The sequence below is a fragment of the Gossypium raimondii genome, chromosome 7 (assembly GCF_025698545.1).
Source record: "Gossypium raimondii isolate GPD5lz chromosome 7, ASM2569854v1, whole genome shotgun sequence".
Classification (NCBI taxonomy): domain Eukaryota; kingdom Viridiplantae; phylum Streptophyta; class Magnoliopsida; order Malvales; family Malvaceae; genus Gossypium; species Gossypium raimondii.
This window is the reverse complement of record NC_068571.1, coordinates 51,121,939-51,250,013: the sequence shown is the minus strand read 5'-3', so window position 1 is coordinate 51,250,013 and position 128,075 is coordinate 51,121,939. Positions and strand designations below refer to the sequence as shown.

The following is a 128,075-nucleotide window of genomic DNA, read 5'->3' as shown; positions in this document are numbered from 1 at the left end:
TAAAACTTATAAATATTAAATTAATTGTTTTTAAAATGTGATAGAGCTTAAAATTATATTGGATTAGCTATTTACAAATTGAATAAATTTAGATAAAATTGGAGGCCATATTTTGGCCTAGGCCAGGCTTGGGCAATAATAAATTATGTTAATAACATACAATGATCTAATTAGGCACATGAACACCTCTATTCTGAAACAAATGAAATAAAGAATACAAAAAAATATATTTAAATTATAAATATCATTGTTGCAAATAAACCCGATTAAGCAACGAACAAATAAAATAACAAAGTAATTGAAAAGATCGAACACAAATATTTTACTTGGAAAAACCCTTTCGAAGAGGATAAAAAACCACGGGGAAAGATAAATTCACTATAACAACAAAAATGAAGAGTACAAAGATGGAGATAAAACTAAATCTCAACACCCAAAAAATAAGAACCTTCAAAACGTAAACACAAGATTTTCTGAAAGCTTGAAAAAACTAATACCTAAACGTGTACTGGGTTGTTCTTTTTAAGGTTGTAAAAAGAGGCTAATTTCGTAGGTTCAAATAATATTAAAATAATCTACACTAATCGGAGTTTGACTGAAACAAATAATCAGAGTTTAACTAGGAGAAAAAAATCAAGAAAATTGTTTAACACGTCGCCACGCCGTGACGTGGAATTTGCATTGTTTGGACGAGGTGGCGTTGCGTCGTCGGGACGACGGTCTTCTTCTTGTCATGACGTCGACAACTCATCGGGACGAAGAGCTCCTCCTCATTGCGATGTCACTATCTGATTGTGTCTTAATTTGACTGAAATGCGAGGCATACTCCACATTCATCCCTATACTTTATGAAAATTGATAAGTTAGTCATTGTACTTTAACTTCTGAAAATTTAGTCATCATACATTACAAAAATTGAGAAGTTAATCCCATTGTTAGTAAATTTAGAGGTGGCTAAGGCCTTGACAGATAAGGGGTTGGAAGTTTCAAGCATCACAGTACTTAGACGAGCTCAAAGGATTATGCGTTATGAAGGATAGTGGAGGGTCAGATATGTGCCCAGAGAGAGGAATCTGCAATTTGCAGAAGGTTTGGCTAAGCTCTGCCTAGATTGGATGTCAAGCTTACAAATTTTCGATGTGCCACCTAATGAGGTGCTTTTAAACAATTGATTTGATTTTGATGTAATTGTTTTATTTTTCACCAAAAAAAAAAAAAACAACTAATCTTTGCTTATTTGTTATATATAAATTGTTGCTTTATTAATTTTCATTCATTCAAACCTTTGATTTTCAAGAACAATTTAACGATAAAGTTTAATAGTAGTACCTAATTGAAATAACTTTTCAATTTTCATACTAAATTTCAATAAAATAATAAAATGGGTAAATTTGACAAAATAATATTATATGAAATTTAGAATTAGACAAAAAAAATTGACATTCAAACAGACAGTGGGCTTAAGGAATTTAAAAGAATAAAACCAAATCAAAGACTTAAATTATAGAAAATGTAACATAAGTTGGAAAATAAATGAAAGAACATTGTTGAAATGGTCAACGTCAAAGACGAAGCATTTGAGATTCTCTATATGGACCATTTTGTATAATGAATCAAAGTTTGGCATGATTCCCCCCAAAACAATTTAAAATTAAATAAAAAAAATACTCATCTATTTTCTTTTTAATTATCATCTTTGTTGAATGGAATCATCTATTTCAATAAGGCTATCCGTTTCATTGACTTGAATTTGGCTCGGAATTGGACTAACTTATCATAATAACTTTATCACATCATAACTATGGGAATCAATCATTTTCAAACCTTAGAAGCCATATATTCATAATCAAATCTTTTGTTTTATGGTAGGTGATCTTTTAAACAAATAGTTTTTTTCGGGTTTATTTATGAATTTCATCTTTTTACTTTGTGAAATTTGGGAAGTTGGCCTTTCTACTTTAATTTATAATAATTGAGAAGTTAGTCCAATTGGGTAACATTTTTAATCATTGTCGACCTAAAAATCTATAGTTTTACCAGTTTATGTGACACTCCATACTCGACCTGATTATCGATCCAAATATAGGATATCACATTTGTTGCCGGAGCAACTCATAGTAACTTAGTTTATTTAATAAATAAACTTTAAAATACAAAATTAATAAATCTCATTCATTTTCAAATTTTATATATGAACATGTATAGGATATGGTTTTACTAGTAACATACATTCACATAAATAATGTATATGTACCATCCAAAAACCCAGCCTAGAAGTTTAGACCAAATTTTGGAAGTGACATTGATCACCGAAGTGATTGTGGGAAATTTTAGTTTAACAACCCGAAACACCTTACAGTATTAATAACAGAACTTACAGTCCAAAAACGTTTACATAAAATCAGATTTACAGAAAATACTTTATTAACCAGTTTTAAAAACAACGTGATGCTTCCGAGACCTCCGCAAACCGAGTCCAACTTCAGAACACGTAAATATACCTGAAAGGAGAAAACACTAAAGGGAGTGAGCTACACGAGCTCAGTGTGAGTTCGACAAGTGACTTGTAATACCCCGAAAATTACTATAGTAAGATAGTATCCTCGATATAGTAAAATAAGGAAATAAAGTGACAAAAAGGGAAATCTTGAGTTATGGCAACATTGGGAAGCATATTATGACATATTAATGCAAGAAAGGACTAATTTGCAAAAGTGAGAAAAGTTTTGTTGCCTAGGAATAAATACTTTTAATTTGAGGGGTTAAAGTGTAAATATGAAAATTTTGAAGGATCAATAGTGTAAATATTTTAAGGGTGGAATGATCTAGAAACTAAGGAAAATTGATGGATTAGGACCAAATTGAATAAGTGAAGAATTATGAGGGACTAAATCATAATTTTACCAAATTAAATAACGACTCAAGGATGGAGTTTTAAAAGATCATGAAGGGAAAAATGGTTAATTAGAAGAAAGAGAAATCTAGAAGATAATGATGATGTTGGAGATATTTTAGATTAAATAAATAAATATTAGTTTATTAAAATTTTAATTTGATTTTTAAATGATATTTTATTATTTTATTATTATTTTATTTAGCATATATATAAGAAAAGGAAGATGAGGGATCATCATCAACCTTCCATGCATTCCAACGTATGGGGAGAAAAGAAAGAAAAAAACTTTCTTTTCTTTACAATTTGGTCCTTTCACCAAAAATCTACCATTTTCACTTAGGAATCAAAAGAATTTTCATAGCCACCAAGAGATAAGATTGATAAGGAGACTATGGGGAGCTAGAACATCAAGTTAGATTCAATAAATAGAAGATGGAGGAGAGATAAAATCAAGTTAAAGATTGAAATCAATAGGGCAATGTAAGAACATCAAGATTTCAATATATTTTTGAGTTTGATATTATTGAAAAAGTATGAAATTGATGTTAATGTAGGGTTTTATTATATAAGGTTCTATGTTCTTGATATGTTAGTGAAGGGAAATAAGAAGAAGAGATGGGAAATATTGTAGAGAAAGAAAAGGAGGGAGTTATAAATTTGATTATCAATATTTTGCACTAAAACAGTTTTGGACAACAGCAGTAGAGTAACTTTGAAAAATCACCATAAATTGTGGAAATCGTATTAGAGGATAAAAAAAATATGAAATTAAATCTTATTGAGTCTAGTTTCTCGTAGAAGAAACGGTGTAAGCAATGAAATTGTAAATAATGAGATATAATAAATTTTATGAGACAAGATCAGAATGAATTCGGGTTCCCTTATTCTGACTTTGGAAAATCATCAAAAATTGAAGAAAAATAATTAGGGGCTTAAATTTATAAGTTTAAAATCCTGAATGAGTCTATTTTCAAGAGAAACAAACGGGAACATCATCCGGGTCGAAACTGTCAGACAGCAGAATAGCGATGACTTTAAAGAATAAACTGTACATATTGGTTAAACCAAATATTCTGAAAATTTTACGGTAAAAAGATATGTGAGTATAGTTTCAGATAAAATTAGTGGATCCTAATTTTGAGTTCTGTAGCTTAAGATAAAAATAATTTAATGACTATGACACGAATGGACGACTTTGAATAAATTTATAAGTAAATAGTGAAATCATAGATTATGATACTTATAAGCATGTTATATAAATTAAAGGATGTGGAATGGAGAGGAGGAGGAAAACATATAAATATTCAACTAGCATGAGTTTTTATTAAAATGTCTAATTTGCATGTTTTAGGTTCAGGGACTAAATTGAATAAAAGTAAAATTTTCGGGGTAATTTTGTAAAAATGTCAAAATGACCAAATTACATGAAATGAATTGTTTCATTATTTAAATTAATAAATTGAATGAAATATTAATTTAGATCAAGATTGGGTGGAAATTGAGGAAAATGAAAAATTACCAAAATGTCTTTAAATTTTGTATTTCTACAATTTAGCTCGGTAAGTTCGTGTAACTTGAATTATATTCTTAAATGCTTGAAATGTATGTTATTGATATGAATATGATTTGAATGTTCTTTGTATGAAAATTGATAAAACATTAATATATTTGATAAAAAGGGGAAGAAATCTCAATTGAATGGAAGGAAAATTCAATGGATCTCTGAAAAGGAATTGGCAGTAAAAAGGATCTAAGCCCGGAGGGGTGATCCTATCCTGATATAGTCCTCCCGAAGAATATGTGAAAAATGAATTTATCCCGGACAGGTAATCCAAATTAGGGTCCGAATTTAGTCTGGACTGGTAATTCAGATCCCAGCTCATTAGAGTAATTGTCATTGCAGGGGATTTAGTCTGGACTGGTAATCCCGCTATAAGGATGAGGTTTACGGGAGTGTGCTCTCTGAAATGGAAATGTGCGCACATGAATATGAATTGATGGACCCGGATTTGTATACTAAAAGTGTACCTCTAAAAATCTATCGAATTTTCAAGAAATTCAATGGGATAAATGTGAAAAATAATAAGGGTAATAGAAAACATGGAATTGAATTATTATTGGAAATATATTATCAAATTTAATACCCAGTTTGGATTGAACGCGGGATTGAGTACAATCGTTCTGTGCCAAAGGATGAATTAACGGATAAGACCATAACTGGGTTATGGCATTACAAATGTAAAGGATGAATTGACAACAAATTACCCAAGTAAATCGAGGTTCAGCATTTGTTGTGGACTTTCGTGTTTACTATTTGTTTAGCTCTCATGAGCTTAAGTTCAGCCTTCAGGCTTTTGAAAACGATGTACTCATATCCGTAAATTGTTCTTCGAAAGGTAAAATATCGGGAGTTGTCTTGAATGGTAATATGATTATTTATATGATGCATTAAATTGGTAAGTATTTAAGTGAAAATGTGCTACTGCTCATGAAAAAGTATTAAGGTTTAAATTAAGTAATTTTCTTATGAAATGACTTATCATGTGATCAGTTCGGGAAAGACTTTGGTTAAATGTACTAGCTTGTGACCATGGTTGAGTGATATGTTTATGACTTGTGTGACATGCATATGGAATAAGCGTGGAAAGTAAAGAAATGAAAATGAAAATAAAGAAATTATCAAGAGTTAAAGTGGTATAAAATCCTATTAAGCTTGGGATAATATGTTTAAGAGATATTGTGGATTTATTCACCTTGTAAGTTGGTGAATATAACTTCATGAGTATTGTGGTATCAATATTGGGTTATCCTTGATATGTATAGATTTCATATTTTAAATGAACTAATATGATTAAAGACTACACGAGCTTATTAAGCTTTCATTGCTTACGTATTTGTTTTTATTTACCCTACGGATTATCGAAAGCTCGATTGGGTTGGAAACTTTTCGGAGATATATCATACTATCCATTGGTTCTATCAGTAATTTTGGATGATTTGATTCTGGTTATAATGACATGTATAAGTTAATTTAGCCAACGTTGGCTCATTAATATTTTGATTTTGGTTGGTTTCAAATATGAATGCTAGATGAAATGAAATGTCTGAAAATTAATTTGTAAATTTTAGTAATGCTCTGTAACCCTGTTTCGGCGATGGATTCGGGTTAGGGGTGTTACATGACTAATAAAAGAACTACGAAACTCAATTCAATAGCGAAACAGGTTTACAGATATACGCAGAGTCAGAAAGTAAACTTGGAACCAACATCCCAACAGAACGTAACAACTCAAGCACACCAAGTCGCACACAGACACTCAGTCACAAGTGTTATTCAGTCAGATAATCTTACACCCAGTACACTCAAATAGATGCGCATGGATGTAGTCAAGTAATAAAAACTCACCCATCCAGCCAAAACACCTCTCCGTCCCCCGATCATACCCCAAAAGAGTTGTCTAAGCTCATCCAACCAAACACACCACATAGGACCTCGAAAGACCCATCCAACCTTACACACCATGCATGTGGACTAAGCCACTCAGATATTAATGCGCAGCAGGGTTGGCGTATATGCAGTACAGTGCAATGCGGTAATCCGCTGTACAGACATGTTGTAGTTTAAACTGCCAGATTAGATAATGGTACGCAACAAAGCTAACGTCGTAGGGTAGTGCAGTCTGATGGCCATTGTCTGAATAAGTTACAAGAACCGCGCCGGATCGGATCGAATCAGTCTTCCTTCTCTTCACAACCAAAACCCTAAAAGTTTTATGCAAATGCATGTATGCAAATAGACGTACAAAATCAAAATACAAAATTTCTAGACAGTCGTTCGGACATAGAAACTCACATCCAATCAAACAATTACAGAATTCCCATGCAGTCACATAATGCGCACCACACACAACCACTCACACACCAATCTAGGCCGAATCAAAGTCCCAACCACCGTTGCTAAGACTTAGCTAAGAGTCGGAACACACGAAATCACAATCAAGCTTTAATTTGACACAGAACAAAATTTGTGGGGGTCAACACGTCCATGTGGAGGGACACACGACACACGCTTGTGTGGAAGGAGGCACACACCCGTGTGGAAGGAGGCACATGCCCGTCTGATCCAGCCGTATAACTCCCTATCTGATTGTACTAAAATAGAATGCAGGGCAGACATAGCCATGTGAAAGTCTCACACGCCCGTGTGCCCACCAAACACGCCCGTGTGGGATCCTTAAATCCCTAAATTAGCCACACGGCTGTGTGGCACCAAACCACTAAATCTCCAATTCTCAAGCACACATGACCGTGTGCCCAGGGGACACGACCGTGTGAAAATTGACTAATTTCTCCAAATCAGCCACTCGACTGTGTGGCACCCAAATTAGCCCAGAAACCCTAATTCCCAATTACACACGATCGTGTGAACCGCACGTGAGGGAGCACACGCCCGTGTGGTCATGAAACCGCACTGAAATTGACTGAAAGCTTGATTTTGCGACATCAGAACAAATCTCAGTCGTTAACCACTCTTTAAACAACATAACCTTACAGAAATCCTTTAAATTCAACAACAATTTCATGTCAAAAGTAAACAGTTCAGAACACACACACCAGATGTTGAATTTCACAGCAATTCAGTACCAATACCCAGTTCAGTACACACTCGAGATTATCAAATACTATAAAATTGAATTAACAAATAAAAAATAAAAGAGAAGAGGTTCAAAACCCACACCTAATTTGTGAGATAAGCACCCGAATCGTTCGATTTGCTCCCTAAGCCAATTCAGAGACCCACTGGTCAACAACGTTGAACCCAGAATTAATTTGGGAACCAACAGAGGGAAAGAAAGAAAAGAAAATCTCTCAATTGAAAAAAAAACCAAAAAGGGAGATGGAAGGAACGTCCAGGGGAAAAAAGAAAAGAACGTGCAAAATTTTTCCCAAAAATAAAGATAACAAAAATAAAAATAAACCAATCAAAATAACAAAAATAAAGTTAAAAATTAATAACTATCTTTAACTCCAAACAAATAGAATGTGAAAAAATAATTACCCACTAACATAACTTGAGACTCAAACCCGAGACTCCAAACTAAACTAACACATAACCAACCACTAGACCAGCAAGCCCATTCTAACACTAATACGCGAAAGTAAACTTAAATGCCCAATCTAGCCACTGACCCTACCTGCAAATCTCAAAACTTCTAACCCCAAAAACCGGGACATTACAGTATAATTTCAATTAAATCATATGTACATGTTTAATGAATGTCAAATGATCTCGTTATAAACAATTCAAGATTAAATGAGGTCAAATATGAAGTTAGGACTCGAATCTAACTCAAATTAACAAACTTTAGCAGTGTGTCTTGAAACAATGGAGGTCTTGTCTTGAGACATAACTCTCATGTTCAGACCTCTAATTTCAATGTTTACATTTTTTTGTCTTAAGAAAATGGGGTTTTTGTCTCAAGACAATGCCCTTTATAGTCTCAAGACAACAATCCCCTATTTTGATATTTTAGGTTTGATGTTTGGCTGTCTCGAGACTTGAAATAGGGTAAATCTATTTTAACTTCGATGTGACCTTATCTCGAGACGAAGGTCACTCTGTCTCGAGACTTGTAAGGTCAATCTTGAGACTTGGGTTAGGCAGTGCCCCAAATGATCAAATTTGTTCTTGATGTCTCGAGACACTAATATTCATTATCAACCTCCATGTTTTTATCCTTAACAAATAAGCCCCTAATTACACCTAATTTAACTATAATTTCTCAACTTGATTCAAGCTTAATTTAATACTTTTTACTACAATTGTAATATATTCTATTATAATCTTAATTAATACCAACATGCATAAATTTGAGCTATTAGTATCAAATTTCTAAAGATTTTCAATTATGGAAATTCAACCAAAACATCAACAATTCATTAATCTAAGGATTGGATTTGAATCAACTAGCATCATTACTTAATAATCCAACTAAAATTAAAAGAAAAGATCACCTTAATTAACAATGCAATGGACGGCAATGGTGAAATGAAGAACCCAATTTTCTTTCTTTGTTTCTTCTGTAGTCGAATGTAGGAGAAAAGATGGGAGGAAAATCAGTCTTCTCTTTCATCCCTCTATCACATTAACATGCTAACTTTGATTAACTATATTATTTTATTTTATTTTATTTATCATTAAATCTAATGGTTACTATTGAATATGGTAAAGATTAATGGAGAGTAATGACTATGATCAAGCCATCCCATTATCTTATTTTCAAAGTTGGCTTAATACCAATTAAGGGCCTCAATTATTTCCTTAATCAAGTTTCACTCTTTATAACACCTTGCAAATTAGTGTTCGTTCTATAATTAACAATCGATTTAATTTAATTCCACATTAAAGTTTGACCCTGAAGTTTCGTATTCAACACATATTTATCCGGTTCAATTTTTCGACTAATTCGATTTAATTAAAAATCGACATTGAACCGGGTTTTTTTTTATACTGACAAAAACCGGGTAACCATTTATATGCAACAAATTAGGAAAAATTTGCAATTCAAGTTCATGTGGTTAGCAACAAATAGGCTAATTTTTCTCAATTACTCTAAAGTACAAGGAACAAATTCTGACAAATTAGAGGGGCTAATTAATTTCCTAGACCTTTTAAAGTAGAAGGATGAAATTAAGAATTAGACAAAAAATGAATGAATATAAGCAAATCTTTTATATTAGGTTAAAATATACTCTAAGTTCCTGTATTCTTTGTACATTTGTGATTTAGTCCTTTCAATGAATTTAGTACCTCTACTTTTCAATTTAAAATGCAAGTTCAATTGTTAACACCATTAATTTTTTAAAAATTCAAGTTCATTGCAATGTTATATTTTTAGTTACATGACTACCAAGTGAGTATTTTTTTTATTTGAAATGTCATACCAATAAATTTAATAGAAAAATTTTAACGGTGTTAACAATTGAACTTGAACTTTGAAATCTAAAAAGTAGAGAGACTTAATTCCTAAGAATAAAAGTATAAGACTAAATTTCAAATTTATAAAAAGTAGGGACTTGTAGCATATTTTAACCTTTATAGTATTATAAATATACGGGTTGACTCAATTATTAATATAATAACCTCTTTTCTTTGTGCTTGTTCTCTTAAATTATAGCTAGTTGTTGAAAGGGGATCTGAAATCAAAATGTTAAAATGCGAATATCATTGAAATGAAATGACAGGGTAATATATAAATAATATTAAATAAGCTCAAATTATGAATTTGATCCCTTTATTATATGAAAACATAAAAGTTAATCACTATATTTTAATTTGTTAGAATTTGGTCCTCTGGAAAACTAAGAAGTTACCAAGGGCAAATCCAAGGCACAGGTGGTGGTCTTGGTCCCCAAAATGATGAAATTGCTTCTAAGCCCATTGAAATATTATAAATGTTAAAGTTGTGAAACTCGAATCTTTGTTAAAGAAAATACAGTGGTAAAGCAAGGGGATCTGTGTACGAACATGCAGCACAAGTAGAATCATCTATTTAACATTGATTAGAATAAGGATTTTTTAACCTTTAAATAGATGTAGTAAAACATCCTCTTATATCATTCAATTTTCAACATTAGTGAATTTTTTCTCCTCTACCCGTAGTTTTTTCCCAAAAAAATTTCCACGTAAAATCCGTATGTTCTTATTTTTCTTTACTTTTGCGATCTTTCCATTGCCATTAGCGACATCTATTTTAAAAATAAAATTATAAATTAGTATAATAATAAAAATTTCTTTTGACCTCCAAGAATCTAAAATTCAATTTTGTCTCCTAAAACCCCTAGAAGTTAATCTAATTGGGTAACACTATTAAATCTTAAAATTAAACCATTGACCTGAAAATAAACAAAAACAAAAATTCAACCATTTTATGCACGGCATTAGCAAAATTAAATAGTTCAACAGTTTACATGTAATATATTTATTAAAGAAAAATAATAAATTAAGTTCATATATTTATCAACAAATAAACTAACATTTCAATTTTATATATTTTATTATACTCATGTTGTTGGAAGATAATAAAAAGCATATGTAAGTACAATGAGATTGAATAAGTAATTGGGATTAAAAATCTTGTTTGTCCATATGTTAAAGATTTCATCAAATTTTAAATGTTGCATATATTCCCTTATTGACATGTTTTTTTTTAAATAGTACACTAATTAAGGATTAAATTAAATTATATTTGTCCCAAGTGAAGAAGGGAGAGAGAAGCAATGGTGGCCTATCCAATGGTGCTGATATGCTTGTCTCGTTAAATACTTTTAAACAAGGAATATTCATTTACATGTAATGACACCAAGATATAGTTAAAAGACATTATGATAAAAATTGTCTGAAAGTGCAATGTGCAAACATTAGAGGGAACAAAATGTCTGCCCACCTTTGAGGGCCTTTCTGTTTTACTTAATCCCCCCATGTAAAGAAAAATAAAGTCTCTATAATCAACCTTTTTCAAACTTTGAATTTTGAATGGCAAAGAGAATGCTAGAATTGATTTTTACTATTATATTAATTTATAATTTTATAATTTAGAGGTGTATAACGGCCGGGCCTTGGGTAAGGTATTTTTTGTCCGAGTCCGGCCCGGCCCGACTCGAATTCACTATAGGACAAAAAAATCTGTTTTTTTAAATATTATTTTCTTATTGTTTTGTCCTTATTTTGCTACAATTTTACTATTATGTTGCTACTATTTGAATATTGTATAAAACTTATTTTATTGTTAATTTTTTATTATTTTAAAGACATTTGTTAATTTTGTTATTATTTTAGAGGCATTTGCTTGTTAAGTTGCATCTATCTTAGTGTTATTTAAGTATACATATTTTTTAAAATTTATTTTCAATTTGTTGGGAAATATTTTTTTTATGTTTTTAGTATTTTTGATATATTATATATATTTTAAAATTATATAAAAATATAAAAATTAATATGGACGGGCCGAGTCGGGCCCGAATTTTAACATTTTTATCCAGGTCGGGTTTAGGTAAAATTTTAAGCCCATTTTTTGGGCTGGGCCTAGCAAACGGGCCTAAAATTTTAGTTGAGCCTGACCTGAACCCGGCCCGGCCCGGCCCGGCCCATGCACACCTCTATATATAAAGATATTATTTTAATTTTCTCGTAAATAATCACTCGAAAAATGATGAAATTATATTTTGACCCCTAAAAAATTGTAATTAATTATTTACCTTCTTAAAGAATTTCTAAATTCACCTCTATCCGAAATAAATTCATGAAATCAATTTAACTAAGCTTTTAAGTTATATTGAACAAGCAGATAGTCAAAACTGGGGTAGTTTTGATGGTGACAAGTTGAGACAAGATTAATTGCATTCACCCAGGGTGTATATCTTAGAGTTTCCAAATTAAACCACTGTTGGTTTTTTCTGCTAATTAGCACCCTTTACTGCAGCAGATTTGTGGATCTGTTGAAAAAAATGTTGACAGTAGAGGCCCCAGGGGAAAAATGCCTTTATCATATAATAAAATAATGAGGTTGGCAAGGTTCTCATTTCACATTATATAATACATATATATGTATGTGTGTGTTTGCTTTAAGAGAAAGGTTGTTTATTTTTAGAAAGCAAAAGTGGAAATTGGAAAGAAGAATTACAGAAAAATAAATGTTTAAAAGTAGAAAAGCTTTTAATATTTAGGGTTTTTTTTTCCAATAACGTGTTGACAATTACTAGGTTATATGATATATCATGCGTAAATTATCTTATAGATTAGTCTAATTAGATATATTTCGATTTTAGTTTTAGAATTGATGCAATTACTTATATTTATATTTTGGTCTATCAAAAATTGATTATCCATTTTTGGGTGGTTTAGTTTTGAAATGGAAAGATGGTTGTAAGAAAGTCAGATGCATGGATGTGGAAAAAGAGAAATAAAAAACGTTAGAACTTCATTAAATTATGGATCATTTGAGGGTTGGAGAAAAATGTGGATAGATTTTAAATGGTAAAACTGGGGTGAAAAGGTTTAATGATAATAAAATAATTAAATTGTAAATGGAATGATAATAATGGAGGAAAGAAATAAGAAACCTGACAAGAACAACAACACACAATCGCATTACCGAAGACTATAATAGAGAATAAGTTATGAGGGGGGAGAAAGAGATATTATGGTTACTGTAAGAAGAGAATACGTTTACAGCAAATGCATGATGAGGTTTGAACAGGCCAAAACCAAACCCATGCAACTTTCGTGACCACTCAAACAGCAAAAAACAGGCAGACATGATGATGGAATCACCCTAACACCCATGCCCACCCTCCCCTTTCCTTTGCATTTTCACTCTTTTATTTCAATCTCCCCCCCCCCACTTTTTTTCTCTCTCACACAAATTTCCCATATTAAACATTAGCAGTTAACATGGTGAAGCCAGAAAATTATTTTTTTGGGAGAGTAAAGTATGATTTTACTATTATACTAACTTATTATTTAACAAAATTTAAATGTCCTCTATAGCAAAATCATCATTTGGGTGGGGGGGGGGGGGGAGCCAAGGCCATTACCCGCCCCTCTGTCTTCGTCTCTGGTAGTTAACATAGTTATATATAAATAATTATCTTATCCATTGTCAATGAAGTTAAGAAACTTCATAAATTGGATTAGAAAGCTGTCATATATCTTTATATTTAGGAGTGATGCCAAAATAATTTTTGTGAGAAATAAAATTAAATTATAAATTTTTGGATATTTAATATGTAATTTTATTATGTTACTACTTATAATTTTATAATTTCCAAAATGAATTAAATTCTATTTTACTCTTTTCTGAGAAAGCAGAGATGGGGTGAGACTAGCGCCACCCTGATTGTACTACAAGAACACATGACAATTTTAACTCCACCATAATAGTCCTATATGTAGGTGAAGGATGAGCCTTGGTTCCTTAGAATACTAAAAGAAGATAGTTGTTGGTGGAAAAAAAATGATAAAATTTCATTTTAATATTTAAAAAAATTATAATTCTTTTATATATATTTATTTGGTGAAACTGATCAATCAAATAAACTATTAAATTTATAAGTGTAATAAAAGAATCAATTAATTTTATGTGAATTATTGATATATATGTATATGTATAGGTAGGAATAATCTGGCAATGGGATTAAGTCTAGAAAGTTGAAAGGGTATGGTTAAGAGAAGAAAGAAAATTAGCTATAAAATCAACATCTGAGATTAAATTAAAGCTACAGTGACTTGACTTTGAATCAGACATAGGTTAATATAATCATTTTTGTTTATCTACACAAAACCTAATCTTCCAAGTCATCATCATAATAATAAAGCATGTGGAAAGAAAATTCTTAAAAAAATATAAACATATATATTGTATCCAATCATCTCCTCTCCTTTTCACATGGCTTTTGATCTTTTGTTGTAGGCGGCAAGCATTGAATTTTGTGGCTCAATAAGGGTTAGTAGCAACACTTTGATTCAGTCCTTGGCTAGTCTTTATATCACCATGGGAGAACTCAAAGCTTGGACCTGCAAGGACGCCATTGACGAATTCATAAGGGAACTCATAGCTGAACTGTTGATCATCCATCAAAATAATACTCCCCGTATCTTCACCATATCCATTACCAGTAGAATCCGACAAGGCGGATCCTTCTTGAGAGGAGGAGACAACAACGATGTTGTTGTGACTGTTGTCCAAATTCGGACCTGATTGTGACAGATTGGTGATCGTGTCTGGAGTTGAAAACTGCATGACTGGGTCTAAACCCATGTTTTGTGAAGTACTACAATTACTGACAGAGAATCCATAGCTAACATCAGATAAAATCGGAAGTGAAGTAGTTGAGTAATCAAGATTGTAAGGCAGTGGTTGAGTTGGGATATTGTTGTTGTTAGCATTTAATAATCCGCCATTGTTTTCCACATTAAAGCTTGATTTCCCTGCAAGTAGCTTCTTCTTTAACTTAGTGTTCCAATAGTTTTTCACATCATTGTCGGTTCTTCCAGGGAGTTGAGAAGCTATCAAAGACCACCTAACAAGAATAATAAATGTCTTAAATTATAAAAAAAATGCTTACATTTGAATAAGTTAACAAGAAACTTTAAGACAAAACGAGCTTGCCTGCTTCCCATTTGACTATAAAGAGAGCATATAATGTTGTCTTCCTCTTCGGTAAAACCTCCATGTTTGATGTCTGGTCTGAGATAATTAAGCCATCGTAATCGGCAACTCTTGCCACATCTCTTAAGGCCTATAAAAGAATGACAAAGACAAACAAGAACCCAAATAAAAAAATTCAACGTTTTTCTTACAAACAAACGTGAAAACAAAGAGTTGAAGCTGCCTGCTTCAATTAAAACAAATTTTACATTTCTTTTACTGTTTTCTCTCTTTGATGATCCAAAAAGTTAAACCAGGATAGAACCTGAGACTAAAAAGGAATAAAATACCCAGACATGAAAACAGTACTTTGAACAAAGATCATGCAACAAGGAGACAAAAACAAAGTGGCCAGTCTTTTCCTTTTATTTTTTTTTTAATTTCTTGCAGGAGAAAAAGTACGGTAATTATTAACAGTCAAAAAATTGAAAATAAAACGATGGAACAGTCTTTTTAAACCCTCATTTGGGTGAAATGGGTTTGATGGATATACCAGCTTTAAGGGGCAAAGCGATCCAGTTACCACCTGTGCCATGGCTCTGAACATAGTTTTTGAGGGTGGCGTCTTCTTCAGGAGACCAAGGGCCTCTCTTCACGTTAGCTTTGTCACAGCATGGAGCTCTCCCCATGCCTACTTAGCTCCTTCACTATCACTACTGTGTGACCTTAAAAAACAAACAAACAAAAAAAAAGACAGGCCAAAGACAGAATAAATTAAACACTCAGAGAGAGACTGAGAGGGAAAGAAAGAAAGAACGAAAGAAAGAGAGAGAGAGGAGAGAATTGAGACACGCAAAGGGGGGTTTCAAAAGAGACAGTGGGCACCTCTTATGGTGAATTTGGGGTTTATAATATTGGTGGCTGCCTCCCCGTCCCTCTTTTCCTTTGCATACCACTTGACTTTGTATGACTATTTTCTTTGGAATTTTATTTCCAAACATTTAATCCACTAATAAAATAATAATGAATTATTAAAATATTGAAACCCATTTGGAGAATAAAAATTTAACTTTTTTTTTTTTTTTACTTTGTGGTTTTTTGGTTAAAATTTATCATAAGTCCCTGTACAATTTAGTTCCTTCATTCTTATATTTTAAAATTCAAGTTCAATTTTTTTGTATTCTATTAAAGTAGTTTTTTTATTTTAGAATGTCATGACAACAGATTTAGCAGTATTCACAGTTGAATTTAAATTTTAAAATCTGAAAAAATAGAGAAACTAAATTCCTAAAAATTACAAATACAATAACTAAATTTCTAATTTTTTAGAAGTACAAGGACTATAGGCGGATTTTAAACTTTTTTTTTCCTCTTCTTCTCTGCGTCTTTCTTGTCTGTTAAGATTGTAGGACCCAGTCAACGTTCACATATATTGACTGTTTTGATCTGATTCATTTGTTAGTAACCTTTTTTTCATCCAATTAAAGTTGGGGTTTGGGGACTAAGTAATTCAAATTGGACCGACTGATTTTTAGTTAATTAAATTGGGGTTAGGATTAGGTTTAGATGAATCACGCACCACTCCATCTCGAAAGGTTTATTGAAATATTATTCTTTTAATTTTATAATTAATTTATATTTTTTAATTGGAATGTTTTGAACATTTTATAAAGCTTTATAACATTTTAATTATGTTTTCCTAAAAAATTAAATATTTCATTTTTAATAAAATTTATAATATGTATTCTATTTAATCTTATAAAATTAATACCTAATTAAAACTAATATTCAACTCAGCCTAAACTCATTATACTAAAATATGAAAAATAATTTGAAAAAACTATATGAAATATAATAATATATCGAAATCAAAACATGAACTTGTTAAAATCTACATAAAACAAAATATAAATTTATAATCCTCTAATTATAGAATTATATAATATTTTAAATACACAAAAATAACTTAAATATTATACAATAATTGAAACATGGAAAATAACATAAATATAAAACAAATTATTGATATAGGTAAAATTTTATATAAAATAATGAGTACATGAATCTACAATTTTTATCTAGTAATGATGTCTAAATTAATCATGTTCAAACTCACTAATTATAATCTTATACCTTAATTACCCTTCTCATTAAATTTATTGACCTTAATTACTTTTGCCGATGTAGAATTTTATGCTTGCTTTCTAGGTCTGGGCTCGATCTAGTCTGAAAAATGGGCTTAAAATTTTTTTAGATTATTTTTATATAAAAATAAAATTTAAAAATATAATACATCAAATACACTAGAATATTAAAATAAATGTTTCCCAACAAGTTGAAAATACAAAAAAAAAAGTATAGCCATGTGATTCGGCCCAAGCTCGGGCCAAAAAAGTTCTACTTGAGGATCGACCCGTTTAGAAAATGAGCCTTACTTTTGTCCAAGCTCATTTTTTGGGTTTATATTTTTACTCAAAAACTCCCACTTTTCAAATGAGCCTCTAGACTTGGACGAATGACAGTGGGAAATTTACCAATAATATATCTTTGATTAGTTGGATAAAAGAAAAACCGTGGTTGATTCCAACCCTAAAGTAAAAAAGAGAAATTTACCCTAATGTTTAAAATATAGGTTAATTTTTAGAAGAAAAGAAATCGACCCAACGACTCTTTTACTCAAATTAAGCCTAATAATTACGTTGGACTTACATTTACCACTTCTCCAAGAAAATAAGAAGAGGTATATTCCCAATTCCTGGTGAGGGTTTTATGGGAACTTTATAGCAGAAATATGTAGGTGTGGCAAACTTTATAGTAGCTACCTAGGGTTTTATTATTTAATTTCAATTTCTAGAGAGCACATTTTTGGTCTATTAATTCTTCTTTTAGCCTCTTTATTAGGTTGAAATTTGAGATTCAATCTTTTCTTTTTATTCTTTTACTTTTATATTAATATTTTTAGTAAGTCTAGTTTAATGATAACATTTGTTGTTGCGGTTAAAATGGTGACATGAACTTCTTTATATACCATGCATAAGTTACATTTTAGTCATTGCACATTAAATGGGTTAGTTTTAGCCCACATATATATATATATATATATATATTTATTTCAGAATTCAATTTTGACTCAAACAATAAAAGTTAAATACATGGGGTCAAATTTTGTTGTTAGTCTTGTACTCTATGTAAGTTGTGGACTTAACTCCTATTTTCTAATTTGACCAAGTTTAGTTCTTATATTTTTCGAATTTTAAAATTTTAATCTAGTAGTCACTAAAGTGGTGTGACTTTTTGTGATTATCATGTGGAAATAGCAAGATGATATATTATTACTGATGCGATAATATGTTTGCCATATAGGATTTTGGAAATAATAGAATTTAACTTAACGAATGGATGAGGATTGAAATTTCAAGAAAAAAAAGTATAAAGATTAAAAATGACCAATTTAGGATAAAGTTTCTTAAGTTTTCATCTCAACCATGGTGAGATGGAATCTCATAGGTACATGCTTGGTAAAATGTTGTACGGAACATAAGCAAAACAATGTAGTGAAGCCTATGCATAGTATAGGAATTAATAGTATAATTTGATCTAAACTTATTATTAATTGAACATGTTTGACTGGATTTTCACATTGCTTTGACTGTATGACCGAATAATACTAAAGAAAACCAATAGCTAATAGTGTTATCAATTTGAATTTATAAATCATATTATAAGAGTAGAATATCAAATTATATGAAATTAAAATAAAGATGCTAAATTCCAAATTTCAACAGTTATTGGACTAAAACCATAATAAGACCAATATTTTTCTGCGTTTTACACCGGCTTGTCTCAGTCTCAGCTGTTGGTATTTTACATCAAGCTTTTTACCTTTCATGAGTTTTGACTGCACAGTGTAAAACATCACGTGACGAATTTATGATTCATAATTCATGACTACGAGCACTATGTATACTCCAAATTAGTAGCAATATGTTTTATTTATTGCTGCATCGTAAATTTAACTGTCCAAATTTATGATTATAAACAGTCCAAATAATTTCTTTCCTATCCACCATATAGGTTTCGAGAGAAGTTTTTGAAGTGATGTTTTTATGAAAGTTAATTCGTATTTTAATCATTGAAATTATTATTTTTGTGTTAATGTTTTGTTTTAGATTTTTGTGAAGAATTGTGTATGACTTATGAAAAAACTATAAATTGGTGGAGAGAAATAACTACAAGACTCGGGATAGGTATTAATATTAAGTGTTGTGAATATTAAATAAAAACAAGGAAGCAATATACAGATTCAAACAGCTACATGTTGGTCAATGGTGGATGCATATTAAATCCCTCTTTGACTAAAATGTATAAGAGGAGAAATTCAAGGAAAATACATCTTCCAATCTTTGCCTAACACCTCTTTTTTCTCTCAAAGAAGTACTTAAATAAACAAGATCAAATTCACCTAAATGACACAGTCAAATCATTCTCTGTCGGGAAATCCATAATTAATTAATTGTTCTCTATCTTAATTTGCTTTTTATTATTTTCCCCGAATGATTAAAAATATTATTATGTGCTATAAGAGATTAATAAGTCCTAGTTAATATATATATATATAAATTAAGTATAAAAATTATAATAATATTACTGAATTATTTTACTAAAGTAAAAATTTTTATATAAAAGAAATAATGTAGATCCACTATAGGAGGGAAGTAAAATATAGTTATTAAAAGTTTATTTATTGTATTTTTAAGTGTTGTTTGATAAATTAAAAATTAAATTCAAAATTTTTAAATGTTGAATTTATATTATAAAATTGTTTGTTATGTTAGGCTATGTTTAATAAATTAAAAATTAAGCGTTAAAAATTTAAGTACTGAAAAATTAGTTGTTGAATTTAAATTATAAAATATGTTTGGTATAATATTTAAACTTAAATATTAAATATATATTATAAATACATCTCCACTTTCTGTGTCTATTGTTTTTTCCAAGTTGCTTTAGAATTTTTACTTGGTGGAATAGAGATCGAAAGTGGAAAGCTGACATGAAAGAATATAATTATATTTGATAATTTAAGTATTCAGTTGTATTTTAGACATCAATATTAACACATAGTAATTCATGTTTTGATTAATATATGTTGGATAATACAATGAGGGCGATTTATGTGAACAACTATTAAGATAGAAACGATTTACACAATGGATAATGTGGAGAGCCATTTGGATTGATGATTTGAGATGGTTGAAGTCATACTTTTGCATAGTTTTTGTTGAGTGTAAGCTATATCTAGGGTAGTTAATAAATCTGTTCATGGGCTGAGTTATTTGTCTAAGTTTGAAGATTTGCTCGAACTTGGTTCAACTCAATCTTTTTTTTTTCTTAAGTTAGTAATGTGTTATATTATGTTATTTTTATATATTATGTAATTCATAGCACTATAAAATGGGTCACCTCTAAGTCATTCAACACAACTTTGTAACTTCAAAAATCCAAAAGTTTAAAAATTAAAACATGAGAAATTTTGAAGATTAGAAGTTCTCTCCAAAATATCTAAAGAAATTTAAGAACTTGAAGAAATTTTGAAGAGCAATGCATTAATTTTGAAGAAAATAACTCCTCGATCTTGTTCAGCAGATAGAAAAAAGGCTAAACATGTTTTCAAGATCAAGTTTGGAAGGCTTTTGAAGCGGAATCATCCATCCAAGATCAAGTCTCAAAAACCCTTAAAATCAATGCTTTTCGTAATCCAATTGCGTTGACATAGAGAAGATAAAATTTATTTTCACGATCAAATCTAGAAGACCCTTAAAGCAGAACCATGCATCCAAGATCAAACCTTAAAGACCCTTGGATCTAAACTCTCTCCAAATCAAATCTCGACGATCCTTGGAGTAGACTTCATTAATTCAAGATAAAAGTCTTAAAAAACCTTGAATCTAAATTAAATGAAACTCTGAAGCAAGCATCTTTACAAACCCAATATAAAGATAAAGTCTCAATGATCCTTGAAGCGATCCGTATCCATCGAAGATCAAGTTTAGATAACCCTTGGACCGAAGCTTCATTGAAGAGAAGCATCAAAGAATTTATCCAAAGCTTGTAACTCATAATTTTATAAACAATTTTTTTTTTGTTTCCAATTTTTCAAGTCTTATTTCAACTTAAAATTTGTGTGTATATTTATGTCTTTCAATAAATTTACTTTCTAAAAAAAAGTTGAATAGCTTAAGTTACACTTAAAAAATGGATTAGCGGTTAAGTTGAATAGCTGAATTTGACCCTTCACCTTTCAAAAAAAGAGTCAAATCACTTTTATAACAAAAATATTGACTAAAATATTAATTTTTAACATTACTAGCTTGGCAACTCATATGATAGTTCTTTCCGACATCTTGCTAACATAACATTATTTGTCTTATATGTTACTTCAACAAATAATTCAAAAATTATTAAAAAATCAAAATCAAAATATAAATAAGTTCATAAAATTTTGAAAAATTAGCATGGAATATATGTAAATTGTCATGCAATCACTGCATTTAAAAGTTTAACATTTTAGTTAGTATTTTAGATTAAAAAATCATTTTAACTCTTTTCAAAGATTGATGATTAAATTTAATTCTTTGTAAAAGGTTGAGAATCAAATTTAACTCAAAAACAAAAATAATAACTAAATTGACAAAAATATAAATATTAAAAACTAAATTTAAAATTACGTCTATATTTTATAATTTTGTTTCATGTGATACAAGAAGTATAACTTGCCTCATTGGTGATGTGTAAATCTTTTACTCTTAATATACTATATTAGTAACGTAAGACATACAAATGAAGTTAATTAGTAAATTTGCAGACGTGAAAAATCTCAAAATATTTATTTTGGATTTAAACTGATTCTTTTATAGAATTTATATAAAATATATAAAACACACAAACATTTTTTATTCTGTAAAAAATATTATTTTAATCATTTCTCAATTAAATTAATACCTCATTGACTCCCAATCTAAATTCAATCAAAACTTAAATATAATATATATTAAAAACTAATTAATCAAAATGAAAGATACCATAGATTCTTAATATTATTTATATAATTAAATTTTTGACTGCCAACATAATATATATATATATATATATATATATATATATATACTGAACTACAATTAAATAAATGTTTCAAATAAAGGGTGAAGAATATCTATCATATAATATTTTATTAAAATAGTTAAATGGGAAATAACTAAGTTTGATCTTTCAACACCTTTGATCTACAAAATAACTAAGTTTGAATTATATAGAAGAAAAACAAAGTTTGAATTATGAATAACTTTTTTTTTTGACTCTTCCCTTAATGAAAATGCTAGAAGTATGGTTGGTTATCACACTTCGCGTTGAGTTAATTATTTTTAATTAAATTATAAAATAAAATTTCAAGGTTAAAATATACTTAAACTCTTTATTTAATCTTTGTGTATTCAGAATTTAGTCATTATATTTTTATTTTTAAGAATTTAGTCATTTTATTTTCAAATTTAAAATTCAACTTCAATTATTAACACCATTAAATTTTTTTGTTAAATTCGCTAGAGTGACATTTTGATTTTCTTTTCTTTTAAATATTCATATGGTAGCCATGTAATAAAAAACATTATAATAGACGTGAATTTTATAGATAATTTTAATGGTGTTAGCAGCTCCTAAAAGTTGCATCATCATTTTAATCAAAATAAAGTTTTTGGATTAATCAATGACATTATAAAAGTTGAGAGTAGTATAGGGACTAAAATTGAAACTTGACCATTGTTATATAATTTATAGATAAAATGCCATTTTGCCATGTTGATAGTTTTTTTTTTTGCCAAAACGATTATAAATAGTTAAAAAGTTACTTTTAACCTTTCAACTATAAATAACATTTTTTCTTGGACACTTGTCAACATACAAAGAATATGATAGTAAAATAATAAAATAACTATTACATATAAATATATAAATTATTTGAACTAACTAATGCCAATTGTAAAATAAATGACCAAAATATATAAATTAAAATATAAAGATTAAATATCAAATGTGATCATAGTACATAAGTCAAAATAACAATTTTACCATTATCTTATAATGACTAAAGAAGGGGAAGCCATGTCACTATTAATAATTTTGGTGATTGATGTGGATTTTTTAAAAGATTTATTCCAACTCATCATGCTAAAATAATTTTTTGGTTAGAAATAATTTTTTATTTCACATCAAAAATTATCGGACTAATGAATAATATTAAATATTTGGACTAAGCAATATAAAAAAATAGGGATTAAATTATTGTATATAAAGAATAAATATTGATTTTGGACTTAGTAGAGACCTAGAGGGACCAAAAGTGATGTTCGACCAATTTCTATAAAATGCAAAAAATAAAAGAAAAAAATTGAACATGTGTCAAGTAGAGAGACAAAAGTGATATTTGACCAATTTTCAATAAATGAATATAAATATCGAGCACGTGTCTACCAAGGTCCTTTCGACTTTTCTTTTATATATAGGTTATAAATTAAAATTATTTTATTTATCTGAATTTAATTTAAATAATAAAATATATTTTAAATTCTTTGTTGGGACATAAAAAATGAATTTGTATTTGAAAATATAAATTCAAGTTGAATTTCATAAGAGTTAATTTTTCATTGGTTAAATATGAAAATTGTGGTTTAATCTTTATATTTTATTTTGATAATTTTAGTCCTTATATTTTCAAATTTTGAAATTTTAATTCTATCAAACGATAATTGTTAAATTATCCTATTTTCAATATCTAAGTTGGCAAATATATTATCATATGTGTAATATCATATCACTTGTTATTTTCACATATTACTCACTTAAAATCCAGTTAATGAATTAGTCGCTATTATTTACGCCAACACCGAAATTTCAAAATTCAAAATATAATAACTTAGAATGATCGAATTGGAGAGTATAGGTTAAATCTACAATTGTACACATAGTATAAGACTAATAATTAAATTTAACTAAACAAATTTAATCGCTATTGTTTGATTTAAGACTAAAATTTCAAATTTTGAAAAGTAAAATGACTAGATTTGACTAATTCAAAAGTACAATGACTATATTTGATCAAATTAAAGTACAAGGACTAAATTCATAACTTTCTCAAAGTATAAGGACTAATGGAAAATTTTGACCTTTTATTTAATCCATTTTAAAACATGTAAATTTCAAAATCCATAAATTTTTTTCTATAACATTTTTATTTTTATAAATTAAAATAAATAATATAACATATAACATATTTAAAATAAATGTGTTTATTTTTATAAATTAAAACTAAATAATATAATATATATATAACATATTTAATCTATGTAATATTTAAAATAAATTAATTGAATAGTTTTCTATTTTCATCTATTTTAATCTTGATAGAAATTTGATTATTTATTCATTTTTATACATTATTGATAATAGTCTGGCCAACTATTAATCTGACAAAACTTAAAGAAATCAGAATAAGATTTTTCATTTTAGGTCTAGAATGAATAACTCTTGGTCTAAATTAGATGTGTAACACCCCTAACCCGAATCCATCACCAGAACAGGGTTACGAAGCATTACCGAAGTTTACAAATTAATTATCAGACATTTCATTTCATCTAGCATTCATATTAGAAACCAATCAAAATCATACATAGTGTCCCTTAAACGAACCCTCTAGGCCCAAATTACGCATTAGAAACAAATAGGGACTAAGTCAAAAACTTAGAAAATTTTTCGAAAATATTTAAAATTTTCAACACTGCAGGGGTCACACGGCTGTGTGACTTTCACGGTTTGGAGACACGCCCGTGTCTCAGGCCGTGTAGGCATTCGAAATAGAGACACATAGCCGTGTCTCAACCCATGTTCGTGCCCGTGTGAATATACTGACTTGGGTCACACGGCCAAGTCACACGTCCATGTGCTAGACCGTGTGAGCATTCTATTTTGTACAAATTTAAGATATAGGGGACACACAACCGTGTCACCCGGCCGTGTGTCACACATGGTTGAGACACACGTCCGTATCTCTGCCCGTGTGGACGAAAATAATCCATTTTACAAGCCATATTTCTCACCCAATTCTATGTCAATCTACAATCGACATTACACATATCAACAAACCATATTTAGACATCCAAAACAAGCCAAAATAAGTGGCTAAACTCAACAATTTACATATAGGCCATCATTAAACAAAATACCTACACATGTCATTATAACCAAAATCAAAACATTCGAAAGTATCGATAGAACCGATGGATATTGTGATACAACTCCGACAAGCTTCCAACCCAATCGAGCTTTCGATAATCTGAAAAGTAAAGGAAAACAAATACATAAGCAATAAATGCTTAGTAAGCTCGTATAAACTTTAATCATAATATTTTTTTTCAAATATGAAATTTATACATAAAAAATAATCCAATATTGATACCACAATACTCATGAAGTTATATTTAACAACTCACTAAGTGAATAAATCTACAGTATCACTTATACATATTTTTCCTAGCATAGTAGGATTTTAAACAACTTTAATTCTTCCAAAATTTATTTATTTTCATTTGCGTTTCTTTACTTTCCACACTCATTCCATATGCATAACACACCAGTCATAAGCATATCATTCAACCATAGCTACAAGTTAGTGCATTTAAACATAGACCTTTTTCGAATTAATCACATGATAAATCATTTCATAAATTGCAGAACTTAAACCTTACTACTCTTTCATGAGGACTAGCATATTTTCATTTGAGTACTTACCCTTTAAATGCATCATATAAATAAACATATTACCATTTAACCAATAGCTTGGCACTTGCCTAAGCATCAAACAACACTTGTTAGTGTATTTAAACATATTTCATATAAATTCAACATTGATAATCTTATTTTCTCAACATGTCACACTTGAGTTTATTACTCATCTCACTTACATAATTTCCTTGTATCATCATATAAAAATATTCATATATGTACATATCGTGATACATATCATTCTCTTACCGCTTTCTTCATAATCATATATCATTCATTTCATTATATCAATATATTGTGTACCATCATTTCCATATATTTCAGATAAATATCAAGAAACATGTATGAACTCAATAATAATCAAGTCCCATATACATATACTTTCCACATTACATGTCCATATAACAGGTACAAATCATATCTATATATTTCAAATTTATTTCCGTAATGATTCATCTCGAATTCAGATTATCTCATACCATAACTTTGCCCATTGAACCATTTAAATATCGATGGATACACGAGTAGTACACACGAAGTGTACAATTTGTAATCCGTCAATTCATATTCTGGAATGCTCATACGAGCACATAAACATGAAGCTCATGTGAGCCAATATCGAGAGGCTTATCCGGGCTATATAAGAGCCATAATCAGGAAGCTCATACGAGCTAATAACGGGTAGCTCCAAAGAGCCATTAATCAGGAAGCTCCGAATAGCCATATATTGGGAAGTTTAAGCGAGCCATATCGGGAAGCTCACAAAGAGCCATATATCGGGATGCCCATAAGAGCTAAGGTGTTTCCACAACACATGCTTGATCACAACCTATCGGGACGCTCCGAAAAGCTATAACGGGAAGCTCGCAAGAACCATATAACGGGAAGCTCGCAAGAACCATATAACGGGAAGCTCGTAATAACCATATAACGGAAAGCTCATAAGAGCTAATAAAGAGACGATCTTTCGAGCTATGGTGTGTCTGCAACATATGCAATATCACAACCAATACGGGAACCCTGTATCCAATCGAATTTCACGTATTCAAACGGGGTTTAATATTTATCGGGCATTATCGAATATGTGATTAATTTCATATATATAGCAATTACATAATTTACATATACAACATTTAATTCAAACATGTAAATGTACACAATTTAGTTACACGAACTTACCTGAATTAAATTGTAATAATTGCAGGAGTTCAAGGACTATTCCGCTGTTTTTCTTTTTTTTTTTACGAGTATCTACAGAATCTTGATCTAAAGTATAAAATTACTCATTCATTAGCATATATTTCAGTTCCAATTAATTTCACAATTTATACCCTTCAATTTTTTAAATTTACATAATTACCCGCTTTTACAACTTTTGCAATTTAGTCCCTTAACTAGCTAATATATCAAATCAACTAATTTTTTCTCAATTAATAATTTATCCAAATATTCTAGGCTATCATACAACCCTTAATAAAATATAAATTTAATATCAAACCCTAATATTTTAACCATTTTCACAATTTGATCCTAACATCAATATTTAAGAAAATCACTTTATAATATCATCATACAACAAAATTAAAGCTCTAAACCCACTTGGTATTAATAATTTCTTTCAATATATTAATTTAGACAATAAAACAATTCATTTCATGCAATTTGGTCATCTTTGACATTTTTACAAAATTACCCTTAAAATTTTACTTTTTTAATTTAGTCCCCGAGCCCTAAACATGCAAATTAGCTATTTTTAATTTAAACTCATGCTATCTGAATATTCATATATATATTCTCCTCCTCCTCCTCCTCTCCATTCCACATCCTTAATGTATATAACATGCTTATATGTAACATTATCTATAATTCTACTATTTACTTATGTGTTCATATCAAAGCTGTCCACTTGAGTCATAGTCACTAAATTATTTACATCTTGAACTAAAGAATTCTAAGTTAAGATCCGGTTGATTTTTTTGAAACTAGACTCAAATATCTTTCTACCATAAAAATTTTAGAATTTATAATTTAGCCAATAAGTACAGTAAAATCTTCAAATTTATCCTTATTCTGCTGTTTAACAGTTTCGACCTTTCTTTACTAAAAATTAATTATCTCTTAGTACAGGGTTTGGATGATGTTTCCGTTTGTTTCTCTTGAAAATAGACTCATTAAGAATTTAAACATATAATTTTGAACCCCTAATTTTTTTTAAAATTTTTTGATGATTTTCCGAAGTCAGAACAGGGGAACCCGAAATCAATCTGACCTTGTCTCACAAAAATTCATATATCTCATAATATAAAATTCTTTTGCCTACAACATTTCTTCTATGTAAAACTAGGCTCAATAGGCTTTAATTTAATACTTTAATTAACCTCTAATTTAATTTTTATAATTTTTGGTGAATTTTCAAAATTAGACTACTACTTCTGCTCAAAACTATTTTAGTGCAAAATGTTTATAACCAAGTTTATAACACCCTCTTCTTTACAATATTTCTCATCACTTCCTCTTATTTCCTTCACTAACATATCAATAACATAGAACCTTATATAATAAAACACTACTTTAACATCATTTTCATGCTTTTTCAATAATATCAAACTTAAAAATATATTGAAATCTTAATGTTCTTACCTTGTCCTATTGATTTCAATCTTTAACTTGATTTTCTCTCTCTTCTAACTTTCATTTTCTTGAATCCAAGGTGATTTTCTTGTTCTCCATAGTCTCCTTATCACTTTTCTGTCTCTTGGTGATTATGAAAATTTCTTGGAATTCTTGGTGAAAATGGTGAATTTTTGGTGAAAGGACCAATTTGTAAAGAAAAGAAATTTTCTTTATTTCTTTTCTCTTCTCTTCTCTTCTCTTCTCACGTTACTAGTTCTTCATCTTTCTTTCCTCATATACTAAATAAAATAATAAAATATAATTAAAAGCCAAATCAAAATATTAATAAACTAATATTTATTTAATTAATCTAAAATATCACCAACATCATCATTACTCTTCAAAATTATCTTCCTTGCTAAATGACCATTTTGCCCCTTATGATTCTTCAAATTTCTCCATTGACTCTTCACTCATTTTGGTAAAATTATGATTTAACCCCTCATACTTTTCCACTTATTCAATTTGGTCCTAATTCATCCTTTTTCCTTAGTTTCTAGATCATTTCATCCTTAAAATATTTGCACTATTAGTCCTTCTAAATTTTTATATTTACACTTTAACCCCTCAAATTTTGAGTATTTACTCTTGGGCCACAAAACTTTTCTCACTTTTGTGATTTAGTCCTTTCTTGAATTAATATATCATAATATACTTCCCAATGTTGACATAACTCAAAATTTCTCTTTTGTCACTTTATTTCCTTATTTTACTATATTAAGAACAATATCTTACTTTCTTACTATAATAACTTTTAGGGTATTACAAGATGAGTCAATTCGTGATTTGTAATTAGGATAGGAATATATAGTGGCAGAGGCAAAAAAAATTTTGGGGGGGTGAAATTAAATTGTACATTTTTACGATAGTAAAAATGCAATTTCACCATTTTAATAGTTTATATCTTTATAGTTTTTAAATGATTAAATCAAATTTTTATTATTTTTTGGGGGCCAAAGTGTAATTTTACCCTTACTAATTTTAAATTTTATAAATTATAAAAAGCCTAAATGAAAATTTTTCCATTTTAGGGGGAGCTAGGCCTCTACCAGCCCCCTCTTGGCTCCGCCACTTGGAAATATAACTGATTGCCTTGGGTAGCCATAATTGGAGTTATTCTTGATCAATTTGGTCTAAATTATTAGTATAGAGATATAGCTCAATAGTTAGACTAAATTAGTTCTTTAATTCCTTAGAAAAGAATTAAGGGAATTTTAGTTCCCAGGTTAGTAATTAACTCTATTTGGATAAATTAAGTGGAGATAGAACAATTAGCTACTATATTGGATAAAATTGTGATCATAGGTTTTGTTATTGATTGATTATTTCGATTTAATTTGCATTGTTTAGTTCTATTTATGTGATTTAGTTTGAGAAAATTATATTATCGATTTATTTGGATAGGTATTAGAGTAAGATTTGGTGATTAGCTTTATAATTAGTAAAAACTATTTGTGGGATCAATATTTTAATACTATTTGTTTCAATATGTATACTTGCGTGCAATATTTGATTAACAATATTCATTTGACTAATTGAAATTATAAAATTAAATTAAAAGTAATAAATGATGCACTATTAAAAGTGTTACCAAATTTATTGTATTGAATTAAAAATATTACTAAAACTAAATTAAAAAAATTTTAGGGTCAAATATAATTTTTACATTATTTTTAAATATTGATACAAGAATAATTTAAATGAGTTAAAATTTTAAGCAAATTTACCATCTTTTTCAAACAAATATTTCATAGCTCAAAAGGTTTTAAGAAATTGAGGGCTTGGGTGTCAAATAATTTTTCAATAAATAAAATAAAGGATACACTTATATCGATTTATACCTTTTCGCATATTTTGTATTAATATTTTAACAATTTAATAATTGAATTCATCGATATAATTGTATTTACTATGCATGTAAATTTTCTAATCGATTCAACATCTCTATTATATCGATCTAAAATAGTATATATTAATATTTATTGAATGATTAAAAGTTCTTTACAAAAAAATAAACAAACAAATAGCTAGAAATATTTAATTTACGTCAAATTTAATATGCATTATCTATATAAATGGAATATGAAATATACTAGTTAAATCGTTAAAATATTAATTGTTATAAATACGAAAATGTGTAATATTAGTTTAGATTTATACGGGAGTAACTGGATCACTCCTCATAAATGAATCATTGACTATTTGGTAAAAAGATCTCTCTGCCCCCTTACACTTTTGAAATTGAGCAAATTAGTCCTTCTAAAAAATATAGAAGCAATTCAATCCTAGTTAATTTTGAAAGTGAGCAATTAAGGACAATTTATCACAGCATTAATGTATTTTGCCAATTGTACATAAATTTGATTGGTATAATAACAAATTTAGCCTCAATGTTTACATATTTTGTTAATTTGGACTTGATTCTAAAAATTCAAAAATTTAGCCTCAACATTTACACATTTATAAAAAAATTGCAGACTAAATTTGTTAAATCATGATCAAATTGAAAGAATGCGTAAATTATGAAAGCTAAACTTGTTATTATATCTATCAAATTTATGTAGAATTGATGAAAACATTAACGTCATGATTAATTGTCCTTAGTTGCTCACTTTCAAAATTAATAGCGTTAAATTATTTCGATTTTTTAAGAAGGACCAATTTAGTTAATATTAAAATTGAGGAGGAAAGAAATCTTTTTAACTTACTATTTTTAAAGAAAATCATCTCCTCTCTAGCTCAAGCCATGGTTGAAGCATCTAAAACTTGAGGAGATAAAAAATTAACCCAACCCTATAAGAAAGGAGAGCCCATTGTGCAGTTTAAAACTATTACAGCCCAAAACACACATTACATTCCTAGATTTCATTAGTAAGGTTGATGTTATGGTTTATAAATATGATATAATTTAATTTATTTAATTATTATTATATTATTTTTAATTTTAAACCACTAATACTATTAAAATTTTAGATAATGAGATTAAGTTTTTGTTTGATAACAAATTAAAACATTAATTCAGTCTAAAATTAATATTTTTATTAATTTTTTAAAAAATTGCTTGATAATTCATAATAAGAAAAAAGATAGAATAAGTATATAACAAACTATTATCACTTAATGTAAAATTTGTTTCAATTATTTTTATTTTATTTTATCATTATATCATTCTTTAAATTTTTTATTTTATTTTAACATTATATTATCTTTTAAATATTTTACGTTTAAAGTTTGACTTTATTTAAAATAATGTGAATTTTTTTAAAAGGTAAACATATGAAATAAAAAATTTATATCTATCAAGTAATCTTATTATATTCGTACCTCCTTTTAAGTGATATACCAAAAATTTATAACATAAATTCAGTACTTAATTTTTAATCTTTAATTTTTAAATACTTGATTTTTTTCACATTATCAAACAACATTTAAATTGGATTAATTTTAGATGATAAATTAGTGGAGAAATAATTGTTTTGAATGTCATAATTTAACCATTTTAATTGCATATAAAATTTAAAAGGTTTTATTTTCATTTTTTAAATGTCAAATTCTGTTATCAGACCTTGTATTTTGGTTAAATTGTAGATTTAGTACATGTACTTTAATTTTATCAATTTTAGTCTTTGTAATTTTTAAGTTTGTCAATTTTAGTCTCTATACTTTTTTAATTTTGAGAAAAGAGATAAGGAAATTAAAGTTTCAAGATAAACTCATTGGTATCAAGAATTGGTTCGGATAATGATTGTTAGTTAAGAGAAGTTTCTTTTTCTTTTTGGGTTTTACAAATTTATAATTGTGGGATGCCTTTGTTTTAAAGTTGAAAGCTTTGGTTAGGAAGTTTGAGGATTAAATTGATAGAATTAGTAAATGTGAAGGGTTAAATTTATTAAATTATTTAGAATTAAGATCAAATTGATAGGATATGTAAGTATTAAGGACTAAATGTGTTATTATACTGGTTAGAAAAAGGCTTTCCGTTATCAATTTAACGACGAGTTACCAAAAAAAACGAATTCAAACATTAGTACTTAAATTGAAAACAAGAATACAGAATTATTTGAGTGACTATTTTACCTTTTTTTTTTTTTTGTAATATGTGGAACGTATCTCATAGTATACTTCTCCTATTCCAAATGTAAAAGCGTTAATTTTAAATAATAAAGAAAAATAAACGTCCACAATTAATTATTTCATATTAACAAGTTCTAAAAATCATTAAAATATGCTAAATTTATTTGTTAATTATGCGACAATTTAATCATAACGTATAATATTTTTAAAACAATTTAATTTTTTCATTTAGTTCTAAAATAAATTAATTCTAAATGATAATATTTTTATTTTACTCATTTCCATTTTGATTATATAAATAAAGTACATTGCAATCATTGAGTTTCTAAAATAATTAGTTTCAAAATGTTTTCTTAAAAAATTTCCAAAAACAATTTTAATATTTTATTTTTAAATGTCAACATTTTTATGTATTATAAGTTTATTTAACTGAACAATTTATTATCTATATTACACAATAAAATTATTTTTCTTTAAAAATAATACATTAAAATTATTATTTTATATAAACTGTTGTCATTTAGTTCTGGAAATTTTAAAATTATAATAATAGAAATATTTTTAACAAATTGCAGGGCAAAAACAATCCATGGAACAATAATATCTTCAGCTTTTTAATTTCATTAAAACCTTATTATTTATTGCATGTTACAATATTACTTTTCAATTCTCCTTTTATTTTAATGATTTTAAATTTTTATAATCAATTTAATCTCGTATTTTGGGTGAAAATCATAATTTAACCAACTTAGAATCTCATAATTTATCTAGTCATATTTCTTTCTCTATCAATATTAATATTTTATAACTTTTAAATATATAAATGATATCGTTGATTGAGCCTTAACTCGATTTGCATCGGTATTGTTGTCAATGTAGGAGGATGTGGGTTCAAGTGTGCTAAAACGCATTATCCTCTTATTTATGAGTTAAAAAAGGATTATAAATAGTTCTAGACATTATACCCAAAAAAAAAAAAGGTCAGAACTTATAATAAAATTATTCAAAAAATATATATACAAATGATATTTACTTTCATTAATTAAAATCCCGATTTGACATTATGTATTTCAAATTTGAAAATATATAATGATATTTAATTTTAATCAAATTATAGCTTTGTACCTAAAGAATATATTTCATTCTTATCATTTAAATAAAAAAAATTCAAATATAAATTTTTAAAATTTTAAATAATTAAAACAATAAGAGGAGATAACGTCTTTTATATCTTCCTAAGTTCTATCTAGACCTATTCATGGCCGGGTCGTCCGTTCAGGCCTGTTTAAAAATAGGAAATTTGGAAGAAAAAAATGCGAGACTCGAAAAACGGGTCGGGAAAAATTTAATGCCCGTTTTTTATATTGGCCGAACCTTGGGTAAGATTTTTTTTTTTTGCCTAAGTCTAGCTTGGCCCGAATATGTTATGTTAAAAAATAATTATATTGATAATATATGTTAAATGTTAATAATTATATATATTTATATTTATATTAAATCACTAACCCAATAAAAATTAAACTCATTACTCAAAACCTAAAAAAATATTTTACCCAACTTAAAATATAAAATTTTAAAAATTATATTTAATACAATAAAACAATTATTATATTTATGGTAGTGTTTTTAATATAAATATTTTTAATGTATTTTAATGTGTTAAAAACTTTTATTTTAGCATTTTTAGTGCATTAGTGTATTATATATATATATATATATATATTTAAAATATTGTTAAATAAAACTAATCTAAAAAATTCAAATGTGAGTGGTCTAGGTTTACCTTTCTTAAATTAGGTCACGCTTATATAAAAGAAAATTAATTTTTGGGCTAGATTAGGCTTGAAAAATTAATCTAAGTACTTTACATGAGCTCAACCCGACCCATGAATATATGTAGTATTAACTTTTATTAACAAATAATATGGCTCCAAAAATAAAAGAAAATTGGTTGAAATCTATAATTGATTAAAGACTGTGGACCCAATGGGCTGATTTTGGTATTGGAGAATACATATCCACCAATGCCTTCAAATCTAAGCCAAATCCCAAAGAATCTCACCTCATAGTTCATATCCAGAAATCTGTATTTTTGTGGGGAAATAAAATGGTCACTTTGTTGGATTAATTTATGATGGGGTTGAGGAATAGGGTACTTTGAGACAGTTTCAAAAAACAAAGGTGCGTGGTCTCTACTCCACCAAAATGGAAAGACTTTGGTCCCTCCATGACGGTTTCTTCTCCTTTCAGCCTTTTGCTTGCAACTTTGGTTTTTCCATTTTAAAGTACAAACAAAATTAAGTGGAGGTAATAATTTGAAAGAAAAAAAAAAGTGGAATACATTAGTAAAATTACCGTGGAGAATTTTGTATTACGAGTTAGATTGCAAAAAAATGAGTAAATTAATCTCTGTACATTAGATCCAGGAGCAAATAAGTCCTATTAAAAAATCCATCTATTTCTGCTGCTAAAAATTAATCTTCATATGTCGGCGTGAGGTACATGCATGTGGCATGAAACATGTCACTGTCTGGTTATTCCGTCAATCACATTAGTTTTTAAAAGTACAAATGAATGAAATTTTTAACAAAAATGATCGAATGGCTCTTTAATCTAATGTACATGGACCAACTTGTTATTTATTGAGTAGATAGAGCAAAATGCAACCGACTCTTAATACAGAAACCTCCATGATACTTTATCATGTCTATTATAAATATAGCAAATTCTATATAAATATTTTAAATAAAATCTTAAATATCTATTTTATGTGAAAAAAGAATTGGGTAATTGAGATGGTGAATATATATAATAAGGTAGGATTAGATTGAGTGGAGTCAAATACAAGAACAATGGAAAGAGTCAACGAGAACAGATAGGAATTGAATTATCATCTTATTAACCTAAAGTTGAGTGTATATAAAGGAATAAACTCAATTAATATTCAAGGAGTTCTCAACAACAAAAAGTAATGGAGATAAAATAGTAAAGTCGAAAATGAAAACAAACTAACCATTGAAAACTAGAAACTAAATAACAAATAAATTAAAGGAGTAAATGTTAAAATTATATACCAACTTTGATTTAATACCTCATGAATTTTATTTTACATGATAAGAGTTGGTTCTATTTTTTTTTTTTGAGATTTTTGATTCTATACTTCTTGTTATACTATACGTTGATAATGACGGTAGAAATGATCGCAAAGCAATAAGAAAGAAAAATAAGAACACGCAGATTTTACGATGAAAACCCTTATTGGGAAAAAAACTATGGGTAGAGGAGTAGGAATTCACTAATGTTGAAAAACAATAATACAAGAGGTTTGCGGCTATGCGTAGTTTTTAAGGGCTAAACAACTCGTCTAATATATGGATTCAACTTGTGCTGCAAGATTTGATCCTTAGACCTTCGACCCCCAATTTTGCATCTCTATTTTATTTCTTTACGCATCGTATTTTTCGTGCTGGATCAAACGGGGTTCGGGTTATACAACTCTTAACACTTTTCTTACATTTAAGATTTTAAATTTCTACTTTAATTTTGACATAATTTGATACCTCAACTTTTTTTTTTTGTTATATTCAATACCAAATCATTTTTTTTAGCTTAAAAAATATTAAACCAATAAATTGAACAGAAAATTTTCTACATTAAATTTTAGAAAATAAAATTATGGATATTAAATTCTAAAATAATATAAGATATACTGACGTGTTACATAAATTGAAGTTATAAATTATGATTAAATTCATACAAAATATTAGGAAAAAGAAAAGAAATGTTGGAAGTATCGTCCACGTTGTTTGTCGGCCTCTTTAATCATAAAAAAGAAAAAAAGAAATAAGAGTATGAAGAAACCAGAAACAGTCCCCTAGATTTGATTCCAAAGAGATTAGTGGGTGCAGTTGACCATGTCCTGTCTCTCCCCCATTAAACTTTCACATCAACTTATTATTATTTTGATTAATTTAACTAATCTCATACACATTCAAGTGGCTCTTGATGAAGAGATAAACTAAACCATCATCAGCAGATAAGGACTCCTCCACCTCATCAATCTAATCACTTGGATAGAATTCCTCATCTTATTTCTTTGTATTGGGTGCCCCATCAATTCAAATATTTTAAGCCCCTTGTTTACTCGCACAATGGAAGATATACTCCCAAGGACCCAAAGGGAAATCATGACTTTTGTGAATCAAAATAGCTTCCAATAGGGGTTTATATAGGCCTCGATTTTAGGTTTTGTTTACACTTTTTGAAGGAATGGATTACTTTTTGAATCTTGTCATTCAAGTGTAAAATTTTCTTTAATAATGTATTAAATGATTTTTTAATATTTACTAGTGTTATATTTTTTTAGGTCAATATTCGTGTACTTCGTCAAGTCAATCTCGTCAGAAGACTGTAATTCATACTATATAATCAATGGTACTCATTTCATCACTCTCTTGCCTCGTGGACCTTGAAAGGTCCTATCATAGGCTACTCGAGTTGACCTACGAAGACAAGACTCTCCATAGCCACTAAAGGCACGTGTTTGACATGACTTATCAAACTTACTATCTAAACGGCAACTGGCTGCATAGGAACCACTCAAAGAACATCGTACAAGGGGACATGAAAATATATTGTTGTTTTGTCCAATGTCCTCTTTGCCCTCATTTCCCTTACATCTTATGACTCTCTATACAGCCAACATGTGAACTGTCACCAAGCACCACCTTATATCCTTTGTATGAAAATTACAATTGGTTTGTAATACTATTAATAAACCTACATAACACAATAAATGGATATAACTCGATGCATGATGATGGTTGATGTATTTTGGGGTCGAGTAGGTTAGACCTAATTAGGTAAAATATTATTAAAAGAAAATAAAGTTATAAGGATGTTGAAATTTGTACTTCAATATGCTTTTTGATGCCTAAGTTAGCAGGAAAAAATATGTGAGAAATGGGTCAAATTTAAAAGTACAATGCTTAGATCAAAGAGTATAAATTATTGTTGATACAAAGTATGAATGTTGGTAGTTGGAGACGATCCACACAATAGTCGTGTGGAGAGCTATAAGGTACATGTTTCTAGTTTTAGAAGTTTCTTTAGAGAGATTTGGTGAGACCTAGTTAGTTGAAAATAAGTATCTTGTCTTCATTTAACCTTGGGGGTTGTTTTATACTATTGGGACAAGTGTATGTCTTAAAAAGCTTAGGAGTTGAGTCATGGTGAGCTTTCAACACATGTGTTTAGATGTGATGAAATAGTCAGGTGTTGCCTTTAAAAACCTTTTAGTCTACATGATTCAGCCTTGTAAGTTGGATAGGTAACAAAGAGATGACCAAGAGTTGACCCTTTAGTAGGTCCTTCCAAGAAGAGTTTGGAAATGTATTTTTTGGTGGTCAACAAGTTAACTATAAAGAGCCCTTCAAGCGTGGTGGAGATGCATAAAAATTGCCCCTAGTCTGTGGGGAGGCTACAAAGTGACCTTCCTTAATACCATATGTAGTTAGCAGGGTGTGCTTCTAGCGAGGTTACCAAATGTGAATTTTGAGATTCAAGTGTTGTGTGAAATGTGCATGTGGCGACTATTGAAGTAGTGAATATGCAAATCTAGGAGATAGAGCACGTGGAGTGTTTAAATATTAGGATAAACAACTTTTCATTTGTTAAAGAGTAACATGTTGCGCTATAAATGGTCATGGAAATAGTTGAATTGACTACATTAAACACAATGGTAGTGTATTGGAAAGCCTTTGAAACAATTGAGGACGTTTGGATAAGGATTTCTATAATATAGGGATTAGATGCATTTTGGAAGCTATTATTTGCTTTTCAAATTTTCAAAAGAAAATAATTTTTTTTAGGGAAACTTTGCTCAAGTTTGGTGGCGGTAAGTCTTCATCTTTTTTGTTTGATATTAGAATATGAGAATGTGATTTGAAGGAAATTTTTAGTACATTAGTTTCATACTTTTTTATTTTTGGTTCTATGATATTAGAAATCAAACATTTGAAATTTGTTTTATGATTGATTTTTTCTTATGGTATACTTGAGTAGTATATTGGTAAAGATTTAGGGTTTATGGTTAGGAGTAAAAGAAAAAATTCCAAATGGAAACAAGGGAAATCAAAACATAACTGGAGGAAACATATAGGGATTCCAATTATAGAGAATTTTATATTCCCATTACTTGAGATGACGTCGATGCCGTAGCAATCATGAAGACACACGAAAAATGCTACATGTAAGAGCTTTAGGTCATAACAAACCAATATTTGAAATCACCATTCTTGATAGGCCAAGATGTATGAGTGATGTAGAAGAGCCTTAAAAAAGAAAGAGGGATTAAGATGAGTTCTTGAAAGTTAGGTTGAAATTCTAGAGAGAGTTTTTTAAATTAAGAATTCTTTATTGGATTTAGATTGGAGATTGTATGTTTTTAGGTTTTAAATTATTATTTGATCATCAGGTTTTAGATTTGGAAAAGATTAGATTGGGTTTATGGGAGGTCCAAGTTGAGTTCTTAGGAAGCGAAATTAGTTCTCGTTTCATCGTTTGCATTGTTCTTTGGTAATATAGGATTTTCGATGTTTAATACTTGTTAAAATAACTTGATTCTTTGTTTTGGTTGTATAATTGAAGTTGATGAGGTGGTTAAAAAGCTCTACTGCAAAAGTTGTCGAGGAGTGATTTGGTTTGTGCATTATAAATTTTTATAAACGTTGTGTTTTTGCCAATTGATTGCTTAAGATTTAATTTAAAATTTTTATTAGCTAAATTGTTAATTGGAGAATTGGTTGGTTGATTGTACGTATGGTATGCATGTATGTTGAAGTATATGATCTTGTAGAAATTGATTGCTTGGAGTAGTTGCTTGGATCATTAAATATAGAATAATGTTGCCTCTAATTTTGTGTTGTATTTGGTTATTAGATTGTGTTGAGAATGCTTATGTCATTAAAGATGCCCCCGATTAAACGATTTTGGAAAGTTACTGAGTAAATTTGGCATGTCATAGGGTATATAGAGCTCTTTAGATATTTGAGTGCATATGGGTTTGGTTGACGCACTCTAGAGATTTGTACATAGCACTTTGTGCACTCTTGGAGTGTAAGTTGGATGAGTTATGTTTTACACGTACCAAAGATTCATTATATGTATTTACATATTTATTCGTTTTCAAAGAACTAGGTGGATATCCGCATGCACGGTACATTTCCAAGTTAGGGCTAACTTTAACAAGGAATTGCTAATTTAATTTAGAATGAGAATTTATTATTAGATGATTATGCTAGTTAATGTTGTGTGATAAGACTAAATATGCAAAATGTTTTCATGTAGCATATGATTGTAATGTAGTCTTATTATGTACGCTTACCATGTATGATGTTTTAAATGATTTTGGTAAAATGTTAAGTGGTGTTTATATGATGTAGTTATATATCTAGTATTCTTTCAATTTAGCTTTACCATAAAGTTTTGTTGTAAATTGGATATAGACCACTAAGCTTTGAGGAAAGCTTAACATGTAGATTTTTGTTCCGTGCGCGGGTTATAGGAAGCTTGAATGTAGTTTTTATAGGTAAGCAATATTGTTCCAAGAGTTCTCAGCAAAATCAATTGAGCTATGATGGTTTTTCGACTTTTCTAGTAGTTGTGGCATGTAATTAGGTCACTAAACTTGTCTTTTAAGATTTTTTTTTTGTATTAGAGATCCTCAATGTTTAATCCTTTGGTATTTTGATATATTCTTGAAGCCTTTCGAACTCTTATGTTGTTATTGTTTCAATTGTATAAATGAGAATTGATGTTATGAATATGGAAATATGACTCTTTCATTTACTTTGGAGTCCAGATTTTGATTTAATGTGTTTTTAAACATGATATTATAGGTATGGACTTGATTTGATATGTATAACTTGATATTTGTATTAGTTTAGTGTCTAACATATTTAGGTGATTGCACGACTTGAAATGCCAATTTTCTATACTTTAAGGCTTTGTCTCAAGACAAAAAGAGCATGTTTGCCTAAAACATGCATTTCCAAGTGTATGTCTAAAGACATAGTATGCATGCCTTAAGACATGGGGGCTAACTCTCAAGACATACAAGCATACCTATTTATGGGTCGGGTTACTTGTCTAAGCCTAAAGTCCTATCTGAAATTTGGGAAAAGTTTGGACAAAAATATTAGGCTTGAAAAATGGGCTTAGATAAAAAAAGTCATTTAAAATATGGGTCAAGCTCGAACATTCAAGGCCCAAGCCCATCTCGACTCATTTCTAAGTTTCTAATATATTATATTATGTAATTTATAACATATACAAAAATTAAATCTATATTAATATATAATACTATAATGTAGACATTAAAAAATCTTAATATGCATATATATATAATTTTAATATGTGAAAAATATATAAAATTATTAAATATTAATTTAAAAATATTATAAATATTTTACAAATAATTTTAAATAATATCTACAGCCTAAAATGAGCTTATATTAACCGTTTAAAAATATAGCTAGCTTTGAATTAAATTTTAAGCTTATTTTTGAGTTGAATTGGACTGAGACAAGCATAAAATATAATAATATCATACTTAAGTCTGAACAAACCGAGCATGCAAGTAAATACTCCAAAGATTATAGGTCTCAAAATATGGACTGATATGTCTCGAGAATGGTTCACTAATACTTGTTTAGTAATTTGCATGATATTGAATCCTATTTTGAATAATGGCCAAGAAAATCCTATTTGATCGAGTGTTTGGATGACTCCAGTGACCAATGTTATGTTTTATATCCGCTCATCTTCTCTGATTAAACTTGGATCGACAGCCTAAATACAATATTTCGTGATGATTTTTGGTTTAATTGATTGATTCAAGTGTCCCATTAAATTTAACAACTAGATTTAAGTTGATCAAATTATGTAATAACAAGAAATGATTGACATAAATTTCGCATTAAAAAGAAATAAACTTGAACACCAAATTATGTTTGTTTAATGGGAAAATAGTTTTCCTTTCAACAGCAATCCAAGAAAAGCAAATTTAGTAAAAAGATGAAGAAATATATTACATTGATTAAAGAAAGTACAGAGATAATATACGAGACAAAATGACAAACAAATCTCTATACAAAGAGTTGCGATTTTCCATTTTTGTTTTCCCCAGAAAATTAACAAAGAAAAAACGGTGGCACCACCACCGCAAAATAAAACTTTTTTTCCCGATCACTTTTTCGCCGCCTTCTATTTACAATGCAAATTACCCAAATCAAAATCACCATCAATATCCGACCAACTCCGATACCCACCCAACATCAGGACACGACCCGGTAGGATCAAGTAGGTCAAGAGAATTTTCCTCACTCAGCTTAGCGTACATCCTTGTCCTCAAGTCTCTCCCGGATTCCACTCTCTCCATTGCAGGTTCATCAAACGCATTATTGCTTTCCCAGAGCTCAAACTTACTGAGTCCGGACCGAGTCGGTGTACGAGTTGGAGTGAGAGGAGAGCCGGGTCGGAGCATGGAGCTCCTTGGAGAAACAAAACATGATCCCCGAGAACAAGTAGTTCCCATTTTAGCTTTACCAATCTGTAGATTACGTACGGAAGAGGTGAGTTCACTTACCGAGTTAAATGAGCCGCTCGGCGACGTAGGTGGTGAGTCAGAAGGTGGAGATATTGGAGGCGAAGCCAAAATGGAAGTTGGTGAAGAAACATAGTCTAAACGATAGCGGATAGGCGAGCCAAAGTAATCCATATCACTTGACCCGGACCCGGACCCATTCCCTCTCGGACTCTGCTGGGGTAAGACCCGTAGTTGCTCCGGCGTGTGAGCAAAAAAACAAACCCTCCGTTTACAACAAGTACCGTCCTTGCATGGCTGAGTCCGGTAACGAGTTGGGTGGAGCCAACACTCAAACACGCCATGAGCGAACTCACACGAATCGCCTTTTTTACAGTTTCCTTTGCGGAAATCCGGGCAAGCGGATCCAGAGTAATGGAACTTCCTCGGATCCCTCCGCCGAGCCTTCTCCCCTGGGTGGGCGTACGGACACGCGGTCCAGTCATGCGACCTGCCACGAGCACACCTCCTCACCTTGAACTCGTACATACGGAAATGGTCGCACGAGAATGCATCGATGATGTGTACGTCGGAGTCGTCGCTAAGGGTGTCGGGCTCCAGATCGTTCGAGGGGAGGTAACGGCGGAGCGCCGCAAGGTATTCGACGGGACAAGGGCTGCAGGTTGCATTGCAGTTAAAGCCGACGGCCGGAAAGTTATCCGCCGAATCATTTAACGGTTCCCAGTCGGGGATATTGACGGTGGGGAAGGATCGTGTAATGGGCTTTCTGATCATCATATTTTGGTCATCCTTCGTTCTGCTATTCTAACTTGTTGGGAGAGGACGGTTCCCTTTTAATACAAACTGCTTTTCTAACCCCTAGTTGTTTCCCGTTAATCATGGTTGAGTTATTTTATATTGTAATTTATATATTACTGAGATTAAATTTATTTAAGACTTTATTTAACCAAAAAAAAGAAGATATATGAGATTTTATTTATTTATTTATTTTGTGTTTATTGTTGGGTAAATTACACTAACAGTCACTCAACTTTGATGCAGTTGACAAAATAGTCACTCTAATTTTAATTCAGTCACTAAATTTTCAAAAAATAATAAATTAGTCTTACTAATCATTTTTCGTTACAAATGTAACAGAAAAGTGACCTGGCATTTAACCGACCATCACGTTATTTCGAACCCAAAATATATATAAGGGTAAATTAACCAACAGTCACTCAACTTTCAAAAATAACAAATCAACCCTACTAACTTTCAAAAAACCAGACACACAAAAAGAAACACAAATAAAACCCTAGAATGAATTCTTCTTGTTCAGGAAGAAAGCTGAGAACCATGGCTTCCTCATTTTCATTACCCCAAAATACCCTTTTCGATATCTTTTCTAGATTACCCCTTAGGTCTGTGACCCGATTCAAATCCCTTTCCATGGACAAGGCTTACCTCACATCGACCATAACTTTCGTTGTCGACCATCTTCGTCGCTCTTCTTCTGATCTATTTCTCATTCTCCTTTGCTACAATACCCAGTCCGATTTCGACTTTGGGATCTTGCTAATCACTTACCCAACCCAAAATTTCAGTTGTCGGCATTTGGTTGTCCCTCTGGAACCACTTCCTTTGTTCTCGAAAATCATAGGTTCAATCGATTGTTTGGTTTGTCTAGATGGTCCCCTTGTTTTGCTTTTGATTTTGTTTTATGCAACTTGATAATGTTGGCAATAGAGTTAGTGTTGTTTAGCTTAATCAACGACCCTTTGTTTATATCATCATATCCCATGAAGATCTCGAAAAATTCGAGTCGTTTTGGTTCTTGAATCACTTGAATGTTGCTTTGGAGGATTTTCTCCTCATCGGTTTGGTTGTGGGTACTAATAGTTTGACCCAAAATTGTCTCCAATCCTATTTTGATCTAGTTTTTCAGAGTTAATGGATTTGGAAAGCAAAAAAAGATAGTCAAATCCCAATCGTGGTGGCTCCTCTATTGGGGGGTTGAAAAAGAAAAAAAAGGAAGGGTTGTGGTTTGGAGGTCAACGATGGTAACACCAAAGATGGTTGTGGTGGAGGCGGCGACAGTGAGACTGTTGGGATGGAGAAGACGTATATAAATATTGGGTCATTTGCGCAAAAAGTAAAAATATTGGGCCATTTATTAAAAAAACAAAAAAGGAAGGATGAAAAAAATAGTTACTTAACTTTGCCTCGTCTAACGTGGCAAGTTAACTGGCCACGTCACCTGTCCCGTTAGGCCTGTAATGGAAAATGTTAATGAGTGGTTGTTTTGTAACTTTTCGATAACGATGTAATAGGTGACTGATTTCTCACTTTTAGATAAGTTAGTGATTGATTTCTTATTTTTTGAAAGTTGAGTGACTGAATTTAAATTTTGCCTCATCCAATGTAGCAAGTTAATTGTCCACGTCAGCTAGCTAATTGGCCACGTCACATGTCCCGTTAGGCCTATAACGGAAATGTTAATGAGTGACTGATTTGTCACTTTTCGATAGTGTTAGTGACTGATTTGTTATTTTTTGAAAGTTGAGTGATTGAATTGAAATCAGAGTGACTGTTTTGTTAGCTACATCAAAGTTGAGTGACTATTGGTGTAATTTATCCATTATTATTATATTAAATAGTTATTAATTTGATATTATTTTTAATTCAAACATGTTAATCATTATATAATGATTAAAGTGATATTTTCAAAAGTATTTTGATGTTATAAGCCAATTTTTTAAAATTTTCAAAAGTATTATGATGTTATAAGCCTATTTTTTTAACTCACAAACAAGGTTAAGAAATAAAGGGAAATTTAGCAAAAAAGACTGATATTAAAACTTAATTAGGAAATTGAGTCATTTTTTCCCTAGAAAATAGGTTAATTTTGGAGAGAAATAAAAAATGCGTCCAACAAAACGTGTTTTTAGCTGAGGTGGTAGCAGAGAGGCTGAAAGCGCATCCTATGTGTTTTCGTCCATCCATTTTTTTTTTTGTATTGGGTGTTGAAAAATTTAGAGAGAGATTTATTTTGTGTTTGTGTTTTAAGGAAAATTTGTGATAGTTTTAAGGTATGTTTGAGTTTATGATGATGTGAATGCCATTTAAAGACCCACATATTCCATTTCCTATGTAGTGAGTGCACCATCATTGCAACTCAAGCTCCCAGTTTACGGTGGTTATACAGTTATGGGTTGAAGTATAACTAGGGCTCCCAATTGGCGGTGGTTATGTGGTCACGGATTCAAGTATAACTCAGACCGCTAGTTGATGGTGGTTATGCAGTAACGAGTTCAAATTTCATGCCACTAGAAGAGAATGTTCTATAAATCTCATACATAAGTTTGAGATCATAATCATAGGGGAAAAAGGGTATAATCAATTTATTTTTTTATTCCATCAAAAGAGTATCCTTAACCTCGTTGTCCAAAACCTTTGTCAGAGATTGGGGTAAGAAGACTTTCAAGGGAAAGTGACTGTCATGGTAGAGAAAAAGCTGAAACGCGAGTCGAAGGGGCAACAATTGTAATTATTAATGAGTTATTTAATCACAACAATCGTTGCTGCCTTGAGTCGCGTTTTAGCTTTTCTCCACCATCACAGTCACTCCTCCCCCTAAAAGTCTTCTTACTCCAAATTTTGTCACAGGTTTTGGACAATAAGATTAAGGATACTAGATGGAGAAAAATAATAGGTTGATTATACTGGTGAACCCATTTTTCTCTATGATTATGATCACAAACTTATGTATGGGGTTTGTAAAGCATCCTTTTCTGGTGGCATGAAACTTGAACCCGTTATCGTATAACCACTGTCAACTAGGGGCCTGAGTTATACTTGAATCCGTTACTGTATAACCACCGTTAACTGGGAGCCCTAGTTATACTTCAACCCATGATCGTATACCACCGTGAATTGAGAGCTTGAGTTGCAATGCGACATCTTCTAAGGTGATGGTGCACTCCACACACGGGAAATGAAATGTGTAGGTCTCCGAGCGCCATCACATCACTATGTGAACTCAAACATACCTCAAAACTATTACAATTTCTCCCTAAAACACAAACACACACACAAAAAATTCTTCCCAAATTTCCAACACCCAACAAAAAAAATTTGGAAGGATGAAAATGAGTCCAGCAGCACGCATTTTTTGTTTCTCTCTTCAAAATTGGTCTATTTCCCTAAATTTGAGAAAAAATAGCCTAATTTCCTAATTAAATTTTAAAATCAACATTTTCTTCTAACCAACCCAAAAAAATAAACATATATTAATTTTATATTTTAAAAATAAAAATTGTTGATATATAGCCTTTAAATAGAATAATAAAAGATTTTAAACCTACATTTTAGTTTGCAACAATATTGATAACAATTGAGTTTTTTATTTTTTTACTTCACAATCCAAGTTAAAAATCTGTCATATAGTTTATATATATATATATATATTCTAGAATACTCTAAAAAATATAAAAACATGTTTTTTTTCAAAATTAAAAACGTTTCCAATTTTTAATCTTGTTTGTAAAATCGAGTAATAATCTTTTATTAACAGAAAATAATAATAGTACAAAACCAGGTTTTTTTTCTTTTGTTATTTTAATATAACATAAATTCCTCAATTTTAAAAATAAAAGCAATTTGATGCTCTAATAATAATATTTATATATTTTTTAAGAACGCTATAATTATCTAAAAAATTAATCATTAAAATATTTAAAAATATAATTACATGAACCGGTTAAATAATCCCTTTCATCCACTTTCTTAATTTAATCGTAAAAAGGACGGTCGATGTGATGGTAAAACTAATGTAAGTGAGGTGATTTGAAAGCCATTAGGCGTGATTCTGAGCGGGTTCCGGGGACATTTTGCTATTTCACTATTATTTAATATTATTATTTGTGCTTATCTCTTTGTGCTTGGGTTGTGATAAAATGCATCACTGCCGGGTGACACAACTCTTGTTGTCTTTGTATGAATTCGAAAACTGATTGTTTGGGGATATTTTTAAGAGAACTTGTCGCTTATTGCGGAATAAAGGTATAAAATTTTGCAAGTTTAGCTCAGCTGTTTGTTCTTTTAGTTTTCGTATCCGGAAGTGAATGACGAATTACCTTCGAAAGATAAAAGGCCGGCCGTCGTAAAAAGAGATGGTGAAAGAGGATAAGAGAGAAGGTAGAATGAGAGAGATGACTTGAGATAAAAGGATTCACTCGACTCAACGGATTGAATTCTGATACTAGTAACTTCGAAGGTTGATCTCGAGTTTTCGCATATACTAATAAGATATAAACAGGTTTTGGTGGATCAATTAGTCTATCGACACGTTGATGCGCAAATGGGCTATGGTTTGGCTTCTTGTTCCTCTGCCACTTGTCATAGCTAGATGAGAAAATATTCAATTTTCAAGTTTAATTAAATAAATTATTAAAGGTTTTAGAAGTAAGAATATTAAAAATAAAACATTTAATTCAACCAATTCCTATTAATTCCTGAAAATTAGTACCCTGATTCAACTCAATTCAAACAATATTAAACAAATTTAAAGAAATGATCGATCCATCCATTCCAAAAATATCTAAACCAAATTTACATTAATCAATTAAAACTCATTCGAATGAATGTTATAATGCTGAGATTAACACGAATGACGAGGTATGTATTAGGATAATATGTATATATCATAAATTTATTGATTGGTGTTTATTTAATTTAATAAATTAAAATATTTATAGTTTAGATAAATAATTTAATATATGCCACTAAAGTAATAAAACAAATCGAAATTTATAAGCAAAACATGTTATTAACTTTTAAATATTAAATTGAAAGATATTAAAGTAAAATAAAATTAGAATTTGTCCCACGAATAAAGTGGATGAAAGAAAAACCTTTACATATAGGTTTTATTTTTAAAAGTAATTATATTTTTCATATACCATAAAACCATCATGCTTAAAAAAGTTACTTTTTAATTAGATGGCCCCTAAAGATGAATAGTATTAAAAGAGGTTAAATAATTATTTAGTGTCTGAATCTAGAAATTTTTTTTTATTTTGAATTTGACTTTTTTTTTTGTTTAAGTTAGGCTTTGAATTCGGTACTTGTTCTCCCATTGATGTTTGAATTTTTTTCTAAGTTAATCCTTGAACTTGGAACTTGTTCCCATTTAGGGTATGAACTTGGCAATTGTTCTCACATTGGGGCTTGAACTCTAGGGTTTTCAAGGATTAACTTAGACGAAAAAAATTGAAGCCCAATGTAGGAATAATTGTCAAGTTCAGAACCTAACTTAGATTAAAAATAAACAAACATCTTTAAATGAACCCTTTAAACACTCTAAATAATTTCTATGCAAAATAAACATATTTTTTTATAAATGAAATAAAATGTAAATAAATATAACTAAAAGCGTAGTAGAATTTTAACATTCAACCATTAACATTTAACATGTTTTCTCTGTGTATTAATATTTTTACACTAACATCTTAAGTTTAGATATTGTGTTGTACAAAATTGTTGAGCACTAAAACTGTTACACATGAAAACTCTATTAACTCACAACCTTCGTTGTAGCACTAGGACCCCTTGGCTTGGTTTGTATTGCTCCACCACTAGTATTGTACCGTTAAGCGTTGGGGAACACGCAAGCCGACCACTTTCAACAACCAAGCTACTTCGGCAAAACAATCATCACTTGTCACCTACATCCCGTGTAACCTAAGTGATGTCACATTGCCCACCTATCACAAGTCTTGGAAGAAACTAGCCAACCAACCAAAAATAGTCACGTGTCCCACAAAATCAACCTATATAGGCCCTTTCACATCAAAGACAATGTACATTGTAACAGTCTGATTTTCAATTATGCCAAAAACTACGATTTCGACACCTCATTTTTATAAATCGAGCCCATAAATATTAAATATGAATATTTACAAGGTTAGTATAACAATATATTAAAATTTAGTCTGTTAATTTTTTTGAATTAATAGTTAATTTAGACACGAGGACTAAATTGTAAAAATATAATCGCTAAAGATTATTAATTAGCTAAAGACTTAGGGATTTAAATTGCAAATAGTCAAATGTTCAAAATGGTAAATTAACCATTTTCAATATGATTTAGTGACTTATGATGGCATCTTCCACCTTTGTTAATTAAATAGGTTAATTAAGTTAATTAAAGTATGATTAGCTTAATTAATCAAATTAATTAGTCCTTAATCACACTCTATAAGTTAAAATAACGTAAAGAAGTCATCTTTTTCATTCATCTTTTTCTTTAATCCGAATTTGAGAGAAAGAAAAACTCTTTGAATCAAAAACATTCAGTCCTTCAATTGGTAAGCAAATTAAGTCATTTTCTTATAATTTTTATATTTTTGAGGTCATGGGAGCTTGATTTAGCTAGCCCATGTACCAATTTGTACTGCTAAAATTTTTGAAAGTTTTCATTGTTGATTTCTTGAAGAAATTGGTATTAAATTGATAGATTTTAAGCTTAGATTATGAAAATGACTAGATTATAAAGTTCGATTATTAGTTTTGTACATAGGGGCTAAAGTGAATAAAATGTAAAATTATTTTGAAATTTAGGTATAAATAGGAAGTAGAGGGTCCCTAATGTATGTAATTGAAGTCACTTTCCAAATTGAGGCTCAAAATTGAAAGATATGGTTATTTCAAATTTAGGGACTAAATTGAATAAAATGTAAAATTTTAGGGTTATCAAAAAATGAGATTATATAGGTTTGTTCGTGTCATGACATAATGTACAAATGTTGGTATTGATGGATTGAATGAAATAATTGTATAGATCAAGAATTAGATCAAACCGGAGATAATCAAGGAAAAGCAAAAGTTGTTGAATAATCCCTAAAGAACCAACTTGTTGTTGTTTTGATCAAGTAAGTTTATATGGTATTTATTTACTTAAGTTGTTATGTAATTGATTTGTGTATATGTGTTTTATTGTGGATTAATTGGTTGTGAATTGGTTCGTAAGGCTACAGTTGGACTAAATTGAAAAGTAATATTTTTATGTGTAAAAGATGTATGTGTGAACTTAGTAAATGTTAAGATACAATTGACATGCCAATAGGGTCTTTTGTGTGCTTGTTCAAGATTTATTACAAATGTTACCGAGGTCCAACATTTGTTACGGATTTTCAAATATATGTGATACAGGTTTAGCTTGAAGGAATAACCTGATGTGTCGTTCTAAAGGTTTAGCTCGGATGTGTAACTTGACATGCTTATATATTTAGCTCAGACAAGCAACTGGTGTGGTGTAGATACCTTTGTATCCGAGTCCGTTTACTAGGGTTCATCAGGCGAGATAGTTTAAACGAAATTGAGAAATTGAAATGGGATGAAATGAACTTGACTTTCAAACGGTAAGTTATTGAATGGATTGTGCAAGCAACGTTGATTTGAGGAGTGCCATTGATATGTATGTGAATGTAATATCCCTTGATTGAGTATGAACTTGAAATTGTTATCTAATGTGACATGAATTGGCATATTGAGTATTTGTGATATCATATGTTATTGATTTTAATCAAAATGCTTATAATAATGATGATTTTTATTGTCATGTCTAGTCAAATATTGTGCCAAGCTAAAATAATTTAGAAATGTTGGTAAGAATAAGGTAAGTTTTGTTTAATACCTATGAATTTATTAAATATCTTATATGCTTACCATATTTGTTTTTTCCTTTTCCTTATAGATTGTCATATTGCGGAACTCATCAAGTCGAATCGTCTTGAAGCTCACACTATCACCAAATCGATAACTATTTGATCATTTTGAGTTTAGGGTTGTTGCATGTATATATGTTACCCTAATGTATATAAGTCTTGGTGAATTGAAAGGTTTGGGATGATTTTGGCAATTGTTGTTTTTAAATGTTGGCCATGGTATCTAACATGGTTAATGCATGGTTTGGTTATGTTTGATGCTTTTGGGAAGTTGATATATGAACCTATTTAAACTCGGTAGGTTTATGCTGGTAGCATAAGATAAGTAAAAGAGCTAATTTGATGCCTAGTTAAAATGATATGTTTCATTGTCATGCTTGAGATATGTATTGGTGTATGGTTGGTTTAGTTCATGCTAAAGGTCTATAAACTATTAATGGATATAATGTACATAAGTGTTTGCAATTTGAAGTGAAATGGTATGATTCAATGTGATATGACATAGGTATATATTGATATTTGGATAGGTTGGTAGGTATGTGTTTCATGACATTGAATTGTTAAGTTTAATTGATGTATAAGTGTTGAATGCCTTGTTAAAAGGTTGGATTGAATGCTTGAATTTGTTTAGTATAATTTGATAAGTTTTGGATCAAGTAAAAGTAATGATAAGTTAAACTTGTTGAATGAATGCACCTGGAAACTATGTAATAGGTACCAAATTGTACATTTTTGCCAAAAATGGGGAACTTGTCTCGACGACCAACCTCCCTCGTCACGATGTCACTTACTGTCGGCTGACGCTGCGAAGAGTTCAAGTATTTATAAATAAAAAATCCCATCAACATAATAAATTTAAATGTTTAACAAATTTGACGTTTAAATAAATTACACAAATTCGTAAGCAAGGTAGGGGTGCTGAGGGGATCGATATTTTCGAGAAATATCTTCAAAGTGTCGTTTATCACATAGTCGGCATTGCTCTTAACAGTTGAAGGTATTATCTTATATTGGGATTTTGTCTCCCAACTTTACAAAAAGCCCTCAAAATCTACGGTACCATGCTCTCAAAGAAAAAAAACCTTCTTAGTTGGTGGTTTAAATCTCCGCACACATCCTCCATGATTAATATTTTGTCTCTCCTCCAAGTACATATCTTCTCCGTCAATCGAAATGCTCCAACTCCTTAAATTTACAAAACTTTTCATAAAATCAAAAGACAAAATTCTTACATAAGATGATACATTTAATTGTTAAGTGCTCTATGAAATGTTCTGAACACCACACTTTGAACACTTTATTAAATAAAGCTAGGCGTTTTTGCAGTGGACTAAATTCATAGTGGCGGCCGAAACTTAGGCGATAAAGTTTGATTCTGATTTAACGCATGCAAGTGGCACTGGAACAAAATTATTATTGAATGGGATTGTGTCCCAAAGTCCCAAGTATGTCGGAGACTACTGCAGCCGAAGAGGACATTACTGACTGAAATAGCTCCAAAACAGCATCGTTTTTAATTCCACTTGGGGTACTAGAATCCAGATCTCCTCAATCTATGGAAATAAACGGCTGTGATTGCACTCACTTCTCGATAAATTTCGCAACCGACAAAACGAGCGAGCACATGATCCGTACGAATAGGAAATAAAAATAAAAAATTAATTAATTAATTAATTATCCCCTTATCTACCCAGAATTCCGTACGACGACACGTGTGACGGATCGCGTGACATGTGCCGCTCCAGTCAAAGAGACGAGTACACGTGGTTGGTGCCGCAGAGAGGTGGCGGCCTATGGGAGCTTAATTTTTGACACTGACATCTAATCTCACTTTGATTCGAACACGTGGCATCCTCTTTTATTCGTTCTGATATTTTGATCTCTCGAGATCTCCGTGATCTTTGACTCTGCTTTTACTGTTCCTTGATTTTTCATATTCCTCTTTTTAAAAAAATTTTAATTGAAGATTTATCCACAAGGGTTTTGTAGCATGTGATGCTCGGACGGGGGATTTCCGTGTCTCTGACCCATCTTTGTCGTTTTGTTCATGCAGTTAGTACCTGCTTTTCATTATTTTTCATATTTTTTAAGAACTTCAAGTGGAGGAGAAACTTACAAAATTACAAATATTAAGTTTTGAAATAAAAAAAATTAAATGTGTTATTTTTAGTTTTAGTCAATTAAAATTATAAGTAATATTTTTGGGTTAAATAATTTTTTGGGTTTAAATTTAACAAATATTTTCATATTGAGGCTTAAAATTTTTTTGTTCAACTTAGGCCATGAACTTAGTAATTTTTCTCACATCTGTCTCTGAAGTTTTTTTGTTTAAATTAGGCCCTAAACTTGACAATTATTCTCCATTAGGGATTGACTTTTTTTATGTCTAAATTAATCTATGATATTTTCTTGAAACCCTAAAATTTAAGTTCCAATGTAAGAACAATAGTCAAATTCAACATTTTTCTTTAGACAAAGATGTTTTTTTTCACTTTTCGGGTGGTAAATGTTTCTCTGAACATGGAGTGTGCATCGAACCCATGTTTTAATTGAAATTGAGATAATGGTGTAAATTCTTTTCTTCTGAATCAGATGGATTCATATCTGAAATAGGTTGATAATAAGTTTTTTCAATGATTAACTTGGGTAAAAAAGAGTTAAGTCCAAATGTGAAAATAGTTGTCAAATTCAGGTTCTAATGTGGGAATAGTTGTTAAATTTAAGGCCTAACTTAAACCATAAAACTTTCAAGCTCTAATGTGAAAATGGTTGCCTAATTCAAGCCTAACTTAGACCAAAAAACTTTGAAGCCCCAATATAGGTATAGTTGTCAAGTTCATGTCCTAAATAATGATTTTAACTCTTACCCTTAAATAGGAAGATAAAACGCGTTTTATATCACTCAAACCCACACCCTTCACTGGCAATAATTACCAAAACCAATTAAGCTAAGACTTAATTGACAATATATTTTTTTTAATAGTAAAGTTTACAGTGTCTCATGGTGACTCGCCTTCTTTATCCTTCTGTATTTCAGCCAAAAGCTCCATAGGCGGTTGATGAACAATATGCAAACCTATGTCATGCTCCATGGCCAACTAGCTAACCTGTCCGTTACAGTATTCCCCTCCCGGTAGATGTGAACTACTTTGACTTGCCATTCACGTTTAAACATCCCAATAAACGCTCGAGCCAAAGAACTAGGAGGTGGAGAACCGGAGGTACCCTTGAGCATTTTGACAGCCCTTAAATTATCCACCTCTACAATTAGCTTCCGATATCCCATTGAGCAAGCCGTATCCAAGCCATTGAGGACGCCCCAAAGTTGAGTCTCGAGAATGGTTGTAATGCCATTGAAGTACATAGCTGTTAACCAACCTTGCTATGGAACCACACATCGTCAAATCTCTTCGTCTTCATCGTCTTCTTATTTTAGGTCATATTTTTTTATAAAATTTGAGAGTGATTATATTTCCTTTGAATTACATTAAAAGCAATCTAAATTATTATCTATATATTTTTTCCATTTATTTTCTTTATGTAAGTTGTTATATCTACTTCAAATATTAATCATGCATGTTTTGCCAATAACTATAATATAACTTAAAATATTCACTTACCAGCATTTTAAATAAGTTCAATACTTGGTTTACTTTTGGGGACAAAATGTTGAATCATAATAACTTTGAGCTCTTCTTTCTTTTAACTTTTAGCTTGCTAACCCTAAAAATATATTTTTTCATTTAATTTTTTAAAATTTTAAATTAGTAAAAATAAAATTGTATTTTGACTCCTTAAAAATGATAAAAATTTGATTTAATTCTTTAAAATTATAAATATATAGACTATTAAAATTGTGAAATTACATTTTTATTATTGTAAAATTACAATTTAACTTTGGACCCTTAAAGAAATTTTCGACTTCGCCTTTACGTGTATTGTATAAATACATCCACCTACAAAGTTTGTTCTTCACTATTTATTGTTTATTTATTTCCAAACCTTTTATAGGATTCGGATATTTATAATTTTAAAATCTAAATTTAATTTTTAATTTTGAATTAAATAAATTATTTATTGAATATCAAATCCGTTATTGGATTTGGATAATAAACATTCAAAGTTAATATCAAAAAAAAAAAGTGAAACAGATAACATATGGTAATTAAAATGTCTAAATTTATAATATAAATTCACATAATCTATTAAATGATAAAGATGGGTTTTGGATTAGGATGACATGCTTGAATCTTAAAAAGCTTTTTACTTTATTGGAAGATAATGTGCTAAAAACTATTCAATTAATGCCAAGTTGTTTCTATTCAAACCCATTTATTTGGAGTAATTGATAATGACAAATCTGCCAATTAAGTTGAACCAAAAGTCATGGGTTGGGTTAGGTTTCGACTCTTATAATTACCATCTCTTTCACTTTTAATCAAACTTTAGTTTAGGTTTTTAAATTTTTAATATTTCATCCTATTTATGTATGAATTCATTAATGAATTTGTAATGATTTATTCGAATTAAAGTTGTTGATTTAGTTGGGAATTTATGAATTTTTTTTAATATCTGGTAGCTATTTTAAGTCTCGATTAAATTCAAAGTTAAGGTTTTAAGTTAATATACGAAAAAATTATGGTTTGAGCCTCAAAATAATAAAATATTAATTTAGTCTGTGAAATTATATTTTATCCCTGGTTTCAACCCTTGTTTAGAGTCGAATCTAAAACTTAAAATGCATCAAGATTGTTGGCAAATGAACTATGGAATCGTTCCATGGTAGCGTGTTTTCTGCAATTCCTCCAAAAGTGCAAATATATAAAAGCAAAAGAGAAAAGGAAATTACTTGAACAATTGAACAAACATAGCAAATTGCTGGTTTTAGGTTTAACAACTGTGGGCATTGGGAAATTCATTACAACTTTTCTTTTAATTGGTCGGTTTTCAGGCAACTAGGGAGAAAGAAAACAAAACAAATTTTGTAGGACATGTACAAAAATCAGAATAGAGTTGGAAAAGCTTTACTTTTTTCTTTTTCCTTTTCAAATTATATTAATATATTATTTTTTTAAATAGCAAACTCACGAAACACTAAAAAGAAATTCAAACTCCAACTTAACCGACCAAAACTATATGCAGATTGCAATTATTAAGGGTCTGTTTGATTGCCAGTAAAATATTTTCCGTAAAATGATTTCGTAAAATATTTTACTTTTCTCAAAATGATTTATTGGAAAATATTTTCGGTGTTTGATTGAATCATGTAAAATATTTTCATTGTTTGGCGATTTCGAAATATTTTTCAAAAAATTATTTTTACATATATTGATATATATTAATAAATTTTTATATTTTAAATTTTTTTTACATATATTGCAATGATTTATTTATAATAATACTCAATTATTAAGCCACATATTAATCGTTATAAATTGAAAAAAATTAATATTAAATAAATTATTTATAATTGTGTTAAAAAAACAAATTGAATAATTAAAAAAAACAAGTTACTGGAAAATCGATAAATAGAAGCAATTTTCTACCGAAAATGAAGGAATGAATGAAGGAGGCGATAGAGAGGAGAGAACGGAAAATGTCTTACAGAAATTGAAAGGGTAAGACATTTTCCTTAAAATGTAACCCATTTTCCCTTGTTTTGGAGTTCATTTTCCAAATGGAAAATGTTTTCTGCCAATCAAACGCTGGAAAAGTTGGAAATGATTTTCCGGAAAATCAATTCCTTCAATCAAACAGACCCTAAAATTAGAAATGATAAGGGAGCGAAACAAAGTGATTTTTTTGCTCTTGATTCTAACTTAATATTTATATCATGCATCTCGTTTTTTGTATACAACCTTATTTTCTTTATATTTTCCATACTTGAATCTAACCTCGAAAAAAAAAACTCAACTCTACTCTACTCTCCCCAAATATTAAATAATTTTTAATATGATGATATAAAGTAAAAATTAAAATAATATGATGATATAAAGTAAAAATTAAAATAATATTCAAATTCATTAAAATATTATGATATATGAAATATAAATTCTAAATAATTTTAAGAAATTATTATAAATTATTTCTAAAATCTATTTCGAATGTATAAATTATATTTTATATTAAATTCACATGTAAACATAACTCTTGTAAATGAATAAAAATTTCATGCGCGATAGAATAATTGACTCAAATATAAAATATCATTATTTTCACATTATTGTTGTCCACATGCCTTATTATTATTTTAGTATTAAAAATATTCAACTTAGATTATAGTATAAATATAACAAAATTATTTATGATAAATCATTGTTAATACTATCAATTGTGAAATATAAAATTTAAATACTTTTGAGTTAGTAATATAATTTGTTTGTAAAATTTAATTTAAATATATTAAATCATATTTAAATTTTACAGTTGATATAAATGAAGGGTAAATTTATAATTTTACACCTAAATTGACTTTTAATTTAGCTTGAAAACTATTTATTTAACATTTCTTTTTAACATAAAAAAGTGGATTAAATTAAAAAGACATAAAGATAAAATTAGTTCCTAACATTTACTCATTTTGTCATTTTGGCCTTATTCTTATTTTGGGATCATTTTGACTCTCAACTTTTAAAATTTAATCAAAATACTTGCTTTTGGACAAAAAAATGACTGAATTGTTAAATTCTAATGGCATTGACGTGGTAGCTCATGTGACATTTTACGTATACTTCACTGCTAACCTAGATAAATGTTCTAAAAGTTCTTATGAATTTTTTTAAAAATATTTTTATTTTAAAATATCTTTTATTAATATGTTTTGAATATTTATGAATTATACATGGACTGTCACGCAAGTAATCACATCAATACCGTTAAAATTTTAACATTTCAGACAGTTTTTTATCCAAAGACAAACAACCTAACTAAAATTTAAAGTTTGAGAGCTAAAATTACCCCCAAAAAATAAAGGCCAAAATATCAAAATAAGAAAATGTTAGGGACTAAATTTATCATTATGCCAATTAAAAAATTAATGTTTTTCGATCTAAACCCTAAATATACCTTAATATCCATAAGTAAAGGAAATGGGAGAGAGTTGGTTTACTTTGCGCTTCCCACCCTATTTATCATGGAGGCCCCACTCCATTTATCATCTGTTCAGAGTTTTGGTTTTATTTTAAAATGGAATTACAAAGGCTGGGTGGATTTTTATTGGCATCAAATTATTAGGGTTAGTAAAGAAAACTGGAATTCATTGGTTTGGATTTGAAAATGGGTTATTGCATTTTGGGGGGTTCTGTTTTGTTGCATTCACAAAAATGTAGGTCCATTATTCATATCAATGGGGCCTATACCATTATGATTACTATTATTCTCACCCACTTGTCAAACAACTACGAATCAACAATCCTTTGGTACATGCCTGCATATGCATCTCTCACAACATAATTAAGAATTGGGTTAATTGCACAAAATGAGTTTTACTCAAATTTTAAAACATTTTAATTCCATCTTTAAATTATCTGATTTTATATTAATAAGATTCTTTTGTTACAAAATCTTTTATTTAACTGTTAAATGAAACACTAAATTTTACGTGATATGGTCTAAAATGAAGTGAAAAAGAATGTTGTAAAAGTCTTAGTTGTTTTTCTTTTAGTTTTTAATGTTAAAATTTATGAGCAACATTTTAATCTTCTTTAAAATTTTCATTTTAAAAATTATGCCATATAAGATTTTATGTGACATTTAATGGTTAAATTGATGCTTTCAATAATGGAATGATATAATATCAATAATTTGAAGATGTAATTAGAACATTTTGAAAATTGAAAACCAATTTAAAATGACGATCATGGTAATCTAAAAGATTTTAAAAATAAATAAATGAAACACGGGTCATTATTCGATTTTGTAATAATCCATATATCTATATATTAAGAGAATTATTCTATACACTCCCAAGAGGTTTAAGATGTCATCATATGCCTTTATAAAAATGAAAAGAAAAAGACACATGATAACATTTTGAAACTAAGTAGAGAATAATTATCCTATATAGGATAATTATTATCTACATTGACAATGAAAATTTTTATTAAACAAGTGAAGTTATCCATACGTCGTATTTAAAAAGAATATATATTTTAGTCCATTTGTAGAATACTGACAATGTCAAACGATGGCCCTATATGATAAGATAATTGTAGTGTACATTAACACTAATAAAGGAGGGCTACCATGTGGTGCTTTTTTATTAAAGCATTTCACAATTTCTTAAATCTCACTGGTAAAGTTTTTCAATAAGATAATTATCCTATTGAATTTAAAAAAACAACTACATAGTCCATTTTATTTAGTTGTGTATATGTTACCATATTCTAAAACCATGGGCACCCTTTTAACCAATTTGTGTTGCTTTAAACTTGTGATTACCAATGATCATTAAATCTATAATGGCATGCCAAGAGAGTTCTTCAGTAGTTGCCTGAAAACGTGCAGGTTTCTGCATACTCTGTTAAGTGACAAGTAAATGATGGATACTTGCATAAACATATTGACACCAAAAGACATGATAGTATATACGATAGTTAACTTATTGTTGCCCAGCTGAGCAGCATTTGGAGCTTCATGCTGTAGCGTTCGGTCACGATTCCACTGGTAGGTTGCACTTCACAAGCGGCTTTGCCAGACCCAGACCTAGAACCAGCTACAGGTCTTCTGTTTTACTATGATGTAGAAGGCAATCTCGGGACTTTGGCCACCTATGTCATCACCAGAAAAGGGTGACAATGCCACTATTTCTACACAATCGCTGCTGCCTTTGAGCACCTGACATGGGTGCTTTCCAAAGTCCCAAGTTTCTTATGCAAAAGTAATTTCAGACTGTAGGAGGAGAAGATTGATGATAATTGCTGGAAGGAAGCAGAAACGCAGTTAAGGTGCTATACAGGGAGGGATCCACTTACATCTATGTAAAACTCATATGACTTTACATACTTCCATAACTTTTTTTATGATTGATATTTTAACAATCCAATCATTGAATATGTCAATATAATTGTACTTGCCACGCATGTAACATTTCAAATTAATCCGATATTTTTATTATATCGATTTAAAATATTATTTATATTAATATATATTTAACATATAAAAGTTTTTTTATATAAAACAAATAGTTAATAATTTTTTTTACTCCAAACTTGACATACATGTCCTATATTAATGGAACATGAATTGTGACAGTTGGATTGTTAAGACATCAATCATAAAAGAAGTTACGAAAGTGGGTAAAACCATGTTAATTTTACACCGGTATAAGTTTCTAGCCAACCAGTATAATAATGACATTCAAGATCATGAAGAGCTGTCAATCGAGCTCGTGGTGCAGTGGCAAAAGACTTGCGACCTACGTTCAATTGGACAACTCCTCCCCCACCTTTTATCAAAAAAGAAAAAGAAGTGATCGAAAAAGTCATCTCCATGACTAAACCAGTTATTCCATTAAATCCTCAACTGGGAGACAACATGCCATCAAGTTTCCTTTCCTAAGATGACTGATTTCAACAGTTTGCTTGCAAAATAAAACACAACAGAAACAAATGCTCACCTACATTGAAAGCATCAGGAAAACCCGAAATGCATTTGTTACAAGAGAAAGCTTCCTTCCTGCCCTCCTCATAGTACTCAATGTTCTCTTGCAAATTAAGATGCACCCTTTTTCTTAAGTGTATGAATGGCTCTACTTGTTCTGCACAGAGACATCAATGCATGAATATTATGTGGTGAAATCATGCTCCTGAGAAGCAAATCTAATTGATAACCCGAGGTCATTTTTATGAAATTCAATTCTTTCGGAATCAAACTGAGTATAATATAGTACCCAAATAGTGTCACTCCTTGTTCAATACTTTGGGAACTTTGATATATGGCTCCTCATAACTTGGAACAGACGCTATCAGCGCTTCCCTGTTTAGAATATACCCAAAGTTAAAATGACTGGACAGTAACCCCTTGGAAATTTACAACTCAGAAACCACAGTGCAGGTGCTCACTTGTTCTCAAATGTTTGAGGAGCATCTTCACGCAAATTATCACCTTCAGTGTCTGTGAATAAATAGAATGGCAAAAAGCTTGTTAGAGCTTAAGATTTAGAAAAGGACACATCTATTACTCCACATTAATTATACATTCAAACCATAGTAGTTTTACAGAGGTCAAATTATGCTCTTAGTCCCTCTACTAGACTAAAATTTGAGATATAGTCACTATACTTGAATGTGGCATGATTTGGACTCTTTCTTTAATAGTATCATTAGTTACTCTAAATAGTTAACACCGTTAGTGATTCTGGTTAAAATGCTGATGTGGATTTTTCTTAACAACACCCTTCTAACACAGAAAAATAAATCAGCATCATGAGTTAGAAGGGTAATTTTAAGAAGAAGTTCCGGAATATTGACTTTAATTTGGCATAATATGACTTTTCTACTTCTATAATGTGATTAGTTAGTCCAAGTAGTTTAATAGCAAGTAAATCCCAACTTTGAGCATAGTAGAAGCACCAAAATCATAATTTAGAATAGAGTTGGCGAAAAACCTTGTTAGAGCTTAATATTTAGAACAAACTGTATCTATCACTGCACATTTGTCAGTCCCCGCTTTGTTAAGATACCTAACTACAACTATTACTTTTTTATAGGAAACAATACTAGACCACCATGTAGATTGTAGAGTGTTTAGGACAAGAAAGAATACTGCATGACAACTAAAACAGACAATCAATCAACCGTTTAAAATCTACTTTACATGGTGCATATATAAACACGCCTTATCTTGCTTGAAAAAGAACAATTTTTGTGCCTTGCGCCTTGGACTATTAGGAGTCCTAGCACCTAAAGCATGGTTTGCACCTTTGCCAAGACTGAACCAAGCAACTGTATAAAAACTACCTTTCATTGTATGTTAATAAATGCCTCAATTACGCTCGATTAGTTCTCCTTCGAACACATATCAGAAATGCACAGTGCAATAGCAACACCAACAAACAAGAAAGAATACCAATTTATATAAATGAGTTCTAAGTACCTGCTCTAATAGCAGGCTCGACATTGTCAAGATCAACAGCTTGAAGTTGCCCAAACCTGCAATAAAGAACCCAAAACTTAAAAGAAAATTTCATCTTTTATTTTTCCAATCTTCAAGTTGTAATGTGATGAGAATTACATCCTCTGAGCTAATAAAATGGTGATTACATCGTTGATTATAAGTAAATACTTGGAGCATAATAACCATAAAGTATTTCTACAAGCTTTATCTTTACAAGAATCACGGGGAAAACCTGATAAATAATAACAGCTAAAAATCATTAATAAAAACCCAAGACCCAGCACCCAGTTTGTAGGGACATCTCTAAATTACTTATCGAATATCAATTTTGACTTGAATTGAAAAAAAGAAATTACCAGTCTATCACTTGTCCAATTTTGGGAGCAAATTCTTCAACCTGAAACCAAAGGAAAAAAGGGTTGAAGAAATCAACTTCAGCCAAAAAAAAAAAATTAAAAATGAATGAAGAAGTGAATAAAAATGGGGGCAAAAAGAACCTCATTTGGGGCGAGTGAAATTCGAGCAGTCTCAGCCAAGCCAGGCAAATCCGGTGGCTGCAAAGAAGACCTTGTTTTGGTGGAGAAATTTCGGGTTCTGAGATTATTTTTAATAAGAAAAAAAGGGTTTGAAGCAGAACCAAAAGAAGAAACAGTGGTTTTAAAATTGAAGTTTGTGAGCATCAGCAGAGCCCTGCTCCCCATTGTTGTGATGCCTTTGGTTATTGGATTGGAGAAAGTGATACAGTAACTACACTACCACTCTTATCTGCAATGTTATCGCCATGAATGGTGAAATGCTTTTGTTAATTTGGGTTCCAGGCCCAGAAGCAAATATTGAGCCTAAATTTTTTACTCGGCCCAGAATGTTATTCTTAAAGGTTTTTGTTGACCCAACATGCCTAAATTATCCATTTCACTGTACACGTCTTAAATAAAAATACTATTGCAGACCGAATAGGTTAAGATTTACAAACAATTTGTTAAACAAGTGTTAAGTGCACTGTTAAAGTCATTTCACTTTCCAGGGAAGATAAACTCAAACCTTGGATACGATGCTATTGAGAAGGGTAGTCACGATAACAATCGCCACTTTATAAGATTTAAAATTTTGATAAATAAGTTAATTGAATTTTAACTTAATTGACAACGACGTTATTATTAGTGTAAAAAACCGTAGATTTGAGTGCATTGAAACAATAATTATAAAAAGGATTCATCCTATATTGTCTTTTTTTTTTTTTTTTATGTCAACACAAAACTCTTAGCCGCTTTCTCCTTTAGATCATTTGTAATATATATGTTATGGTGAACTTATCATTAGATTTAACAACATACATATAAAAGTATCATATTTCATCGGGCATTTAACTTGATTAAATGGTACAATTATAATTTTAATTCCTCTTAAATACTATTAATTTAATTTCCTTATTAAATAGAAAATCTATATTTTTGACCCATGTTAAAAGTTAAAATTCAATTTAAACTATTTTAGTATAAAATTTTAACTTTAAACTCCAAACATTTTTTTATATAATTTTTCTTGAACCTCATCACATGTCATGTTATATTTATAAGTAAATTACTTTGTACTCATTGAACGGCATCTTCTTATCATATACTACTTGTAACGAAGTTAAATTTTGAGAAATTTCACTAAGCAAAACCATTGCCCCTCCGTTGCAATTATAATAATGAAACTCAACCTAAGTACAGTTTAGTTTCAATTGTAACAAATGTATGACATTTTTTTTACAACAATCAATCCACTATACAAAATCAGCCTTTGTTAGTATCATCTCCTTCGTGTCCAACACTGCTCCTTCCCCTTTCCCCTTCATTGTTGTTACAGGGATGAAGCTGTGGAGCCATGAGTAAGCTTCTTTGACCCTCACTCGACGATGGAAGTGGATTGGCAGAATGTCTGCTATCACTTTCAGACACTACAACAGGTGGCCCCGATGTCACCACAGTTGTCTCCACTTCACTGCCTCCACCGTGACTTGCTGCTTCTTTGCCGCTACCGGCAGCTGGAAGTTCATCAGAGGTTATATTGAGTTGGGGAATGTAGTCTCCAAGTTTTGAAATGGTAAAACATAAAGATAAGAAGACATGGGGTTTATTTATCTCTTCTATTCAAATGAACTGTTGGCTAATAAAGCTGCATTTCCATGGATGCTAAATGTGATAGGTCTACTAGTCATCGAACCATTTGAAGAAAAGAAATAATAAATAAAGTAATCAATTGCTCGAGTAGTAGAGTTAACCTGTATGGCTGGATGCAGCAATGCTAGTGTTCGTATTTTGAGGTGCTGAAGAAGTTGCAGCTCCCCTTTTCATCTTCAACTGTGGAACAAAAGAAGGCCAATCAGTAAGTTTTACTCGTGCTAACAATTGTTCTCTATTTCAGTAGATATTTAAAAGTGAAATCCATTAAACCTATACCATTTTTCGTTCTTGACGAAGAACTACAAGTACACTCAAAACACTATCCAAGCAAAAAGACAATCTTGTGTGCTCTAGCAATCTAAAAAAGTTTCTAAACTTTCACACCTTAGCATTTTCTTCACAATATTTTACAGCGACCGAGATGCTGGCATAGCGGCCATTCAACAGCGCATAAGCCCACAACAAAAGCTTCCTTGGAATGCTTAGATCAAGAGGTTCAACCCCTTCTATGCTCAACGGAAATTGCTTTTCTTTTACTAGTCGAGACGGCACTAAAGAAAGGTTGAGACTGGAAGGGAGCATTACACAGGAGCTCTCGCGATAGAAATTATATGAACTTCTAAGCAAAGTGTTGGCAGTCTCCAAATCTCCATCAGAAGCTTTCTTTATCACAATATTATTAATTTTTGCCAATGTTGGGTTCCATTTTGCTTGAAGACTTTCCAAATGAGTTGAGTCCTCGAATGATGAATTCCATATTTCATGTGTTTGCAGATCAACACAAAGCTGCTGACTGCTTTCCACGACACCATCTGTTGGTTGGCTAAGAGTTTGAACCTCATTCGAGAATCCAGATTGCAAAGGAGTGATTGATGCCAAGCCAATTATAATAGAACGATACCAAGCACTAGAGGCATGCCTGCAAACTTTGGCACAATTACTATTTGACAATTTTGGGTTCTTGAACCGTTTCCGGATCCTCTCATTTATTGCTTCAAGTGTTTCCAGTTTTCCATTTCTTTCCAGCGACACAATGTACTGGTGAAGATACCTGAGCCAAGTTCACCAACTATTAGAATTTTATGAAAAGGAAAGACACTAGTTATGTTACAGTTGAAGGACAGGCAGCGCAGGTTGCCTGATTATCACATACTAAAGGTTACATGCTAAAGATTCCATGAATTCTAAGAATTTGTAAATAACACGCTCAGAAAACACTCTTTACCCATATAAACTGCTTTCGGATATTTCTGGACTTCTAATCTCAGGCAAAGAGCAGATCTCAGGCCATAAGGTACCCTGTTCCATAAACAAACCAAATATCTTCTCTAGTTGATGCTCAAAACTAGATGCAGGATCAGTAGCAGCAGTCTCAACTTGATTAATGGATAAAACTAGAGCCTTGATGTGCCTCCCAAGTGCCACTGGAACAAGATCTTCAATGCACAAGGAGAACTGAGTGCAAAAAAAATCAGATAACAAATAGTATTAACCGAGGGTATGACTTTTGCAATGATTACACCTAAATAATGTAACTGCAAACATAGATCTTTGCTCCCTTCTTTCATTCCCTCGCCCCCCCCCCCCTTCACGATCCTTAAAGAGCATATAGACTCTTGAATCTTGTTAAGAATAGATGCATTGGCCGATAGGAGATTTATGTTCTGAACAAAACACACAAATCAAAGTAAGTTTCTAAAGGATTGAATGGTTACCCGCTTATCAGACCGAAGGGAGACATAAGCCCGGTCAAGAGTACAGATATCTCCAGTTTCTTCCAACAATTTCAGATAAAACAACAAGTATTTCCGGATGCAAGTTATAAACTTTCTAGAGCTCTCTGGTAAGTTTACTTCAAGGGCCTTCTTGTTCCCAGCTAAGCCTGGTGCTTTGCGCCTGATTTTTTTCCCCAAAAAGGAACATACAAGAATGAAAGAGATTAGATCAATATAATAACAGCCAATAAGTCGCTAAACGTATTATCAACATCAAAGACATGAACATCTTAAAAGGATACCATATTGAAAATCATCTCAACCATCAAAAATCCCGATTTTTAGCATTCCCCGCCCCCATCCCACCCCAAAATGAAAATGGTAAAATATGAAACTTGACTGGTCCATTAAAGCAGAGAAATGGTTCAATATCTAGGTAATGACAATCTAATTGCTTGGAACATAAAATATAGGTTGCAGCCATACTTTCCCTTTTTCACCATGCCATCAATCTCCCACATGTTTATTGTAAAGCATGACCGAGATGATCTGAAGCAAAAAGAAAGTTCGTCTTTAGCCTTCTGCAAATCACCTCTGCCCCCCTTTTTATATAATCCTTGGGCGAGCATAAATCTGGCCTTATGAAAATGTTTCAGATCTCCTCCAACACAAATTTCCAGGGCGGAAAGACAGTCATTGTAGAGCATGTTCCACACCTCCTCCCTTTTCTCTGTTTTTTCCAATTTATCTTCTTCCAAAAGTGAAGTTTCAGGAGTTATTTTGCTGATAATGTTCATTGCAGCATCCTTCAAAGATTGACTGAAAAAATACGTTGAGAGAACCTAGAACACAATCAATGAGAGTTCAGTTGATAACTATTATCTGGTGAACTTGTCAACCTGTGCAAGTCCAGAAACAAAAAACTGTAAACTATTAAACCATGAGAGATTCAAGTTAAAGAAGTTAAAACGGAGAAGGAAAGGCAAATAATTTAATTTTACTTGCTAGGAAGAGGGAAGGAGGGAGGGGGATTAAAGAAACCTTTAAAACTTCAACATTTTGTTTTCCACAGTTCCAGAGTAACTTCAAGCGTGAAGCATGCATCCTGTAGAAAGGATCAACAGCTGATGGATTCAAAGCAATGGCTTTATCATAATAGGACAACGATGTCTCATATGAGTATCCAAGCTTCTCACAGAGTTTTCCTATGTAGAATGCATGTGACCAGTCCTGCCTATAACATAATGGAGTCAGCTGAAGGTAGACATTTTATGATGTTAATTCTAAAAAATAAAAAGTGAGATAGAAAGTGGAAAGTTAAGAATCCAGAAAAACAGAAGTACTTGTGCATTAAGGCTTTTTTGAAATGCCTCATGGAGTTTTCACAATATATCCTCCAAACTGCATCCCTTGAGGGCACAAGTGATCGCTGATCATAGAAGGGAACAACATTCTGAAGGCTGTCGTAGTACACTAATGCCAATAGTTCATGTATCTCACACTAGAATAATGCAAAGTTACACAGTAATTAGCAATAAATTGATACAAATTAAGCAAACATATAAATATAAACCAAGAATAAAATTCACATATTCTCTTTATGACTGTCGATCTCTATTAAGCCTCATACTAAACAAATGTCCACAGCATTTTATTTGTATCAAGGAACCTCCCAAAAGAATAAACAAAATAAGTGATAACGTAGTGAATATGCTTTCAATGGGACCCATTCTTCTTCTATCCCTTCTTACTAACTCACACGTTAAGATCTATTGTGGTGTGGTGTACAAATTTGAGAAATGACATTTGATCACCAGTATAAGGAATATAAACGTCAAATGTATAAGAATGACCACTAAAATCCAAACCATTGTCCAAGATGCATATGAATCAATGGCATAGAGTTACCTGCTGCTCTGATGTCTTAGCCAAAGCCAGACTTATTAATAGACAGCGCCTACTTCTCCTCCGACTTGTCTCAACTCTCTGAGGCAAAGTGATATTCTTCCTCCATCCTGATACATTTATGTGCTTACTCCCATCATTTAGCAGCAAATCCACCTCCTACTTAACAGAAGCCAAAGAGAATTTTGTAAACAATTTGATCCCATTCTAGGAAAATATAGAAAACCACATTATAGTAAGGTTTTAACAGTCTGTGCATCTTTCACTAATAAAATGATGGCATAAAAATAAATCTTGCCTCGTCATAAATATTTGCAAGACGTTGCCAACTCTCAAAGCGTAGGGGGTTATAGAGCAGGTCATATTTGAAGAGGTTTGCATTTTGCTGAACAAATTCCTCCCCTTCCTTGGTGAGAACAAAGCCAGGCCATTTATCAGTTGCATTCATTTCTTCAGACTGTGCTAGGAAATAATAAAGATTGCTATAGACATCCAAATATGGCTCAGAGCTGCAACCATAATTACACGCAAAGATAGCATATCGGTGAAGTGAAAACATATACATTTAACAATTGACAAAGAAACAAAGAAGCATACTATCAGAACAACACAAATATATACCTCCGTAATAATGATGCCTTGTACTGTTTGAGGTTTCCTCCATCAGGAAAAAGCATCTTTGTTACAGTCTCCAGATAACCTTCAGATCCAGCCATCTCCGACAGTTCCTCCTCGCATAAATCAGCATCAAAAAACTTATCTATTATGTTTCCAGCCAAAATTTCTTCAGGTGGTTGAGGAAAGTGTTTACGTATGGTTCTTAGCACTCTGCGAAGTTTGACCAATCCAGTTCTCTGAAACATAAAATAATGTAATTGAGCTAATGTCACCTAAATCATAATTAGATAATAACTTTAATAATTAATATATATATAGATCGTCTTGCATACACATGCATAGGCCCCAGTGCATTCAAGTTTGTGTCAGTTTGTATGAGTTTGTGAAGAAAGAAAAACTACTTACAGAAGAAGCTTTTGCAGAAGGAAGAATATATTGGAAAACATCAGCACATTGTTCTTTAGTCTGATAATCACCACGACTAGTATTTTTGTGCACAGCCAGTTCATCATCATAAGATGAGTCAGATCTAAGATTAAGACCATATAAGCAGAAAAAGCACTGATCCAAAGCATTATCTATAATTAGCTCAAGTTCCTCCTTTTCATCTTCACTGAGCTCATCGTCACCTTCATCAAGCTGATGACCGCATTTTTCTCCAAGATTGATTTTGTCGACATTAGTACATTGCTTTTGAAGTGCTATTGCATTGTCTTTCTCTTGGCCAGAAAAAGATGGAGTTCCTTTAGAAGTAATCCCTTCAATATCATCCTTCATTGCAGTAATAGATTCAGAATTATGAGTTCCACACATTCTCTCACCTTTCTTATCTGAACTTATTTCATTTTCTGATGTTTTGAAATCATTATCATTGCTTGGCTGCCTGTCATCTGGACTTATCTCCCTGCTTGAAGAGTTAAAACTGGATTTTAGCTTCATATCCAAGGCCAAGAGATGCTTTATTGCAAATTTAAGAAATGTTGCTTCCTCCCCTTCACCTCCCTCACCCGCGCAACAAAGCCCATATTCAGCAAGCAAGTCATGAGTTGCTACAATTAATTCAACCTAAGACAAGAAAACAGCAAACAGAATTTAAAGATATATAGATATGCAAACAAATGCTGTGAGAAAAAGAACAATCAATAGAAAAATGAGTGAGTTGCAATTTCTTCTTCATGAAAACTAATGGAAAATTCACCTGGCTTTTAACAGTTACTGAAGAGTCAAGGTGTTGAAGCTTGCAGAAAGCAATGGCTGCATCAATGAAGCAATTACTTTGCTTTTGTTCCAGGTGATCAGCATTTACTTGCATAGAGGATTTCTTGCAAAAGACATTGTTTGCAATGTTGTACATCATTGCCAGAAGCAGTGATTGAAGGTCACTAAAGATGCTAACTAAACCAATGCCATTCTGCAACCATAGCTAACATGAAGTCAAGATGCAGTATAGGGAAGTAAATGGAAATATTCTACTTTAAATATTAACCATGAGTCAAAAACAGAAGAAATATATTTCTCAAATATTGAAGAACTATGATCATGTTAAGTTGGTTAAAGTTTCTGATAAAGAATACACTCCTCAATCCTATTAGCAACACATTCATGGATCTTACTTGAAGTTCATGGATTCCAGAGTAACTAATACTAAATCTACACAAACATTATAACAGGCATTTATGCATGGAAAATACTACTTACAGACTCTCCAGATTGATCAATGAAGTTTTTCACTTGTGAAACACATTGTAAAATCTCCTTCACTTCCTCTGTAACCAGGTCATTCCAGTGCTTGCTAGTACCGTCACTTGATACCATCTCAGGACCAGAAAGCATTTTTGGCACTGACTTTTGATGAAAGGCTTTACCAAAAGCAACACATTCACCCATTCCAGCTAGTGCCATGAGTATTTGAAGCTTTCGTGTGTGACTAGTCAAATACACCTCCATATCCATTGGCTTTATCTTCTGACAAGCTTTAATTAATATATCTAATGCTGATAGTTCAACAGGGGTAACACCATCACCCTTTGGGTCAGATGCCAGTGAAGGTGATAAAGAATTGGCAGAAAAAAGAAGAGGAGCAAGCAAAGTTACACATTCCACAAACACCTCTTTCTCAATCATCTCACCTAGAGTCTTCTCCAACAAGAAATCAACCTTTAACAAATTGATTTCATGAAGAATCCTTTCAACAGTTAGCTCTTTAGAAATCTTACAATGCGGCAGCTGCACCATACAAGAATTGTCTGCATTTTCATTCTTTGCCAAAAGTGACATGGAAATGCAGAACTCCTCGTAAGCTTTTGCCTTGTTCCCATCCCGAACAGATAACTTTCCACTCAACCAGAAGTAACGAGCCCAGAAGGGACTTTTGTTGGATAACAAGGAACTATCTAAATGTGAACTTTCACAAATGGAGCTATCAGGTGATATTGCATCAGTCCCTTGGAAACTCTTTAATGAAGAGAAATTCTTATTCCCAAATGTCGAATGAAATGGATGATCTAAAGCTACTGATTCAATTATTTTACAAAGATGGTAGGATGCCTCTGATAAGAATTCAGATAGATTGTTGGAATTGGAAGGAGAAGACACAATGTCATAATACAACTCGGCGAGAAAAAGACTACATTCAGGAGTCCTATCCTGCCCCCAATTCCTTAGAAGCTTCTCCAACTCAAGGAATTTGACGTGCGCATCTAGACACACAAGGCTTTTACTTGCAGCATGTTCCAAAAGCAAGTGACCTATATGGTAAGCACCATAATTTTTTGAAGTTTCTCTTACAAAATTAGCAACATCTCTACTTTCCATATCCAAGGAATTAGCTTGATCAGCACATGAGACAGAACAATTACCAATAACTTCAGAACCTTTGCTGTCTGGTTTACTGATGACAAAAGGTTCAAGTAATTGAAGCACAATCTTGGCCAAATCCTTACCTGCAGTAAAATCTAATTCTTCTTTGCCAGGTTTACGGCTCCTAAGACTTTCAAGACGAGTACTCCGTCTCTCCTGTGGTTGTTCTTCCAAAAGATTTGATTCTTTTTCTTTCGAGCTACTAGCTCTTTGAGAGTCATTATCACTGGGAGGCATGCTTTCACCACTAGGAGCTAAAGTAGGTTCTTTCTTTTCCACAGGCTCCATCACAATTTCGGCACAAGGAGGGAAGAGAATGCTTAACCTGACATCCCCAGATCTGTACAATTTTCCAGTCCCGACCTCAGAACCACAACCATTTAGCGGAAGTAAAATTCCCAGGAGTCCATCAATGAGAGCTGCCCAGGAAGCTTCTGCAATTTGCAATTCTATGTTCTGGTTCAACTTTTTGAGTGCAGTACCTTCATCTAGATTCTCATCAGGTGCTTTTCTCTTGTCATGGAATTTAAGACGTACATGTTTAGGTTCCAGCTTATCTATACCTCTAGGAGCAAAAGGAGCTGATTCTGTTTCCTCAATAGTATTTTTGACATGCAAAGCACGAGAATGTGATGGCCAATGCCTTAAAATCAACTCTGCAACAGAAAGGCATGTAACTTCATCACCAATGGCAATGAGAACTTCCAACAGTTTCTCCATGCAATTCCCTGACACACAATATAAATGGATTGTATGCATCATGAAAGTTGAGCAGACAGAGCACAAAAAGAGAAGCAAACACAGGATACGACTGAAGCATATTAATACTCACAATTATTAGGACTGCACAAAAGTCCCTGCTCAAAAGCCCAACGTGAAATACTCAATGAACCCATTGAGCATGATAGAGTCCCCAGCTGGTTCCAGACAACCGAATCTTTGTTATCAATCTCTACAGCTTGAAGATAACAACGCAAAGCACTCTCATAATGACCTGAACCTTGTTGAAGAAAAACAGTGGCAAGATTCTTCAATACCAAAAATCTGCACAGAGCTAGATGAAATACATTAACATTTATGCTTACTACATTTAGATGTCATAATGAAACATACAATTAGCACATAAATCTAAATCACAGAAATTTTATTTAATCAAACCAGAGCAACGCTTGAATTAATCAACACTATTATAAAATGAAACCTTAACAGAAATTTATAGGACACAATTTACATAAAACTTCAAGCCAATGACTTTAGGTGTAGTGGCTTTGCATTCTAAGATCAAAACTATGCAAGGAAACTACTTAAAAACAAAGCAAGATATAGTCCATGAGATAGATCTTAACTTGAGTTGTAACAGATGACCGTCGGTAGTATTGTTATCCACCTGAATAAATTAGAAAAAAAGAATAATTATTTTAAGGATATAATATATATCTATATGTTAAAGCATTTGCAGCTGAAATATATTTCATGGAACAAACAGATACTTCAGCATTTGAAATAAGAGGATCTTTCAAAACGGATTCTAACAGTTCGCGAGCCTTTTCATAGTCTTTAGCCTGTAACTTGAGAAGCCCATCATGGTAAGCTTGTGTAAGATGGAATTCCTGCAACATATGATTCAAGAAATTAATTTTATTCTTTGAAACACAAAAAAGGACCCTAAATTCATTCTTTAGGGAACCAAAAAACAAAGCCTTCGAATTGTTCAACCAACCCCAAAAAATAATTCACAGAATCACAACAGCAAAGCAACTTCTTGTTTTTACCTTAGCTTTGTCAAACTTGAGATTGACATTATGAACATAAATAAGATTCAAAACAGAGGCAAAAATGAAAAAAAAAATGAAATTTGGAACAGAATTTTACTCTAATTAATTGCATTCAATGTCACGCTTATGAAAAAGAAATAGGAGCATACCTGGGCTTCTTTAGTAGGAGCTAAGGGTTCCCATTGGCCTCTGGAATCTGTGTCGTTAATAGCTGCGATTGAGAACTGAAACAGACACAAACACACGAAAAAAACAAAGTAAATTTAAAATTTAAAAAAAATTCACTCCTCTCGAAACCAGTCAATACAAGATTAAAGAACCAAACAATTACGCACCATTTTTTTTTTAAAACTTCCTCGTACGAAAGCTGCCTTGAGGAGACTCTTCGAGTAGTTGCTGTTTTGGGGGGTTTTTTGTTTGCTTCAGATTTAGGCGGGTTCCATTGTTAGTTTATCGGGGGTTTTTCAGGTTTAATATTTTCACTTTCTCGTTAGCAATAAAGGGCAAATAAAATAGGTTAAATTCTGCTATTAGTCCCTGTATTATGTATAAGTTGTGTATTTAGTCTTTTTTGGGTATTTTCAGTCCCTGTAATTTTAGAATGGTAGCTATTATGTTAAAATATGCCATAATCCCTGCATTCTTCAAAATTTTTAAATTTAGTCCTTATATTTTTATTTTTAGGAATTTAGTCTTATTTCTCGGATTTTAAAATTCAAATTTAATTGTTAACGCTGTTAATTTTTTGGTTAAATTTGTTGTCGTGACATTTTAAAATTAAAAAATCATTTGGTAGCTATGTAACTAAAAAATGATATTATAATAAACCTGAATTTAACAAAATAATTTCAACAGTGTTAAAGATTGATCATGAATTTTGAAATTTGGAAAGTAAAAGATTAAATTCTTAAAAATAAAAAGTACATGGACTAAATTCTAAATTTACAAATAGTACAAGGACATGCGGCATCTTTTAACCTAGTTCTTAAACTCATTAAGTCAAATTCTATTGTTTTCAAAATTTGATACAACAATCGTATTATTACATGTGTAATATCATGTCATTTACTACCATTTATATTATAACTAGAAATTTGAAATTCAAAAATATATCAATTAAGAACGATATATAGACGAAATCTACGATTTTATACATAATATAAGACTAACAATAGAATTTAATAAACTTAACTACTATCATTCGGTTAAGAATAAATTTTTAAATTTTTAAAATTGAAAAAGCAAAAGGAACTAATTTTGGCCAATTTGAAAAGTATAGAGACTAAAATTAATTAATTAAAGTATAGGTACTAAATACAATACTTGTTCAAAGTACAGGGTCTAACCGCAGAATTTGACCAAAACAATTAGCATAACAGGTCCAGCCTTCCTCCGAGAAGAAAACGATTTTGTTTTAAAAGGCCAAAACGCCATACCTATACGCCTTTCCTCAAAATATGAAATAGAATTTTCACTGCGGTGACTGGAACAGAGATTCAAACTGAGACCGATCAGAGTGTCGGGTTCCGGTCAGTACTGTCAAATTCATGAACTCCTAATGAAATTTTTACATAATTAATTGGGTTTTGGGATTTTTTTTTAAATTCATTTCGAATGGGGAATCAATTCATGCTCTTTTAATTATTCTTTTACACATTTTGACGAATAGTTGGCGGGCTTGAAAGCTGAAAGCTTTTGCTTCTTGGCATTAATTCAATTATAATTTTTATTTTTATTTTTTTTCCTACCTGTGATTTTGGTGTGCCAGGTTCAAGAGCTTGAGGAGCCAAATTTTCTTCTTATCTACAATGTTTCATTCAATTAACTTCAATTTCTTCATCCCAATCTATATTGTCATCTTCATTGTTAGCAGCTCAACCTTCAGTCATGGGAAAATGCAAGTAACCTAAAAAAAACGATCAATTTTTGTGTCAATCACTTCTTTGATCTTTTTTCACTTGTAAGATAAGAATGTCGCTGTTTTCCCTTCTTTTTATTTTTGCAGGCTAGACGGCGCCGTTTTGAATGTTGGAGAGGAGCTAAAGGCGGAAACTTTGCCGCTTAAATTGGGTTCTCGAGTCTATAAACTGCAAGGTCTAAAATCATTAACTTGGTACGAAGTGAAGATCTCGTATCCAGCTTCCGTATGTAATTTCTTTACTATGATTTTGCCTATTTGTGGCGTTTTCAGTTTCAAAAGCTGAGCTTTGATTTTTTATTGAAAGATTCCCGCTAGTTTTTCTTTGCAACTGAAGAAAGGGGATTTAGAGTCTGGGTTAAACAGGAACAGAAGATTGTTGAATACAGAGAAGTTGATATTCAAGACTGATAATCTTGACTCCATTAATGATCAGGTTTTGGCCTATGCTGGTGAACTTTCTTTTGATGCAAATTTAGTCTACAATGTTTGAAATATTATATAGAATTAAAGTAGTTTTATATGCTTCTGTAACTTTTTGTATGAGTTCGATGGGTATATTTCATGTTCTATTCACATTGATCATGTATGTTGAAGACGGTATTCTTGATTGATATGATAGAGATGTTGAACCAATTCAGAACTGCAGTATATGACAAATACAATTATATTGGTAAATTCAATGATTGTAAATCTACTTTAGTTTTACAGTAGGATTAAATCACTATTTGGGGTCTGAACTTGGCAACTTTTCCCGCATTGGTGCTTAAACTTTTTTCTTTGTTCAAGTTAGACCTTGAACTTGGGCAATTGTTCTCACATTAGAGCCTGAACTAGACAACTATTCCCACATTGAGGCTTGAACCTTTTTCTTTGTCCAAGTTAGTCCCTAAACTTGGCAATTTGTCCCATATTGGGACCTGAACTTGGCAATTATTCCCACATTGGGGCCTAAACTCTAGGGTTTTCAAGGACTAACTTGAGCAAAAAAAAAAAGGTTCAAGCCCCAATGTGAGAAAAGCTGTCAAGTTCAGGCCCCGAAAAGTGATTTAACCCTTTACGTTAATGTAAGATTGTAAGTGGATTCTTCACATATATATATATACACACACACACACAGAGTAATGCTAAAGAAGCGCGGTTTTGCTCAGGGCGGATTGCACGTGTTGGTGACTGTGGAGCCCGAAGGTTTTGTGGCAATACCCAACACAAAGGAAAGAGAGTTCATAATCTTCAATATAGGTAAGCCAACTATTTCCTAGCTCCTTTTAGGCCCTTTTGATCCTGCAGAGGGTTCTTTGAAATTGGTTAGGGGAAAAGTTACAAATTTGTTTTAACATAATGTGATGAAAATGATGGAAGGAAAAAAATAAAGCAGATCCCGAAATAAATGCGATGATAGGTGGTGGTGGTGATGAAAAATGAATATGGTTGAAGAAGACGAAAAGTGCAGTGGTTGAGATAAAACATCACAGTAGTGAGTAGTGGAATAAATTCAAAATTTTACTGCCCATTTCGAGAGTAGTTTCAGTTTTTATATGCTGTCACACCCTGCTAGTTATGTTACTACGATATCATAAGCTGCTTCAGTTGTAGGACCTAGTACATAAAATGGCTGCAGGCAGCTTGAAAATACCATTCACTGATATATCACACACCTAGAGACTAGTAACACATTGCAATTAATTCACAAGTGAGGCCAATGCGCACGGCAACTTGTCATTGTATTCTGAACCTGATTCAATCTTCTTCATTACTTCCCTAGACATTTCATTTTACTGATTCGCAACATTTCCACGTTATATTGAATAAGCCATCTGCATCATCAAATGCAACCTGTTCTGGCATTTGCTTGTTTGTTTCCATCTCTTTCGGCACTCGTTTATATACCCCTTTGACCTATCCTTCTCGTGCAAACACCAGTTTCATATTCACAAGATAACATGTCTTATGCTTAGTATGCTAATAAGCTCGATTTTATTTTTCAGTTTGCGATGAACTGTTGTTGGGCATCCCTTACTATGCATGGTGGGTCGTAGCCTTTGTCGTGCTGTGTTTAGTATCGGCATTGATTATTCCTAGTTATCTGCCATCGTATCTGCTACGAGACCAGAATGTTGCCAAGCAATCTTGAGACATTGTCGTTTAAGATGTATAAGTAATGATTGTATGAACCGCCATTTGTTAATTGTTTATGTAAGGAGAATCGTTGCTGTAACCAAATTTTCAGAAATGTTGAACCAACTCTTGGGAATGTCAACCATTTTTGCCTTAATCATCGTTTATGTTCGGTTCAAATAACCCTTTTGATTTGGATTCAAGTAAAGCCTTTATTTTCAAGTGGGAGGTGTATTAAGAGTTCACTTGTATCGGTTAAATATAAGTTAAAAGATCAAGGGTTTGTTTGTGTATATAAAATGTAAAGTTTTTAAGTAATTTTTTAGTCATAATAATTTATTTGATCCTCTAACTTTATAAAAAATCATTTTAGCCCTTCATTTAATTTTTTGTTTGTTTTAGCTCTTAAACTTGTATTGTTTGTCAAATCATCACAACCTTTATTAACTTTGTTGATGTAGCATCTATGTGGTAAACTATGTGTATGCATGTAAGTAATTAATTCTTTTAAAATTAAATATTTTTAATTGAATTTAAAAAATTAATTAAATGTTTACATGGTATTCACATGCACGCTACATCAACAATGTTAACAAACGTTAATTTTTCATTCATTTTGAAGGTGAGAAAATTTAAATAGAGGGTAAAATATTTTTTATATAAAATTGAAGAATCAAATAAATTATTATGTCTTTTTATTAATATAGCTATTGCGGCACTAAAATTAAATAAATATATTTATCATTATTGTCGATACAGTTTTGATATGAATCATATTGATCGTTTATGTATTGTTCTTACATCAATATAAAGTAATATAATATTTGTTCCGATTAACATTTCAGTGTGTTTTGACCGTTTAAATGTCATCCTGAATCACCTTTTGTACGGATTGGAAGAAAAAATCTTCCTATTAACTAAAAAACAGAATTAAATAGGTTAGATCTACCCCGTAAATAAAAATATTTCTAACATTATTTGTGGAATTAAATTTATTCTCTAACAAATATTAACTCAAAACAAACGCATGATAGTAGTATAATTCCTTTTTATTCCATCGTCAGAATTATACACAAAATAATAAATTAATTTGTAAATATATTTGTTTAAAAACGAAATATGTCAAATTGCAACGACTATGAATGGTGCAATAGACTGAGAAAAACTCAAAAAGCTGTTGTTTCGGTGCACGAATGGATGTGGCTTTTTAAGCCCAGATTTCATTGAAGTAAAGATCCCTGACCAAACAGCGGTTTGGGGACCGGATGGCCTCACCTATAACTGCTGATGGAACAAACCATCCGCCCCTCAAGTGGGAAGGCTCCTTCGAAAATTTCAGGCCAAAATATTTTTCTAAATTTATATTTAATATACTAAAATATTTATTATAGTATATTATATTTTTAAAAAGTTATTTTTAAATAAAAATTAATATAAATAAATAAATAAATAATGAGTCGAGTTAGATTTATTTTTATTAAATTAAATTAAACTTAGACAAAAAATTAAATTTACTTTTTAAACAGAACCCAATTTTAAAATTATCTAAATATCTTACGATCGATCAGACCATCAGCACCTCTAACCTCGCGTCCAGAAATAAAATAACAAATAGCTGGTCTACGTGTCCTCCAACCCTATACCGGTTTTAACATGAACCGGTATCCAAAGCGAACTTTCGAGATCTTCAATGCTGGAAAGTTGACCGCAGAAACTAACCCCCTTGTTTTTGGCTCGTAGACAGTAGAACTTAGCTGTTTACGGGGAACTTTTGGTTAAACTATGATATTAGTAGATTTAGTCCCTATAATTTAATAAGATTATTCAAGTTCTGAAATTTAAATCCTAACTAGATGCTATCAGTTAAATTTACTAAATTCTATTTTCAAAATCTTATATGGCAACAGGCAGATATATTATCACACATAAAATGTCAAGCCAATTTTTTATTTTCATATATTACTCACAAAAAATTAGTTAATTGATTTAATGGTCTTTATGTACGCCAAGATTAAATTTTCAAAATTCTAAAAATATATAGACTAAAATGATTAAATTAGAGAACATTGACTAAATTTACAACTTTATACATAGCAAGGAACTAATAACAAAATCTAACCAAATGAATTCAACTATTACTATTTAGGTCATGACTAAAATTCCAAAATTCAGAAAATATAAAACTAAAATTGACCAAATAAAAAAGTACAGTGACTAAAATAACTAAATTAAAGTATAAAACTCATAATGTAAGCATAACACGGGGAATAATAGTAGAATTTGACCAATATTTTTTAAGGAGGTAAGACTTAAATTATGAATTCTGAGACTAAATGTAATTTTATAATTATATTATTTTATAAGGGACGAGAACTGAAATTCTACCATTTGGACCAAGCTCCTGGCACTGCCTGTGTACGTGGAATTACACTCAGTTGCGGAAGACAAAAAGTAATAATTTAAAAAAATAAGAACAAAAATGAATCTAATCAGCAACAAAAGAGAACCCGAGAAAAGCATGTAATGTTACAAATTATAAACCCCATAAACATATTATTTACGGTGTATGCATGCAAATTTGGATCAAAAACACACCAAACCAGACAGTAAATTCAACACTTGTAGATCGAGATCCTTCATATTATCATATCCTTGAATATTCCAAATCGTCCGCAGCTCCTGGCGGGGTATTATGCTTACCTTGAACGTAATTATGGACCCACGACAACGCGGTGATGACCGCCACGCCGCACCCACCTGAGAACAAGAACCTGGTTGTGACAAGCAAGATGGCTAGCCCAGCTGGGACGACAACCGGACTGAACAACACCATGAGTGGTGTCGCCATGACAAGAGCGATCACTGTGCCAGTAAAGGTTAACCCTGACAAGAAAAGAAACATTGCCCCCAGTGTGGTTGCCGTCAAAAACTTGGCCGTCTGGCGAGGTGATGGAGCTGAGTTGTTGAGCCTCCGAGTTATGGTCTCGCGTTTGTTTCGATCATTTGACATGATGAACGGCTCTGATTGCCTGGTCCGATCAACGACAAAAAAAATGGGCAAGAAAGTGAGAAAATGAAAGAGGAAGAGGAATTGAGAACTTGTAAGGAAGGTGAGAGAAATGGATGGTAAAATAACCCTAGCAGATCCAACTCGATAATATAGGATGATTTGTTTTTTCTATATCGGATTTAAGAGCACAAATTTTCATTAAAATTTTCAGTTATAATTGTATTATTTTAAAGGGACTAAAACTGAAAATTTATCATTTGGGACCAAGCCTCCTCCTCTGGCCGTGGAGCTACACTCTAAACAAAAGAGAATGTAAACAAATTATAAACCGCAAAAAACATATTATTTACGATGCATGCATGCTTGCAAATTTGGATAAAAAACACACCAAACCAAGCAGTAAATTTAACACTTTTAATTCGAGATCCTTCATATTATCATCATATCCCTAGCTCTACTTGCAAGCTTATTTCCTTCAATATTCCAAATGGTCCGCCGCTCCTGGGGGCGTATTATGCTTACCTTGCACGTAATTGTGGATCTAAGACAAAGCAGTGATAGCTGCCAGGTCGAACTTGTTCGAATCTAGTGCCTTCGGTGTAGTATGATCTCGTCTATATGTAATTGTATTTTTCGAATAAATTGGTTTAATGAAATATGCATCAGTTTCATTAGTATATCTATATATTGCCGTACGTCAACGATTTTTGCACACAATGCAAGATGAAAGCAAATATTAGTTCACTGGTATCTAACATTTAACTAATATTAAGCGGTATTATGTGATCGGATCGTAATGTGGAAAGACGACTTATATTAATAGATAATCTAAATATGTTCTCAGTTTAATCGAGATTGAGCAATTGATAGAAAGACTAATATGTCATATATCAAGTCTAATTGGGGAGATACATTGTGTTGGGTATCGAAGTAGATGACTCCTGAAAAATAGAAACATAGATGTGACTGACTAAAATGACAGTACATTGGACATAACCCAAGTAGAATAAATCCTAAATTTGTTTATGAATTTATTAATTTGTGTCAACCATAGTGTGGCATACCTTAATCCTGAGTAGATGATAGACTATGCATGCGTGACTCGTATACTTTGATATAAATGAAAGCTTGAGTTCTCATAGATAAGTAATCAAAAGTTGGTACATTGGGCAAACGACTTTTGTGTATGTGGCATCATTTCACAACAATAATTCATAGCCCAAATAAAAAGTTAATGATGTTCTCTCATCGGTATTACATAATATATAGATGAAGGTTATGGATCATTTTTTCTCTGTGATAAATAATTTAACTACTATTTAATAGTAATTGACTTTTTATGAAGAAGTATATAATTATGACATTGATTGTCTAGTCAAATCAACAATAGAAAAAAATCATCTCATACAATCCAATTTCTACTGTTATTTATTATTTTTACTTCCCACTTTTTTGCTCTGATGGTTTTCTCTTGTCATCGCCTGTGTCGCCTTTTTCACCAATTTCTCTTGCAATACCTTTGCATCTCTGCTCATCGAACACAATTTGCAAATTCACAAGTAAAAAGCGAAGACGCAAAATTCACATGATAAAAAAATAAAAAGGAAAAAGAAAGAGAAAGAGGGAACCTTTCATGGCGTTGCTGGGTTAAACCTATTTTTTATAATTTTTTGAGTATATATTTTTATAAGTTTTAATAATTTTTGAATTTCTATTTTTTTAAATTAAAATTAAAATTTTATTTTCTTATTTTCTAAAATCATGACCAGATTGTTATAATGTGCAAATATTAAGGGTTAAATTGGTTATTTTTTTCAAAATCAAGATCAAATTAATAAAATGGATAAACATTGAGGGTTAATTTTATTATTATATTAGGCCATGCCAATAGTGGCAGATCTAGAAATATGACTTAAGGGGCAGGGGCAAAGTCAAAAAGATTTGGGGGACGGAATTAAATTATATATTCTTATGATAGTGAAAATACAAATTTATCATTTTAATATCCTATATCTTTATAATTTTTAGAGGATTAAATCAAGTTTTTATCATTTTTGGGGGGCCAAAATGTAATTTTTATCATTACTAATTTAAAATTTTATAAATTATAAAGAACTTAAGTAGAAAAATTTGTATTTTAAGGGGTTAGGCCCCTGCCAACCCCCCTAGATCTACCCTGCACACCAACATTATGTTTGGTGATCCATCCCACTCTAACGATAGAGTTATTAAAGTTGATAATTTATTTAACGAGAGAAACTAAAATCGATGATTTATCTAATAAAAATGACTAAAATAAGAAAACTTAAAGTAGGTGATCAAAATAGGTAATCAAAATAGGAACGCGAGTAAACTTAAGTGATTAAATAAGTAGTTTATCCTTAAAAAAATACGTAATAATTTGAGACGAGTCCAATTGATTTTTTACTTACGCCCTTGTTTGGCCCACGAAAGGAAATAAATAGGACCGTAGCCGTAGGACGTTAACTAGCTAACATGACAGCCATGTGACGATAGCCTCTTCTCCCTCATAATAGAGACGCTCCCCTCTTCAGATCTCAAAAGAAGACAATTTTAAAAAACAACCGTTCCCTCCCACGTGGCACATTTTCCTAATCCGACCGTTGCAATGGGGGCTTCCTCCCAGATCCCTCCATAACCCCTCTTCTTTAACTCTGTAGGCCTCCCCCAAGATTTTCTTTCAAAAAAAAAATGGCGATCGCTGAGGCTCAACAACAAGAGAAGGTGAAGTTTTTTTTTTGTGTGTGTGTGTGTTTTGTTTTTAATCATTCAAGAACCAAAGAAAGCCCAAAAATTCAGGGTTTTTTATGGAGAACAGTTCCGATAAGGGTTTTCTTCGTATGGAAAGTTTCAATTCTCCAATAGGGTTGATTTAGGGTTCTAGTTTCAAAGTTTAGAATTTTGACAAATTTGCGTCCTGTTTTGTGCCCTTTGAGATCTAGGATTAGCGGGTTTTGAAATTTTGGGGTTTTTTGAGACAATGTTGTGGATCTTTTAAATATAATTTGGTTTTTTTTTTGGAGACAATGTTAGGGATTTTCTTTTATGTATGTATTTTAATTTGTTGATATCCATTATAGGTTTCTTCGGAGGTTCCGGCAGCTGAAAAGAAAAGATGGACCCTTGGCGATTTTGACATTGGGAAGCCTCTTGGACGGGGGAAGTTTGGCCACGTTTATTTAGCCAGAGAAAAAAGGGTCTGTTTCTTCTTCTTTTTTTCAATTATTCCTTTTTCGTTCATTTCTCCTTTCGGTCGGTAAGTTCGAAAAACAGACAAAATAGACCGGAAAAACCAAATGCTCACCCATTGTAATTATATTACTAGGCTGATCCTTATGTATTTTTCCAACAGAGCAATCATATTGTGGCCCTCAAAGTTCTTTTTAAAAGCCAACTACAACAATCTCAAGTTGAACATCAACTACGTCGAGAAGTGGAAATACAGAGTCACCTGCGCCATCCCAATATATTGAGGCTTTATGGATATTTCTATGATCAGGTATGAGCCTATATTGATGATTCAACGATGTATGTATGTAATTGAAAATGTTATGTATGAATTAACATTTGGTTTTCTGAATACAACCTTTTTGCAGAAACGTGTTTATCTGATTCTGGAATATGCGGCCAAAGGCGAACTTTACAAAGAACTGCAAAAATGTAAATACTTTAGCGAAAGACGAGCTGCTACCGTGAGTTTCTTCTTTTCCATTTCCCGATTGGATTGTTGCGCCTGTATTGTGTTCGATGGATTTATATGTTGCTTATGTTTTTTGCTGCAGTATGTTGCCTCTTTAGCTCGGGCACTCATTTATTGTCACGGAAAGCATGTCATACACAGAGATATCAAACCTGAGAACCTGTTAATCGGTGCACAGGTGATTCCTAACCTATGCCTAGTACTCGTTTGGTTATTCAATGAAAGTCTCATTGTGCTTATCTAGTCAATTCGGATTCCTTGTCAGGGTGAACTAAAGATTGCAGATTTTGGATGGTCTGTGCATACATTTAACCGAAGGCGTACTATGTGCGGTACACTTGATTATCTCCCTCCTGAAATGGGTATGTAGTAAACCATAGAACTAAGTGGTACACTGTAATGTTGCACTGTTTGTCATCTCATTGAACTAAGTTTCACCTTATATTTTATGTTCTCCACAGTTGAAAGTGTAGAGCATGATGCCAGTGTAGATATCTGGAGCCTTGGTGTGTTGTGCTATGAGTTTCTTTATGGAGTCCCACCTTTTGAGGCCAAAGAACATTCAGACACTTATAGAAGGTAAACTCAAGCTGCGGACACTAGAGAATATGAGTAAAGCTTTTGGTTAATTTTCAATTTTGAGTAAGAGATGCAGTTTAGAAAGGTTCAAGTTCTGTTTTCAGTTTTGAGCTAAGAGTACCTCATTTGAGACCGAGTAACAGTCTTAGAAGGTAAATCCGAGCTGCGGATGCTAGAGAACATTATTAGGGCTTTTGGTTAATTTTCAATTCTGAGCTAAGAGATGCATTTTAGAAAGGTTCAAGTTTTGTTTCAGTTTGAGCTAAGAGTACCTCTTTTGGGACCAGGAACACTCTTAGAATATTAATCCGAGCTCTGAAACAAAGAGAACGTGATTGAAACTTAAGTTTCCTTTTTCATAACTTGTTCACTAGGGTACCTCTTTTGAGTACCTATCATAACTTGTTCACTCTTTTCCCCATTCATAGGATTGTGCAAGTGGATTTGAAGTTCCCTCCAAAACCAATAGTTTCATCTTCAGCCAAGGACCTCATTAGTCAGGTATCTTTTGTTGCTTTTATTACTTGCAAATACATAAATATAACGTCAATGCTCCATCATTGGCATATACTGAACACACTTCAACATTATTTACAGATGCTTGTCAAAGATTCTTCCCAGCGCCTCCCACTACATAAGCTTCTTGAGCATCCATGGATTGTTCAGAATGCTGATCCATCTGGCATATATAAAGCTTAAGATACATTTGTTCCTCTATATTCTTTTCTTGATTATTGATTATGCAAAGAATGTTATGTTACTTAAATTCCATGAATCCTTACTTTGCTTGTGTCTCCAATCTTTGTAGGAATAACATATATTTGTTAAATCACAATGCATTTCTTCTGTAATCCACTGTTAAATTACTATGATTTGTATCAGTGGCCTGTCTTACAGCAAAGGAACGTCCAAAGTTTCTGAACCATTAATGGTAGCCAAAATATTTACATATCTAGTGTTGGCATACACAATGCATTTCTTCTGTAATCCACTGTTAAATTACTATGATTTGTATCAGTGGCCTGTCTAACAGCAAAGGAACGTCTAAAGTTTCTGAACCATTAATGGTAGCCAAATATTTACATATCTAGTGATGGTATACTATGCGATGGAACTTTCAAGGGCATGTCTTTGGTCAATTCATTGACATTGTCTTTACAATCTTCCCATCCAAGATGCCATTCGCAGGATATTTCTCTTTCTTGGCTTCAGCTATATCTCTAGGTTTCAAGAAGCTTGGCTGGTTTGTTGAAGAGAGCAGCCTTGCCCACATCCTGTCGGTAATCACAACCTTGTTCTGTTTCTCGATGATTCGCTGTTGGTGAAACAAATTTGGTAAGGAAAAAGTAGTCCAAACAAAAATCAATGATTAAACATAATCGGACTGACCACTGGATTGAGGTTAATGGTTTCTAACATTAAACCGTGTTCACTAACAGAGAAGTTAATAAACATACATTGAACGGAATGTAAGCATGTCTGCCATTGACAGGACCAACGGTGAAGCCTGTATACCCTGTCATTGCTCCATGAACTGCACCGTGAGCAAGTAGGGTGCAGTAGACATTATCTGAAGCAATGCTAGGAATAGCCCGGATCATGTATGTAGGATCTGCAAACCAAATTTCTCAACTCAAATATATTGCACACATATATTTAAGAGGAAGAAAACAAAATAAAGTGAACAGGATATTAACCTATATATTTAAGATTAATGGGCATTTTCTTCTTTGCAAAATGCTCCTATATATATGTAAGAAAGTATTTTAGTCTAAGATGTTATATCGAATCAGTAGCCATGTATCGAAAAAAAGCCAGAGGTTAGTCAATTGAAGGTAGCACCTTTATCTTGTGAGATATCCACAGCCCAACATCTTGCAGAAGCTTGTTACCAGAAGCATCTTGCTGGTCCACGGACTGCAAGCTTTCGGAAAGAAGTTCCTGTCCGGCTCCTTCAGCTATTACAATGACCATATGTCCGTTTTGTTTGAGTCGTTTTCCTATATATTCATAAAGTCCACCTTTTCCTTCGAGATAGAATGGTGACTCTGGAATCAAGCAACAATCGACATCACGGCTGGCAAGAGTAGCATACATCGCGATGAAACCTGCGGAGGATCGAAGAACAAATGAAGCTAGGAAACACCTAGCATTATTAGCAACAGTTGGTCACGATTTCATACCGCAGTAGCGTCCCATTAGCTTTACAAGTCCAATGCCGTTCCCAATACTTTCAGATTCAACGTGTGCTGCTTTAATGGCACGTTGAGCCTCCTCAACCACAGTATCGAAACCAAATGATTTGTCAATAACCTAAAACAAAATCAGTAACCACGCATAATACGCCATTCACAGATTAACTAACTTGTCGATCAAGTAACAAGGACAAAGTTTATAGATATGATAAGTACCGGAATGTCATTGTCAATGGTTTTGGGAATTCCGGCAACAGCTACTTTCAAACCACGTCGCCTTATTTCCTTCCCGGAGCAAAATTAGTTAAGCTAAAACATGCATGATTTGACATTTATAGAAAATAGCTAATGGTAATACCTCAAAAATCACAGCTGCTCCTTTATGTGTCCCGTCACCTCCGATTATATAGACCTGAACCGCTAAAGGATATAATTAGAACCAACAAAATGTAGTTGGCATGTATTCAAATAAAACAGAGAGGAGGCTCCAATGAAAGCCTCTACTCTAGCGCTTTAACGCACCTGATTGATCCCATGATCCTGAATGCGGTCAACAATCTTGACAGAATCATGACCTCCTCTCGAGGTTCCAAGAATCGTACCGCCACGTTTATGGATATCATCGACAAACTTAGGTGTTAAGGTGATAGTGTTCTTCGCATAAAAACCCCTATATCCTCCCTAAATATGGATCATGTATATGTGCTAGTGAGATTACTACATGATGCTAAACCAAGTTATTATAGGTTTGAATGCCTAAAGATCGAAATTACTTACATCGATTCCAAGAACTTTTCGGACACCATACATGTGATAGAGGCCACACACGATTTCCCTGATGACCGTGTTGAGCCCAGGACATAGACCACCACATGTTACAATGCATGCATTAACATCATCTGATTTAAAATACACCTGAGAAGCACACAGCATGTGACAATCAGTGAATTGTCCATTGCTTATCATTTTATAACTTTGAACCCCATAGCATTGAACCAAGATGACCAATTGTACCTTTTGGCGAGGTCCTGCGCGTCGAAAATGCACCCCTCTTGCACTTTCCTTGTGCACAACAATCTATGATTAAATAACTAGTGTGTCAGTTAACCATACTACTGATTAAGAAAGTACAAAAATGAGAACATTCCTTCATAAAACAAAGTTTCTAACGGAATATAGATATATATACATACTCCAAATAAAGGTAAAAATATAATGGAGCCCCTGTACTAAGAGTCGGATTGCATTTTGCCCCCTTTACTTAAAAAATGAACAAAATAATCCTTATATATTATATCAAAGAACAAACTGGTCCTTCAATTAAAAACAACATCCATTTATACTATTGAAAACTGGCTCATATAACAACCACACCAGTTTTTAACTCTACAAAGAATGAAATTTTTAACTAAAAGAAAATAATTTGTTATTTGATCTAACGGGGATTAATTTACTCATTTTTAAAAAATAGAGAAGACTCCATGTACTCTCATTTTATTTCTAAATAAAATTCCCATAAAATTAATAAGTTCAAGCACTAAGAGAAGGATTCACCTCCTCAGTGACGGTATCATCCTCATCAACAAAGTATTGCCTGTGAAACAGAAACGCATGCAAATAAATTACTCATCTTGATTAGCAGATGAAAAAAAACTTAATTAAGGTTTGGTTTGGTTTACTCACTCGACAACTGAATAAGCTGGATTATTTTGTAATGGATTCGGATAACTCTGTCACATGAATAAAACACAAATAAATAAGAAATAAAAGAAAGCACATATTAAGTAAAGTTCAGTAACTCATTAACATACCCCCCCCCCAAAAAAAAAAATCTGGGTTCATTAATACTGATTAAAAGATAATAAAGGCAGCAAATGCAATTTCACCCTTTTAAGTACAAAACAAACACAGTTCACTCAAAGTTCCAATATCCCCATTTAATGAATCATTAAATATACAAACAGAAAGAGGAAGTACGGGGAGATGATCAAGGTAATCGGTAAAGTGAGGAACGTCTTGGAGCAGGAAACCGGCAGCACCGGGAACTAACTTCGTATGGGTATCATTGGGATTTCCCATCGACAAAGAAAAACGTGAACAGTTGGATTTTTTCTGTTTGTGGTTAAAGAAATGGTGAAGGTATTGAAAGAGGGTGAGGATGGTGATATATAGAGGGTTTGTATTTGAAAAGAGAGATTGAGAGTGCCCATCAGAGCTGAGAGAGAAAAACAGGTGGTGGATGCTTATCCGAGTTGGATCGCCCACGTCAATATGCATGTAGCCCACGACAACTTTTCGAAATGGATCCTTATCCCAGGTTTCTTCTTTTTTCTGTTGGTTCAAATACTGGAGGCGCCGCATTTTATGTTTTCTCTGAATTTAACCGTACGGGTAATTATGAATTTAATTTTCATATTTTAATTTTAGAAATTTAGATTGTTTATTTTTAAATATCAAAACTTAACGTTGTTAATTTTATAAATAAATACTCATTTGATAGCTATGTAATTAATTAATTTGAACTTAACAAAATATTTTTAACAGTTTTAACAATTGAATCTGAATTTTAAAATCAAAAAGTAAAGAGATTAAATTCTAAATTTATTAAGAGTATAGAGACCAATAGTATAGCTCAACCTTTATTTCATAATTTTAATCTTATTATTTTTATCCAAAATTAAAGAAAGCATTGAATATTTTAATTTTTAATAAAATGAATAAATAGTTTATTTCAAAAATAAGATTTTTAATAATAAAATTAATTTAATATTTTCAATATTAAGTGATAAGTAATTATCTATTTATCATGTTCAACATTTTTTTTTAATTTTTTATATTAAGTGAAAAGATAATGTAGTTAATAAACACACTTTTGATCTTTTTAGCTAACGACACTTTGGTATTGTTAATAAAGGTTGAGATCTTCGACTTTGAAGGTTCAGGTTTGAGTTTCATCGAGTTCCATCATTTGTAATTATATTTTGTCAGTCTCCTCCCAACTATATGTAAGTTTCGTTCAATTTTTTCTAGATTAGTTCAACTTTTGTCCAATTTTTCATATGTTATGTATTGCATTGGTTGGATTTTACATTGTAATTGATCGAACATATATTTATATTTGTACATGTGTTGTAGTTGTAATTGTATTGTCTTTGTACTATTAAAACTTTTAAAAAGATGTTTTTTTTTGTTTTTTTTATTAATTTATTTTTCTACTATTTTGATCTAATAATTGAAGTCTAAATAATAACATCATAAAAAGTATTAAATCAACTTTATGACATTTTTAAATATAAAAATTTGATCATGCAACCAGTTTAAAATTGTGTGAAAGTGTTCATAGGTCAGGTGGTCCATCAAACCGTTTATATATATGTTATGGTTAAATATAAATAAATAATATTTTTATTGCTTTCAAACAGTAAAATGAACTTTTTAGATAGGCCTAAGTAAGTCGGGCTCAAGTTTAAAATTTTTATTTGGAATTAAGTCTTGACTCAATCCATAAACACATTTCCTCCACTCTATGAAACAGAGTTTCTTAGGTTTATATAGGAAATCTTGCAAGTCTAGTCTCACATTATTACTTGCTTATTTGGTTCATCATATCTCGAGTTTGGAATTTATGCTCGTCAGCTCATTATCATTGCTCGGAAATCTCCCCTTTTCTTTATTAGTATTGATTTTCAAACTCGATCAGTCTCTTAAGCTTTACTTGGTAGAGTGAAAAGAAAATTGGAATGATAAAAAAATGAATGGGTACGGGAAATTAGAAGGATGGAAAACATAATTTTCTTTCCATGTGTCATTGGTGGGAGATGAAAAAATGGAAGAAAATAAAAGAAAATAAAATATTTAAAAAATGCATAATTTTGAATTAATTTATGCATTTTATCTCTTTTATCTCATCATTCTAATTTAAAATAATTAATTTTTCTACATTAGGATGAAAAATTATCTATTTTTTCTTTTTTTTACATAAATAACTAAAAAATAGTGAAAAAAATCAAATAGTAGACAACAAACCCAAATCAAAGAGAAAGGAAAATAACGTAAGTTGTGCGTCATATTTTTACATATGTCTATCGACTCCTTTTATACTTCCAAATTATATGGTTCAAATTATCTTTTAACTTATCAACCATCTTTCATGCAAAGTAATTAGGGTAAGCATTTGGTTGATTCGGTTTTATAAATGATATATTATATTGTATAAACTATTTCAAATTATTATATAACTATAAATAAAATTATCAGTTAGTAAGATTTATTTGATCATCCGATTGAATTTAACAAATAAATTAATTTTCAAACTAATTATTTTAAAATCAACTAAGCCAGACTGAGTTAACTAAATTTGAATCATTAGATTAATTTATTGGTTTAAACCAATTAATGCTAAGCTTAGTTTTATAAATTATATATATATTTGATATTCTTTATGCCTGTTTTATGATCTGTATATTGTAACATATAATTTTAAATTTTTATATAAATATATTTAAAAATAAAATAAAATTATTATCACTTAAATAGATGGAGCCGTTGCTATTTTTAGCATTGTAAGGCTTTCACCATTTGCTAATATGATGCACACTTACGATGACGATGTTACCAAAAGCCAAGGATTTGATACTTTGATGAAGTGTTGTTGACCCATAAAAGCGAAGAACTATATTTGAAATTCTCTTCTTATCTTCATCATCACATCTACCCATGAAGTTATAGCAGAAGAAAAAATGGCAGAGGTTTGTCCCTCTTCAACAAACACTATCCGCAATTATATGACTCTTTCATGAATCAACTTCCTTTCATTTTCGATTTCAACAATACCTGAATTTTGCCCCTTACGAATACTTGTGAGAAGCTGCTTGCTTACAAACAAGTTGTTGAATATATTGGTGTATATCCCACATCATTGGAATACAAACAGACGAGGGGAGAAGCAGCCTATAAAAAAAGCGGGCTTGAACATCTTCAAGCATACCTTTCTCGGCCTTTTGGCTAAGATCAAGTGTAGTATCTGTTCTTATCAGTTTAATATCTGATACGTGAGCCATTGGCTCACATGATATTAAATTTATTTTTTGAGGTGGAGGGTCCATCGCAGTAGCTTGCTACTGGGACTCTCGAGCGTCGCCCAAGCGTTGCACTATTGCTCGGGCCTGGCGCACACCAACCAATTATAGTTTAAATGCTGACCTTTCCTCAATATTGGACTTCTTAATTCAGACCTTGTCAGCCATACAAGATACTATATGTTTGCATTTTTACTCCCAAAATCTTCTCGTTGAAATCATTAGAAAACATTTATGGGCTTATGTAAAAATGTAACAGTTGATTTTTAAGGTTTATGCATTATCTGTTGAATTATGCTATGTTGGAACCTAAATTGATTTGCATTGTATGTCACTGTTCTCACCTACTGCTAATATGATAGTAGCTTCCATTTCACGTAATTGTACGAAATGGTACTCAAAGCCCAAGTGTATGAAAAAGTGTGAATCATAAAAGCAAAGAATTATGTTTCTTTCTTAGCCTCAACTTTTCTTCATCGTCTCCCCCACGAAAGTTAAAACAGAAGCAAAATTAGCAGAGATTTGTCCCCACTTCAACAAACATTTTCTCCTATAATGACGACTGTTTCATGAAGTTATAATCAGGACTTCTATAAGAGAGAATTTTGTTAGTTTTGAGTAGAAGCTTCTTTGATTAGGCCTATATCCCACATCGCTGGGATACAAACAGATGAGGAGAAAAGCAGCTTATAAAAGAAGCGGGCTTAGACGGATACAAGCATACCTTTCTCGGCCTTTTGGCTAAGATCAAGTGTAGTATCTGTTCTTATCAGTTTAATATCTGATACGTGGGCCAATGGTCCACACGATATTAAATTTATTTTTTGAGGAGGAGAGTCCATCACAGTAGCTTGCTACTGGGAATCTCGAGCGTCGCCCAAGTGTTGCACTATTTCTCGGGCCTGGCGCACTCCGACCAATTTTAGTGCGAACCATCTTTTGTATAGTTTACATCAGTATTTTAATGTAATTATCTTGAATATTATAATGACTACGTTTAAATATAATTCTTTCTTTTTACCATCGATTCTTTTTGTGATTAATTTTATTGAAGTTATTGAATCATCACTCGACATAACAATCGTCTTAATATTTTTTTAATAATCTAATTTTTGCAAGTACAAATTTTTGAATATGCAGTCGAGGATCTCTTTATTATATTACTGAACAATTATCTTTATAAACCAAACTGATTTTTTCAAAAGGATTTCTAAAACCCTAAGATGACTGGTCCATAAACACATTGGGCTTATATATAATCCCAAGCAGGAATTTCTATAAATTTGAGTGGGTGTAGTATCAGTGTTATATATAATTATATTGGTTTATTATATATCATTTTAATTATTTATTATATACCCATCTAACGATTTTCTTCATATATTTCACCTAATTTCGCCCTAATTATATTCCATTTCGAAGCTATTTCTTTATCTCAGTACCAAATCTGTAGAATATGTATGAAGATACAAATAATGTGCATATATGGTTTAATTTTAATTTTATCTTTCTATTTTCTGAAATTTGAAAAATTAGTTCTTGTAATTTATCATAATCACATTATTTTACTTTAAGAAAATTTAGAAGTTTGTTTAATTGGGTAAATATTGTCTAGCTTTATTGTTATATTGTTTACTTGGATATCAATAGTTTAGGAATTTTATGCACGAAATTCTATAATAAAATAAACATTTTAAATTTATTATTAATTGTATTAAACTCTCAATTTCTTTTAAAAAATTCAAGGGTTAAATTCTGACAAATTAGAGAGATTTAACTTTTAGTTTTGGTAGTGGATTAAACTATATATATTTAATATGATTGAATATTTTAAAAGAATATAAGGCCTTCAAGCGTGAGAAAATGTTCCAACCCAGAGAGAATTCAGCACCAAAAGATATTCATGCTAGAGTTTACATTGCTTTGCTTTTACCCTAAATTGTTTTAGATTTTATTTTTTATTTTTACATAATTGATGTGTTTAAATTATTTGTAGTTTGGCCTACACTAGACATTATTAAATCATTTCCTTCTATTTATTTTCAAGATGACTAAATCTTTTTAATTCGATTTAATATAACGTTAGTTATTATTATCCATGGCATTCCATTAATGACAATCACCATAGGAACTAAAATGTCAGCTTTTTAAACATGATTAAAATATTCCTTCTAGTAGTATTCAGACAAACTTTTTGACATAACACAGAGGCTTACAGTGAACTTTAATCCAAAATGCTATGTCAAACGTGCAGAGTGAAAAACGAGTAAATAAATAATTGTTTCGTAATTTTATAATTGTGTTAGTGATATCAACTTTCACGAATTGTGCCTAAGCCCTCTCAAGGTCTCAATTTCTCAATTTATTTCTTATTAGAAGGTAAATTTTTTTGGCATATAAAAAACTATGTCGTCGATATGTTTTTCTTACATCAAGTTACACCGGTCTGATCAAATTTTGAGTCAATTCGAAACATAAAGACATTATAGATTTGCATTCTAGATTAGAGTATCAATGGTCCGTTAGACATGCCAGGCACGTTGCATATTATTAGACCAACTATCTACAATATAGGCCACGTCTTACATGGATAATTTTGAAGCATCCATTATTTATGCCACAATCTTCGCTTTTTCTTTTAATGGTAAGTAAATTTGTCGCGATAAAAAGGTTTTTAATATTATAAATTCCTCTCTTTTTTTATAACAAACTAAAAAAATTTTAATTACGAACTAACAATAGCAGCAAGATTGAATAACAAAAAATGTCTATCTATCCGTATCTCATCATCAACCAATGAAAGAATACCATGAAAATTTTGAACACCAATAAAAAAACCTTTCATCAGGTCAACCAAAATATCCGTATATGATATTTGTTTGAAATAGTCAAAATAAAAGAAGTATAAAAACAAATAAATAATAATGGCAGACAACAACAAAGTGGCGAGCATGAATGGGAAGATGGTTTTACTCATTATTTTCATAAATATAAATAAATTCGTTGTTTTAAATATAGATATAAATATTTTTTATAAGGGAAAATTAATGATATTGTTCAAACATTGATTTTGCAATATATATACATATATATAAATTGCATTCAAAATAGAAACATTAGTCATTAATAACGTATTAATTTACACAAATTTAACATATTAAATGTATATAACATAATTGCAGGAAGATTTAAGGCTAAAAATTCATGATAAAAATTTGAATCTTAATTCAATTAACATCATTATTATTTATAATAATTAGGAGAACGTAGGCTCGAGTGTAATTGAATGACTAATATCAATTATTTCGGTCAATTAAGTAGGATTTACCTCGACTTTTGTTAAAAGATAAACCATCATATAAAAATTAAAGCTGTTAAAATCGAATTGAACTAATGGATATATCTATTTAGAGTAAGATAAAAGTTTGATTGATTAGCAATTGATATGAATAAAATTTTATATCTTTAAATAACTTTTATTTTAATATTTTTTTTAAAATTTGAATCGGATGAATCAATTTAACTGATGATTTTTAAACCTATAACCTCACCAATATTACCACCAAAACATGGATCGAAATAATATAACCATTAAGCTTTTCTTAATCAGTAGTTGAGAGTTCGATTCTAATCTTGGGCATGGAAACATTTTAAAACTCGTAACTAGCATTTATCCCTTAATTGATCTACGAAAGATTAATTACTGAATTAATAATAATAAATCCCTGAGCGACAGCAAATCTAATACAATAATATTAGTCCACGTTGGACAATGTCCAGCGCAGCTTATTTTTCACGCAATCTGCCTTGCATAACTTTCTTCCTCGCCAAACAGAAATTTCTCTTTCCCTCTCTTTCTCTTTAAAATCCCGATGCAATCCCATTAGCAAAACCCAAAACAAGTTCAAAAGAAAGTTATGTCTTGGCAGCAGTACGTTGACGAGCACTTGATGTGCGATATAGATGGTCAACCCATCCATCTAACTGCTGCTGCAATTATCGGCCACGACGGCAACGTTTGGGCCCAGAGCTCCACTTTCCCTCCGGTTCTCTTCCTCTTATAACGTTTCAATTTTGCGTTATCAGTTGACTAGAGAAAAAGGGTTCTTAAAGTTCTTTTTTTGTGTGCTTGATGGTGTTTGTAGTTTACCCCTGAAGAAATAAGTGCAATCATGAATGATTTTGCTGAACCCGGTTCTCTGGCACCAACCGGATTATTCCTCGGTGGTGTAAAATACATGGTGATCCAAGGTGAACCGGGTGCTGTAATAAGAGGAAAGAAGGTAATGTTTTTATAGTAAAATACCTTCTTAATTGAACCTATATCAGCAGCATGGTTTGATTGAAGTATATCACTGATACAGGGTGCCGGCGGTGCGACCGTGAAAAAGACCAACCAAGCACTCATCATCGGGATATATGATGAGGCTGTAACACCTGGTCAATGCAACATGATTGTGGAAAGGCTTGGGGATTATCTAATCGATCAGGGTGTTTAGTTAGTTTTCTTTTTGGTCATTGGTAATGTTCCTTCCATTTTGTCCCGTTTCCTTTATTTTGATATCAGATTGTGTGTGAAGATGAAATGGTTCTTTAGTATGTTGTATGAGTTTTTATTTTTTTATGTTGGGAAATTTTATTTGTAAGGGAATTATTGAACTATATACTGAATGATTTTCTGTTATCTGCTTATATGCTATTGATGTTAATTTTTATATAAAACTAATTTGCTCATGTTCTCTTTCATTTTATTAAGAACTTTCACTTAAATTTGCTATTAGCGGTCACTTTTCATAGATTAATATCTCGTTAATTATTAGATACTAAATTATTAAAATTATAAGTAAAATATTATGGTTTAAAATATAATATATATAGTAACATGCTAACTTAATTATTGTCAAAAGATATATTTTTTTGCATAGAACTTCAAAGGAAATTTCATTTTAACATTTATAAAAAACATAAAATAAAATTTAAAAGCATAAACTCTTATTCTCAATTATAAAATTTTAAAAATTAGAACATATAAATTAATTCCTAATTTATCTCATAAATTTCAAATTTCATATCAATAAATCTTTTACCTACAAAAAATAAATAATCAAAAATAACATGTCAAATAAATCTAATCAACCTAAAACACACATAACAAATAAAATTACATAAGAAAATAAAATATTCTTTGTACATAACATATATAGACTTTTTTATTCGACAAATATTAAAAATAAATTATGAATAAATAAAAATATAAAATAAATACATACCTTAATAGCTATTTTTAACGAAATAATACCTTACAAAAATGAGCCGAATGGGAGAGTATGAGGGGAGAAATACTAGATATGCCGCCTATCAAATAAGGGTCACTGGTGCCGCCTATCAAATAGGCACTACACCCCTATACTCTTTTCTTTTTTCTATTTAACGAAATTGTATCAAAATCAATGTAGTGTCGTCTATGTACCATCCTCTACCCATTTGAATGTACCATTTTGATACATAATTTTTACAATATGCCATTTATGTGTTTCTTTTAATATTATTTAGGTAAATCAAAATAGAATCTAATTCGGCTGCAGTTTGGTCGGTAAATGTAATTTCCCTTGGTAGCTACAAGAAAAATAAAAATTAAAAAATACAGAAACTAAACAATATTTCATGTCGTTGCGACACTGCAGATAGTTGAAAATTTGCAAAACTAGAGTTAAGATAAGGCCATGGAATAAGTTAAAAAACTAAACAAGGAATCATATTAAAACCTGAACCTGCTTAATATTTGCATTTGACTTGGGCGGGGTGCGCCAGGCCCGAGCAATAGTGCAACGCTTGGGCGACGCTCGAGAGTCCCAGTAGCAAGCTACTGTGGTGGACCCTCCCCCTCAAAAAATAAATTTAATATCATGTGAGCCAATGGCCCACGTATCAGATATTAAACTGATAAGAACAGATACTACACTTGATCTTAGCCAAAAGGCCGAGAAAGGTATGCTATGTTTTGTTGAAGCCCGCTTCTTTTATAGGCTGCTTCTCCCCTCGTCTGTTTGTATCCCAATGATGTGGGATATACAGCAACTTGTTTGTAAGCAAGCAGCTTCTCACCAGTTTTGTTGAAATCGAAAATGAAAGATAAGTTGATTCATGAAACAGTCATATATCCTTTAAATCTCTTTAGAATTAGGGTATGTTGGCTCTTCTCCAGTCAAAATCTCTTCTTCTCACCATGAACTGGCGTTGGCAATCCCCATTCTATAGGTTGGTCACATTGATGCCTAGGATGCGAAAGGCCGTGGCGGTAAATAGTCGAAGGGCACAAACAATGAACGTAGAATTGTATTTGCGCGACTTGGAAACTTTTCGAGTTCAAGAGTACATCACCTGTCGTTTGGGTCTTCCACCTAGGTCGTACGCAGTTGATATGCGAAACAGGCGATGTGAGTGTGTGATATTTCAGACTTTTTGATATCCGTATGCGCATGTTCATGCAACGTGTGCGAGAGCAAACCTAAATGTTGAACAATTCATAGACGAGATCTACACGTTGCAACACACATTGTGTATATGGGGGAATGAATTTCCTGTAATATCTGATGTCTCAAACTGGGAAATTCCACCGTCTGCTTTTGAGATGGTGCCTGATCGTAGTCTCTGTAGACATCCTAAAGGTTGACTACAATCGACAAGAATTCGAAATGACATGGACGTCAGGGAGACGAGCGAACCCAAACTGTGCACTGTGTGTCGAACATCCGGACACAACCGATCAACTTGCCCACATCGTGTCTATGTTTTCGGCCAATCGTCTCATAATGTTGGACTCGAATATGACAAATGATATATTATTGAGCGCATGTTCTTGTAAAAACATTGTAAAAATATGAAAAATTATACAAAATTATATGCTTTATTCAAATTATATATTTGATTAAATATAATACAATATACATACATATTTAATTTAAAATACATTAAAATGAAATAAATAACAACGAGAGAAAATTAATATGAAAAACGTAAATTAAAATGGAAAGAAAGATAATTTAAATGAAATGAAAAAAATTAAACTGGAAAGAAAGATAATTTAAATGAAATAAGAAAAAATTAAATTAAAATGGAAAAAAAGATAATTTAAATGAAATAAGAAAAAATTAAATTAAAATGGGAAGATAGATAATTTAAATGAAATAAGAAACAAATTAAATTAAAATGGGAAGATAGATAATTTAAATTAAATGAGGAAAGAAATTAAATTTAAATGGGAAGATAGATAATTTAAATGAAATGGGAAAAAATTAAATTTAAATGGAAAAAAAAGGATAATTTAAGTAAAATGGAAATGAAATGAAATAAAATGAAAGAAATGAAACTGAAATAGAAATGAAATGATAAAAAAAATGAAATGACATCTTAGGCTAGGCCTGCGTCAGACCTGCGCCAAGCCTGGGAAATAGAGTGTTAGTGGCCGGCACCAACAAGCCTGCTTCCTAAGATTTGACCCAACATTTGAAGCCTAAAAAACCCAAATGAAAAACTAAAAAAAATAAAATAAGAAATTGTTTAATTTAAATAAAATTTAAAATTTTGTAATGGAATGATATTTAAATTGAAAAAAAAATTAAAATAAAATATGAAAAGTTTTAAATGATTCTGATATTGAGACTACTTCTAATTAATACGAAAAATATGAAATGAATTGAAAAAAATTAATGAAATGAAATGTTAAATGAAATATGAATATGAAATGTAATGTAATTTGTAATGAATATAAAATGAAATGAAATGTTAAATGAATATAAAATGAAAAGATGATTTTGAAATGGAATGAAAGTTTAAATGAAAATAAATTATAAATTTAAATGGAAAAAATTAATTTTAATGAAATGGAAATGTAAATGAAATGAAAATACAAATGAACTGAAAATGAAGAAATGAAATGAAATGAAAATATAAATAAAATGAAAAAAATAAAAAAGGTGAAAGGACTTGTTAGGCCTGACCCGCATGGGAAATGGAGTGTCAGTGGCTGGCACTAGTAGGCCTATTCCCTAGTATTTGACTCAACATTTCAGGCCTAAAATATCTCTCAAAAAAAAGAATAAAAATGAAATGAGAAATTTTTTTAATTTAAATGAAATTTAAAATTTTGTAATGGAATGATATTTAAATTGACAAAAAATTTAAATAAAATATGAAAAAAATTTAAATTACCCTCATATTGAGAGTACTTCTAATTAATATGAAAAAATATGAAATGAATTGAAAAAAAATTAAATTGAAAAAAGATAACATTACATGGCCAGCACCTAAATTTTTTTTTAAATTCCCTAGTGCTGGCCATCAGTGTCCCAAAATAAAAAAAAAGTTGCATTGGAACACAAAAAAAGTACCTAGTGCCGACCATCTACTGGCTAGCACCAATTTTTTTTTTATATCTCTAGTGCCAACCATTACATGGCCAAAACTTTTTTTTTAAAATATTGGTATTTTTGTATACCGGTATGATACAATGTAAAAAAAAAACCCTGGTGCCGGCCACTGGTTCCCAAACTCAAAAAAATTAATATTTTAAAACATGGCACAATTATCAAGCAATCATAGGGCCAAAACACTAGGTAGTGCCAGCCATTGAGTTCTCAAAACCCTAATCTACTGTTCATTTCAGGTCATTTTGATAATTATTTTTTAACATGAGTCATTTTTATAAATATTAAAAAATTTTAGATTAGATTGATAAAATAGCCACAAATTTTCAAACACTTTCAAGCTTTGGTAACAATATTAGCAACAAACAACGATTGTGAGCTGATGGGCATAAATTTTGATCCCGAGCATCTAATGAAGGCTAGAAGATGCTTTGTTAAATAATATATATATAAACCTACAATATTTGTATCCAGATGACTTGAATAATTAGATATGTCGCTATGTTTATGGAGATTAATTCTAAGCTTGAAACTATTATCCATTAAAAAAAACATTATCAAATTTTAAATATGATAAAAAAAATTTTACTTAAAAAATTTTACTTGTGGAAAGCCAAGGTGGCATTTGCATTTGGGGGAATATTAATATTTCTTATGGATAATTTGTATTGCATGTCTTTAGCGGGTATTATTCTGAAAATATCTGTAATACCCCCAAACTATCGCCGGAACAGGGTTACAAGGCATTATCAAACATATCTAACAATTTATAAATAATTCATAACTAAATAACAAATAAATTAAAATATAATCGTAAATTCATATGTTTGATTACCAATTGGCTTCATTTATTTTATTTTATTTTAAAAAAAACTTCGACTGCATTTCTGCTTATTTTTACATAAAACCCCCTACAAATTTCAACCGCAACCAATTCACAATCCATACAAATTCATATTCAGATAACCTAAACATATCTTAAACATTAACATATTAATTTACTAAATAAATAAATATTTGCATATACTGTTTAAATAAATAAACTTTATTTATTCTATTTCAGTTTAGTACCAACTTACCGTTTTATAACTTAACATTTCATTTATCATTCAGACATTATAGGTCAATTCTTTACAACCAAAACTTACAAGACTCTTTAATAAAACCGAAGTACATGCCACATTTACTAAAGGAAAAATACATCACCAAAGTTTTGCTGATGTCGGGATTGATCTGGATGCTGAACCGCAATCTTTGACTTCTATCAACCTACGCACGAAAACAACCGTACGCTGAGTATTTCTTACTCAGTGGTATTACCATAATTTAAATTATTTAAGTAAAATAACAAATAAATATGTCAAATTATATAATAATTAATTAATTCATAAATAAACTAATTTATTCTTAATTTTCATTTCTCAACAATAACTACTCAATTTGGTTATTCATCAATTTAATATCATATAACATTTCTTTTGAACATAAATCTCTTCATGAATCTTTGATTCATTCTTTTCATTCTCAATTCTCAATTCCAATTCACTTTCCATTTCATGAATAAAGTCGATCATTTTCATTCGATTTTTGCTATTCCATTCATTTGCCCCTATTAACAGGACTCGGACTTTGGCGGATACACGGACTCAACCAAACACACCAGAATGGCACCCAGTGCCTCATCGGATAGTTCGAAGCAAAGTTGACACCCAGTGTGTAACACCCCCTACCCTCATCGGAATAGGGCACGAGGCATTACAGGAGTTTACTAAACATTTTCAATAATTCTGAATCATTTATTATTCATATTCTGAAAATAATCATAGCGTCCCTTTATTGGGCTCTCGAAACCCAAAACATTTATTAGGAACCTACTGGGATAAAATCGGAATCATAGGGAATTTTTCGCAGAATCCTAAATATACATATATATAGATTTTAAATTTTTTTTTATTTCCGAATTAGGTGCAGGGTTCATACGGGCGTATCACATAACAAATTTTTTCATAAGAAATTGCATAACTGAAACCTTTCCACTATTTCATAAGCTCAGTTATATTTTCATCTAAGCACTTACCATTCCAATGCACCCTATAATTAAACATATTACCATTCAACAGTAATTTGGCACTTGCCTAAACTTCAAGCAACAACATTGGTTAGCGTACTTTAATATTGACAAACTTATTTTCTCACCATGTCTCACTTAAATTTATTACTCGTCTTAATACACATAATTTTCCTTGTATCAATGTATCAATGATAGTCTCATATTTACATGTCATGATACATATCGTTTTCTTGTTGTTTCTTCTTAAATATAAATTATTCAATTCATTATGACAATATTTCACGTACCATAAATTTTTATAAGTTCAATGTATATTTATTCCAAGAGCAATTCATAATCTTGAATATGCATAATTATCAGGCAAGTTTCACATACATGTATTTTCCATTTCATATTTTAGTATATTAAATAATTATCATTTCTATGTATTTCAAGTTCAATTTCATGATTTTATGTACTTATCATTTTCTATTTTTATCCCGTTAAATTTCTCAAAATTTCGATGGATTTTCAATGGTACACTTTAGTGTACAAATTCGGGTCCGTCAATTCATATTCGTGTCCGCACATTTTTCAATTCAGAGAGCACACTCCCGCGAACCTCATTTCTTACAGCGGAATTACCAGTCCAGGCTAAATCCCCTGTAATATAAACTCATAGAGTATTGTCGGGATTACCAGTCCAGGCTAAATCCCCTGCAACGTCAATTACTCTAATGAGCTTGGATCTGAATTACCAGTCCAGGCTAAATTCAAAGCCTAATTCGGATTACCCATTCGGGCTAAATCCATTTTCCACATATTCTTCGGGAGGGTTATATCAAGATCACTCGTCCGGGCTAGATCTTTTACACACATATTCTTCGGGAGGGCTATATCAGGATAGGATCACTCGTCCGGGCTAGATCCTTTTTACTGTCAATTCATTTTTCTGAGATCCATCAAATTTTCCTTCCATTCAACCGGGATTTTTTTTTTCTTTTTATCAAATATATCAATGTTTCATCAATAACATGCATTTCAAGCATCAAGAATATAATTCAAGTTACAGGAACTTATCGGGCTAAATTGCAGAAATATCAAAATTCAGGGACATTTTGGTAATTTTTCATTTTTCTCGAATTTCCACCCAAATCTTGATCTAAATTAATATTTCATTCAATTTATTAATTTAAATGATAAAACAATTCATTTCATACACTTTGGTCATTTTTACATTTTTAAAAATTACCCTTAAAATTTTACTTTTATTCAAATTAGTCCTTAAACCTAAAACATGTAAATTAGCTATTTTAAAATAAACTCATATTAGCTGAATATTCACATATATTATTTTCCTCCTCCTCCACTCCATTCCACATCCTTGATATATATATTACCATTATTTACTTGTTTACTCATAACAAGCTGTTCACTTGAGTTATAGTCACTAAATCAATTATATCTTAAGCTACAGAATTCTGAATTGAGATCTGTACATTTTATCTGAAACTAAACTCACATATCTTCTTACCATAAAATTTTCATAATTTTTGGTTTAGCCAATAAGTACAGTTTATTCTTTAAAGTCATCCCTGTTCTGCTGTCTGACAGTTTTGACCCTTTTTCACTAAAAATTAATTATCTCATTGTACAGGATTCGGATGATGTTCTCGTTTGTTTCTTTTTAAAATAGACTTATTAAGGATTCTAATCATATAAATTATAACTCATAATAATTTTTTTACAATTTTTAATGATTTTCCAAAGTCAGAATAGGGGAACTCAAATTCATTCTGACCTTGTCTCAAAAATTTATTATATCTCATAATTTACAATTCCATTGATTACACCGTTTCTTCTATGAGAAACTAGACTCAATAATATTTAATTTCATATTTTTTCATCCTATAATTCAATTTTCATGATTTATGGTGATTTTCAAAGTTAACCTACTGTTTCATCCAAAACCGTTTTAGTGCAAAATGTTGATTACTAAATTTATAACACCCTTATTCCCTTTCTCTATAGTATTTCCCATCACTTTCTCTTATTTTTCTTCACTAACATATCAAGAACATAGAACCTTATATAATAAAACCCTACATTAACATCAATTTCATACTTTTTCAATAATATCAAACTCAAAAATATATTGAAATCTTGATGTTCTTACCTTGCTCTATTGATTTCAATCTTTAACTTGATTTTCTCTCTCCTCCAGCCTCTATTTCTTGAATCTAACTTGATATTCTAGCTCCCCATAGTCTCCTTATCAAATTTCTCTCTTGGTGGCTATGGAAATTTCTTTGAATTCTAAGTGAAAATGGTGAATTTTTGGTGTGAGGACCAATTTGTAAAGAAAGTAAAACTTTCTTTCTTTCTCTCTTCTTCTCTTGTTGATGCATGAAAAAATGGTGGGATGATGGCTACCATCTTTCTTTCCACATATATATATACACTAAATAAAATAATAAAATATCATTAAGAAAAAAAATAAAATCAAAATATAATAAACTGATATTTATTTATTTAATCTAAAATATCTCTAACATCATCATTATTTTCTAAATTTCTCTCTTCTAATTGACCATTTTGCCCTTTGGATATTCTAAAATTCTATCCTTGAGTCATCACTTAATTTGGTAAATTTACAATTTGGTCCCTCATAATTCTTCATCTATTCAATTTGGTCCCAATTCATCCATTTTCCTTAGGTTCTAGATTATTCCACCCTTAAAATATTTACACTATTGATCCTTCAACTTTTTCATATTTACATTTTAAACCCTCAGATTTTAAGTATTTACTATTGGGTAACAAAACTTTTCTCACCTTTACAATTTAATCCTTTCTTGAATTAATATGTCATAATATACTTCCCAATGTTGTCATAACTTAAAATTCTCCTTTTTGTCACTTTATTTTCTTACTATATCAAAAATAATATCTTACTGTAAAAATTTTTGGGGTATTACACAGTGTCTCATCGGCCAAGCCGAAGTAAGTTGGTACCCAGTACCTCATCGAATCTATCCGAAGAAATATAGTGACACCCAGTGTCTCATCGACTCGAGGTCGAAGTATCCCTGAACTCTTCCAATCCTATGGTATGCCAACTATATCCGACTCAGCCCGACTACTTAATAGGGTATTCAAATCATTTTTCTATTTCAATTTCACTTTCGATTCAATCACACTTCAATTCAATTTCAGTTTCCACTTTTTAATCAATACACAGTTCAGATAATTTCACTTCGATTCAATTCAATTCATTCACTTTTATTCAATGCAATATTTTAATACTCACCTCAATTGCACTTACCAAGTACTTTAATTGAAATTTAACAATTGAAAATAAATAAATTCAAATTATAGTAATACAAATCGTAAATCTCCCGTTTTAGTCCTCGATAGCTTTCTCCTTTCCTTTTGATGCCGATGCCTCGGGTTTTTTGTTAGCTACGAAAAATAATAATAATTTATACTATTAATTACAACACTAATTATGATAAAATAATCGAATTTCTATTCAATTTCTTATTTATTCTCAATTTGATCCTTACTAAGTTCACTTACTTTCCTAATTCAATTCACACTCTATTTCTATTCAAATTTCATCCAAACTCAAATTTAACTATTAAAATCTCAGCATATTTTCCTAATTTTGAATTTCTCTAAATTTAGTCCCTAAAACTCAAAACTTATAGCTTAGTTTACATTTCAATCCTATATTCAATTCCAATCAAAATTTCTATCAAATAAACCCTCAATTCCATCATTTATTCAACATAAACCCTACTCAAAAATCTATTAACTTCCAAAATTTCAACTTAAATCCAAGAGTATTTCACTCTTGGATTCCAAAACATCAAATTTATAAGAAAATGACTTGATTAAACTTACCAATTAAAGTTTCAAGCTTCAAATCCCTAATTTTCTCTTTTATTTTTCTTTCCTTTTTCTTTCGTTTTTCTCTCCTGCTTCTCGTCTCAATTCTGTTTCTATTCTTTGTTTTTGTTTCTTTTTATAATAAATATCTATTTTAATAACAATATTTATTTTACATTTGGTCACACCTTTATTTCTACATTTGTACCAATGATTTTATTACAATTGTCATTATTTAATTTGTTTATCAAATAAAAATCTCATAGTTTAATTATTTAATTTAATAAATATCTTTAACTTAATAATAATAATTAGTAAATATTTATTTTAATATCATTTACATTTATTACAATTGTACACATAAATATTATTACATTTGTACCTTATCATCATCATACACTTGTCATGTCTTTAATTTATTTATTATATAAAATCTCATAATATAATTAATTCAATTAATATTTATAAAATATCTTCATACTTAAATTATAAGTAATTTAGGTGTTTAGTTTACAAATATACAAATAAAATTATTACACATGTATATTTTATTACCATATAATTGTCTACTATTTACTTTATTTAATAATAATAATAATAATAATAATAGTAATAATAATATTAATAATATAAGACCATAATAATGGTTAACAATTATAATAATTATATATATAATATTTATGTATAACTTAAATAAAATCTTAGATTTTAATGCATATATGCTGCCTCATTTCATATAAATGGCTTAATTTCCATTTTAGCCCTTTTACTTTCTTTTAATCTATAATTAGGCTTTCATTCTTTATTCAATTTGATCCTTTTCCTAATTACTTTAAATTAGGCTAAATTCACCTAATTAATATCTAATTAAGCACTCAAATAAACTCATAATTACTTCTAATAATTATTTATAACTCAATCTACTAAGACGAAGGCCGATATCATACTTTTCTGATGCCCGTGAATTTTGGGTCATTACAATATCTCTATACCAAAGTATGGTGATTGAAAAGGGAGATTTTTTAGGAAAATATAGAAATAAGATACAAGAGTTAATTGTATTAAATATTCTTAAATTATGTCTTTAATTTTAAATTAATTTTTAAATGTTTTAATTAAATCTTCAAATTATCGATGTAATATCAATTAGGTCTATTCATTATTGAAACTGTTAATTTAATTATTAAATGACACGTAATATTTTACATGATATAGTTTAATATTTGTATAAAATATTTTCTATTGTTGGCGATTTCTTGAAAATATTTCATAAAAGTTATTTTTAATGAGACAAACATACCTTTGAGATTTATGATAAGTAGTGAATTGATTACAAAGAGATGTTAGGGTGAAATTATAGTAAATGATGAATCTTCATGATGTTAAGGATTAAATTGTAAACTTTGTAAAATTTATAATTGAAACAAGAGAAGTGATATATGCATGAAAATTTCTTGTGTGAAATAAGATATTATAATGAATTATTTGATTAAAGTGTTTATATGGTGAAAAATAAATTACATGACAATAGGGACTAAATTGAAAAATATACATAAGTTTAAGTGTGAAACAAATTAATATGTAAATAAGGAAATCATGATAAAAGTTCAATGAATGTGTTATGAGATGATAAAATATACATAAAGTATTGTAAAAGTGAAATTGTGGACAAATATGAAATTTTATAATAACAAGGACTAAATTGTTAAACTTGAGAAAATATGCGGATATGAGGGTGTTATAGTGAACAAAGTCTTTTACGGAAATAAAAGAATAATATTATGTTGACTTACTTTAAAAAACAAACAGAGTTTTAATCAAATTTAAACTTGAAAAATTCAATTATGTCTCAAATTAAACTCAAACTCTTAAAAATAAAAATAAAAATTCCATTATGTTTTAATCAAACTTGAATAGTTCACCGATTACACCCGCTTACATGAAGTAGAAGCCCTTATTACATCAATTCAGCTGTGTGCGCTTTTTCCGCTTCCTCTTCTTCTTTTGTCCCATTTTTTTCTCTAAAAACCTCACCTACAGCTTACTCTGTTCCCTGACATTTTCCCTTAAAATTACACTGAAAAAGCTCACATGTTCCCCAAACTTCATCTATTACTCAAGTTTCGGTTCCTTGTCTTCGCATCGAACCGCCACTTTACACGATCAAACTCTGTTTTTCGAATTACCGCCACCTATTCGACGATATGCCCAAACCAAGTTGAAAGCCCGAATGAAGAAGCTATAGAGCATCCGAGAGACTCCATCGAGGTTTTCAAGCAATGGGGTTGCTGTGAAAACGATTTGTTGAAGATCTTTTCACGCCAACCTTCTTTGCGCAACGCTCAAGCTACTCCCCTTTTATCCAAACTCAACTTGCTGAGTAGCTTGGGACTCACCGGTTCCGACATTGTCAAGATGGTCAATTGTCGTCCTCGTTTCTTTTGTTCTCGTATCAATAATTGCTTCGACGAGCGGATTGAGTTCCTCGTTAACCTGTTCGGGTCGCGAGAAATGCTTCGTAAAGCACTTGTTAGGAACCCTTCACTCTTGACCTATGATTTTCACAATACCATGAAACCAGTCATTGCATTGTACGAAGAGATTGGCATTAGTGGACATGATTTGATTGCTATGCTCATCTCACGTCCCACATTGATCCCAAGGACTTCTTTCAATGAGGAGAAGATGCAATACATAAAGAAAACAGGGGTTTTAAAAGGTTCCAAAATGTACAAGTACGTAGTTTCACTCATCGGAATATCGCGGATGGAGACAATACGTGAAAAGGTGACTAACTTGGAGAAATTCGGGTGTTCGGAGGAAGAGATTTGGAGTTTTTTGGGACGTTCTCCTCTTATTTTGACACTCTCGGTTGATAAGGTTCAAAGGAACATGACATTTGTTTTGGGAACCATGAAGCTGTCTCCAAGAGTGGTGCTTGAGCACCCGTTTTTGTTGTTCAGCAACCTCGAAACCGTATTGAAACCGCGGATATCGTTGGCTCGGAAACTAAAGGAAATGGAGCTTTATCCGCAGATTAAAGGATCGATCACGTTGAGGGCATTGAGGATGACAGAAAATCGATTCTTGAATGTGTTTATTAAATGCCATCCACAAGATGTGGCAAATGAACTGTTGGAGTTCTATAAACATGCCAAAGGTCTCAAGCCATTGGCCGAATCATCGAAAAAAATACTGCGTAAAGGATTTCCATTTTGAACATTTTCGTTTGTTTGTTTGGTGCTGTCTTCATTTTCTTTTTGTTCATTCATGTCTAGGGATATTTCGATTAAATTTTCAGATTTATAACTTTTATTCTCAAAGGGATAATGCGAGACTCAAAAATTTGGGATATAAAAAGGGATGCCTCTTCGTGTTTCATTGGTGTTCTCTCTCTGCCTATATCCCTTGCACTCCCTGTGATGAAGAGTTGAAATTTTTGCTATATACGATGGCATATGTAGATTTTCATTTTTTTTTTATGAAGTATGGAGGGAATATAGATTGTGAAACTCTACCATTATTAACTTTGTAGGCTCAGTTGGCACCATTGTTTTGGTACAACTAGAAAGATATGGTACAACTAGAAAATCATTTGGTTTTTGAAGAGCCCTTAAAAGAGCAAATTGATGGGCTCTATCAAATCTGTTGTGATCTCATTCTAAATGGGGCCAACAGTAGCTACTTTCTACAAATTTTGGAATTTTATGGATCCACGCTTGGTATGTAGCCAAGCCCAAGAAAAAAGGAACGAGGGGAAGAATCGACAAGGAATCCATAACAAAAAAAAAATTGTGAATGAAAAAAAAAGCGTGACGAGAATTCTCAACCCGAGATGTTAGAAGGTGCAAAATCAATGGGTGCCGGAGCTGCTACAATTGCTTCAGCGGGAGCTGCTGTCGGTATTGGAAACGTATTCAGTTCTTTGATCCATTCCGTGGCGCGAAATCCATCATTGGCTAAACAATTATTTGGTTATGCCATTTTGGGCTTTGCTCTAACCGAAGCTATTGCATCGTTTGCCCCAATGATGGCCTGCGTATTTTCTTTATATTTAAGGGTTTAAAGGAGATTATGGTTTGTGAACAATAGTTTTTAAGGATTATTTTTATCCTTAAGATAAATTTTTGTTAATTTTGATTTGGATGATGTTTATTATTTTTAATTACTTTTCAATACGGATAAAATCTTGCACCAATTAAAATTAATGTATTATTATTAATAAAAGATAAATAAACAAATTAAATATTTTTAAAGTTCTTTTATAAATTAGTTTCTTATGATATTATGTATTTATTTTTAAAGTTTATTAAATAGTATTATTTTATTTTAAATAAATAATATAAAGTAATATTATTCAAAATAATAACTATAATCTTAAATCATAATTACAACACAATATTAAAAGAAATATGAATGTAGCAGGTAGTCAATAAATTGAACATATGACTTCATAAATAATATAAAATTAATATAAACTAAGACTTGTTGTATATATAACATATTATATAGAGTTATGTGGATGTAAAATTACGTCTCTTTTACAAAATTAAAACCCAAAGTTGTCATCATAAAGGATTTGTATTTAAATTGTATGATAAATTTAATTTAATGTGTGCAATATCATGCATGAAATTTAATTTTATGCGATTTTTATATAAATTTTGGTTTAACTCAATTTTTATAAATTATTAATAACATTGTAGAATTAATATCATTTTATGTTGATATTTTGCTTTTGGATCTAATTTAAATTAAATGTGTAAAATTAAATAAAATTTATGTATTAAATTATACATAAAACCAAAATTAATTTATGAATTTGATAAATCTAGTTAACATATCCAAATAATATTTTTTTCAAAAAGAAATGTTATTATTAATGACAATTTTTTATTAATTAATATTTTTTAGGTAAACCCTTTTATTTTTTGGAAGGACTTTCAAGCTTTAACAAAAACAACCCCGACCCATAATTAGGTACACCTGTCGCGGCGGCTACGAGATGCCGGATGAATAAATATATTAAAAAGGTGATGGCATTGGCAGGCAGCCTGCCAAATCAAATTACGCCTCTTCTCTCTTTGTTCTTTAAATTCTCTTTGATCATCATTCTCCCCCATCTTGTTGAATCAAATCTTTATTTTAAAAAAATGGGAATTCCGTCAGAAATGAGGGATGTTTGGGTACAGAGAAGAGCAAAGTTCTTCATAATTCCTTCTCCCGCTGAAGACCAGAAGAAATTGAGAGCCCAGCAATCCTCCCAAGGTTTTTTTTTTTTTTTGGCTTTGAATCTTTCATTTCCTTAAATTTTCGGTGATCAAAGCTGGCATCTCATGAAATCATGTTGCATTTTCCCCCTGTAATTCGCTTTAAAAAAAACTTTTTTTTATTAAATTTGAGTATATACATATGTATATATCAGATATTAAAATTTTAGGAAACTAATGCAGAAGGTATTCGTGCCGGTCTCAAGGCTGCCGCCATTACCGGCGTTTTTACCGCTGTGCCTACAGTAAGTTAAACCTTAACCTTTCTCTTATTGGTTGTTCTTTTATTAATACCAATATTAATTATTCCTTCCTGTCTGTGTTTTCATTTTACAAGATTTTCCTGCAAAGTTTTTCTTTGGTTACTGATTGTTTGTGTAAGTGGTAGAGAACATGTAATTACAGTTTCATGATCGTTTAAAATATGCTTGAACTCACAATACTTTCACTACACCTGGCATCTAATCCTCTTGCTTTTATTTTTAGAAATTTTAGGAATTTAATCTCCATAAATTAATTGGCAACCCTTATGTGTTTTTCTCAGTTGATTGCAGTTCGTAAGGTTGCTTGGGCAAAGGCAAACCTCAACCATACTGCTCAAGCACTTATCATAAGTGGAGGTATTTTCTGAAACCTATACTACTTAAAATTTATTAGTGTTACTCAAAAGCAATCATATTCTCACTAGTCCTAACTTGTGATATGCATTATTTCTATGTATTATTAATGTATGAATCCAATTAAGACGTTTGATTATCATAGTTTTTCTCGTCGTAATATGTCTTATCTGTGTATCGGTTAAACAGCATCGATTGCCGCTTACTTCATTACTGTTGATAAAACCGTGTTGGAAAGCGCTAGGAAGAATTCTCGAGCTCAATTTGACAACAAAATTGCTTGAATACCTCATCCGAAGGTAATGCAAAATGGACTGAGAGCAACTTTACTATATGTGTTACAGTTTAATGATGTCGGTCACATTATGCGATTGTTTTCCTTCCTGGGTTTTATGTTCAAATGTTGATTCTCTGTTCCAGAATTTAAGCTGGTTTGCAGTTTTTAGGTTCGATTGTATGTTGTTTTATTGTATGTATTTAACAAAGTAGTAGCGAGTGTTCAACTCATATCAATGATATAAGTTCAATTTGTAAATTCAAATTGCAAGGATTACCTACTAGTGATGTGTGGGGTAATGATTTACTCTTATTAATGGTGTGTAAATTGTATCACATGTATTTAATGCATTTCTTAATTGAAAAAGTAAAAAAGATATACAGAAAAGGAGTAAATGCTCCATTTGCTCATATAGGGATCAAATTTTCCGAAGTGATGGCTGCTCATCGGTCCACAAACAAAATGTATTAATACAAGTACAGCACATTGGGTTGATGGTATACTTTCTCTTTGATTGAATTATGACCTGCCTGCAAATTTTAAGAATGATTGAGATTTATTTTAAGGAACCTATGGGGTTTTTATCTTCCTAATATAATATTACTTCATTTCTTTTATTTTTATTCAAAAGTCTACATTTTCTAACTCCTTGATTACACGTATACAATAAAAGATTAAGCCTCGAGAGAGGATTCTCTCTTGAAGTTTGAAATTTCATATAAAATCTTTTATAACAGAAAATCATATCATTATTTTAATTTATTATTTTTTAATAGAGGAGTTAAAATATAATCCAAGATATGGTATAGGAGGTTTTGTAGTATTTTTACCTAATTGAATTATAAATAGAGTGGTAAAGTATCTATAGTTAATTTATTATCAATTTTAGTTAAGGATTGTTTCATTACATTTCATATAAAAATAAGAATAAAAGACAAAAATATCAATATATTCTTTCTTAAAAAATTAAGAATCTTTTAACTATCTAATTAATATTGTATTTTAGTATATTAAAAATCCGTGCTATCCGTGTTTGTGTTATTTTTTCTGTCATATATTTATATGGATTTTGACAAGATAAGAATATATATTATATTATGATATGCCCAAAAATTGTGTGGAGAAAAAATAAAAATAGTTGAATAATTGCACATTTTGATATTTTAAATGAAGAAAGTAAATGATTTTTATGTATTAAAATTTAAATTATTTAAAGTACCCTATTAGTGTATCATTTCACTTTACATTATTTAATTAAAATAATGCGGTTGAAGTAATTGATACTAAACTCAATAAAAATCATTATAGTATAAATTTAAGTATCTAATTATTTTGTTGTTATTAAAAATTATGTTTATAAATTAGTTGTTAAGTTAATTATTTAATTCAATACTAAATATTAAAGTTGATATAATTATAAGGTTTTAATAAAACTCTAAACTAATGAAACCCTTTTAATTACTTAAAAAGTAAAACAATTTATTGCATTTTTAAAGGATGGTAATATAACCAAATATTTTATTCAAATAATAAATATATTATGAATGTAAGTGAAAAGTACGTTACTTTGCCTTAGATGACAAATTAATATAAGCTTCCGTTACTTAAAGCAAGAAGGATTTTTTCTTGATATTTTAATCTTTTATATATATCAATAATTAATTTTATCCGATATTATTACAATAATTTAGAGAATAATAAATTCGGATACTTTTGACACATAATATCATAAATAATACTTTAAAATAATATCATTTAAATTTATCATAATAAAGAAAATATTAAAAAATAATCTTCTTTTGAAGTAATGAGATATTATGTCATGCATCTAAAGTCTCATCTTTTATTTATTTATTTTGGTCTAATTTTAAATTTTATGAAAATTAAAAGGTTAATTCTTCTATTTTAATTTATTGAGATTTTACTCTCGTGCTTTATGAAAATTGAAAAATTAATTTAATTTAATTTAATTTAATTAAATAGTTTAATTATTAATTTGAAAATAACCAGTTTAGCAATTCATAAATATATAAGAAATTGATAAAAATTGCCGTTGAACAATTAAATCAGATAGTGATAAATTTCAGTATTTTTAATAAAAATAACAGTTTAATAATTTATATGAAAAATTAGGGTTCCGATCTGTTACCTCTTGTGTACGTTTGAAAAAAAAATATTGCCTCAAAAATTCATCTTCAAAAAAAGGAAAAAAAGAAGAGAGAGAATTTTCGATTTTCCTTGAGATTTATGTTCTAATCTGAAATTCATTACCTTAATGATTTGCTATATCGGTTCGATCTCCATTACGATTGCTTGATTTTGTATTGGATTTGGGGTTAAATCCAAGCTTGCTTGTTTTTTTTTGAGGGTCTGGTTAGTGGTGAAACCGATGGAGACTCAGGGCCCTAACGGATCTTTGCAGAAACAATCACTGCCTCCGAAGAATTATGGAATCACGAAACCAATATCACTCGCGGGGCCTAGTGAGGCTGATATTCAGCGGAATACGGAATTAGAGCAGGCAATATATTAGTCTGTTGTTTTTAGGATTTTTTTTATTTTTAATGTTGATTTAATTTCACGGTTTTTTTTTTTCTGTAGTTTCTGATAGAGTCGGGACTTTACGAGAGCAAAGAGGAGGCTGCGAAAAGAGAGGAGGTTCTTGGCCATATCTCTGAGGTAATTAGCAAACAATTGAGTTTGTTTTACTTGCTGCCTTCTCATCTCCGTAAAGGAAGAAAATGTGAATATTTTTTGGTAAATTGCGTTTCTCGGACCTACTGGTTCGTGTTTTACTTATGAATTGACTATAAGCACCTAATTGGCTTGCATGTTATGGTAATTGCATGGTGATCTAAATCTTGAATTTTTATTTACTGTTTGTTGTATTTTTATAAGAAAATATCTGAAAGAATAATCAGGTAAAAAAAGAGGAATGCACTTGGAAGGTTTTATCATGTTCATTTGTCAGTAAAAGGATAAACCAATTTTTTGGTGTGGTTCTAAACTAGTGAGTTATTTTCCTTATAGATTGTAAAAAGTTGGGTAAAGCAATTAACTCGTCAAAGAGGCTACACTGATCAGATGGTGGAGGAAGCAAATGCTGTCATTTTCACTTTTGGATCATACCGTTTAGGGGTAAGCATAAATTCCTAATTCCTTCATCGTAACTGCTGTTTGATAAACTTATGTTCTAACCTTCATGACATTTCTTTGCAATCATAGAAATTTGGTTTGAAATATAGCAAACTCGTTTTGCTTGGTATTTTAGGATTTATGAGTTTCATAAGAAAATGGCCAAAGGGATATAAAGGTAGGCTTGCAACTGAAAAAAAAAAAAATACCTTCTATAAAGTTCCTTATGGTATTTGGTTGTTGTTGGAAATCTAGCTACTATACTTTGGTTTCATTGTTCTTTCTGTTTTTTGGAAAAATTAATAACTTCTCTTGGTGCCTGGGCATGTACCGATTTTCTTAGATGTTTACTCTGTTTAATTTGTTGTGTTTATTTTTTCTTCTGCATTAGTCAATGACATCTTTTTATACTTAGATAATAAGCAAAAACGTTCTGTTTTGGTAGGTGCACGGACCTGGGGCTGACATAGACACTTTGTGTGTTGGGCCATCTTATGTGAACCGAGAGGTGTGTTTAATCTAGCTAAGTGTTTGTTTTACCTTGAGATTAGTTGTTGGTCCTTTAATTTGAGTTTTATTTATATTCGTTTTGAATTTCTCCAGGAAGATTTCTTCATCATTTTGCATGATATTTTGGCTGAGATGGAGGAAGTCACTGAACTTCAACCGGTTCCAGATGCTCATGTCCCAGTAATGAGGTTCAAGTTCCAAGGGATATCTATTGATCTTCTTTATGCAAGTATATCTCTTTTGGTCGTTCCAGATGTAAGTTTGTAATCCTTTTTTATTTTTTTGAATCAACACTCTTGCCAACTCTACATCTCTTATAATCACGTGAAGGCCGAAAATGATTTCCTTCACATAGTGCTGGGTGTTGCAAGCTATTTTATGCTAAAGAAATCGCCTCTTTTTTCTCTTTTCTTGGCTTTTTGATGCATTGTCAACTAGACCTTCTAACATTTTTGGTTTTTAATAATTTATAAGCTATCTTAAATATAGTGATATCCTAATGTTGTATTCTTTTGAATACAATATCTTATCATCCTTTATAACTGATGAAAAAAATTAATTTTCATCTCTGACCTTTTGCAACTCATAGATACATCATAATATATGAGATTCTGTATCAGTACCTTTTAATTAGTATTTTCCAAATAGTTGCAAAATGTAAATTAACTTCTAGCATAGAAAAAATTAAAATAAAATAAAAGAGAGTATATTTTGGTGGTTTTGTTTGTTCAAAATGAATTTGACCAGGAGTTGGAGGGTTCTTTGAATATTTTAACTGCATTTCTGTTTGAGACAAGAAATGTTACCTTTGCTGTTGGGACCACCAATACAGAATTTTCATAATGTAAAATTTGCTGTGCAATATATGGTCATATGGTATAAATAAATGTATGATGAAAAATGTAGTGTTTGAAGTCTAGTAATGCAGTGCATGTTTAGTTGCTGTCTACTTTGATATATATTTTGTTTTAATCTAATCAACAGGACCTTGACATCTCACATGAATCTGTGCTGCCTAATGTTGATGAGCAAACTGTTCGAAGTCTTAATGGGTGCAGGGTTGCTGATGAAATCCTTAAACTTGTCCCAAATGTCGAGGTAAATAATTTGTATGCCTACCGGCACGTGTTCTATTTTTTGTCTAATTTTGCAGTCCTCTAATCTATCACTCTATTGTAGCACTTCCGCATGACTCTTAGGTGTTTGGAGTTCTGGGCAAAGAGGCGTGGAGTTTATTCTAATGTAAGATTGCTATGTATTGGTTTCAACTTTTTTCTTCATTGTCGTCTTTGCTTTCATATTATGTACTTAATTTTCTGAGTTTACTCTCTTAGGTTACTGGATTCCTAGGAGGTTTAAATTGGGCTCTTCTAGTTGCTCGTGTGTGCCAACTTTATCCCAATGCAGTACCTAGCATGCTGGTTTCTCGATTTTTCAGAGTGTATACTCAATGGAGGTGGCCAAACCCTGTTATGTTGTGTTCAATAGAAGAGGGTGAACTTGGCTTTCCAGTCTGGGATCCACGCAAGAATCCTCAGGACCGTTTCCATCATATGCCAATAATTACTCCTGCATATCCTTGCATGAATTCCAGTTACAATGTCTCTTTAAGTACACTTCGTGTTATGATGGAACAGTTCCAATTTGGTAATAGAATATGTGTGGTGAGACAATACATGGTTCTTTTTGTTAAGGTCTAGCTGCCTTTGTTGAAGTTTGAACTATTGATGATTTAGCTGCTTTTTCTTTATGTAGGAGATTGAGCAAAACAAATCTCAATGGAGTGCTTTGTTTGAGCCTCATCTTTTCTTTGAGGCATACCGAAACTATCTACAAGTTGACATAGTTTCGGCAGATGCTGATGATTTACTGGCATGGAAAGGCTGGGTAGAGTCCCGGCTTAGACAGCTAACCTTGAAGGTAAAAAATTGGCTGTGTTGGGGAGTAGTCTATTGAACTTTAAGCTACTATGTTTCATTTAATCATTATGGTAACTTTGAAGATGATGTTTCTATATCATTCTGCAGATAGAGCGGGACACAAATGGAATGTTGCAGTGTCACCCTTACCCAAACGAGTATGTTGATACATCCAAGCAGTTCCAACATTGTGCTTTTTTCATGGGTTTGCAGAGGAAAGAGGGAGTGAGTGGTCTAGAAGGTCAACAATTTGACATACGTGGAACAGTTGATGAGTTCAGACAGGAGATAAGCATGTACATGTACTGGAAACCAGGAATGGATATTTATGTTTCTCATGTTTGTAGGAGGCAGCTCCCAGCGTTTGTTTTCCCTGATGGATATAGACGGCCTTCGATCATTGAGGCATCCAAGCCAGCAGACTGGAAAAACTTGTGAAGATGTCACGAGGTCCCGCTCAGGCTCTTCGTGTTTCATTGGTGTTCTCTCTCTGCCTATATCCCTTGCACTCCCTATGATGAAGAGTTGAAATTTTTGCCATGTATGATGGCATATGTAGATTTTCATTTTATTTATTAAGTACGGAGGGAATATAGATTATGAAACTCTACCAGCATTAACTTTGTATGCTCAGTTGGCACCATTGTTTTGGTACAACTAGAAAGATGTGGTACAACTAGAAAATCATTTGCTTTTTGAAGAGCCCTTAAAAGAGCAAGTTGATGGTCTCTCTCATTTTAAATGGGGCCAACAGTGGCTACTTCCTAAAAATTATGGAATTTTATGGATCCACGCTTGGTATGTAGCCAAGCCCAAAAAAAAGGAACGAAGGGAAGAATCGACAAGGAATCCATAACAAAAAAAAAAATTGTGAATGAATAAAAAAAAGCGTGACGAGAATTCTCAACCCGATATGTTAGAAGCTGCAAAATCAATGGGTGCCAGAGCTGCTACAATTGCTTCAGCGGGAGCTGCTGTCGGTATTGGAAACGTGGCTAAACAATTATTTGATTATGCCATTTTGGGCTTTGCTCTAACAGAAGCTATTGCATCGTTTGCCCCAATGATGGCCTGCGTATTTTCTTTATATTTAAGGGTTTAAAGGAGATTATGGTTTGTTAACAGTAGTTTTTAAGGTAAATCCAATTCTATATATTTTGACCAATGATTATTTTTATCCTTACGATAAATTTCTGTTAATCTTGATTTGGATGATGTTTATTATTTTTATTAACTAATTTTCAATACGGATAAAATCTTACACTAATTAAAATTAATGTATTATTATTAATAAAAGATAAATAAACAAATTAAATCTTCTTAAAGTATTTTATAAATTAGTTTCTTATGATATTATGTATTTATTTTAAAGTTTATTAAATAGTATTATTTTATTTTAAATAAATAATATAAAGTAATATTATTCAAAATAATAACTATAATCTTAAATTACAATTACAACATTTGTACAATATTAAAAGAGATATGAATGTAGCATGTAGTCAATAAATTGAACATATGACTTCATAAATAATATAAAATTAATATAAACTAAGACTTGTTGTATATATAACATATTGTATAGAGTTATGTGGATGTAAAATTACGTCTCTTTTACAAAATTAAAACCCAAAGTTGCCATCATAAAGGATTAGTATTTTAATTATATAATAAATTTAATTTAATGTGTGTAATATTATGCATGAAATTTGATTTTATGTGATTTTATATATAAGTTTTTGGTTTAACTCAATCTTTATAAATTATTAATGATATTGTAGAATTAAAATCATTTTATGTTGATATTTTGCTTTTGGAAATAATTTTTTATCTAATTTGAATTAAATGTGTAAAATTAAATAAAATTTATGTATTAAATGATACATAAAACTAAAATTAATTTATGAATTTGATATTTATCCTAAATATAATGCTAGATTGATATAATATTTATTTAGCAAATTTTAATTTGATGCTTATTGTTTGATAATATTTGATTATTTAAACTATCAAATACTCAAATATCACTTTCATCACTTATCGGAACTAGCTCGGTTGGAAGCATTTTGTCTATTAGTAAAACATTTCTTATCAAGATTACTCTTTTAAATGTATAAATGTATATTTTCATTCTTATCTATAAGGATTACTCTTTTAAACCTCCAAACAAAACTAAATAACATTTACTTATTCACAACTTTAAATTATTTTATTACAAATACATGCTTATCTATTCACAACTTTGTAACTTATTTTCCTTTATAATCATTCATCGTTAGATCTTAAAATCTTTTCTAGATCCTCCATTTTTTCACTATCTGTTTTCCTTGTAAACCTTTTTCTATCATCAACATTAACATCACTTTATCTCTTTTTATTTTCCGAATAGTACGTTCTCTTGTTACTATCCATTTATACTTTTTTTTTAATTCAATATTTCAAATATGAATCAGAGATAATCATTTACCTTGTTACGAAAATTGTTTTCCTTTTTAGCATAGGCCCAGTAGACGAAACAGAACACTTAGGATATACGGGACTAATACAGATATGCATTATTATGCACTATTAAACAGAGAGCACTAAAGTGCTATACAAAGAGCACAAATGTGCTATACAGAGAGCACTAATGTGCTAATAATCGGAGAGCACTAACGTGCTAGAAATCAGAGAGCGAGTTAGTAATCAGAGAGCACTGACGTGCTAATGACCAGAGAGCATTGATGTGCTAATAATTAGAAAGCACTGTAAACTCCCTTAATATCCTAATAGTTCTAGTCTCGTCTACTTGGGCAAATTATTTCATGCATGCATATCACTTTTACACTTTTCGCATAATGCTTTTACATGCTTTACAATTTAATCCTTGTACCAATAATTCGTGCATTTATTTCTTCTCTGTCTTTAACACATGTAATATATTTCAAAATTCACTATTCATCCATAATTCCCTAATAATCCTTATCATATACTTCATATATTACTTTTGTAAATTTTGTAATTTAGTTATCAAGACAATATTTCGTGTAGCACTATAATTTACTTTTAATAATACATATAACATAATATTCATCATCGACATGTATTATAAAACATTTATTCATACCTTTACGAGTTTTAATTCATCATAATCAACTTTCAACTCATATACTTGAGTATTGCTTTAAATATTATCGAATTAGTTAAGTTGAAAATTGTAGTTAACATATCCAAGTAATATTTTTTCAAAAAGAAATGTTATTATTAATGACAATTTTTTATTAATTAATATTTTTTAGGTAAACCCTTTTATTCTTTGGATATGGACTTTCAAGCTTTAACAAAAAAAACTCGACCCATAATCAGGTACACCTGTCACGGCGGCTACGAGATGTCGGATGAATAAATATATTATGACAAAAATATAATGTCGGTAATGACAATATATCACAAATAAAAATAGAAATAGAAAAATAAAGAACACACAGATTTTACGTGGAAACCCTTTCGGGAAAAAACCACGGGCAGAGGAGAATAAAATTCACTATGTCGAAAAAAATTAAATACAAGAGGAGTAGACTGTGCCTATTTATAGGCTTGTAAACCTTATTCTAATAGGAGTAAAACTCCTTATTCAAATAATATCAAATAGATGGAGTTTAATAAGGTTTAAAAAACCTTATTCTAAAATAAAATAAAAGAAGTATAATTCTATAGGGATTTAACTTTTATTTTATTTTACCACAATATTTTATTTAAATAAGGATTTGGGTCACTTAATTCTAACAATCTCCACCTTGACATGAATTCTTAATGAACAAGTTCTTCATCGCGAACTCTCAACGAACAAGTTTCTCCACCTCTTCCATAAAACCCCTTAAGGGTTTATTTTCAACAATGAACTCCAACCAAGTCTAAGCAATGCTCAAACTTGGTTATAGGAAGTGACTTAGTCATCATATCTGCAGGATTTTCATGAGTACTAATTTTGCTCACAACAATATCACCACGAGCAATAATATCACGAACAAAATGATACCGAACATCAATGTGTTTTGTTCTCTCATGAAACATTTGATCTTTTGTAAGGAAGATGGCACTCTGACTGTCACAAAATACTGTATTGATTTGAAGGTCTTCATTGAGTTCACTAAAGAGTCTCTTCAACCATATAGCTTATTTACAAGCCTCAGTAATCGCCATGTACTCAGCTTCAGTGGTAGACAAAGCGACTGTAGTTTGCAAAGTGGTTTTCCAACTGATTGCACAACCTCCGATTGTAAAGACATAACCGGTGAGAGATCTTCTTCTATCGAGGTCCCCAGCAAAATCAACATCAACATACCCAATGATTCCATCTTTAGTTCTTCCAAACTGTAAGCAAACATCGGTAGTACCTCGTAAGTATCTTAAAACCTACTGAACTACTTTCCAATGTTCTTTACCAGGATTCGCCATGTATCTGCTAACTGCACTAACTGCATATGATAAATCTGGACGTGAACAAACCATGGCATACATGAGAGATCCCACTGTACTAGAGTATGGAACATGTGACATGTACTCAATCTCATCATCTGATTGTGGAGACAAAGCCGATGAAAGTCTAAAATGGGATACTAAAGGAGTACTTATAGGCTTAGCATTCTGCATATTGAATCTAGAAAGAATTTTCTCAATGTACCCTTTCTGACTTAGATACAATTTACTTGCTTTCCTATCCCTGAAAATCTCCATACCAAGTATTTTCTTTGCTGGTCCCAAGTCTTTCATCTCAAATTCTTCACTTAGTTGGGCTTTGACCTTTCTTATCTCTCATTTATCTTTCGCTGCTATCAACATGTCATCAACATAAAGGAGTAGATACACAAAAGAACCATCACTGTTTTTCTTAAAGTAAACACAACTGTCAAAGCTACTTCTTTTAAAATCATGAGAAGTCATAAATGAATCAAACCTCTTATACCATTATCTTGGTGACTGTTTCAAACCGTAAAGGGACTTTTTCAGCAAGCAAACATAGTCCTCTTTTTCTAAAACTGTAAAATCCTCTAGTTGTTGTATGTAAATATCCTCCTCAAGTTCTCCATGCAAAAATGCAATTTTTACATCTAACTGCCCAAGCTTCAAATCATGCATGGCCACAATACCAAGCAAAGCTCGAATTGAACTATGTTTCACAACTGGAGAGAACACATCTGTGAAGTCCACTCCTGGAATTTAACTGTAACCCTTTGCAACAAGCCTTGCTTTATATCTGGGTTCTTTAACTCTTGGAGTCCCCTCTTTCTTTTTAAACACTCATTTACAACGAACAACCTTTTTACCTTTAGGAAGTTTCACAAGATCCCATGTTTGATTTTTGTGTAGTGATTCCATCTCCTCTTGCATAGCAAACATCTACTTTTCTAAGTCTTCACAACTAACCGCCTTAGAATAATTAGATGGCTCTTGGTTTGTATCTATATCTTCAGCCACATTTAAAGCATAAGCAACTAGATCAGCCTCGGCATACTTCTTTGGAGGTTTAATTTCTCTTCTAGTTTTGTTTTTGGCGATAGAGTATTGTGGTGAAGAAGCAACTCTATTTTGAATTTTTGTACTGGCTTTAGTAGTCGACTCTGTTGTAGATTCTAGATCAATCTGATGCTCCACTTGCTTTTAATTTTCTTTATTGGAAGAGTCTTTAAGAGATAAGTTAGGTAGCATAGCAGTTTCATCAAAAACAACATCTCTGCTAATCACAACTTTTCTATTTTTAGGACACCATAACTTATACCCTTTTACACCAGCTTTATAACCAAGAAAAACACATTTAATAGATCTCGGTTCCAATTTTCCATTATCCACATGAGCATACGCAGGACAACCAAAGATCTTTAAATCAGAATAGTAAGCAGGATTCCCAGACCATACCTCTTGTGGAGTCTTTTTCTCAAAGGCAACGGATAAAGATTGATTGATCAAAAAATATGCAATAGAGGCTGCTTCTGCCTAAAATGACTTTGATAAGTTGGCATTTGACAACATACATCGAACCTTCTCCATGATCGTTCTGTTCATTCGTTCTGCAACGCCATTTTGCTTTGAAGTATAATAAACTGTTAAGTGTCTCATGATCCCTTCTGACTTGCACAGTTTATTAAATTCATCAGAACAGAACTCTAAGCCATTGTCTGTGCGGAGATATTTTATTTGCTTTCCCGTCTATTTTTCAATCATGGTTTTCCAAGACTTAAATGCAGAAAACACATCACTTTTCTGCTTCAGAAAGAATGCCCACACTTTTTTGGAAAAATCATCAATAAAAGTTAGCATATAATTAGCTCCACCTCTCGAAGGCACTCTAGATGGCCCCCATAGATCAGAATGAATATACTCTAACGTTTCCTTCGTGTTATGGATTCCTCTGGTGAATCGAACTCTCTTTTGCTTCCTAAAAATGCAGTGCTCACAGAACTTCAGTTTGCAAATTCCTTGTCCATCAAGAAGTCCTCTTTTGCTCAATTCTGTCATGCCATTCTCACTCATAAGCCCTAGGCGCATATGCTAAAGTTTAGTAATATCATCATCTGAAAAGGAAGAGGATGACACAGCTACATCACCAGTAACAGTAGAACCCTGTAAAACATATAACTTGGCAGTTTTTCTCTGCCCTTTCATCACAATAAGAGAACCTTTAGAAATCTTCAAAACCCCACTTTCAGCTGTGTATTTGTACCCTTTTGATTCAAGATTACTCAATGAAATTAAATTTCTCTTTAATTCTGGAACATGTCGTACGTCATTGAGTGTTCTGACAACTCCATCAAACATTTTAACTCTAATTGTTCCAACACCTGTAATTCTACATGAAGCATTATTTCCCATCAACACAATACCTTCAGACACTATTTCGTAAGTTGTAAACCAATCCCGATTGGGACTCATATGGAAGGTGCAACCCGAATCAAGGATCCACTCCTCGCTCACTTTGGAATTGTTAACAGAAGTGACTAGAAGTTCACCATCACTGTAATCTTCTACAACATCAACTTTACCAGAATTTTCTAGTTGTTTTCTATTTTGATTCGCAGTCTCCCTTTTGATCTTGTTCTGTAGCTTATAGCACTCTGATTTAATGTGCCCTTTCTTTTTGCAAAAGTTACAAGTTTTACCTCTGTTTGAAGACTTCGATCTATCCTTAGATTTACTGCGAGGATTTTGTTCTTGTGTCCTTCCACGATCATCATTAGTATTTCGATTTTGTCTCCCACGAACAATAAGACCCTCTCCCTGAGAGTCGGTTTTAAGCACAAGATGCTTCATCTTATCATATGAGGTTAAAGAATCATAAACCTCATCAACTGTGAGAGACTCGCGGCTATATAAAACTGTATCTCTAAAGGTTGAATAAGACGGGGGCAACGAACAAAGTAGAATCAACCCTAGATCTTCTTTTTCCTACTGAACCTCCATGGCCTCCAAGTTTGAGAGAATTTCTTTGAATACTGTTAAGTGTTCGTGCACAGATGCACCTTCCTCCAAACGATGAGCATAAAGACGCTGCTTCATATGTAGCTTGCTAGTTAGAGTTTTCGACATACATATCTGTTCCAACCTCTTCTATAATCCAGCGGCTGTCTTTTCCTTCATCACATCCTGCAAAATTTCGTTAGACAAATGCAGATGTAACTGTGTTAATGCCTTTCGATCCTTGCGCTTCTTCTCTTCTTCCGTCAAAGTTGAAGGCATCTTATCTATCCCTAGTAGGGCTTCTTCTAAGTCTATCTGTGCAAGAACTGCTTACATTTTTATCTGCCACAATGCAAATCTGGTGTTGCGATCCAATAGCGGAATTTCGTACTTCAAAGACGTCATTACCGTGATTGAGATGAACAACCCGAAAGCTCGGATACCAATTTGACAAAAATATAATGTCTGTAATGACAATATATCGCAAATAAAAATAGAAATAGAAATAGAAAAATAAAGAACACACAGATTTTACGTGGAAACCCTTTCGGGAAAAAACCATAGGCAGAGGAGAAGAAAATTCACTATGTCGAAAAAAATTAAACACAAGACGAGTAGACTATGCTTATTTATAGGCTTGTAAACCTTATTCTAATAGGAGTGAAACTACTTATATTCAAATAATATCAAATAGATGGAGTTTAATAAGGTTTAAAAAACCTTATTCTAAAATAAAATAAAAGAAGTACAATTCTATAGGGATTTAACTTTTATTTTATTTGATATTTAAATAAGAATTTGGGTCAGTTGATTCTAACATCTTAAAAAGGTGAATAAACATATTAAAAAGGTGATGGCATTGGCAGGCAGCCTGCCAAATCAAATTACGCCTCTTCTCTCTTTGTTCTTTAAACTCTCTTCGATCATCATTCTCCCCCATCTTGTTGAATCAAATCTTTATTTTTAAAAAATGGGAATTCCGTCAGAAATGAGGGATGTTTGGGTACAGAGAAGAGCAAAGTTCTTCATAATTCCTTCTCCCGCTGAAGACCAGAAGAAATTGAGAGCCCAGCAATCCTCCCAAGGTTTTTTTTTTTTTTTTTGGCTTTGAATCTTTCATTTCCTTAAAATTTCGGTGATCAAAGCTGGCATCCCATGAAATCATGTTGCATTTTCCCCTTGTAATTCGCTTTAAAAAAACTTTTTTTTATTAAATTTGAGTATATACATATGTATATATCAGATATTAAAATTTTAGGAAACTAATGCAGAAGGTATTCGTGCCGGTCTCAAGGCTGCTGCCATTACCGGCGTTTTTACCGCTGTGCCTACAGTAAGTTAAACCTTAACCTTTCTCTTATTGGTTGTTCTTTTATTAATACCAATATTAATTATTCCTTCCTGTCTGTGTTTTCATTTTACAAGATTTTCCTGCAAAGTTTTTCTTTGGTTACTGATTGTCTGTGTAAGTGGTAGAGAACATGTAATTACAGTTTCATGATCGTTTAAAATATGCTTGAACTCACAATACTTTCACTACACCTGGCATCTAATCCTCTTGCTTTTATTTTAAGAAATTTTAGGAATTTAATCTCCATAAATTAATTGGCAACCCTTATGTGTTTTTCTCAGTTGATTGCAGTTCGTAAGGTTGCTTGGGCAAAGGCAAACCTCAACCATACTGCTCAAGCACTTATCATAAGTGGAGGTTTTTTCTGAAACCTATACTACTTAAAATTTATTAGCGTTACTCAAAAGCAATCATATTCTCACTAGTCCTAACTTGTGGTATGCATTATTTCTATGTATTATTAATGTATGAATCCAATTAAGACATCTGATTATAATAGTTTTTCTCGTCGTAATATGTCTTATCTGTGTATCGGTTAAACAGCATCGATTGCCGCTTACTTCATTACTGTTGATAAAACCGTGTTGGAAAGCGCTAGGAAGAATTCTCGAGCTCAGTTTGACAACAAAACTGCTTGAATACCTCATCCGAAGGTAATGCAAAATGGACTGAGAGCAACTTTACTATATGTGTTACAGTTTAATGATGTTGGTCGCATAATGCATTGTTTTCCTTCCTGGGTTTTATGTTCAAATGTTGATTTTCTATTCTAGAATTTAAGCTGGTTTGCAGTTTTTGGGTTCCATTGTATCTATTTAACAAAGTAGTTGATCCCTAGCGTTTGTGCCATTATTTTAGAGTGTTCAACTCATATCAATGATATAAATTCAATTTGTAAATGATTTACTCTTATTAATGGTATGTAAATTGTATCACATATATTTAATGCATTTCTTAATTGAAAAAGTAAAAAAGATATATAGAAAAGGAGTAAATGCACCATTTAGGTCTAAATCCTTGAGCAATGCTCACATAGGGATCAGATCTTCCAAAGTGATGGCTGCTCATCGGTCCACGAACAAAATGTATTAATACAAGTACAGCACATTGGGTTGATGATATACTTTCTCTTTGATTGAATTATGACCTGCCTGCAAATTTTAAGAATGATTGAGATTTATTTTAAGGAACCTGGGGGGGGGGGGGTTCTTAATGACCATCTACCTCTGCTCAATGTTCTGCAATACTCCATTGAAATTTCATATAAATTCTTTTATAACAGAAAATCATATCATTATTTTAATTTATTATTTTTTCAATAGAGAAGTTAAAATATAATCCAAGATATGGTATAGGAAGTTTTGTAATATTTTTACCATAAATAAAGTGATAAAGTATCTATAGTTAATTTATTATCAATTTTAGTTTCATCCTTAACTATTTAGTTAAGGATTGTTTTATTACATTTCATATAAAAATAAGGAAAAAAG

The 128,075-nt window shown here is 31.1% G+C and overlaps 13 protein-coding genes and 3 non-coding genes across 26 annotated transcripts; 9 read left to right on the top strand and 7 right to left on the bottom strand.

Moving 5' to 3' along the window:
• Positions 1 to 14,137: 14,137 nt before the first annotated feature.
• On the bottom strand, positions 14,138 to 15,945 carry LOC105804536 (transcription factor MYB36). Its single transcript, XM_012637234.2, has 3 exons — positions 15,599 to 15,945; positions 15,067 to 15,196; positions 14,138 to 14,977 (listed from the first exon to the last, which is right to left on the bottom strand). Exons 1-3 carry the CDS (start codon positions 15,732 to 15,734, stop codon positions 14,392 to 14,394), a joined length of 852 nt encoding a protein of 283 aa, XP_012492688.1. The 5' UTR covers positions 15,735 to 15,945; the 3' UTR covers positions 14,138 to 14,391.
• A 25,740-nt stretch (positions 15,946 to 41,685) lies between these two features.
• Positions 41,686 to 43,048, bottom strand: LOC105804617 (zinc finger CCCH domain-containing protein 23). Its single transcript, XM_012637334.2, has one exon. It carries the CDS (start codon positions 43,001 to 43,003, stop codon positions 41,924 to 41,926), a length of 1,080 nt encoding a protein of 359 aa, XP_012492788.1. The 5' UTR covers positions 43,004 to 43,048; the 3' UTR covers positions 41,686 to 41,923.
• Positions 43,049 to 59,366: 16,318 nt separating this feature from the next.
• Positions 59,367 to 62,818, bottom strand: LOC105761010 (glutamyl-tRNA(Gln) amidotransferase subunit C, chloroplastic/mitochondrial). 3 transcript variants are annotated; one of them, XR_001123617.2, is made up of 7 exons: positions 62,544 to 62,818; positions 62,403 to 62,443; positions 62,026 to 62,081; positions 60,993 to 61,044; positions 60,821 to 60,906; positions 60,548 to 60,688; positions 59,367 to 59,849 (listed from the first exon to the last, which is right to left on the bottom strand). XR_001123617.2 is itself a non-coding variant. In XM_012578690.2 (6 exons), the coding sequence occupies exons 1-5, from the start codon at positions 62,745 to 62,747 to the stop codon at positions 60,831 to 60,833; spliced, it is 429 nt and encodes a 142-aa protein (XP_012434144.1). In that variant the 5' UTR covers positions 62,748 to 62,818; the 3' UTR covers positions 60,422 to 60,688; positions 60,821 to 60,830. The 3 variants fall into 3 exon arrangements, 1 of the variants encoding a protein (XP_012434144.1); XR_008197539.1 differs by lacking the exon at positions 59,367 to 59,849 and adding an exon at positions 60,225 to 60,376; XM_012578690.2 differs by lacking the exon at positions 59,367 to 59,849 and having other exon boundaries at positions 60,422 to 60,688.
• An 884-nt stretch (positions 62,819 to 63,702) lies between these two features.
• On the bottom strand, positions 63,703 to 73,552 carry LOC105804698 (calcineurin-binding protein 1). Of its 4 annotated transcripts, none has more exons than XM_012637518.2 (19): positions 73,422 to 73,552; positions 73,236 to 73,310; positions 72,802 to 72,921; positions 72,658 to 72,698; positions 72,144 to 72,355; positions 70,151 to 72,039; positions 69,651 to 69,863; positions 68,858 to 69,517; positions 68,456 to 68,688; positions 68,133 to 68,343; positions 67,838 to 67,993; positions 67,273 to 67,430; positions 66,971 to 67,163; positions 66,416 to 66,771; positions 65,930 to 66,110; positions 65,440 to 65,669; positions 64,599 to 65,265; positions 64,313 to 64,391; positions 63,703 to 64,075 (listed from the first exon to the last, which is right to left on the bottom strand). In XM_012637518.2, exons 1-19 carry the CDS (start codon positions 73,422 to 73,424, stop codon positions 63,825 to 63,827), a joined length of 5,928 nt encoding a protein of 1,975 aa, XP_012492972.1. In that variant the 5' UTR covers positions 73,425 to 73,552; the 3' UTR covers positions 63,703 to 63,824. The 4 variants fall into 4 exon arrangements, 3 of the variants coding, with proteins under 3 accessions (XP_012492972.1, XP_052489070.1, XP_052489071.1); XM_052633110.1 differs by having other exon boundaries at positions 72,144 to 72,311; positions 72,845 to 72,921; XR_008197538.1 differs by having other exon boundaries at positions 64,007 to 64,075; positions 64,491 to 65,265.
• Positions 73,553 to 74,577: 1,025 nt separating this feature from the next.
• On the top strand, positions 74,578 to 77,038 carry LOC105803238 (uncharacterized). The gene is made up of 6 exons (XM_052633555.1): positions 74,578 to 74,615; positions 74,855 to 74,983; positions 75,092 to 75,230; positions 75,312 to 75,456; positions 76,156 to 76,246; positions 76,993 to 77,038. Exons 2-6 carry the CDS (start codon positions 74,895 to 74,897, stop codon positions 77,000 to 77,002), a joined length of 474 nt encoding a protein of 157 aa, XP_052489515.1. The 5' UTR covers positions 74,578 to 74,615; positions 74,855 to 74,894; the 3' UTR covers positions 77,003 to 77,038.
• A 2,313-nt stretch (positions 77,039 to 79,351) lies between these two features.
• On the bottom strand, positions 79,352 to 80,231 carry LOC105803247 (oleosin Ara h 15.0101). The gene has a single exon (XM_052633556.1). The coding sequence runs from the start codon at positions 80,130 to 80,132 to the stop codon at positions 79,767 to 79,769; it is 366 nt and encodes a 121-aa protein (XP_052489516.1). The 5' UTR covers positions 80,133 to 80,231; the 3' UTR covers positions 79,352 to 79,766.
• A 2,477-nt stretch (positions 80,232 to 82,708) lies between these two features.
• LOC105761235 (serine/threonine-protein kinase Aurora-1) lies at positions 82,709 to 85,283 on the top strand. Its single transcript, XM_012579024.2, has 9 exons — positions 82,709 to 82,877; positions 83,234 to 83,350; positions 83,506 to 83,652; positions 83,750 to 83,845; positions 83,936 to 84,031; positions 84,119 to 84,215; positions 84,315 to 84,432; positions 84,861 to 84,933; positions 85,030 to 85,283. The coding sequence occupies exons 1-9, from the start codon at positions 82,845 to 82,847 to the stop codon at positions 85,129 to 85,131; spliced, it is 879 nt and encodes a 292-aa protein (XP_012434478.1). The 5' UTR covers positions 82,709 to 82,844; the 3' UTR covers positions 85,132 to 85,283.
• A 40-nt stretch (positions 85,284 to 85,323) lies between these two features.
• On the bottom strand, positions 85,324 to 88,907 carry LOC105761110 (ATP-dependent 6-phosphofructokinase 6). Of its 2 annotated transcripts, XM_012578844.2 has the most exons (13): positions 88,605 to 88,900; positions 88,311 to 88,357; positions 88,182 to 88,221; positions 87,642 to 87,704; positions 87,405 to 87,542; positions 87,150 to 87,308; positions 86,986 to 87,039; positions 86,844 to 86,912; positions 86,616 to 86,745; positions 86,275 to 86,540; positions 86,130 to 86,175; positions 85,890 to 86,044; positions 85,324 to 85,747 (listed from the first exon to the last, which is right to left on the bottom strand). In XM_012578844.2, exons 1-13 carry the CDS (start codon positions 88,704 to 88,706, stop codon positions 85,568 to 85,570), a joined length of 1,449 nt encoding a protein of 482 aa, XP_012434298.2. In that variant the 5' UTR covers positions 88,707 to 88,900; the 3' UTR covers positions 85,324 to 85,567. The 2 variants fall into 2 exon arrangements, with proteins under 2 accessions (XP_012434298.2, XP_052489514.1); XM_052633554.1 differs by lacking the exons at positions 85,324 to 85,747; positions 86,130 to 86,175 and having other exon boundaries at positions 85,896 to 86,044; positions 88,605 to 88,907.
• Positions 88,908 to 91,610: 2,703 nt separating this feature from the next.
• On the top strand, positions 91,611 to 91,806 carry LOC128042792 (U2 spliceosomal RNA). The gene has a single exon (XR_008198303.1). It is a non-coding gene; the product is annotated as a U2 spliceosomal RNA (small nuclear RNA).
• Positions 91,807 to 92,425: 619 nt separating this feature from the next.
• Positions 92,426 to 92,621, top strand: LOC128042636 (U2 spliceosomal RNA). The gene has a single exon (XR_008198151.1). It is a non-coding gene; the product is annotated as a U2 spliceosomal RNA (small nuclear RNA).
• Positions 92,622 to 95,482: 2,861 nt separating this feature from the next.
• Positions 95,483 to 96,397, top strand: LOC105761310 (profilin-3). Its single transcript, XM_012579115.2, has 3 exons — positions 95,483 to 95,751; positions 95,851 to 95,988; positions 96,070 to 96,397. Exons 1-3 carry the CDS (start codon positions 95,623 to 95,625, stop codon positions 96,202 to 96,204), a joined length of 402 nt encoding a protein of 133 aa, XP_012434569.1. The 5' UTR covers positions 95,483 to 95,622; the 3' UTR covers positions 96,205 to 96,397.
• Positions 96,398 to 97,502: 1,105 nt separating this feature from the next.
• Positions 97,503 to 97,698, bottom strand: LOC128042625 (U2 spliceosomal RNA). Its single transcript, XR_008198140.1, has one exon. It is a non-coding gene; the product is annotated as a U2 spliceosomal RNA (small nuclear RNA).
• Positions 97,699 to 107,993: 10,295 nt separating this feature from the next.
• On the top strand, positions 107,994 to 109,909 carry LOC105761940 (transcription termination factor MTERF9, chloroplastic). The gene has a single exon (XM_012579890.2). The coding sequence runs from the start codon at positions 108,164 to 108,166 to the stop codon at positions 109,289 to 109,291; it is 1,128 nt and encodes a 375-aa protein (XP_012435344.1). The 5' UTR covers positions 107,994 to 108,163; the 3' UTR covers positions 109,292 to 109,909.
• LOC128042581 (ATP synthase subunit 9, mitochondrial) lies at positions 109,738 to 110,138 on the top strand. The gene is made up of 2 exons (XM_052633980.1): positions 109,738 to 109,794; positions 109,875 to 110,138. The coding sequence occupies exons 1-2, from the start codon at positions 109,738 to 109,740 to the stop codon at positions 110,136 to 110,138; spliced, it is 321 nt and encodes a 106-aa protein (XP_052489940.1).
• An 885-nt stretch (positions 110,139 to 111,023) lies between these two features.
• LOC105762104 (early nodulin-93) lies at positions 111,024 to 127,455 on the top strand. 5 transcript variants are annotated; one of them, XM_052633209.1, is made up of 4 exons: positions 111,024 to 111,340; positions 126,506 to 126,567; positions 126,867 to 126,942; positions 127,129 to 127,447. In XM_052633209.1, exons 1-4 carry the CDS (start codon positions 111,085 to 111,087, stop codon positions 127,221 to 127,223), a joined length of 489 nt encoding a protein of 162 aa, XP_052489169.1. In that variant the 5' UTR covers positions 111,024 to 111,084; the 3' UTR covers positions 127,224 to 127,447. The 5 variants fall into 5 exon arrangements, with proteins under 5 accessions (XP_052489169.1, XP_052489167.1, XP_052489168.1 ...); XM_052633207.1 differs by lacking the exon at positions 126,506 to 126,567 and adding an exon at positions 111,526 to 111,587 and having other exon boundaries at positions 111,044 to 111,340; positions 127,129 to 127,408; XM_052633208.1 differs by lacking the exons at positions 126,506 to 126,567; positions 126,867 to 126,942 and adding exons at positions 111,526 to 111,587; positions 111,887 to 111,962 and having other exon boundaries at positions 111,045 to 111,340; positions 127,129 to 127,402.
• Positions 114,367 to 118,528, top strand: LOC105762005 (nuclear poly(A) polymerase 4). The gene is given in 11 exon segments (XM_012579950.2): positions 114,367 to 114,757; positions 114,838 to 114,915; positions 115,267 to 115,374; positions 115,817 to 115,879; positions 115,975 to 116,136; positions 116,866 to 116,979; positions 117,061 to 117,123; positions 117,216 to 117,545; positions 117,637 to 117,801; positions 117,909 to 118,190; positions 118,192 to 118,528. Coding segments are annotated over 11 exon segments (1,635 nt in total). The 5' UTR covers positions 114,367 to 114,625; the 3' UTR covers positions 118,330 to 118,528.
• Positions 127,456 to 128,075: the final 620 nt, after the last annotated feature.

Excerpts from the sequence above, each read along its gene's own strand:
- LOC105804536 (XM_012637234.2), bottom strand. The coding sequence starts at position 15,734 with ATGGGGAGAGCTCCATGCTGTGACAAAGCTAACGTGAAGAGAGGCCCT. Across the intron at positions 15,197-15,598 it reads CGCTTTGCCCCTTAAAGCTG|GCCTTAAGAGATGTGGCAAG; the intron begins GTATATCCATCA and ends ATTCTTTTATAG. Across the intron at positions 14,978-15,066 it reads TATAGTCAAATGGGAAGCAG|GTGGTCTTTGATAGCTTCTC; the intron begins GCAAGCTCGTTT and ends TATTCTTGTTAG.
- LOC105804617 (XM_012637334.2), bottom strand. The coding sequence starts at position 43,003 with ATGATGATCAGAAAGCCCATTACACGATCCTTCCCCACCGTCAATATC.
- LOC105761010 (XM_012578690.2), bottom strand. The coding sequence starts at position 62,747 with ATGGGGAGCAGGGCTCTGCTGATGCTCACAAACTTCAATTTTAAAACC. Across the intron at positions 61,045-62,025 it reads CGAGCCTGCTATTAGAGCAG|ACACTGAAGGTGATAATTTG; the intron begins GTACTTAGAACT and ends ATTTATTCACAG. Across the intron at positions 60,907-60,992 it reads CCTCAAACATTTGAGAACAA|GGAAGCGCTGATAGCGTCTG; the intron begins GTGAGCACCTGC and ends TATTCTAAACAG.
- LOC105804698 (XM_012637518.2), bottom strand. Across the intron at positions 69,518-69,650 it reads CAGTAACTGTTAAAAGCCAG|GTTGAATTAATTGTAGCAAC; the intron begins GTGAATTTTCCA and ends TTCTTGTCTTAG. Across the intron at positions 67,164-67,272 it reads AAAAAAGCCTTAATGCACAA|GCAGGACTGGTCACATGCAT; the intron begins GTACTTCTGTTT and ends ATTATGTTATAG.
- LOC105803238 (XM_052633555.1), top strand. The coding sequence starts at position 74,895 with ATGTTTCATTCAATTAACTTCAATTTCTTCATCCCAATCTATATTGTC. Across the intron at positions 74,984-75,091 it reads ACCTTCAGTCATGGGAAAAT|GCTAGACGGCGCCGTTTTGA; the intron begins GCAAGTAACCTA and ends TTATTTTTGCAG. Across the intron at positions 75,231-75,311 it reads AGATCTCGTATCCAGCTTCC|ATTCCCGCTAGTTTTTCTTT; the intron begins GTATGTAATTTC and ends TTTTATTGAAAG.
- LOC105803247 (XM_052633556.1), bottom strand. The coding sequence starts at position 80,132 with ATGTCAAATGATCGAAACAAACGCGAGACCATAACTCGGAGGCTCAAC.
- LOC105761235 (XM_012579024.2), top strand. The coding sequence starts at position 82,845 with ATGGCGATCGCTGAGGCTCAACAACAAGAGAAG. Across the intron at positions 84,433-84,860 it reads CATTCAGACACTTATAGAAG|GATTGTGCAAGTGGATTTGA; the intron begins GTAAACTCAAGC and ends CCCCATTCATAG. Across the intron at positions 84,934-85,029 it reads CCAAGGACCTCATTAGTCAG|ATGCTTGTCAAAGATTCTTC; the intron begins GTATCTTTTGTT and ends CATTATTTACAG.
- LOC105761110 (XM_012578844.2), bottom strand. The coding sequence starts at position 88,706 with ATGGGAAATCCCAATGATACCCATACGAAGTTAGTTCCCGGTGCTGCC. Across the intron at positions 87,040-87,149 it reads AGGATCATGGGATCAATCAG|GTCTATATAATCGGAGGTGA; the intron begins GTGCGTTAAAGC and ends TTAGCGGTTCAG. Across the intron at positions 86,176-86,274 it reads GGATATCTCACAAGATAAAG|GAGCATTTTGCAAAGAAGAA; the intron begins GTGCTACCTTCA and ends ACATATATATAG.
- LOC105761310 (XM_012579115.2), top strand. The coding sequence starts at position 95,623 with ATGTCTTGGCAGCAGTACGTTGACGAGCACTTGATGTGCGATATAGAT. Across the intron at positions 95,752-95,850 it reads AGAGCTCCACTTTCCCTCCG|TTTACCCCTGAAGAAATAAG; the intron begins GTTCTCTTCCTC and ends TGGTGTTTGTAG. Across the intron at positions 95,989-96,069 it reads CTGTAATAAGAGGAAAGAAG|GGTGCCGGCGGTGCGACCGT; the intron begins GTAATGTTTTTA and ends TCACTGATACAG.
- LOC105761940 (XM_012579890.2), top strand. The coding sequence starts at position 108,164 with ATGTTCCCCAAACTTCATCTATTACTCAAGTTTCGGTTCCTTGTCTTC.
- LOC128042581 (XM_052633980.1), top strand. The coding sequence starts at position 109,738 with ATGGGGCCAACAGTAGCTACTTTCTACAAATTTTGGAATTTTATGGAT. Across the intron at positions 109,795-109,874 it reads ATTTTATGGATCCACGCTTG|AAAAAAAAGCGTGACGAGAA; the intron begins GTATGTAGCCAA and ends AATTGTGAATGA.
- LOC105762104 (XM_052633209.1), top strand. The coding sequence starts at position 111,085 with ATGAATAAATATATTAAAAAGGTGATGGCATTGGCAGGCAGCCTGCCA. Across the intron at positions 126,568-126,866 it reads TTTTTACCGCTGTGCCTACA|TTGATTGCAGTTCGTAAGGT; the intron begins GTAAGTTAAACC and ends TGTTTTTCTCAG. Across the intron at positions 126,943-127,128 it reads AGCACTTATCATAAGTGGAG|CATCGATTGCCGCTTACTTC; the intron begins GTTTTTTCTGAA and ends TCGGTTAAACAG.